The sequence below is a fragment of the Glycine max genome, chromosome 15, assembly GCF_000004515.6.
Source record: "Glycine max cultivar Williams 82 chromosome 15, Glycine_max_v4.0, whole genome shotgun sequence".
Classification (NCBI taxonomy): Eukaryota; Viridiplantae; Streptophyta; class Magnoliopsida; order Fabales; family Fabaceae; genus Glycine; species Glycine max.
In genome coordinates this window covers 1,009,235-1,131,130 of record NC_038251.2, presented here as the reverse complement: position 1 = coordinate 1,131,130, position 121,896 = coordinate 1,009,235, and the positions used below count along the sequence as shown (strand labels likewise).

At 31.2% G+C, this 121,896-nt stretch overlaps 11 protein-coding genes, 1 long non-coding RNA gene and 1 other non-coding gene across 25 annotated transcripts; 9 read left to right on the top strand and 4 right to left on the bottom strand.

Moving 5' to 3' along the window:
- The first annotated feature begins 11,128 nt into the window (after positions 1 to 11,128).
- On the top strand, positions 11,129 to 14,621 carry LOC100807969 (coatomer subunit beta'-2). Of its 2 annotated transcripts, none has more exons than XM_003546289.4 (11): positions 11,129 to 11,201; positions 12,094 to 12,120; positions 12,241 to 12,302; positions 12,425 to 12,479; positions 12,629 to 12,665; positions 12,780 to 13,105; positions 13,378 to 13,509; positions 13,604 to 13,752; positions 13,959 to 14,027; positions 14,140 to 14,179; positions 14,377 to 14,621. In XM_003546289.4, exons 1-11 carry the CDS (start codon positions 11,199 to 11,201, stop codon positions 14,398 to 14,400), a joined length of 924 nt encoding a protein of 307 aa, XP_003546337.1. In that variant the 5' UTR covers positions 11,129 to 11,198; the 3' UTR covers positions 14,401 to 14,621. The 2 variants fall into 2 exon arrangements, with proteins under 2 accessions (XP_003546337.1, XP_006597148.1); XM_006597085.3 differs by having other exon boundaries at positions 11,135 to 11,201; positions 12,100 to 12,120.
- A 946-nt stretch (positions 14,622 to 15,567) lies between these two features.
- Positions 15,568 to 26,003, top strand: LOC100804239 (coatomer subunit beta'-2). 3 transcript variants are annotated; one of them, XR_001385072.3, is made up of 27 exons: positions 15,568 to 15,756; positions 16,037 to 16,057; positions 16,219 to 16,280; positions 16,460 to 16,514; positions 17,467 to 17,503; positions 17,658 to 17,983; positions 18,100 to 18,231; positions 18,331 to 18,479; positions 18,949 to 19,017; positions 19,170 to 19,320; positions 19,423 to 19,488; positions 20,312 to 20,500; positions 21,313 to 21,453; positions 21,544 to 21,618; positions 21,781 to 21,957; positions 22,071 to 22,162; positions 22,249 to 22,365; positions 22,828 to 22,942; positions 23,087 to 23,158; positions 23,557 to 23,753; positions 23,854 to 23,947; positions 24,286 to 24,392; positions 24,503 to 24,635; positions 24,800 to 24,950; positions 25,378 to 25,442; positions 25,560 to 25,722; positions 25,827 to 26,003. XR_001385072.3 is itself a non-coding variant. In XM_006597084.4 (26 exons), the coding sequence occupies exons 1-25, from the start codon at positions 15,754 to 15,756 to the stop codon at positions 25,395 to 25,397; spliced, it is 2,751 nt and encodes a 916-aa protein (XP_006597147.2). In that variant the 5' UTR covers positions 15,568 to 15,753; the 3' UTR covers positions 25,398 to 25,442; positions 25,827 to 26,003. The 3 variants fall into 3 exon arrangements, 2 of the variants coding, with proteins under 2 accessions (XP_006597147.2, XP_025981593.1); XM_006597084.4 differs by lacking the exon at positions 25,560 to 25,722; XM_026125808.2 differs by lacking the exons at positions 25,378 to 25,442; positions 25,560 to 25,722; positions 25,827 to 26,003 and having other exon boundaries at positions 24,800 to 25,325.
- Positions 26,004 to 28,243: 2,240 nt separating this feature from the next.
- LOC100797325 (nuclear pore complex protein NUP50A) lies at positions 28,244 to 31,168 on the top strand. Its single transcript, XM_003546270.5, has 3 exons — positions 28,244 to 28,381; positions 28,469 to 28,538; positions 29,587 to 31,168. Exon 3 carries the CDS (start codon positions 29,638 to 29,640, stop codon positions 30,991 to 30,993), a length of 1,356 nt encoding a protein of 451 aa, XP_003546318.1. The 5' UTR covers positions 28,244 to 28,381; positions 28,469 to 28,538; positions 29,587 to 29,637; the 3' UTR covers positions 30,994 to 31,168.
- Positions 31,169 to 34,180: 3,012 nt separating this feature from the next.
- On the top strand, positions 34,181 to 38,616 carry LOC100779103 (protein MLN51 homolog). 4 transcript variants are annotated; one of them, XM_014768036.3, is made up of 13 exons: positions 34,181 to 34,989; positions 35,092 to 35,194; positions 35,290 to 35,504; positions 35,591 to 36,080; positions 36,171 to 36,426; positions 36,707 to 36,821; positions 37,070 to 37,189; positions 37,428 to 37,483; positions 37,572 to 37,645; positions 37,821 to 37,887; positions 37,975 to 38,054; positions 38,206 to 38,289; positions 38,371 to 38,616. In XM_014768036.3, the coding sequence occupies exons 1-10, from the start codon at positions 34,502 to 34,504 to the stop codon at positions 37,872 to 37,874; spliced, it is 1,971 nt and encodes a 656-aa protein (XP_014623522.1). In that variant the 5' UTR covers positions 34,181 to 34,501; the 3' UTR covers positions 37,875 to 37,887; positions 37,975 to 38,054; positions 38,206 to 38,289; positions 38,371 to 38,616. The 4 variants fall into 4 exon arrangements, with proteins under 4 accessions (XP_014623522.1, XP_014623521.1, XP_040865713.1 ...); XM_041009779.1 differs by having other exon boundaries at positions 34,183 to 34,989; positions 37,572 to 37,617; XM_014768035.3 differs by having other exon boundaries at positions 35,591 to 36,426.
- Positions 38,617 to 40,694: 2,078 nt separating this feature from the next.
- On the top strand, positions 40,695 to 45,285 carry LOC100793827 (uncharacterized). 4 transcript variants are annotated; one of them, XM_006597079.4, is made up of 6 exons: positions 40,695 to 40,992; positions 41,339 to 42,448; positions 43,015 to 43,603; positions 43,698 to 43,920; positions 44,575 to 44,631; positions 44,859 to 45,285. In XM_006597079.4, the coding sequence occupies exons 2-6, from the start codon at positions 41,458 to 41,460 to the stop codon at positions 45,102 to 45,104; spliced, it is 2,106 nt and encodes a 701-aa protein (XP_006597142.1). In that variant the 5' UTR covers positions 40,695 to 40,992; positions 41,339 to 41,457; the 3' UTR covers positions 45,105 to 45,285. The 4 variants fall into 4 exon arrangements, with proteins under 4 accessions (XP_006597142.1, XP_006597141.1, XP_040865712.1 ...); XM_006597078.4 differs by having other exon boundaries at positions 40,696 to 40,992; positions 41,312 to 42,448; XM_041009778.1 differs by having other exon boundaries at positions 40,730 to 40,992; positions 41,190 to 42,448.
- A 1,363-nt stretch (positions 45,286 to 46,648) lies between these two features.
- On the top strand, positions 46,649 to 48,759 carry LOC100778570 (uncharacterized). The gene is made up of 4 exons (XR_003264683.2): positions 46,649 to 46,870; positions 47,120 to 47,182; positions 48,053 to 48,162; positions 48,440 to 48,759. It is a non-coding gene; the product is annotated as an uncharacterized lncRNA (long non-coding RNA).
- Positions 48,760 to 53,088: 4,329 nt separating this feature from the next.
- On the bottom strand, positions 53,089 to 54,504 carry LOC100786398 (F-box/kelch-repeat protein At1g80440). The gene has a single exon (XM_041009800.1). It carries the CDS (start codon positions 54,295 to 54,297, stop codon positions 53,212 to 53,214), a length of 1,086 nt encoding a protein of 361 aa, XP_040865734.1. The 5' UTR covers positions 54,298 to 54,504; the 3' UTR covers positions 53,089 to 53,211.
- A 10,803-nt stretch (positions 54,505 to 65,307) lies between these two features.
- LOC100778037 (centromere protein C) lies at positions 65,308 to 70,307 on the bottom strand. Its single transcript, XM_006597077.3, has 11 exons — positions 69,970 to 70,307; positions 69,648 to 69,847; positions 69,476 to 69,564; positions 69,265 to 69,379; positions 69,009 to 69,160; positions 67,650 to 68,863; positions 67,412 to 67,484; positions 66,597 to 66,664; positions 66,153 to 66,261; positions 65,967 to 66,074; positions 65,308 to 65,605 (listed from the first exon to the last, which is right to left on the bottom strand). Exons 1-11 carry the CDS (start codon positions 70,111 to 70,113, stop codon positions 65,481 to 65,483), a joined length of 2,397 nt encoding a protein of 798 aa, XP_006597140.1. The 5' UTR covers positions 70,114 to 70,307; the 3' UTR covers positions 65,308 to 65,480.
- An 822-nt stretch (positions 70,308 to 71,129) lies between these two features.
- Positions 71,130 to 71,211, bottom strand: TRNAS-AGA (transfer RNA serine (anticodon AGA)). The gene has a single exon. It is a non-coding gene; the product is annotated as a tRNA-Ser (tRNA).
- LOC100780160 (DNA-repair protein XRCC1) lies at positions 71,131 to 75,178 on the top strand. The gene is made up of 8 exons (XM_003546241.5): positions 71,131 to 71,349; positions 71,516 to 71,792; positions 71,895 to 72,083; positions 72,782 to 72,893; positions 73,336 to 73,421; positions 73,538 to 73,648; positions 73,887 to 73,973; positions 74,729 to 75,178. Exons 1-8 carry the CDS (start codon positions 71,183 to 71,185, stop codon positions 75,065 to 75,067), a joined length of 1,368 nt encoding a protein of 455 aa, XP_003546289.2. The 5' UTR covers positions 71,131 to 71,182; the 3' UTR covers positions 75,068 to 75,178.
- Positions 75,179 to 81,780: 6,602 nt separating this feature from the next.
- Positions 81,781 to 94,613, top strand: LOC100776968 (N-terminal acetyltransferase A complex auxiliary subunit NAA15). 2 transcript variants are annotated; one of them, XM_003546235.5, is made up of 26 exons: positions 81,784 to 82,047; positions 82,824 to 82,902; positions 83,104 to 83,186; positions 83,266 to 83,415; positions 84,264 to 84,379; positions 85,433 to 85,538; positions 86,098 to 86,169; positions 86,263 to 86,378; positions 86,876 to 87,008; positions 87,434 to 87,511; positions 87,598 to 87,651; positions 87,741 to 87,811; positions 88,186 to 88,240; positions 88,330 to 88,425; positions 89,395 to 89,523; positions 89,635 to 89,717; positions 89,807 to 90,037; positions 90,364 to 90,496; positions 90,576 to 90,683; positions 91,406 to 91,537; positions 91,827 to 91,883; positions 92,238 to 92,335; positions 92,463 to 92,521; positions 92,608 to 92,719; positions 93,215 to 93,315; positions 93,835 to 94,613. In XM_003546235.5, exons 1-26 carry the CDS (start codon positions 81,997 to 81,999, stop codon positions 94,035 to 94,037), a joined length of 2,706 nt encoding a protein of 901 aa, XP_003546283.1. In that variant the 5' UTR covers positions 81,784 to 81,996; the 3' UTR covers positions 94,038 to 94,613. The 2 variants fall into 2 exon arrangements, with proteins under 2 accessions (XP_040865709.1, XP_003546283.1); XM_041009775.1 differs by lacking the exon at positions 93,835 to 94,613 and having other exon boundaries at positions 81,781 to 82,047; positions 93,192 to 93,298.
- Positions 94,614 to 95,568: 955 nt separating this feature from the next.
- On the bottom strand, positions 95,569 to 99,734 carry LOC100819729 (E3 ubiquitin-protein ligase At1g63170). 3 transcript variants are annotated; one of them, XM_003546230.5, is made up of 5 exons: positions 99,585 to 99,734; positions 98,160 to 99,003; positions 96,634 to 96,759; positions 96,261 to 96,552; positions 95,569 to 96,129 (listed from the first exon to the last, which is right to left on the bottom strand). In XM_003546230.5, the coding sequence occupies exons 2-5, from the start codon at positions 98,828 to 98,830 to the stop codon at positions 95,944 to 95,946; spliced, it is 1,275 nt and encodes a 424-aa protein (XP_003546278.1). In that variant the 5' UTR covers positions 98,831 to 99,003; positions 99,585 to 99,734; the 3' UTR covers positions 95,569 to 95,943. The 3 variants fall into 3 exon arrangements, with proteins under 3 accessions (XP_003546278.1, XP_040865728.1, XP_040865727.1); XM_041009794.1 differs by having other exon boundaries at positions 98,160 to 98,996; positions 99,585 to 99,678; XM_041009793.1 differs by having other exon boundaries at positions 98,160 to 99,677.
- A 15,541-nt stretch (positions 99,735 to 115,275) lies between these two features.
- LOC100811879 (auxin-induced protein 22C-like) lies at positions 115,276 to 118,725 on the top strand. Its single transcript, NM_001255364.3, has 4 exons — positions 115,276 to 115,742; positions 117,040 to 117,133; positions 118,487 to 118,604; positions 118,665 to 118,725. Exons 1-3 carry the CDS (start codon positions 115,388 to 115,390, stop codon positions 118,599 to 118,601), a joined length of 564 nt encoding a protein of 187 aa, NP_001242293.2. The 5' UTR covers positions 115,276 to 115,387; the 3' UTR covers positions 118,602 to 118,604; positions 118,665 to 118,725.
- Positions 118,726 to 121,896: the final 3,171 nt, after the last annotated feature.

Below are 121,896 nucleotides of genomic sequence, written 5' to 3'. Positions count from 1 at the left end.
ATGTGCATAATCTATTGTCAGTTTTAGAATTTTAATTAAAACAATCTTACAACAACAACAAAAGTATCTAAGAGAATTGCTGACAATATACTTTCTAATATATTATTTTAAATATACTTTTTGTTATGGACTAAAATTGATTGAGAATTACAAAAATTTGTGGGTCTCACTTTTTATTTAATGAGTTTTATTAATAATTTTGTAATTTTTAACAAATTTTAGTTAATTCTAAAAAAATATGTTAGAAAGAGTACAATAGAAATGTCTTATTGGTCTTTAGCAACAACAATAAAATAACAATAATTGGTATGAATGTCAACCAACTGAGTTAAACCTGATTGGTAGCATGGATGTTCATATGGTCCTTTGGTTGCACATTGTAATGCCTATGATTGTCAATTTCTCGGCGACTCTTACAGTAACACTTCATTCAACATTCTTGTTAGTTAGAATCCTCCACCGATCACCAATCAAAACCCTCTATAGGTATCACTTTCTGAGACTTTGACAATTAACTCTAACACTCCTCGCTTTCTTTCAAAATCATTAATTATCTCCACATACCAGCAAAAGACTTTTTAGTGTAATTTATCCTCACTCACATACTTTTTAGGATACTTTCGAGAAAAATACACATGTTGGTATAAGTATTATTCATTAATTATATTAAATCATCATCAACTATATAATCTCTTACAGTTTTTGGATCCCTTTCATTGTGATTCATTTGGGGTGCTAAAAACACCTTTCATTAAATCATAATTTTATGCATAACAAAATTATTCATGAAAGTATTATAGTAATATATAGTTAAAAGGAAAGTGATGAAAGATAGAAAACTATAAACATAACAAGTGATGTGAAGTGAATAGAAAAAAATAATAATAAAAAAATAAGATTTATGCATTGAATCATACCTATGAATAATAAATTTATTAATTTTTATAACAATGGTAATAATCATTAAACTCGAAAAGTAATAAGTGTCAATAAGATTTGGCTGCCGTTGGAATATTGAAATATGATTACCTTATGGCACAGTACAAATTCCAACCTTGCGACATGCATTGCACTTTTCCCTTATTTTACCCATGCTTTTGACTTTCCTCGTTAATTTGTCCATATTTTTCTTCATAAAAGGTAGAATATAGCATATTTAAATATCAACAACGCACATATGTAATGATATCAACCAGAAAAAGAATATTTTTTTTAATGTAAAAGTGACAAACTTTATAAATTATAAGTTACTCTCACTCTCTAGTCTTTGTAGTCACCAGTCGAGTAAACATCGTCACCCCACTCGATCTCTATGATATTCAATCCGTGATTCAGAAATTAACTTGGTGTTTAACAATAGGCACAAGAGTTAAATTAATTAACCTTATTATCTTAACCACAATCCAGTTAGGCAATAAAGTTACACAAAAAAAAAAACTAATTTCTACTTTACAACATGCATGTACAGTGCGGCAGATAGTAGCAATTTGGCTTTGGCAAAAGAGTTGTTCCTTCCGTTTCATTGTGCCGACTGTGCCGTAAGCATAGGAAAAACGTATTTTTATGGTCAAAGTGCTTGTTTGTTTCCAACCTCAAATGCAAGATGGGGAGGAAAGAAAAATTTCTTTCCCTTGCGAATAATATCTCAAGCCAAAATATTTCGATAATGATGTTGTAAAATCTAAAACAAACAAATAGTTATCTGAATAAAACAACACTGTGGAGATAGTTCATGTCGAACAAATAAAAGTCCACTTTGTCTATACTGTTTCGTAAATCCCAAAAACTGTTTCTTAGGTTATTTGGTTTTTAACTACTTTTGGATAGTGATGCCCTCTCTTTTTAATTATGTGTCTATAAATATATAAAGAAGAGAAAATACATTAATATTTATATGTAATTTATTTTTTTATTGTTAAGAGGAAAAAACATAAAATAAGATAATTAATATGAGGAAAATATTAAAAAAATTATAAAAATACGTTACTACAAGAATATTGGTATAATTCTATTTTTAATTCAAGGCCCTTCCTTGGGAGGAAAAACCAACCTTCAAAAGTCCTTTCCCTTTTGACTCTTCCAATAATTAAGGCAAGTGCGTGAGAAGTTGGCAAGCATGTCATGCAAATCCTCTTCCAATGCGTGGCAGCATTGCAGGACACAATTCACTAAATATATATCCATAGAAGGAAAAAGTTCTCCATATATATTCTCATTCTGTGCATGCATACTAGCTCTAATTAAAAATCAAGAGGTGCCTGCTCTGTAGCATAGTTGTCTTCTACATTCCTCCTCACTCAAAAATTCTCTTTTTCTTCGGATTCAGATTCAAAATAAGGGTCATTTAAACTGAATAGTTACTCCTAGCTTTGTTTATTGAACAAGTTGAGTATAAATAACAACATTATTTTTACTTGGCTTTATCAGATTGTAATCTCACTAAAAATCAGCTCCTAGCCACGTTTCTTCTATTGAAATGGGTCAAACTTATTTAGACCTACCGTTAATTAATACACACACATATATATATATAATAAGCTCTTTTTCTACACGTAGCATATCAAACCGTGTGACAAATTAAACAGTACAGAATTAAGTAGTTCTTAAGCCAATAACAGGCAAATAAGGTTAGGTTTGGTTAGGAGAATGTTACAGTTTACGCATTAATTGAAGGCAGTAGTGACCCCATCAACATCATCCGATCCATATCCCACTTTAAAGATTCACCACTAGAAACTCTACATCTGGATTGCTGGTTATAAAGACAAACGAATAAAATTATTATTGTCATCCCACCCATAATTTGGCCGCTAGATTTTAATGATTTCAGGATCAGTTTGATTATTCATAAAATTGATACCATGAGTCCATCACTAATCCTATCACACTTTCTTAACAGTATAAGGTTCGGTACTTTGTGTCTATCCCTTCGAAATGTAAAATTCTCTCCACGGAAAATAATTCTGCGAAGCCTAATTGAGTATGCATCGTGGGACAGTTCATGAAAGTTGCGGGAAACTGAGTACTTTAATACAAACTTCCTATAGTGCTCTACTTCCATTGATCACGAGAACAAATTGTATACCTAATTTGCGACATTGACATAAAGGTCAATCATATAAGACTACCTAGCTAGCTACAAGCGTTTCTTTGATAAATAAAATGCAAGTAGATCGACAAAATGGACATTCTGCAAAAGATCCAGTTAGTAGCACAAAGTGAGGTACATATGAACAATTGGTTTATTTTTCTCCATTTGCTAATAAGTTGGTACTGTTGTCTGTTGGTTTCCTTTACTTCCTTATTTAACAAACACCAAACGTTCAAATTATTTGTTTTTGGTTTTTGTACGAACCAATCTCTTGAAACTCAAAAGAGTTCAGTAGTATCACTTTTCTTAAATCAATTAACGCCCCTCAGTGCAGAATCAAAAAGAGTCAAAAGTTTGTGCAGCTGAAGCACTCAAGAGCCACTAATATTGTTGATATTTGACTTGTGGGTGGAAAACATGCTAGAGTTAGTAGATTCTACTTGTGCTTGTTTATTCAATTTAAGAGCTGAAGGGAAGGGAAAGAGACAGATAGATTAGTGTATGCGGCGAGAGAGAGTTGCATGTGGAATTGGATTGAATTTTTTTTATTTTTTTTTATGCATGATGAATGAGGTACACACAATTGATGGATCAGATTCTCGGGGAATTCAAAAAGGGAACACAATGGATGGAGCAGATGCAATTTGTTTGCTTTCCCATTTTGAGAGATTCTCTGCCTAGCGTGAATAAATAAATATTAAATATTTGTTTTTATCCTTTATATGCTAATATTATTTATATTTTCATTTGATGTATAGAAATATGAATCCTTACTATTTTTAACTCTATTTTTATCACTTGACGCCACTAGAATATTAAAGATTTGTACTCCCAAACTTATTATATTCCTGTCACCATGTGATTTAGTTAAAAATAAACTTCTTATGCAACTTTTATTTTCATGTTTTAAATTTAATTATAATTTTTTATGTAAATTAAATATGTATTATGTCAAGTAAATAATTAAAATAATATATATATATATATATATGAAATTTCAATTATTATTTAATATTATTTTGGATTTAAAAAGTTGACAATAGTATAATTTATAAACTACAAAAAGTAACGTACCATTTTATTTTCTTTGATATATAATTTAAGTACTTCAACAACTAAAAAACATCATTAATCTAGTTTGCTTAGCCATATTAAACTATTATTATTTTCAATTTAGTCATAAAATTCCTATTATTAAAATTTTCAAGTATTGTGACGTGTAAAAAAAATGAAATTTTTTTAACCATGTTATTAATACTGAGTTTTTTAACCATGTTATTAATAATGAGTATCTATAGCTTTGTCAATGATGATTAATCTTTGTTGAAAAATCTGATGAATCATCTTTAGTTAAATTCTCCCCTTTAAATCTAATTTTTTCATCCATAAAATTCAAATTTAAAATATTGTTTAAGGGGTTAATTCTAGACAAAAAAAAATAGACATTTTGCTTCTACATAAACATCTGCTTGTAAAACAAGTGTTTAAAATAAAAATAATTACATAATTTTTTTAAAAAAATCACAAGTTATACATGTTTGTAATAAGAATATGGATTAATTGGATAAATAGTGAAGAAAATGATAAATAAGTAATTATATTTGAATGAACGGTATAATTTTAAAAAATGGTGAGAAAGAGGCCGGGGGAATAAGTAATTTAACTTGAATGAATAGTATTTCTTGAAAGTTAAAAAGAGTAAAATATATATTTGGAAAGCACCCACATAGAGATGGAAGATCTGTTTTATTTTTTCATTTAATGAAGTTGCGTCAAAAACCAAAAAACTAAATTTTGATTCTCATATAACCAAATCAATTTAGGCTTTACTTTTTTACAATATAATTTTGAATTTTTTTATTTATAAAAATAAAAATAGATATTAAATGTTTATAATAACTCACATATGATATTCAACTAACTAATCTATATTCAACTAACCAATATACCATACATGTAGATTATATGAATTATTTTAATATTTTTTATTAATAAGGATGATATGTGACAACAATATTCCTTTTATAAGCATTGATATAGGTTTATACAGTGAGAGATAATTTTGTTTGAATCAAATATGATTATTATGAATCATACAAAATTTTCTCTAAATACTTAATATAATTAAGTATTTAAGACTTAAATTTAAAATTTTTGATTAGTTTAAAATAATCTTATATCAATTAATCCAGTACTCTCAATGATCAACTTGTTTTTTTTTTTACAACACAATGATTAATAAAATTCCCATTTTATAAGATAATAAATAAATGTATAGACATATCCTTAGTGTATAAATTAAAAACATGTAATATGTATGTATATATTAATATTTTTAGTTTATGATGATTTAAGCAACTGCAAATATTTTTTTATGTTTTGAAATATATGTTTGATTATGTTAAAAACCACTAAAATATGTAATGGATGAGCATGATATTTGATATGAAAGAGGACATTGCCTCTTAACTGCAGTCAATAGTTTTTTTCTTCTTTTTTTTTTGTAATGCATGTTGAAGGGGACTTGCCAAATGTTTTGAGATCGCAATGTAAGGTGTTGACATTGCCTAAAGATAAATGGTCCTTAGTTCTTAATGGGTGTCAAGCGAGATGCCAAGCTTAGCCATTGGGGTACCTCAAGTTAATTTGGTTGAGCCATACATGAGAGTTAATTTGGAACAATATTATAAAAATATTTTCTGTCGTTAGTACTAACTAGTTCATGTGCCATGTGATTGTCAAATCATCCCTTAACAGTGATATTTTAAAAAAGAGAGACTAAAAACAATGATAGAAAACATTGCGGGATTAAAATTGGTCAAAACAATTATTGAATGATTAATATCACTTGAAATATTATTCAAAGACTAAAATCAGTCAAAATATTGAGGGATTACAAAGTAAATTTTGTAGAAATATAAAAGAGTAAAAATATAATTTATTAAAAAAAAATTGACACATGATTACCACATTAGATTAGTACTTGGTAGTATGGGTGTCCAAAAAATGGTACGGCTTAAACCAAAAATTGCAAAATCCACAAATCTAAAAAATCGCATATTTCTTTTGGTTTGATTTTCATATTTGGTTATAAAACACCAAACTAAACCGAATAAATCGCATATTATAGTTACATTAATTTTTATTGTAGTAATTAATAATAAGTATTAAAAATTTATTAATTTTCTTTTGCTTTATAATAAAGATGCATATTTTATTTTTATATATTAAAAAAGAATGTACTAATATTGTAAAAATATAGTATTAAATATCAAAGTGAAACACAAAGTACTTTTATATTAAAAAAAAATTGCTAATATCATTTTATATTTATATTAAATAGAAGTAAAAATAATAATTTTTAACTAAAATATATTAAATAAAATTTAATAAAAAATAAAATTCATTTTTAAAATAATATAACATAATAATTATGTAAATTTAGTTGATAGATTATAAATTATGATAATAGAATAAAAAATAAAAAATCATCTAATCAAATTAAACTAAATTCTAAAAGTTTGATTTGATTTGGTTCAAGTTTAATGTTATATTTAAATTGAATTACATCTTTATTTTATATTTAATTTGAATGACTTTTTATCTAAAAAAATCAAATTAAACCCACTACAAACATCTCTACTGGCATGTCACATGGCTACCACGTCATTCCTTTAGAGGCATTAATACTTAAAGGCGGAAAGGCAGAAACTATAATAACAACTATAAATGAAGAAAAAATAAAAACTAAGACGGTAAAAAATATTTTTAAAAATAAAAAACTAAAGTCACTAAAAAATGAGTCATGAGATGAAAAATATATTTCCCCACACATAAATTCAGAAAGTTGAGATGTTCTCCCCAAATTCAGTTGAATCAAGGGTCACAATTGAAGCCATAATGTGTCTATTGACTAAATTGATCATATTCAAAAAGATTTTTTTTTGTTATATTTAAAAAGTTTTAGTTCCACTATCTTGGACTCTTGGTGATCGGTTGCATGAATCTCTAGAAAGAACAGCCTCGTCTGATCCTCTGGCGGTGCACTGAAGTCTAATCATTTTGTAGTCAGTGTCTTCTATATAAGAAATGCGCGCGTTAAGGATTATTAGAAAGAAACCATGCTAGTACCATTGTACCAAGGAGCAGGGAAATTTATGAACATTATTACACGTAGTGAGAAACTTGAAATTAATTAAAGCCATCCACATCCACACTCTCCTGTCACTTTATAAACAAAAAAGATATACAAATGCTCGATACAAGATTATTAGGAAGGCAGTTATGGCATTTTAGTTGGTTTTTGATGACCAGGGTCGTCCCTTATTCTACGGGATGAACTTGAAAGTGACAAAGTAGGCTTTGGAAAACGTGGTGAGTGGAGGAGTTTATTCTTGGAATATACCACCTCATGACTCTAATATATCTGCATTCATTCTTGTATAGTTTCATAGGTATAATGATTTCCAGATTGATTCATTTGGGTTTCCCTAAAATATCACTACCAAAAGTCAACTTTCAGGATCATCAAAGCATAACCGCGTCTTCTGTGCCATTAAAATCATAGTGGCCAAGGCACTGAGGACAGAAACCTATCTTATAATGATATTTTTTGTGAAAGTGGCTAGGATTAACCGATAAAGGACTCATATGTTGGCATATATTGCACGTGGTTAGAAGTATATAATTTGAAGAAGAGGAGGAAAAAAAACATGTTAATGCAAATGAAATTGAGGTCAAACTGACGCAGAAACGAACGTGTACAAAAAGGAAAATCGCGGTGGAACCGTGCAAGTGTTTCTTGACGATATTTTTGTCTGAATATAATCATTTTTTTTTTCATTTGCTTTTCTGTTTCTCTCGTTTTTTTTTTCTCTTTTCATTGGAATGAGTCATGAGGGTTCGTTGTTCTAATCGATCAGGATAATAATAATGTCAAATATCGAAAGTGCAACTCCGTTATCGCTCAATTGTTAACTATTTAAATATATCACTTTTCAACTTTATGAATTAATATATAGCAGTACTTTTGATTATATTTCATCCTTTTTCATTTGAGTGCATCTTTTTTCCTTTCAACGACTTGCTGTCTCTACTCTGTATCATTTCGTTAATTTGCTAGACGAAAGAGTGCAACCAAAATTTGTTAATTCGCGCGCGATCAGGGATAAGGATCATAGATTATTCGAGTAGTTGACAATTTTAATATTATTAAAAAACTATTTATCGAATAAATATATCAAGAAAATTATTGATCATGAATTCGAGTTGTTTTTTTATGTAGGTATGAGTTTGTATGAGTTTAAAGTGTATCAGAGAGAAGTTCATTTTTTGTCATATGACACAATGGAAAAATAAATATTCTTATGTATGATGTATAAAAAATAAACGTCTTTAGATTGATACATGTTAATATAATATATCATCCACATTTTATCACTAATAATTCTCTTTTTTATTCTTCTTTTTTTCCTTCTTTTCTCAGTCCAGAACCACCATGATTCTTGACTGCCTTCTTCTCTTCGGCTACCAACAATCCCCAATTGTAAGGATGCAATCACACCATCCTTCTTCCCCCTTTGTCCAAAAAAAAGAGTAACAAAACATTATAACATCCCTCAACTCACCAAAACAACAAACCAATAGCGACCAACATTCGTGAAGATCAATAGAATCAATATTAAATCAGTGTTTACCATAAAATTAAAGTTATACGGCCAATATTAACCAAACAAATAAGTTTTAGAACTATTATAGCATGAAGATAGAGAAAAATCAAATCTAAATTTAAGAAGAAAAAATAGAACTCTCATATTTAGGTTGTGTTGATTCACTCCGCCACATAAACTATCATTGCGTCATCACCACTTCGACAAAGTCTTTAAAAGATCTTGTCGAATAATGATTTTGTGGTAATGTATCGCATTTGACTTTCATAGTAGTATCTCAGGTTTGGGTTTTGTGGTGGTGTGTGGCATTGGTCAGCATGGAACACTATAGATCTAGTAGATTCGTTGCTTCTATGATGGGTTACGATGGGGAGCAATCTCTCCCAATCACGCTAGCTTCACCATCACACTTTTCCTCGTTGACACACCACCATTGAACATCATCAACCACCAACCAACAATTCAAGCTCAGATCTATAAATCAGCAAAAATAATCGTCATCAAAACATTGTTAATTCTCCACCACTGTCAAAGTTACCACCATCAACGATTCTAAGGTTGAAATCAGTGGCGACAATTGGGGTGGTGTCAGAGAGGGAGGGGTGGTTGGAGACTATGAAGGAAGAAGGGTTAGTGAGAAAGAAAATGAAGCAATTGTAAGGTGTAGCTAGAGAGAAAAGAGGTGATGGTAAGGTGTGGAAGGTCTACTAAGCATGTTAGGATCACATATTCAAGAAAGATTAAAAAACAATTTTTTTTTGTTATCATGTTATTAGTGTGAAATATTCTTCACCTTTGTCAATTATTAATATTCATAACAAAAAATTTATTTGTGCAAATACTTTTTTATCCACAGAGTGTATAAATTAAACATATAGTATATTATATTTTGTTGATAAAAAAAATTAAAAGTGAAAATTTGTATTTGAATGCAGCCGGGAGGAAATTAAGGGCTTTTGAAATTGAGACCGGTAACGAGGAAGGGGCCCAGGGGACGAAAGGACTTGGAAGCTATGTTTGACTTAGCCCATTATAGGGTCTTTTTTTTTATTGAAAATTAATTTAATTATATTAATAGTGTACTTTTTTTTACACTATCGTCTAACAAGGAAATATTATAAATAATAAAATTATTATTTTTTATGACAATTAAATTATGTTAGATGAAACTAATTAAAAAGATAACTAAAAGTTGAAAAACTATTTCATTCAATCTTAAGTCTTCATAAAATTATCAGTTAAAGTGATGATTTTATATAAATTTTAATTTTATTTTCTGGATAAAAATATATTTTATAGTATTTATAATTTTAGTGTTAAATTAATTTTAAACACCTGCAGCTTTTTATTTATAAAATATCCAAATAAAAATATAAAAAAACTACATAAACTTATTATATACCTTTGTGAATATCATATATAATAAAAAGTTAAAAATAATAAAAATTTACATTGAATATAAAATAGTATAGAAAAGGAAATCTAATAAATGTTTAAAAATAAAAAAAGAAACAAATATAAAAAATGAGTTATAAACTACCATTTTTAAAAAATCTACTTCAAATAACATATAAAAAAATACTAAAAATTATTAAAAAAAAACTCATTTATCAAATAATTAAATAATTTTTTAAAATAATAAAATAATTAAAAATTAATTAAAATATCTTATCAAATACCTACTTTACAAGTTATGTTAATAATTTTTTAAATTTTTAATCAATTGATAATATAAATGTTTGTACATCAACGGTCTTAAGATTAAACTCATGACTTATTAATGTTTCATATCATAAACTTGGAAACAATTTAAAATTTATTTATAATGAAAAAAAAACAATACATACACTAATTTTACATGCCGTGGTAATAAAGTGTTATATATAATAAATTTGTTATTTTTTATATAATTGTCTTAAATATTATATCAATTAATATTATATTAATGTTATTTTTTTATTGGAAGTTTTTGTATCAACAATGAAAGCATATTAAATTCTAATATTGTTATTTAGGGTGTGTTTTTTCTTATGAATGGGATGGTTAAGATATTTTTTTTAATATTATTATTCATTTCTTAATAAGTGAGTATATCCAAACATTTTTTAATAGTAGATAAATTGTCGATATTAAGAAATGGACTCTGTTACGCGTGATCGACGGCCATACAAATTTGAATAAATGGCGTACGTTGTTTTCCAACTTGGAAGCTTAATCTGGGCCGTCTACTGTGACGCGTAAGCATAATCTACGGAAGCAAAGGCACTGAATGACCCTTCTAGGAACCTCATTTTTCTTGACTCATTTTTTCTTCGTTTTCTTAACTGCGAAGAATCCTTAACTATATAAGTAAAAATCCCCCCGACCTCTTTCCATATCTACAATTTCTCTTCTAGCAATCAACCATCTTTGGATCAACCCTCCAATTTGTTTACAATATGGTGGGTCATCTCATTCTTCCTCTTGTGATTCTGAAAGCAATCTCCTTAATGAAATTATTTATATACTTTCTTAATCCTGTGCCACTTTTTTTTCTTCAATATAGTATGAATTTTAGATTGTCAATAATTAAAAATTATTCTAAATATGTTTTCGAAATAATTGTTGTAAAAGCAATATTATCATATATTATAATTCATAATCAGATAATAATAATGTAAAAAATCACTACATTCTAATTAAATTATTTTTGTAATGCATTTATATAACCTTTAGGATAGTAAGGTGTTTTTTTTTTTTTTTTTTTTATCACCATTAGGATAGTAAGTTATGTCTACAAACAGTTATAATGGGCAAAGCCCAATTTAAAATCGTTCTTTTCTATTTATCAATTTTTTAAAAGGCTTTATCAATTACTTATAAAAAATAAGTTAGTGAAACAATATTACGTATTTATTATTTTATTTTTAGCTATAATAAGGAAATTCATTGGGAAAATAAATATATTTTAACCTTCAAAATTAAAAATCAATATGTCGGAGTTCTTCTGTTGATATAACTTCTTAAAGAAAGCATGCACCTGAGTGAGTCCAACATATAAGAAGTTGAAAAAACGTTGTATATGATTATGCTCGAAAGGACGGATGTCTTAAGAAAGCTTATGAAACATAAGATCAAAATCGTGTCATTAATCCAACAATCAAGCTATTTCGTTTTTTTTTTTTTAATTTAATCTTGGTTATTACGGGAAGAAAAGGGTTTTCGCATAATATGTCTGGGTAGGCCAATTTCTTGATATTGCCATGCATGCTTTTAGCTTTATGAAATATGTTACTATGAAGTATGAACTGACTAGTTTGCTTATTGCTTCTTACGACAATGTTGATGCTGTAGGAACAGACCCTCTCCTTTGAATTTGAGGTATTGTTATTTTCTATATTATCTATTAATTTTACTTATTTTTTATCCATTCCTATCCAAATTTTGTTTTCCGATAAGAAAAGCTTAACATTATTTTCCTGCTAATTATTTCTGGATCAGCATGAATTTGTTCAAAACACGGCAAGAGTGAAATCTGTTGATATGCATCCAACTGAGCCATGGTAACAACACTTCTAATTGACTTGTTTAATATAGACTTCTGCAGATAAAAAAAAAATGTTAACTTTATCGTTATCTATAGCAAGTACAACAAATACTTACATCTAATACTTTTTTCATGCAGGATTCTACTGGGTTTGTATTCAGGAACTATTTCTATTTGGAACTATCAGACAAAGGTAAAGAATTATATCTGCACTTAAATACTATGAAAGAAACTGGAATAATTGATATTAATGAAAAAGAAAAAGAAAACCTAAAACTGACATCTGTTTTCGAGGTAGGACTTGGGAGTTTGTTGTTAACATGTATTTTGATAATATGACAGACTGAAGAGAAGTCTTTAAAAATCAGCGAATCTCCAGGTAAATGTCAACGCTGGTGTGATTTACGAATTTTTGCTTCCTCTGATTTGATGTAATCTTATTTTCTCTACGTGTCTTATGTCTGTTCTGTTCTTTTTGTCTTAATGCTTGCAGTGAGATCAGCAAAGTTCATTGCTCGGGAAAACTGGATTGTTGCAGCTACGGATGACAAAAACATTCACGTCTACAATTATGACAAAATGGAAAAGATAGTAGAATTTGCGGAACATAAAGATTATATCAGGAGTTTAGCTGTTCATCCTGTCCTGCCATATGTAATATCAGCTTCAGATGATCAGGTTCTAAAATTGTGGAATTGGAGGAAAGGTTGGTCTTGTTATGAGAACTTTGAAGGGCACTCACATTATGTGATGCAAGTGGCATTCAACCCTAAGGATCCATCTACCTTTGCTAGTGCATCCCTTGATGGCACCTTGAAGGTATGATAGTATCCCTTAGCTGCAAATCTTATAACTGCATAACTTAATTGACTAATATTTTACTTAAGGTATTACTTACCAGTGCCCTTAAGGCATTCGTTAAGGAACTAAAAAAAAGAAAATATTTATTGTGAAGAACACACGAGAGCGTAAAAAAAAATTATGGACAGCACAATTTTGGACATCTTAATGAAAACATTTTTCCTTTTAATTTCTTAACAATACTGATCAACATTTGTCTTTACTTAATTTTCTCCTTTTGTACTTTGTAGATCTGGAGCCTTGATTCCTCTGCTCCAAATTTTACCCTGGAAGGACACCAGAAAGGAGTGAATTGTGTTGATTACTTCATAACCAACGACAAACAATATCTTTTAAGTGGTTCTGATGATTACACTGCCAAGGTTTGCATATCAATATATAATTACTCCTTAGTCTTATCTGTTTTTCTGTCTTTTGAGATATTTCCCATCAAAACCTTAATCCACATTTCTACAGGTATGGGATTATCATTCTAGAAACTGTGTACAGACGCTTGAAGGACATGAAAACAATGTTACAGCAATATGTGCTCATCCTGAGCTTCCTATAATAATAACAGCTTCAGAGGATTCTACTGTTAAAATATGGGATGCTGTCACTTACAGGTACTTCATTAGCTATTGGAATTTGGAGGTCTGATTTTGATTTATGTGTTCATGTTTTTTTTTTCTCTTTTTATTTTGGCATCAATCCTATAAATGAAAATTTACACCCTGCATGTTCTCGTTCAAAACTACATTTAGTTAGCAAGTTAAAGAAACTTTCTGCTTTATACCATTTTTAACTGATGTCATTTGCCATTAACTTGCAGGCTTCAAACCACGTTGAACTTTGGTCTCAAGAGAGTATGGAGTATTGGATACAAGAAAGGATCATCTCAGTAATTATCTGAAACTTCCTTTGACTACCAAAAAAAAGAAAACTAAAAATAAAAAACACTTGCTATAACTGTAATTTCTTACTAACAGTCATCACATCACTGCTTCCTGCAGGCTTGCATTTGGTTGTGACCAAGGATTTCTAATTGTTAAGGTGAATCTCCTAGCTGCCAAATGAAACATATATACAAATTTAAAATCGCTTATTAAAAGATAATAATTGAAATTCTGACGAGATATATACTTTTTTAAAAATCTTAACCACTAATTTTATAATTAATTATATTATAATTCTGCAATTTACCTCCTAAAATATACTTCTCACTTTATCAACTAATTATTTTTTTTCAGATTTCAGAAGGAAGACCCCAATAAGCCAACATCTGGTAGCCAGATGACTAGTTATGATGAGCTTAACTGCCCAGAGAACATCATATTCTGCCGTTGGTTGTTTATTTCTGAGTTGTTACTAGTTACTAGAATAAATTAATTTAGAATCTACATATTACCTTATGTAATATATTGGTGTATGTACCTGTGTGTTCGGATTAATGTGTTGCCATTTGAGTGATATATATAATATATTTTTTTTATCATTCCATCTGTTTTGTTAATAATTAATTTTTATTATACAAATATAAATATAATATGTAAAATAATTTGAAAAACTTAATTTATATTGTCATGATATTCATATAGTAGTATTTTTTTTTTGTCACCTTTAGTTAGAAGTATTGCTACCTATGCTAAATGCAATGATTAAGAAATATTAGTCTGTAAAATTATGCTGCGAATTCATTGAGAAATTATTAAGATAGTTTTTTTTTAAAAAGTTATGCTGCGAATTCATTAGAAATTATTAATTTCAAGTATAATTTTAAAAATAATTATTTTAAAAGTTAATATTTTTACCTGAAAACTATTACAGACTAATATTTTAGAAATAAAAGGTCAGCTATAAAATTAAACAAATAGAAATTCATGAGAAATAATAAGTACTCTTTCAAATTAATCTTAAATATTAGTTTTCAACAATTTTTTTAATAAAAAAAGACAAAAATAATGAAGAGATGAAATGCATTTTAAAAAAATAAATCTCTATATTAATATGGTTTAATTACCTATTTAATCTTTATATTTTTTAAATTCATCTCTTTTAATTTCTATAGTTAATGATTAAATTTTTTAATTATATTTTAATGTTAATTCTCAAAAGGTCTTGTTAATTTTTTTTAACTAAAAAATTTAAAAAATTTTAAAGACAAAAACGAGAATTAAAATATAAATTTTAATAACTAAAACTTCACTTAACACTAAAACATCCATTTATAAATTATAAAAACTAAAATATATAAATTTAGAAACGATACGGAAACCTATTAATAATTTATATTGATAGTTTTGGAAAATGGGGATCCGAAGAGCCACGTGGCAAGCATGTCACTGCCACCACTCCGTGCGTTTCCTCACCATCATGGATCATACGGTGTGACAACACGCAGGGTAGTATCCGATCCAGTGGCATTTTCGTAATCTCACTTAACTGCATAGCACCGCTCTCGTTCGTTCATCCTCATGGTATTTACACCGAGCTCTCTTACAAAAACAAAAAAACACATTTCTCTCTCTCTCTCTCACTGAGCTCGATCTCTTGGGCTCGTCGAATTCGAAATCTGATCTCCGACGATTGATCCCGGTAGAGGCTAGTACACTCTCCAATCTGCAAAAATGGTGAGCTTCCTCTTTGATCTGCTCTTCCGCAAACGCTTCTGCATTCTTAACAACCTTAGATCTGGACCGAATTCGCTTCGATTTCATGTTTTCTCTTTCTTTCGTTCGCTCTTTCAGTTTCGAATGCTTTGCTGCCTCTTACTTGAAATGCGAGCCTCGCAATTCGCTTATCCAGCTCTTCCTATTTCAATTTCAATGTGATCTACTGTGGAACCGTGCACTGACTCGTGTTTTTTTTGTTTGTTTGTTTGTTTTTCTCTCTTGTTACTTGCATTTGCAGCCTCTCAGACTCGAAATCAAGGTACTAATTGTTTTGTGTTCTGATTCAATGTTCATTTGTTTCTGATTGCGGACAAATTGTTGATTTCCTTGCCTGCGAGATTAGATTTGTCGGAAACTAAGCCTTGTGTGAATGTTTAGCTTTCTAGATACTTAATTTAACGTGTTATTTTTTTTTATCAGCGCAAGCTTGCGCAAAGATCAGAGAGAGTGAAATGTGTGGATCTACATCCAACAGAGCCATGGTAATGCCTCCTCTGCTGCTGTTGTTTTCTTTCTGAATTCGATTCCTGATGTGAAGCTAACATCATAATTGGGAATATCTGTAGTTTGTGAGGATTTAGTCACTAATAGTGATGTTTGTTATACGAGTTTACTGTTGGCATCATTTAATTAATTGCTTCATGCAACCTTGTTAATTCAGGATTCTGGCTAGTTTATACTCTGGAACTGTCTGTATCTGGAACTACCAGTCTCAGGTGTGACATTCTTTGTAACTGAGATGCTGTATATTGTTATAAATGAGTTTTTTTATTCCTAATTGAGAAATGTAATATATATTGGCTCTTAAGTCAGACACGGGTGTTTGTTGATTGATCTCTAGACAACCAACCTTTTGCATGGTGCCTATATGTAAAATGACCTGCTGATTCACAAGTGGAGGGACCTATTTTATCCACGGTTTAATGGCTCATTATATGATTGATTGAGCATACTGTATAATGCAATGACTCATTACGTGAAGAAAATATTGAATGGAATTAGCAAAGCTCTTTTAGTGATCTTTTATCTTGATACATAACTAGAAAATATTATAGTATTTTCTGCTTCTAAGTGGATACAAACTGGGAGTTGTGTGACACTCGGGTAAGTAATTTGATGAGTAAACTGCATGTTTCATTAATCTGAATCACACCCTTTCAAAATTTCCAAAGTAAAACTAGTAACTAATCTTATTTAACAATTCTTGGAGTCTATGTTTTGGAAAAAAATTTAGACTAAATTATGTGCTTGTGAATATTTTGGATGTCTTTATACTTTTTCCAGTTGAGCTGTGAGATTTTGGCACATTTTCATAGTTTGATAAAATCGGAATAACTGTAGATATTATGATCACCATTTGGCATTTGTCTTTGTTTCGACACTTTAAATTATGGAAGATGGATTTTGCAGTTTCTGGTGTATTATGTTAGGATTAGTATTCTTGTTTTTTCTATCATGGCATCATGGTCTTATACTATTCGTTTATAATTTCATATCTTGCGACACATTCGATTTATCTTATAGATTGTTATTAAGGGATGATAGCTTCCAACACTCCTGTTTCTATATTTAAATTCTTCACAAAACTTCTTCTTTAAATGGGTCTTTGTTAATTTCGATGGAGATTTGCTTGTGTAATTAACACTAACTTCATTTATTCTATTTCAGACCATGGCAAAATCTTTTGAGGTTACCGAGTTACCAGGTACTTGAAGACGTGAACCTTTTTTGGTCCATTTGTTTGTATATCTACCTCTTGATGCATTTGCTTGAAGACACACTTTTCTTTGTATATTTCATGATTTCTTACTTAGAAGATCACTGGAGCTCTTATACAAGTATACAACATGATTTTGCAGTTAGATCGGCCAAGTTTATTGCACGCAAACAGTGGGTTGTTGCTGGAGCAGATGATATGTTTATCCGTGTATATAATTACAACACAATGGATAAAGTCAAAGTATTTGAAGCACATACTGATTACATTAGGTGTGTGGCAGTTCATCCTACCCTTCCTTATGTGCTTTCATCATCTGATGATATGCTCATAAAGCTTTGGGATTGGGAAAAAGGCTGGATCTGTACCCAGATATTTGAAGGTCATTCTCATTATGTCATGCAAGTAACATTTAATCCCAAAGACACAAACACCTTTGCAAGTGCATCTCTTGATCGGACAATAAAGGTGTAATTATGTTCTTGTTCCTGGATGTTTCTTTTTTAAAAAAAAAAAAAAGTAAAAAGAAAAACTATGATCCTATGATATAATGCATTGATGCAACTGTTATCATCTCTTTTCAGATTTGGAATCTTGGCTCTCCTGACCCTAATTTTACTTTGGATGCTCATCAGAAAGGAGTGAATTGTGTTGATTATTTTACAGGTGGTGACAAACCATATCTAATCACTGGTTCTGATGATCACACTGCTAAGGTTTTGTTTTCATTTGTTGCTTAATCTATCTGCTTGTCGCGCACACGCACACACACACATGTATGAAAAGGAATAACATGGATGAAACTTACGAATCAGGTATGGGATTATCAGACCAAAAGTTGTGTCCAGACCCTAGAAGGTCACACACACAATGTATCTGCTGTATGCTTTCATCCTGAACTTCCTATAATCATTACTGGTTCTGAGGATGGCACAGTACGCATATGGCACTCCACAACTTATAGGTAATGTGAAGTGCACAGATTACTGAGTTATGAGGTTTAACATTACGCTTATTCTATTTGGCATATGCCTCTACCTTTTCTTCTCCCATCATCATCACTCGTATTGGAAATTGGAATATTTGCTAGTGGTTGACCTTTTACCTTAGAGAATAAGGCTTATATGGGTCTGCCTTTTTGTTTTTTGAACATTATGAATTTATGATTTTGTGGTTGACGTGTCACTTCTTTACCTTATTTATTTGCTGTTTGCATTGGTACATAAAAGATTGGAGAGATTTATTTTGGTGACTGTAATGTATAGATTTTGATTTAAAATCAAGATAGCGCTAATAATATTGAAATTGACGGGCTTTATTTATTTCTTCCTTTCTATTTTATTTCCGTTTACAGTTTTTAAGCTGATACTAAATGTAGTTGGAAGTATATTTTGGAAGATATATACTAATTCTCCATTTCAATGTATTTGCAGGCTTGAGAACACATTAAACTATGGTCTTGAAAGAGTCTGGGCTATTGGATACTTGAAGAGTTCTCGTCGGTAAGTTTTTTCTGGATAGAAATTTTGTAAGTAATTTCTTAGGCCGTTGAATAATCTGAGTGGGAAACTGTGTCAAATTGTGCCTGAATTATGAAATTTTCTTATCTTTAACTCTTTTCTCATAATCAAAATTTTCGGGTGCATTCAAACAGGGTTGTGATTGGCTATGATGAAGGAACAATTATGGTCAAACTTGGTCGAGAAGTACCTGTGGCTAGCATGGACAACAGTGGGAAAATTATTTGGTCTAAGCATAATGAAATTCAGACTGTCAATATAAAAAGTGTAGGAGCAGATGTAGAGGTATGGGCTCTATTATTCATTTTTTTGGCTGTATAATTTGCGAGCAAGAAGTGTTAAGTTCTCTTTATTTTTAGTGAGATGTGTAAGTACTATGCTTCTTAGGTTGCTGACGGAGAAAGGTTACCTTTAGCTGTTAAGGAGTTGGGCACCTGTGATCTCTACCCCCAAGTGAGTTAATATACTTCTTAATATTTTGTTGCATTCTTTTTCATAGCTTATTTATTTTTAATTATTTTTGCTCTCATCATGCAAAACTTGACAAAGTTAGAAAGTGGCATATGTATATTATTTAGCAAATCAGAGTATCAGACATTCTGGTACATTCATATTGACTTCATTATGCAGCATTTTTCTGTTTTTTTCTTGAAACATGCTCAAGTTTTTATTTTCTTCGTATTCAAAAACTTGTGATTATATATAAGGATTAAATTGGTCATCTAGCCATGCTAGACTTTGAAATGCAAAATTTAAGTGTGTTTGGTTGAGCGCTTACATACTTGATTTTATAAAATTGATTTAGTTAAAAGTGAGTTTGAAGTGATGTAATTTATGTTTTAGGAAGTTTTATTTTAAAAGTAAGTTTGAGATATTATGGAAATCAAATTTCTCAACTCAATGCAAATGCTGCATTTTTTCACTTTTAGTTGAACATGCTTTTAGAAACAAAATAACATTTGATAAAAAATAATGAACATGTCATTTTTAGTGAAAATTGTGTCTGGAAGGCACAAGTGGGAGTTGAAAGGCTCCCAATGCATACCCATAACCCAAACATGCTGTAACTGCAGGGATCTTGTTCTGTTGAACTTAGATATCCATATAATATGACAAATCAGTTGGTAGTTTGGAATTATTTGTTTGTAGTTTGACTAATTTCTAATCTATATTCAGAGAAGTGAGTTTTAAAATAATAGTCCTTATTGCGGGTTCAATTATCAGCAATATTTGTTTTATGGGTGGTGGCTGATTGTTGATTTCATTTATTGTGCAGAATTTAAAGCACAATCCAAATGGGAGGTTTGTTGTTGTATGTGGAGATGGTGAGTACATTATATACACTGCATTGGCATGGAGAAATAGGTCATTTGGTTCAGCACTGGAATTTGTTTGGTCTTCTGAGGGAGAATATGCTGTCAGAGAAAGTACATCAAAGATTAAAATTTTCAGCAAAAATTTCCAGGTTTGTACTTTTTTAAAAACTTTGTTTCCTCTCTAATCTCGTGCAATCTTGTTCTGTGTGTAATGAACCAACAAGTTCTTGCTATTTCTTAAAAGGAAAAGTTTAACAAGATGCTGCCATTCTTGTACCGTGTTAGACTGTTAGGCATCCCACAGTTGCAGAAGTTATGAGAGGGGAAAAAAGGATAATAATGAGGGGGAAGGATCAGAAAGAGGAACTAGGCTGTAATGACCTTGCTTATGTGGCAAGGGGTGTGGGAAGGGAATGTGGGGGAGCAAGGATGAAAGTTAGAAGAGGATGCAACGATAAAAGTTAGAAGAGGATCATAGTGGATTCATTCAGTCGTGGAGTAAGGAAATTGAAGCCTTTGGGCAAGGATGAAGCAGCCTCCCTATGTATTGCAGTATCTCTGTCTATTCTTTCTATTTCTGTTCTGTTTTCCATAGATGTATGGATTAGATCCTGGACTCATATCAGTAACAGTGATCATATTCCGGGTATTCAATAAAATTATTGTTATATTTGTGGGTTCTTATAATTCTGTTTTTGACAAGGAGTGTGTATAAAACTATGCAAGCTATTAATTTTCCTTATGAAAATCATTTATGTCTGAACTAGAGATTGACAAATTTGCTTCAAAGCCTGTACAAAGACTTCTTTACTTTCATTATCGTTTATTGACTGCCTTGGTTATCACTCTGGAAGGTTCACAAAAATTTAATCCTATCATTGTTATAGCTGTCTTCGAATTGAAATAAATTTGCTCTAGGGAATACTTAGTTTAGTTGGAATTTAAACAATGGGTATTTCAGGAAAAGAGGAGTGTCCGACCAACATTTTCAGCTGAAAGAATATTCGGTGGCACTTTACTGGCGATGTGCTCCAACGATTTCATCTGCTTTTATGACTGGGCTGAATGCAGGTTGATCTATCGCATTGATGTCAATGTGAAAGTAAGTACTTTGATTAGGTGACATCTAGTTATCTGCTCTTTTCCTTCTTATTCGTTGTTTAATTTAATTTTGTTATTTATCTTGTGTCAGAACCTCTACTGGGCTGACAGTGGTGATCTAGTAACAATTGCTAGTGATACATCATTCTACATTCTGAAGTACAATGTGAGGATTTTCGTGAACTTCATCTTTTCCTTATAGTTGTTGGCTTGCTTTGAAGAACATCCCACCCCCTCCCCCCAACACACACACAATTTCTGCTGAATGTATATTTTGTAGATCTTTACTGGTAGTGCCCTTGAAACATATTGACTTCCATTATTGCAGCGTGATGTTGTTGTATCACATTTAGATAGTGGAAGACCTGTAGATGATGAAGGTGTTGAAGATGCTTTTGAGCTCTTACATGAAATGAATGAACGTGTCAGGACAGGCATCTGGGTTGGGGATTGCTTTATCTACAACAATACCTCTTGGAGACTTAATTACTGTGTTGGTGGTGAGGTATTAACTCTTTTCCCTTCTAGATTTCTAGTTTAAAAAAAGAATTGTGCATTCTTTTTAATTGAACTACGAGGATCATGAGACATCTTGATACATAATGATTATGAATTTAGGTAACTACGATGTTTCATTTGGACCGCCCTATGTACTTGTTGGGATATCTTGCAAACCAAAGTCGTGTTTATTTGATTGACAAAGAGTTTAAGTAAGTGAAACTTCTGCTTGGATTATTCAAAGTTTTAAATTGCAATAATCTTGACTATTTTTCTGTTTATCAATTGTTTTTCTCAGTGTTATGGGATACACACTGCTTTTAAGCTTGATTGAGTACAAGACACTTGTGATGCGTGGTGATTTGGAAAGGGCCAATGATATTCTGCCATCAATCCCCAAAGAGCATCATAACAGGTAGAAGTTAGTTACCTTGTGTTACGTTGCAAGATAATGATTAATTTTCTTTCAATATGTTGAAATATGCTTGATATGTGTAGAAATTAAAAATGCTTTTGGTAATAGAATTATGTTTTATAAAATCATGTATATCATGTATTAGCATATTACATTCCCTCTCCACTTCTTTTTGTTTTGTCCAAGACAAGTGTGGTAATCTTTTGACGCTTATAATTTTGTATGATTAATTGTTACATCTGTCTTTGCTTGTCATATACTTTTATGGTATTAAACTATTAATGCATAATGTTGTACAAATAACTACTACATTTTCATTTGCCTGATACTTTGATTTAAAATTTTGTTCTATAGGCCATATTTGTTTATTCAAATTTCAGAGTTCAGTCATCGGATTTGAAGTTTGGTAATAGTGGTAATATATTACCTGAATCCTAATCAAAATTCTTGATTTTATGGTAGTGTGGCTCATTTCCTTGAATCACGAGGGATGATAGAAGATGCTCTTGAAGTAGCTACTGACCCTGAGTACAGATTTGATCTATCAATACAGCTTGGAAAACTAGATGTTGCAAAGGTATGTTCATGCAATATATCTACAAGGAGATATTGTTTAATTTGTGAAAATTGTTAACTTGGGTATCCAATATTCTTCATTTCTTTTCATCAGTTTGATTTGTCATTTTATATCACAAATAATATACCTCCTTTTTCTTTGCAGAGTATTGCAATAGAATTACAGAGCGAGCCTAAATGGAAGCAGTTGGGAGAATTAACTATGTCTACTGGAAAGGTGTTTTCTATGTGATTTATTTAGCCTATACTTAAAGCTTGATTGCACTCCTAAATATCCATAGCCAAGTGCGTTGAAGATTGCCGTGATGATGTGCTACTGATTTTGACCATGTGCACATTATGTATATAGACCTTATTGAAGCTTTTGATATGCAAGAGACTATAGAGATTTTAGTTATGGCCAAATTAAGATTTGCTTCGTTGCATGTTAGAAGTTATAGTCAGGTGCTTTGAGTTGTAGATGACAATTCTAGTGTATAATTAGGATGTTAAATGTTTTACTTCTTTTTCTTGTCAGAGTAAGTAATGATTCTGGAATGAGGGAACTTAAATGTTGATTCTTGTTGGAAATTTCTCTTGATCCATTGTAGCTCACCATATTTTCCATTGTTGCAGTTAGAAATGGCTGAGGAATGTTTGAAGTATGCAATGGATTTGAGTGGCTTGTTACTGCTATATTCTTCTTTAGGAGATGCTGAAGGAATATCAAAACTTGCAATCCTTGCTAAGGAGCAAGGGAAAAACAATGTTGCATTCCTTTGCTTATTTATGTTGGGTAAATTAGAAGACTGCCTTCAACTGTTGGTAGAAAGGTAATCTTCTAAAGTTGTGCTCTTCCCTTTATGACATTACTGATAGGGAAGGATTGATTAGAATGCAGTTACATTTATAGTTGAAGTATGCCTTTTGCAGCAATCGAATTCCGGAGGCAGCTTTAATGGCTCGATCTTATCTCCCAAGTAAGGTCTCAGAGATAGTGGCAATTTGGAGAAAAGACCTCAATAAGGTAATTTCTGATTCAGGTAGATGGTATTTACTTATGTTTGAACTTCCTGTTTTTTACCTTTGTGCATGATATTATATTATGCGAATCTGAATTCTCTACAGTCCTAACAAAAACTGCACCTTCTGCTGTTGAAAATATACGACTTGACACCCATTCAATTATATTTGGTTTCAATATTTTATCATAAAATCAATTATTTTCAAGAGCTAAGATCTTCTGATCATAATCCAATATTGCGGGTAGGAGCATCAGTTCTCATTCATTTGCCTTGTTTGAGTAGTCTTATCATGTTGACGAGTGGCTCATGGATTAAAGAGAGTACATATATTTTATTGCAGGTTAATCCAAAAGCTGCTGAATCATTGGCTGATCCTGAAGAATATCCAAATTTGTTTGAAGATTGGCAGGTTGCACTAGCTGTCGAATCTAAAGCTGTGGAAACAAGGTCAGTGCAGAGAATGCATATTTTATTGCATATATATTGAAATGTATATAGTTAGTAGATTAGTGTTTTTTTGTGTGCAAAACATCTTTAACTGTGTTCTTTTATTATAGGAATGTGTACCCTCCTGCGGAGCAGTACGTCAACCATGCTGACAAATCACAAATTACCCTTGTTGAAGCCTTTAGAAACATGCAGATTGAGGAAGGAGAGGAGCATCTGGAGAATGGGGACTCTACTCATGAGGTGTTCTAAATTTAAAGCTAACATGATCATTCAACTGGTTGCAAGAAATTCTCATAAACTACATGATATTATATTTTGTTTTATGCCTATATAAAGAATAGCCTCAGTGCATTGTTAGTTGTGGTGTTAGACTGTTGATTTATTTTGTTGTTCTTTTATTGTAGTTGACAGAACAAAGTGGAGAAGAGCACTACACAGAGGATCAGGAGGAACAGAATGGAGAGGAAGGAAGCCAAGAGGAGGCAGTTGTAGTGGATGCAGATTCTACAGATGGTGCAGTACTCGTTAATGGTAACGAGGCTGACGAAGAGTGGGGTACGAATAATGAAGGAGCCCCGTCAGCCTAAAAGCAATTGGTTGGGGTGGTGTGAAAATCGAAATTTTGTCTCTGGTGATTAATTGTTTCTGAAGTGCCATTTCTAACTACCATTTGACAACTAGCTGTTTTTACTATAACTACTACCACCTGAGTCCTAACAATTCTAATTCCTCTCAATTTTTAATGTATTGGATACTACTCTGCAATTACGCTGTATATTTGGGAATCAGGGAGGAAATAATAAAATAACGTCCATTGTGTCAATAATGAAACATTGACTAAATCTTGTGACTATTTTCCCATGATTATATACAACTATTGGGTTTGGGAGTCTGTAAAAGTCACCTCAATAAAGCTCTTTCCTTTTTAAATTTGTTCCGATTGGTTCTTAGTCCTAACTTGAATATTCATCTTTGTTGGCAGTGCTTGCACCACATCACTAGGTTCCATCAAGACAGTCTATTCCAGCTTCTGGGATATTTTATGAGGTTAGGATTAAACTTTCGTATTGCATTGGCTATGACATCTGGCCTTGCATTTGCAAAAATGTGAAAATCAGGTGTCAGGTTTGGTCAATTTACTAATAAAAATATTTGCTCTACCAGGTTTATCAATCGATTAACAGTTTTTGGTTATTATTATGATCTTATTACCACCCGGATAGACTATTTTTGGTTTGATAAAGCATTCCTTCATTCAATTTGGATGCTCACATAGACGAGTAGTGTTGCAAAAAGAAGACATGCTCGTGTTTATGTGCATCCGCAGGTATCTGCATTGCATGTTTTTTGGATGATTATGCGTAACATAAACCTGATGATGGTTTTCTACTTCATTATTGTCAGTTTAATGTTCTTTAATTTGAAATGCAGGTCTTCTCAAGGTTACATGAAGAGATTTTTTGGACTGGTTGTTTGTTTCCTGGTGTTGTGGATTTGTAGTGCCCTGAATTTTGTCATTTTGCTCGTTGTATGAACAATATTCCTTAGGGTCAGTTACAATTTACTAGAGTTTATATATAGCACATTCTTTTGAGGCTTTTACCTCAATATACTCGTGCCATTGTGAATGTAGAAAAGCGGAACTAGAGACGGGTTGCCCGTTTAAACTTTAGATAAGTTTTTTAAAAAAATATTTTTTCTTGACCATTATTTTAATTTTTATATTTTCCTGGATTGTAAACATGGATGGTTAATAGAGAAAATAATGATTCTTCCCAAGGTTGCTTCTGTCGTGTGTTGTTAACTGACAAGATGCTCTCACCAAGTTCTTCAACTTGCTGTTTGCAACCGGTATTTAGGTCACGTCTTTGCATTTTTCCTTCTGAAAATGTGAAGTTTTCCGTGGACTTGTGCATTTGAATGACGTAGAACATAGTAGGATAAGTTTGGTTTCTTACAAAGGATCGTAATTTGATAGTTCATAGTTCATCCTCTGATTAAATAAAATAGGGTTGGAGACAAGGCTTGATTGGGCCATTTGACCATGGAGTCGGCTATTAAAAGGGATTAATTTTAAGCTAAACTATATAAAGTAAGCGTAAAATATATGTCTCTACGAAGAATAGCAGACCCCCCCCTCCCCCCAAAATAAACGCATTCATTGTTTTGTTTTTTCAGAAATTAAATTAATTGGAGGAAATATTACGTCTTCTTTTTTGTTTTCTGCTTCGCGGAAATTTTACTTTTGAAGACTAAAGCGAAGTTGAAAAATAAAGAACTTAATGCTACGTTTTTTAATTAAACCCCCCTACATAATTCGTATTTAAAATTGGATTTGACTTTGATTCATTATGATTCCTTTTAACTATCATTTAGTCTTATATTGTCAGGTTATTAAAATTTAACTGTCACAGTCACTATTTTAAAAGATTAGTCTTTTGGTAAACACAACAAATGGTAATTTTTATTGATTTGAATCCATATTTTTTTTAGATGTGAGTCAAATCCTCACCGATTAGACAAATTTTGTTCATAATCACATTTTTTTAATGAAAGAAATCGTTTGAAAAGGTTTTTTTTTCTTATATTTCATATAAAAACCAAAAAGGCATTTGAACCACAAGAAATAGTCATGAGACATTATAGAAAAATATAGGTAAAATTATATTTTTGGTTCTCGAGGTTATTTTTAATTTCGATTTTGGTTTTCCTTTAAAATTACTTATGCATTTAATCTTTTATATTCAATCTGGTAGATGGTCTCCAAGTCTAAATTTAAACATTAATTGTTACAATTATTAGGACGTGACATGTAAATCTGGACTTAAAAATCATATTTACGGGATTGAACATAATTGGATTAAATGCGTAAATAATTTTAAAGAGGCCAAAATTAAAATTAGAAACAATTAGGGGAACCAAAAATATAATTGTCAAAAATAAAAATATAAACATTAAATGGCTTGTAAAAGAAAATAATACTTGTCGAATTAAAAATCAATTGTAAGTGTAACTTTATATTAGAAAAAATATTTTAACTATATCATTGATAATTAAATACGTGAAATAAAAACTTGTTTACTGATCAAATATATCTTACTTTATTTAACCCGAATACTTAATATATTTAAGATAAAAAAATGTTAATAAAAATTGTTTACGACAAAAGTAAAAATTATTTGAATTTTATTTAAAATAGTCATTTAAAAATCGTGATAAGGCATTCATGAAAAATTGTAATTTTTATAATACTAGTATTTTAATACTATTACGTTTTATCTTAATATTTTATATTTATTTATGCATAAACTATTCTTATTAGAAAAATGTTTTTCATCAGTTATTATAAAATATGTTTTTATCTTAACTTCCATTAAGTTTTTATAAAAAAAAATATATTCTCCATTAAATTTAAAAAATAGACAATTTAACATAATTTCTATTTTAATTAATTAAATTTAGTTTTACCATATACTGCATAAGTAATGCACTACCTTTTGTAAAAAAAAAAATATCAATAATATTTCAATTCACCTCTCTTGTTTTTTAAATAATGTCTTAGCAGCCAAATTTTAACAAATGTTCTCAAACTATTTCTAATAGCACTTAGCAGATTCGTCTACTGCTTCATATTTCCTGTCTTTCATTCTTCCATCTTAATCTTTCCAAGTATCCAAAAAAAAAAATTTCGTTAATAAAATTCTTAAATTAATTTATTTTAAAGGGAAACTTTTATCCTTAAATAAAATAACATTATTAATTATTATTATTATGAGGAAATTACTGTATTATTCAGACACAGATAAAGATAATAATGAGATAATATTATAAAAAAGCCACGTGTCTATATTCTGAACTTTATTTTCCCCTTCCCTCTTAAGAGTGAGAGAGAGAGAGAGTGAGATACTGGTGCCAGCTATGTGAGTGAGTATATTGCTATTGCTGCTGCTATCTCTTCCTCTCTCCGCACTCTCCATCGTTTTAGGGTTTGCACTCTTAACTCTTTATCTCTTCTTAACATCTTTTCTCCTCATTTTTAATCTATACATTCCTTTTTCTCGCCGATGTAACAGAATATCACACCAATTCGTGAAATCGAAGGATTCCGACAGAATCGTACGAATTATTGTTCATTGTTTGCCTGTAAGTACTCTTTGCTTCTATATTCCTTCATTTTTAACATTTGATTTGTTCCTTTCGCTATTTTTTTACTATTTTCCCTAGGTTTTTATGCTTCCACACTCAGAAATAATTCGTATTACTTTTGCTACCCTGGTTTTTGGGAACAGTTTCCTGTTTTCCAGATCCCTCTGATTGGTTTTGAGATTCCAATGGTTTTTCTTTTCCTTTAATCTTCATGTTATCTTCTCTCGCTTTTATTTATTTATTTTGTGTCTTTCTACATAAAATGACAAGATTATTTATATTTAGGGTTTTTAGATTATTGAAGATTAAAAATTTAGAGCTGGGCAGCGTCTGAAAATATGATTTTTGAAGTATTGTTGTTTTTAATCGGTGTTTTAGTTATTTGTCTCAGACCGAATACAAACTTGTCCAAACCAAATAATGCATTAGCAATTTACTGCGTTGGAATAATTGTTGCAATTCTTTTATATTTTACATTTTGTCGCTGGAGTGATTGCTTTGGCTGGTAGTCACTACTTGCTGGTTCTTGTGTAATGTTATGCCTCAGATGCTTTCTCGAGATGTTTATTCTCCCCCTTTAGTTTGTGCTGCTCTATGGGACCAAATTATTATATATTTATAAGGTGCAATTAGCATGGATAATTTAGGTGCTGCTGTTTACTAAGCCTTCTGTAGTTTTCTCAGGAAAAAAAAATATATATATGGTTACCTTGTTAAATTTATATGGATGGGGTGGGATTTTTAATCTGCATGTGTTTTTTTGGTTGGTATTTTTGCTATAGCATGTAGCTTGTTTTGAGGCTTTATAACTTGTGGCCATGGTTTGGTTGAGATCAAATGGGAAAGAAAGGAGAAGAAATTTTCAAATTTTTGTGTGGGTCCCACACCTTTATCTCTCTACTTAAACTCAAATATTTATTTTCTTTTCTCTTCCATTCTTTTCTCTTCTCTCCAACCAAACAATCCTATATTGTGTGTTGTGTGATTTTAAAATACATGTTATGTCATGGAGAAAAGAATGAGAATTGTAATTTCCTGATTGCAGCTACTGTTGTGCTCCAACTTGGTAAACTAGAAGTACAGATTTATTTCTTCAATGGGGGATGCTGAGAATGCCCTTCCACCTTCAAAGAAAAGGGCTGCTGGAAGGGAGCTCACTCGAGATACTCCCATTGATGATGAGGAAGATGCCCCTGAGCTTGAGACTGGCACTTTCAAGAGGGCCAGCCAAGAGGTTATGGGCACCAGAAGGATAGTCAAAGTTCGTCGCCAACCAACTAATTCTGCTCCTTCTGCAAATCCTTTTGCTGGAATACGCCTGGTTGCTCCCACTGAATCCAGTGCTAATCCTGCTGAGACTACTACTGAGGTAAAATCAGCTGGGGAAAACACCGTTGCAGATGAATCAAAAAGTAATGATACAGCTAAGGATTCTGAGAAAGCAGGAGATGGGGAAGCTAAGCAGCCTGAGAGCAAAACTAATGAGGCAGAGGATAAACTTACTGAAAGTAAGGATGCTGCTGAAGAAAGCAATGCAGACAAGGAGCATACTGCAGAAAAGGAAAGTACTGATGATGAATCGAAGGTAGATAAGGAACAAAATAAGGATGTCACTGAAAGTGGAAATGAGGATAAGAAGGATGCTACACACAACGAAAGTGCCAGCAAGTTAGATAAAGAGAAAACTGGGGATGGCAAGGATTCTGAAAACGATGATAAGAACGAGAACACTAACAATGTGGATAAGAAGGACAGCAAAGCTGAAAGTGCAGAGCCAAGTGCTGAAGGTGGCCATTTGAAGTCATTTCAACTGCTCTCAAGTAGCCAAAATGCCTTTACCGGTCTTGCTGGTACTGGATTTTCTAATTCCTCATTTTCCTTCGGTTCCATTTCAAATGAAGGGTCTGGTTCTATTTTTGGACTGAAAAGTGATAAGCCCTATGGTCTTGGTTTATCTAACAATGGAAGTTCTCTTTTGGGGGCATCTGGGGCCTCTGCTGTTTCTAAGAATGAGGGAAGTGGTTTGGCAATGCAGGAGGTTGTTGTTGAAACCGGGGAAGAAAATGAGGAAGTGGTTTTTAATGCAGACTCAGTGTTGTTTGAGTTTGCTGATGGAAGTTGGAAGGAACGTGGAAAGGGAGAACTGAAGGTTAATGTTTCCAGTGAAACCAAAAAAGCCAGACTTCTAATGAGGTCTAAGGGAAATTTTAGATTGATTTTGAATGCACGTCTCTACCCTGATATGAAGCTCACAAATATGGACAAGAAGGGTGTTACTTTTGCCTGCATCAATAGTGCCAGCGAAGGGAAAGGTGGTCTTTCAACATTTGCCTTGAAGTTCAAGGACGGCTCCATAGTGGAGGAGTTTAAAGCCACTGTCATGGAACACAAAGGTGAGACATCCACAGTTCTCAAGACCCCTGAAAATTCTCCAAAGGCTTCTGATGATTGAGAGACACTCCTTACTCATGTCTCACAATGTCTGTCTCGTTAGATGTTCCTTCACAAAGATAATTTGCTATTCCGAGTTCGTTTGCCCTTGTGTGGCATAGTCTATTATACTTAAATTAGTGTACTTGAATTTGAGTGAAGTCTCCAACTGATAATGGAACTTAATTTTGGATTTAGACTGCACAGTTTTAACGCTTGAACCCTGAAACGTTCAATAGGGCTGTTATTTCTTGAGCCTGGAATTTTGTCTAATTTCAAAATGACATTGAACTTTGCTATTGTGATGTTACCGTGACAAGATCACTTTTTAACTAAAACTACTTTATATATATATTAGCTGTGAACTTTTCAAAGATATTCCACTTATAACCGTTGCAGTCAACGGCAACACAAAACAGAGCTCAACTCAATCACCAAGTTAGTGTCACTTTAAACCTTGCATTTTTTTTGGGTGGGTTTCCACTCATCAATATCCATTGGCTAAGTTTGATATAGCACTACACATTCTGTTTTGCGGCAAGATATTTATTGGGAATTTATCTAATATATATTTGATAAAATTTATTAAATCAGTTGCATATAATTAACGTTTTTTGTTTAATTTACTTTGGGGGCTTCTACTGTAATACGGGATGAGAAAATGGGATGTAAGAAAGGAAAGTAAAGCAAGCTAATCAAACAATCACCAGTAGGTTATTGTGTTCCTTCTTTATGAAAACAATCTACTTGTGTATCAGAAAGAAAAGATATCTATTTTTTTCCTATTTTCTTTTTACATGACTGAAACGTAGAGAAATGTTGCTTGCGTAGAGATGTAGGAGTATTAAAAAAAAATTAAGAAAAAAGAGAAAAAAAAAACTATTTCTAACTATTTTATTGGAACGGAAAAACTAGAATATAGAGAAAGATAAATGAAAGCGAATAAATATAATGGGCTTGTATAAAGTTGTGCTAACCTGTTTAAATCATTTAATATTTGTTTTAAAAATAAAATAATTATTTATTTATTAAATAAATTTGAAAAGGCAAAGTAATCATGTAGGTTTAAATATGTTTTGGGTTGATCTTGATCTTTATAAAATTATTTTATAAAAATTTTGTAATTTTTTTTTATTTGTCGGTAGGGTCTTTTTATTGTAGTGCTATTTTTTATATATATTTTGAAAATTTGTTAATTTGTTTTAATACTTAAAATATTTGACTTTTTATTTTTGTTCTTATATTTGGTAGATTATTTACTTTTAATTTCCCTCAAATATTTTTTAAAGGGATTAATTTAAAATAAGCAAAATATTATCCGGACTAAAATAAAATAATAGACAAAATGGCTCAATTAAAACAAATATAAGTTCAAAATCCAAATAAAAAAATAGTTCAATGGCCTAATTAAAAATTGTCAAATAATTAAGGAAGCTTACTAATTAATTTTATCTTTTCTAAAACTAATTTCTAAAATAACTAGTTTCAGTGTGTTTATTTTATGTGGTAGTTTTTTTTATAAGATTAAATTTTATAATAATTAAATATCCTTAAATATTTAAATTATATTATAACTCAAATTTATAATAAATAAATAAATAACCTTTTGATATATAAGTTATATTTTATATACATATTAAATAACTTAAATTATTATATAAAAATATTTTTAACTATTATTAATATTAATAACCTCTTTTTTAAATACCAAATTAAATTTAGAGATAAAGATAAAAGATGATAAGTTAAAAAATATAATAATTAAAAATATTAAAGTATGACTATAATGATATCAACAAATAGTTTATGCACTAAAAGTAAGCATGATAATAGGATGGGATGGGGGTGGGGTAGTCTCCCCATCCCCTAGCCCAACTCATGAAGCAGTTTCTATCTCTTAGTTTGATTCTTGTTAAGGTTAAAAAATTAAACTCATCTTGACTTTGACTTGAGAGAGTTTCTTTGTCTGCCCCCACCCTCGATCTTATCTTATTTTCTTATTCATAAAATATGAAAAAAAAACAAGACAAATTTTTTTTGTAATTGGATTGAATCTATTACAACATGCTAAATTGAAATTCTAAGTAAAAATTGTTTGATCTCATTTTTTGGGATAGCTTAAAAAATAGTGATCATGACATCTTATATCAAGATTGAAATTTCAATTGTTTAGCAACAAAATTAAGTAAAAATTGCTTGCTCTTGTTTTTTTTTTAGCTCAACATGAAATTAAGTAAAAATTATACACAATTATAATGAAAACAATAATTTCATGCATAAACAAGCATTCATTAAAACTGTAAGGTTATAATGGTAATTTAAAATATTTATTATATCATAATAGGAGTGGGACGGGGTTCTGACCAGCATACACGATCCTATCCTTGAACCCGACTTCCTCAATCAGAGAAAATTCGAATATGATCTCGATCAACTTAGTTTTTCTCCGTTGGAACAAGTCCGAGTTGATCTTCGTAGGAGAAGGTACACTTGTGATGCCTAACTAACATTGGAAAATAATTTTATAGTATTATTTGATTACAAACTATCATGTGTGATATATTTGTAAATTTTTACAATAATTACATTGAAAGTCATAAATAATGAAAAATTTATATCAGTTAACAATGTAAAATTATGAGTTCATATTAAACTTTAAAGATAAAAAAATATATATTAGAAATATCTAGGGGAAAGTGAAGAAGGAATATGTATCTAAATTATATTTTAGCTGCAAATTATAATAATTATATATATAAGTTATGTTTTAGATTTATATTAAATAATTTAAATTGTGATATAAAGATATTTTAACTATTGATCATTTCTTTTAAAATACATTAAATTTAATCTATAATTATTATGAAGAGAATAATCTTATTTGGTGTCATATAATTAAAATATTAATTAGAACAATTAAGATAATATATGAAATTACATATCTAAATAAAGAAAGAGAGATAATATATTATCCATGATGGATTTTAATCCCAATGCAGATACAAGTGGGACTGGATCAATCTCATCCATTTAATTTATTTATTACAAAATAAATTAATATTAAAAATTAGATTTGATTAATTTTAATGGTTAGATTTGCAGTGTGCAATTTTTTGTACAGGATCGCGATCTGTGAGCAGTAATATCTCAGGTGCCATAATTCATTAGAGAAACCAATCACTTGCTCGTTACTCCCAAATCCGGAACCGACATTGAAATTCCTGAAATACCCTTCTTTTTTCTTCGTTCTCGGTTTCAATTGCCAACGACACAAATCAAATCTCCCAAATTATCTAATCTAGGGTTTCGTTTTCGCAAGGCGCAACCCTTGCCTTCCACTCTCACCACCCCAACCAATAATTAACCCTTCATTCTCTCTCTCACGCTCTCCCTTAGGGTTTGGGGTTTCCAATTGACTGCGCTCATTCACTTTTCTCTTCGTTATTCGACGCTCCACAAGGTTTTCGTGCGTTTCGGTGTTTGCGATTGATTCAGATTTTTCGGGTTTAGGTTTTTGAGGGGGTTTAGGAATGGCTACGGCAACTGAAGGGGTTGAGTACGAGAGTGATCCCGAAGAGGCCGCGAGATCGCTCGCAATGCGGAGAAGGCGCGAGGCCAGTGATGATGAAGAAACTGACGCCGACGCTGACAGAAGAGACGCCACTTCCGATCGCCGGATAACTCATTCTGTTGACTCCGACGGCGAGGGCGGCGTGGCAGATTATGATGACGAAGAAGACTTGGAAGAAGAAGAGGAAGCGGTGGAGGAGGAGGAAGAAGAGGAGGTAGAAGAAGAAGATTTAGAAGAAGAAGAGAGGAGTGAACATGAATATGAAGGAGGTGCTAATGGCACAGTGGTGAAAGATTCTGATGATGCTGATGTGAAAGCCCTTTTGGAGGAATCAGGGAATGGAGATGAAGAAGAGAAGAAGGAGAATGAACCATTTGCGGTGCCCACTGCTGGAGCATTCTATATGCACGATGATAGGTTCAGGGACAATGCCGGTGCACGTCACAGGTATCTAAATTTTCACTCAAACCTCTGCATAGTATGTGTGTGTAGTGTCACGTGGTTGAATTTAAGGTTTTGTTTTCTTTTTTGTTCTTTTGTGATTTTTAGGCGAATGCGTGGTGGAAGGAGACTGTGGGAGTCCAAGGATGATAGGAAGTGGGGACATGATAAGTTTGAGGAAATTACTTTGCAGGAAAGGCACTATAAAGAGGTGATGAGTTTGTAAATATGTAGTAGTAAAACTTTTTTTTTGTGGTTTTTTTGAAGTGAAAGAAACATTGCTAATGCATTCTGTATAAAATTTAGGGAAGGAGACCTTCTAAGGGTAATTTTCGAGGCCGTGGTGGTAAAACTCGAGGTGTTGATCGCAGTGGAGGATATGTTAGAGGTAACCGGAAAGGGTATGATAACAGAGGCAATCAAACTCAAGCACCAAAGAGTATTGTACGAGGGAGAGGACCCCGGAGGTACGAGCCTACTAGTAAGAACAATGATTCAGCATCCCTGGTGCAAAATAAACAGTGAGTACTTTGTATTTTGTAGGATTTCGCGCAACCTATACATGTTAAGGCTTTCTGATCATAATTTTGTTTTGTTATTTTCTAAGATCTGGGAAGCAGCCAGAGAAAACATCACATGCTAGTTCGGGAAAAACTTTTGCTCCTGTCTCTAATTCAGAGCCTGATCCTGTGCCTGCTAAGAAACAAGTGTTTGCATCAAGTTTGAATTATGCATCTCCCCCCTTTTACCCTTCGAGTTCTTCCAACAAAGATTTAAGTGTGGCACCAAAAGGGGATGTTCAAACGTGTGGTACAGGCAGGAATGTTTGCTCTGGTGTTGTGAATGATGGTTTTTTGGTTCAACAGAACAGTGCACTTCTTCGGGGAAAGAATGTCGTTGATCATGTTAGCATGGAGAAGCTGTATATTGATGGGCCTGGCGCACCATCTGCTGGAAAGGCTTTTAACAATATGCATATTCCACCACCTGGATCTTCTGGAGTTAATGCTTCTCAATCTGCTCATCCAAGAGGTCACGGGAGGGGTGGAGCAGTGCCAGTACAGATGAATTATCAGCCTGTTACCTCCCATAATCAAGTAAGTAAAATTGATCCAACACAACTCCAGGCTATTCAGAGAACTGCTCCAGGGCAAACTTCACCTTCTTTGCAAACCCCTGCTCCACAGGTTGGTAATCGACCTGGTAGTGGGTCTCAAGCTTCATCTCCCCCCAAAACATCCAACACGATTAGTTCATTGGATTCTGGAGAAATTGATGCAGCTTCAGATACCAGTAAATTGAAGGGTGCATTGGTTGGGAAGGGAAGGGGAGCTCCCCAGGGTAGTAGTGGAAGGGGCTCTTTTGTTTATGGTGGAGCTATGGGGACTGCTGGAAATATCAGTGGTAGTCATGGAGATCTGAACTTCCCAACCTTCTTGCCAGGTCAGTTTTTAATCAGCTGTTTTCTTGATAACAAGTATCACCAGTGCCAACTTAGTGGAAAATTGGGATCCAATAGATTTATTGTAACTTTGCATTTCTGTTGTTGGAATGCAATGTTCTCATGCACACGAAGTAGAATAGCAGCATTACTAGTATGAAAAGTCAAGTAGTTACTGTTTTGGTTGTGTTTTGTATCTGTGATTCTTTCAGAACAGATGCAGATTTTTTTTTGTTCTTTAATCAATTTTGCTGATTTTGATTTGGCCCTTGTGGGACACAGTTATGCAATTTGGTGGGCAGCATCCCGGTGGCATAGGAGTTCCTGCTGTTGGCATGGCGTTCCCTGGATATGTTGCTCAGCCTCAACTTGGTTTGGGAAACTCTGAAATGACCTGGTAAGGATATTAATGACTGAATTTTACCAGATGTTGACATAGTTGAAATCTCCCTGAGTGTGTGCATTTGTGTATGGTGCACACTTGCAATTTTGGCTAAGAATTTTATAATCAATATGATATTTAACTACTCTAATGGTTGAAATATCCTTACAAGTGTCTTCATATACTTTTTTGTAAGTAAAACATTTGTGTTCCTTTTTAGCTCCTTTTTGGAACACTATTTAAGTAGTTCCTTTTTGGTTTAGGCTACCAGTTTTGACCGGGGCAGCAGGTGCTTTAGGGGCTACGTATTGTCCACCCTATCTCACTGTTGATGGTTATCATGCCCGACAATCAGGACAAACATCTGCAACATCTACTTCAAGGTTGGTACTTTTATAGCTTTGTTATGAACTCAGTTTTACTTCTTAAAATTGCATGGCTTGGCATGAATGGTGACCTTTATATTTTATTTCAATTTTGTGTGAACTTGTGGGGTTGGAAGAGGGGGATTCATAATGAAATGGCTTTTGTCATGCTTTTGTTTCCTCCGTGCTAGATTTGATGTTGATGTAGCTTTTTTCTGGTTTTGTGATTTCTGTTTTCATGATTGAATCTTTGTAGCAAGGAAAATAATGTGAATAAAGCTAATAATGAATGGAAGCCACCACAGAAATCAGGTAAGACATTGATATTCTTTTTCCATTTGTGTTGTTTACCCATTGCCATTGGATGTTAATATATTTTTTGGAATTGATCTGTCTGCAGAGCCTGTAAATGATGAGTTTGGACAGCGGCAAAATAAGCCCCGCAGGCAAGTTGATTTGCGGAAACATTTTCATGTTGGTCATCTTAAATGAATTTTCCTTTTTGGAATGCTTGATCATGGTTTTGCCTTTTTTTGTGGGGTGGGGGGAAGGGGGGTCATTTTTCTTTGGATTTTAGGGGTAATATTGCTGGCATATTTTTTAGTTAGATCAACATGAACTCAATGAATGTTGGTTATGTTTCATGCAGATACTCAGAGATGAATTTTGGGCAATGAAGTGTTATAGAATGCAACTTGTTTGAATAAAAAGATAAGGTTTGTTATTTTCCTCTATTAATTAATGCATTATTATTCTTATTAGTGTTATAATTTTCTTAGTTTTCATAATTTTTTGTATTGCAGGCCTTCTTCCTCTTGGTCCTTTGTCTTCCAGCTTAGGCTCTGGAGTACTTTGGGCAGCGATATGTTTCAAGAATTTTTAGGTGATTACAGAACTTATATTTTTGTTGGGAATATTTTTTGAAGTTATATTTCCCAGTTCCCTCATGTTTTGGTATTGGTTGGGATTCCCCTTGGGATTTGTACACTGATACACCTCTTTTTTCTCTCCGTATTCAAATTTTTACCTTGCAGTTATATAACGCCTGTTCATGCTGTTCTCCATTTAAAGAAGTTACTTGCAGCTTGACAGGTGGTAGTTGCTTATGTAATTGTGCGGTAAGTATAAATAAATTTGAAGTTGATGTCCTTGTAATCGTTGCTGAGGGAAATTATGACAGTTGTTGGCTTCTTTGCCAGATTTTTCTTGCGTTTTGCTTTCGTGAAGCTCGTGAGAAACATAGGCAGGTTTTTCTACAACTATGAATGTGGGAAAAAAAGAACGACGATTGTTTTTCAGCAACTGATTGCTCGTGGAGATGAAAATTTCTCGTGTAAATAAATGGTTTTCTTGTTCATCTGGTATGTACTTGTGGTAAATTTATTACGAGACGTCAAATAGTGTAATACTCTTATTTTTCCAAATTCAAATTAGTGTTTCTGATTGAGTGGTTTTTGCTTTAGAATTTATTGTTTCTTCTATTGAGATTCAGACTTCGTGTCATCTCTGAAGGGAAGTTAATTTAGTACTGTTACCCAAGGCAGGTTTGGTATTCCATTAAAAGGATGGTTTTTATTTTGTTGTCCTCTATATCTTGGTTGATTAAATCGAAGTTAAGGAAATATATAATTTTAGTCCTTGTAAATGTATTTAATTTACTCTTTCTCCTTCAAGTTATGTGAAGAAAAAATAACAAAAAAAAATATTGTAATTTATGTAGGATAGATATATTATTACATTAGAATGATTGTATGTCATGTACTATTAAGTGGTGATAAGAATTATTTTAAAAACTGTAGTGTATGATGATGAAACCCCAATAAATTCGAAAATTCGCTTCATATAACGTCGTCAACAATTCGCTTCATATAAGTATTTATTGGATATATTAAAATCTCGAAAATTCGCTTCGTCAATTTCAGTCGATATATATTAACTACGAAATTGTGACTTTTTTTCATGATGGTGACGTATGATATTTAGTATAAATTACTAGTATTCTCCATTTCTCCTCTAGTCGATTTTAGTTAGAAAACTGACTTCTGAGATTTGATGTTTCGAGATGATTTTCTTCTTGGTTAAATTATGATTTTGTTTTTTAATTTATTATTTAGGTTTAATTTGATTCTTAAGTTTTTTTTTTATTCAATTTGATTCGTTAATTTTTAAAATTGATTTAATTTGATTATTTCATTTAAATATGTGCTTTGTGACAATTTTAAATCACACACGGACAGTTTTATACAAACTATAATTTTTTAATATAGTAAAATTAAATTGAATCATTTTTAAATTGAATCAATTTAACTTCAGAAAAATTAAAAGATTAAATTAGAATCTAAAATATAAATTAAAAGATAAAAAATTAATTTAATCTTTTTTCTTCTATATACTATTGCCTGACTGCCGCCAATTAAAAGGTAAAAACTCATCAGATGTTTATTTCTTTTCCATTTTTTTTTCTTTGTTAAATACAATCTTGGTCATCATATTTTGTCAAAATTTATAATTTCATCTTTTTATTTTAAAATAGTGATATTTGATTTTCCTATTTTAAAAGAATTACAATTTTGTTTATATTAATTTTTAATTAATTATTTTTTTATGATATCTTAAATGAATATATTAAATTTAAGATTCAATTGGATTGAAATAAAAAAATAAAACATTGACAAAATTAAAGATTAAACTAAAATTATGATTTTTTAAAAATAGAAAACCAAATGTTTTAATTTTAAATTGGATGAATGAAAATTGAAGATTGAATAAAATAATAAAACTTAAATTATATTTAAGCTTATGTTTTTTCAAGTGTAAAACTTGAAGGAATGTCTTTTTTGTGTTACCGGTTATCCAACAGTAGTGTTAAATTGTAATTTATTTCTATGGAAATCTTAATTAAATTTTACCTAGAACAGCAAAAGCGTAATTTTTAATTGCAATTTTAAAGCTGTCATTTTAAGATGATATCCGTCATATCACCATGTTTGATGGATGAACGTTTTTATTTTTTTCCCCTTTTGGGTGCATAAAAGATCTAGAGTAGACTGAACAAAAATAGAAAAGATCATTGTACACTTCTTTTTGCCATCCACAATAAACCAGCTTGAATAAAGAATTGTAGAAATGTGAGAAAACATTTCTTTCAATCTAAGTAAACATACATTATTAAAATGTTTATTACATACCAAATGAGACTAAACTTCTTAATAATCATTAAATGAACAATTTAACCTATCACGAATTATTTCCATAAAAAAAAACTAATAATAATTACACATAGTAACATTCATAATCAATATTATTTAATAATTTAACAATATTCTCATCATTAAACAATTAAAAAAAATCTGAGATTCCTCCAAAAATATCAGTTCCACGCTGATTGAATGATAAGTTAGAACAGGGCATGAAAGTCAAAGCGGTGGCACCAAGGTCAAACGGCAAAGAGGCCGTTGGATTGATCAAAGGGTAAGAATGTTTGGGTGATAAAACTCACCAATGGTGCAGTGAGAGAGGGAAGAAAGATCGCACGTGCACGACGCACGTGGTAGTATGAATTTGTCTCAGAATCAGAGTGAGAGTGAGACTGAGACCCTTGTAATTGTTTCTCTCTCTCTTTCTTCTTCCTACTAATAACTCTCAGCTCTCAAACAAACCTTGTCCCTCACAGTGCCAACTCTCTCTCTCAGAGCGTGTTTTTGACCTTAACGTGTACAATACAACGTGTTGAAGGAAGCTTAGCTCAGTCATGAATTGAAGGACCAACTTCAAGAATCGCTCTTCAAACTCAAATCATGCACAGATCTTCAACGATCCAAGTAATGCCCTTCTCTTCTCTTTTTTCTATTTTCTCCCTCTGTTGGGTTTCTTGGTTAAGTAACTTTACTTTCTTCATTTCATGCTTAGACACGAGTTCCTTTTTTTTTTTTTTTGGTTTAGAACAAGTAAATAGAAACCCAACTCTGTTTCGCAACAGTTAAAATTGTGATCTTTTACTTCCAATGTTTCTAGATAGACTTCTGTTTGGTAGGAGGTGCAATCTTGAAAGTCAAGGAGAATAACTGAACCATCTTGCGGAACTGTTTTTTCTTGTTTTCTGTTTGGATGAATTATGATGGAGAAATTAAATATTTGTAGCTTACTTCTTCCTTGTGGTGAATTAAGAAAACTACTGTTCGAGCTTGAAGCATTCCTTGAGGCTTTTGGTTGAATTTCGAGTGAGAATTGTCCCTAAAAGAGGATAGGATGAGGCTTCTTTAGTGATATGATAGTTCTGGAAAATAATGGAGGAAAGCATCAATAGAGGGGAATATCAGCCTAATTTGGCTAAACAGTCTTCTTTGAGGTTAGGTGGCAGTTTTAAATCAACACTGTCTGGAAGATCAACTCCACGAAATTCCCCTTCATTTCGGCGACTTAATTCTGGCCGAACGCCAAGAAAAGAAGGAAGGAGCAGCGTAGGCGGTGCTCTGTGGTTTCGAAGCAATCGTTTACTTTTGTGGTTGCTTCTAATCACCCTCTGGGCTTATCTTGGATTTTTTGTTCAGTCCAGGTGGGCTCATAGTGATAAGAAGGAAGAATTTTCTGGCTATGGAACCGGGCCGAGAAATACCAACTCAGATGCTGAACAGATTCAGCGACGTGATTTGCTTGCTAGCAATAAATCATTATCTGCTAATAATGACACTGATGCAGATATCGCTGGGATTAGTAAAACTATAAATGTAGCTTTGGCCAAGAACGACAATGATGTTCCATCTCATCGTAAAACAAGCTCAAAGAATAGGAGCAAGGGCAGACGTTCTTCAAAAGGTAAATCACGTGGTAAGCTGAAACCAACTACAGAAATTAAGAACACTGATATAGAGGAGCAGGAGCCCGAAATTCCTACAACCAATAGTACGTATGGATTGCTGGTTGGTCCGTTTGGCCCAATGGAGGATAGAATTCTGGAATGGAGTCCTGAGAAACGTTCTGGGACATGTAACAGGAAGGAGGACTTTGCACGTCTGGTTTGGTCCAGAAGATTTATCTTGATATTCCACGAGCTTTCCATGACCGGAGCTCCACTTTCAATGATGGAGTTGGCAACTGAACTTTTGAGCTGCGGGGCTACTGTTTCAGCTGTTGTGCTTAGCAGAAAAGGTGGTTTGATGTCAGAGCTTGCTAGGAGACGGATCAAGGTGCTTGAGGACAAAGCAGATCTCAGCTTCAAAACTGCAATGAAGGCTGATCTTGTAATTGCTGGTTCAGCTGTCTGTGCATCATGGATTGGTAAGCACATTCGTGACATTTCCTTATGTATATTGTAGTGTTTAGTGTCAGAAAGTCCTTGGAGTTTTCAAACTAAACAATGGCCGCCCCATCTCTCGCGCCCCCCCCCCCCCCCAAAACTGTTTTAGTTTAGACTATTTCAAAGCTATATAAATGAATGTGCTTTGAAGAACTTTAGTCTTCTGGAGACACATTGCAACAATGCTAAAGGCTTAATTCTACTCTCATACTAATTCTAGAATTATTGGTATAGGACTTCCTAAACTTGTCATGCAATGATACAATATTAGTACTGTCTCATCACCATGCCTCACTTCCTTCCTTCATATATACAGCTAACCTTTTAATCATTTGAAGTTTGAACCATGGAAATTGATAAAACAAATGAGTTTGATTATACGTGGAGGTATGCATATTGCTTTATTGGTCGATTGGAATCTTCTACCGTTATCAATCTGTAAACAGTGGTATATTTTGTTGCAGTTTATAATTTGTCACTGAGAGTTTGTAATTCCATTTCTCTACATGTCTTAATAGAAAATCATTATCGTTTTATATGTTTCCAGAACAATATATTGAACATTTTCCAGCTGGTGCGAGCCAAGTTGCCTGGTGGATTATGGAAAATAGACGAGAGTACTTCGATCGTTCAAAGGATGTATTGCACAGAGTAAAGATGTTGGTTTTTCTTTCGGAATCACAATCTAAACAGTGGCAAAAATGGTGTGAAGAGGAAAGCATAAAACTGAGATCCCATCCTGAAATTGTTCCATTGTCTGTTAATGATGAACTGGCATTTGTAGCTGGTATTCCTTCAACACTTAACACTCCATCCTTCAGTACCGAGAAAATGGTTGAGAAAAAGCAGTTATTGAGGGAATCAGTCCGAAAAGAAATGGGCCTAACTGATAATGACATGCTTGTGATATCTCTAAGCAGCATCAACCCTGGGAAGGGCCAGCTATTGCTTCTTGAATCAGTAAGCTCAGTACTTGAACAAGGACAGTCACCAGGTGATAAGAAAATGAAAGAAGTATCAAATATAAAGGAAGGCCTATCTTCCCTGGCTAGAAAGCATCGTATTAGAAAATTGTTGCCGTTGATGAGTAATGGGAAAGTAGCTTCGAATAGTATCTCAAGCAATTCTTTAAGCAGGTTACATGAATTTAAAAAGAATGTTTTATAACTTACGGTTGTATAGTATCCAATTTTTATATATTGCACTGATTATGAAAACTGACATTCACAGAAGGAAACAAGTGTTGCCTAATGACAAAGGAACAATTCAACAATCTCTCAAACTTCTCATTGGTTCTGTTAGATCAAAGAGTAACAAGGCGGATTATGTTAAAAGCCTTCTAAGTTTCTTAGAACAACATCCAAACACCTCGACATCAATTTTTTGGACTCCAGCCACAACACGGGTTGCCTCACTTTACTCTGCCGCAGATGTTTATGTTATAAACTCTCAGGTAAGTCTTGATTAAAGGTTAAATTATTTTTAAAGTAGTACGCAAAATGTTTATACATACATATATAGTTGTAAGTATGCTTATATAAAAATCTAAAACTTTTTCATTCATTGTTTAAGTATGCATGTGTTTATGAATCCAGTTTATATCTGACATCCGTATAGCTCCAAACATAGCTAATTGTAAATGAAAAAAAAATGTTTCTCTATGTTGGAAATATTATCATGATGTCACTGTAAGTTATTTGTCGAGGTATATGAAATATATTGATTTTTTTTTTCCGATTTGGATTTTCATCATATTAACTTGAAGACTTGAAGTTCTTGCCTTATCCCATTTCTGGAGTATGCTTGCCTGTCTTATGACTCGTTATATTAAGATGTTTGAATTTTGACTAACCCTGTTTAGTTTTCTCTATAAATCAAAGATAATATTTAGTGAGCAATCAATGAAATCGTTGTAAATAACAAAGAATCCTGTTTTGGGCTCTGTTTTGCATTGAAACATAATCTAAAGCATTTCATTTTGCAACTTGACATAATAGCTGAAACTACACATTCCAGATATTACTACATTTGGAGTCATCAAATTAATTGTAGAAAGAAATATTCTCTATTGTGCAAAGCTGTTGCTAATTAAAGAAATGGTGAACAGGGGCTGGGAGAAACATTTGGACGTGTGACTATAGAAGCAATGGCGTTTGGTCTTCCGGTATGATTTATATTTTCTCCTTAAACTCATCAAGATTATTGTTACTGAAGCATATGCATGTAATTGTAGCCTTAAAGTAAAAGACAATGCCTTCTAATAACATTTTTGGCTCTTAAAAAAGCTGCAATTGGGGATGGATCTAGTGTGGGATTAATAATATTTTCTGTGCTTCTATCTGTTAACTTGTTCAGTGAAAGTATGTCCTCATGTTCATTTCGGTGGAGTAGGTTCTTGGGACGGACGCTGGAGGAACACAGGAGATTGTTGAGCACAATGTTACAGGTCTTCTTCATCCTGTTGGACATCCGGGGAATCTTGTTCTTGCACAGAATCTCTGGTTTTTACTCAAAAACCAGTCGGCAAGGAAGCAAATGGGGGTGGTAGGAAGAAAGAAGGTGCAGAAGATGTATTTGAAGCAACAGATGTATAAGAATTTTGTAGAGGTTATTGCTAGGTGCATGAGAAGCAAATAAGTGAAAGAACTGCTTGGTACTTGCAATGCAATGCTCCCATTCTTTTATTGGATTGCACAAACCCGTGACTGTTAGTTTCTTTGTACTACTACTACTGAGTCCAATTTATGAGAAAGATTACCGGCTCCTTTGTTTTCTTTCATTTGGACAAAATAAATAAATATAGAGATGTTCCTGAAAAGCAGTATTCATATGTGTTTGAGTGCAAATCAATAAATTTAGTGGTTACGATAAATAGAATAAAACTGAGCGTGTACAATGAAATTATCAAAGTGAAAAAGGAGTCATTTGTCTCCTTTTCCGGCCCGATATATTTTGATCAGAGTATAACAGAATATTTTTGTTTTATAAGCTACAGAATCAATGGTTATTTCCTTGGCACCTCTATCTCTATCGCATTATGCATTAAATATTGAGGGGGGGGGGGGGGGAACTCAAGTGTTAAATCATCTTGGCCTGCCTTGGGAAAATTATTGCATTGTTTGGAACTATCATATGTTTATGGTTTCGGTTAATTTTCATGATACATTGTTAAAATTTTCAATTTACAAGAAAGTTAATAAAACTGGGTTTAAGTGTCATGTGAAAATTACTTGGGACTAAATTAATTTCGGAGCATACATAACTTATCCTATCCTAATTTGTTGAAAACATCATTTTTCATGAAAAATAGTTTAATGAAAACATACATCCAATCTCAAGGCAGAGGGCGGTAGTTTAGAGTTTCAAGTTTAAAATACAGGATTTAGAATAAATCAGATAAAATATCATTTAATTAATTATTAATTTATAGTAATATATAGAGAATGATGAAATTACACTGGTTTAACTTAAACAAGTGTTCTTAACTTCACATAGAATATAATTTTTATCAATCCAATCATTAAATTATATTTACACATTATCAAGATTGTCTTAATCAAATTTTGTCAAAATTGAACATCAATAAATAAGTAATCAAATGATTTATATCTTAATATATTTTAAAAATTTATATTACATCAATTTTAATCTATATCAATAAGATAACAAATAATTTTGGATTAATATAGAATTTTATACATATGATTTATGTTAAAAAAATTTCAATCTAACGGGTGTTAGAAAACATTATCTAATTAAAAGTTATAATTTAATGTCTTCTCTTAATTATATAATTAAGAGAGAGATCATATTGCTTAGATGAAGAAAATAGAGGCAAAGGTCACTTGGTTGATGTCTGTGTTTAAAGAAATTAAAATCAGTCTTTTAATGAATTGGGTGATACCCTTAATGCAGAATTAAAAAAAAAATAGTAGCAATTTTGTGCATATCTCAGACTCAAACAAGAGGTGAAGTCGATTGAAAATCAATTGAGTGTGCGCGCGTGGTGGTTGGCCACCGCGAACAGCCAAACAAACTATTCTAAAAATGTGTCCTACTATTAAATTAATATTCCAGAGAGACGTTTCAACAGAGCTAGCTATATCTAATATAGGTTAATTCCAAAGATGTCAATAATAATAATATAGGTTTCAATTAAACCAATGCAAATATATCTTTTGCACATGCAGCATCTCTCGTCACCTTGCATATTCACAAGTCACAAGTGTGATAGCAGAGGTGAAGCCTGCGATTCTGATGGTGCTGGTTCAGGTTCCTTATGCTGGAGTTAGCATCTTGTTCAAATTGGTTGCGAATGATGGGATGAGCTTAAGGGTTCTTATGGCCTATCGCTACCTCTTTACTTCTGTTTTCATGATTCCTCTTGCCTACTTTGTCGATAGGTGCATCCATGCATGCCAACTTTTTTTATAATTTGGTTCTCCCATGTTTCATTCCTCTTTCCATGTACATGTGTTGTTGCTAGCTAATATAAACACGTGACTTTGTAGATTTTGAAAACGAGTAATGTTTATGTGTATATTTTTTCACCCACTCTTCGTATAATCATCTATTTTCACACTTGATGCTCAATAGTTAAACTGTTTTATTTATCGAAACACAATTGAAGTCGTGGATTTATGCTTCCACAGAAAGAGCAAGCCAAGGATAACCGTGAAAGTACTCTGTCAAGCATTTCTTTGTGGTTTATTTGGGTAAGTTCAATCCTTTTTTTTATATATGATAAATCTTTATGAAGGAAATATTAAGATGCAGCTATAATTTCTTCAAAAAAAAAAAAGATGCGGCTATAATATTATATTGAACTAATTGCAGTCATTTAAGCTCTTAGAGTTTTTGTTGGGATGTAATTATTTTGCGTACGTCTACATAGATGTTCCTTAACTAATCTGTTAATTAAAAATTTCTTAGTCTTAAATGATGTGGCCAAATATACAAGTGTAATTGTATTAGTCTGCTTGTGCAAGTACGAGAAATGTGCTAATAATATGATCTGTAATATACTCTACTGAATATACTCTTTATGATTTATTCAAATTTATAAAAATCATATAAATTTGTGGGTTTCTTTTGAATAAGCTCTTAGCGAGTTTTTGTAGTTCCTTTTTTAGTTAGGACAAAATCTATATACAGTTTCTTAACTGTTATTTATTTGTTTTTTTAATCAAAATTAGAGTTTTATTTCAGTGGTATGCATGCAAACTTTTTATCACGTAAATTATTGAAATAAAACTCAAATTATAATTAGAGAATAATACAAACAATATCTATAAAATTGTATCTAAGTTTTGTATCGTGATAGTGTGTTTCTTTATACATAGACCCTACGAGTATGGTTAATTAATCAATTAACAACTTAAATGCTTCCTCTGTCAAATATAATACAGTATATAATTGGAAGGCAGAGAAAATGAATAAACGAAATTTAAACTCATTAGAAGTCAAACATATATCCGAACATACCCTTACAGTTAAAAAGGCCATACACATATTAAATGAAATTTTTAGTACATACATGATGCATACACTAAATTTGAATTTGGCATTACTTGTTGCAACATCAGGGCAACCATACACCAAAATTTATTCGTGGCAGCAATTTCTTTGGCAAGTGCAACATATGCTACGGCAATATACAACCTCATTCCTGGTTTATCTTAGCTCTCTGCTTTGGGTAGGCTACTTGTTCTCACTTCATATACACCCTTTCTCTTAAACTAGTCCCTATTCTATTGTATAAATATCTAATTCTTAACCCCCTCAATTCGATATTTTATACATTTATCTTCATCTCTCAACTTTTATCTTTTATATATATATATATATATATATATATATATATATATATATACATCTAAAAAATATTCCCCAAAATAAAATCGACAACAAATGTTACTCCCACAAAAGACATTAGTCATATTTTAATTTCAACTTGTGCTATATATTCTCAGATTGGAAAGGTTGAACATTGGAACATCAGCAGGGAAGGCCAAGGTGGTTGGCACTGTAATGGGAATAGGTGGAGCGATGATGCTCACCTTCTATAAGAACATTGAGATTCACATCTGGTCAACGCATGTCAACCTGATGCCAAATATTATAAAGCCACACAATGTGTCTCCCACTAAAATTTCTGGTTCTTTTATTGCTTTCGGCACTTGTCTATCCTATTCAGTATGGTTGGTAATTCAGGTGACCTTCCATCACTTCCGATAAACTGTTATCACAAGTCTTAATCATTATAAACATTAGCCAGCGACATAGACCTAAACTTGAAATCCTGTGCATTTATTGTTATATATATTAGAGAAATGTATTAGTACAACAAATTTTATAATTATGAGAGAAAAAGAAAGTATATGATGTAATAAGTGAAATGATAAGAGAGAAATAAAGACGAGAAATTTGTTTTATGAATTACATAACACTATATATGTGTGTGGTAAGCTAAGATGAGTGCGAAATTTCCTTGGCATTACAAAAGTGCAGCTTTGATGTCAGTGATGGCCTGCATTCAATCAATTACATATGCTCTATTGATGGAAACAAATCATAGGAATCGTTGGAGGCTTGGCTGGAATATCAGACTTCTCACTGCAGTTTAATAATACATATCGTTGACTATATGTATTGAGTCAACAATCCGAGTTTATATAAATTTCAGCTAATTGACACATTAATTGTATTAGGGTGTTGTGCCTTCTGGATTTTGTTGGGTTCTGACTGCGTGGTACGTGCGCTTTATACTGCGGCTTTCAACCCCCTCTTCCTAATTCTAGTAACCATTGCAGGCTCTCTGCTATTGGATGAAAGGCTCTATTTGGGAAGGTTCAAATCAAACATTCATTTATTTGTTATGCGTTATTAATTGGCATATATAAACTGATGTAATTTTTGGTTCTAAATTAGAGCATAATAGGATCAATTTTTGCGTTATTCATTGTCTTGTGGGGTAAAGGTAAAGAATTGAAGAGAACTTCCGAGAAGTATAAAAAAAAAAAGACTCACTTGATGTTAACCGTTGGAGAAAATTACCACAAATCATGCAGATGGGAATGGTGGTGATGGAAAAGAACAAAGTGCAGCGAAAGATGTTTCAATAAGTGGGACAGAAGAAAATAAAAATCAAGGAAATTCCAATTGATCACCGGTCCATCAAGAACTCAAAATGTAGTGCCTAGTGCGCACTGACTTTTACTTTTTCTCTTTTCTTTCCTTTTCCCTGTCCGTAGCAATGGTTTTTTTTTTTTGTTGTTGCTCATAGCAGTGTTTTTTTTTTGGCTTGTCCATAGCATTGCTTAACTGAAACAGAAATGAGGGGGGAAATAAAACAAAGGGAAACCTATTTAAGCTCATCAGAGATTAAATAAGTGTGTGAGTTTTTATAAACCTTCTAAAACATTTTTTGGATTCTCATAAATAAAAAATAAACTAACTGAAGAAGGCATAATAATTCAAGAGAATTAAGTCAAGAATTATATATAGGTGAAATGAATAAATGTTTAGAATAATACATTTTCTTTTGTGTGGAAGTCGACCTATAAAAGCTGGAATTCAGTACTATTTAGAGGGTGTTGATTTCGAACCTTTACTATATAGTTTTATTTTATCTTGCACTATTGAACGTCCTCGTGGCGGATGTTGTCTTTTAATACAGATACATTGTGAAACTATATTCGTAATTCAGTGTGAGCATATAAAAACATTTTATAGCCAATCCTAATTTATTTCGAGGGTTAAACAAACCTTTCACATACCCAAACTTATATACCCGGTTTTAATAGTAAGTACTTCAACACTTTAAAAAAAAGTGTAGATTACTTAACCCATAGTTATTATTATTGCTTCTTATCAGTTATCACAATTCGTTTTTATCCAAGTCACTTTGTCAGTATCATAAGAATGTTCAATGTAGGGAAATACAACTTGGAAGAAGTGGCAAAGTGGCCAATTAGTACAGCCTTTACTCTTTTTTCTTTTGAGCATCAGCCTTTACTCTTGAAAAATACAAATAACATATTTTTAACAAATTTTTTATTGAATTTGTTATCCTACTCAAAAAGGCAGTGATTCATTCATGTATAGCTCTCAATAATTGAAGAGTATTCAGAAAGAAAAAGGTGCGAAAAATTCTGCATTAATCTAGCCTATGAGTCCAAAAAGTAAAGACATCTTATTCAATCTTTAGTAAATTTACAAAAAGGATGTATTAATAACTGGTTTAATCGTAATTAAGATTGAGACTAATTAGGGGATTACAGATAAGTATGATTTTCCTTTTTTTTTTATCGAACATCATGATGGTCAGAGAGCCTTGCACGCAAGTCGCAACCCTCAAGTACGAAAGCGATAGATTTTAATGGCGAGTGATTAAACTCGAGGTTTAGCTAAAGTTAAATTGATGGTTACAAGATCCATTTATCTAATTATAAAAAGAATTTAAATGAGATATATTGTTGTTATAAATTTTATTTATACTTTCATCTATTAAAATTATAGTGTATAATAAGATTGCTAATTTTATAATCATTATTTAAAAAAAATTATTAATGTATCTTTAATTGATTGATAGTATAAATTAATAATTCATGCAAATTAAACTCTCTAAAAATATTCTTGTTTAATGTCACATTTAATCCATTATATTTCGTAGTTATTTTTTCCTTAATATATTAAGTTTTAAAAATTTTATTTTGATCTTTATATTTTTAAAATGTATCATTAACTTTTAAATTTAAAAATAGATAATTAGTAGTGATCCGTACATAGAAAATTGATACGTACGACATAAAATATTAAAAATTTATCATATTTGGATTTGGATTATTTGGAAAATTTAAATTTGTGAGAACTTAGAATTTGACATGAAATTAAAACACCGATTCATATTGGGGAATTTTAGCTTGGATCCATTGAATGATAATATATTAAAGTAGAAGTTGTGAATCTTTTTGAGAAAGAAATGAAACAAATTTTAGAATCACATTACACTTTATTTATATTTCAACAGCTACAAGTGAAATTTTTTCTAACGGCTAAAGTAACATTGTACTCCTTTTACTTTAGTTTTTTATTGCTTAGCAACCTTGTTTTAGAGAGGGCAACCATTGCCTTGGAAGCAATAATTTTGGTGCAAATGAGGTGGAGGTTGCTTCATAAGCAATCCTATAAATTTATTTTCTTGATGTCGATTCGGGTACTTTAATATATCAAAAGTGATTTTAAATCATTTTAAAATTTGAAAATTATTAAATAAGTAATGTTTCTAACAGAACATTAAAAAGATGATCAAAATAAAATGTTTCAAAAATAGAAATGATTAAAATGAAGCTTTTAAATTTTAATATTAAAAAACAAAATAATTATGAAACACAATGAATAAAAAATCACATTAAACCTAAGAATTTAACTGTTCTAATACTTGTAAATCAAAGTACATAAACGTCCTAAAAGTGAGCATACTTTTGGAAAAGGATAATTTTTTATATCTTTTACTCCAAACATATTTTTTTAAAGGAGTCTTACATCCAAACATAGCCAAAGTCTTCGGATCCATAAAAGAATCTTGTTAATACTTTCGAGTAGACAGATCAATTATAAGCTTGTTGGGAGCAATACATGTTTTGTAAAAGTTTGTTGAGAATCGAGGGAGACCCAAGAAATTGAGAAAGAAAAATAAGACGAATTGATTTTTCATTCTAGGCAAAACATCAATTTGTTGTACTTCACATCTAGCGCTATCTAGTATGCAATTTTCCATCATGTGTGTTCTAACTCCAAACAAAAGGGGGAAGTCTGTATCCGACGCCGATCATTGTGCACTCCCCATATCTATGCTTTAGAATTGAATTTTGTGAAGTTATGTTGGAAACATTAAAGGGAGGGTGTTGAAAATTGCTTAGTTGTTAGATGTTTATCTATATGATGTATCCGTTTTAGACAGAGTCTAAATACTGTTTTCCTAGTCTTAAGGAGTACGGAATGTTATCTGATTTTATTTTGTAGTTGCAACAACAAATGCTGCAAATGTTTTTCCTATTTAAACTCACTAAGTTAATCTTCCGTTTCGAAGAATTAGTTTCATGAGATAACTTCCAGAAAGAAAAAAGGATGTCATTTCTCGTGTATACTTATTTAGAAGTCTCTAACAGTCCATAAATAAAATTAGAGAAAAAGATATTTTCTCATATACTGTCTTTCAATTAGTATAATTGTTTTTACATTAAAATATATATTATTGACAAGGAATTTAACCGTTCTGATACGTGTAAGACAGACCATAAAAAGTGTCTTGACAATACGTTTGAGTAAGAATAACAATGAATAAGTTCGTTGGGAGTAGATGTTTTTCATAAGTTGATTGAAAAGGACCGAAGAATTTGGCAAAGAAGAATAAGGCGAATTAATTTTTTCTCTTTAAGCAAAACGTCAATGAAGTGTAAGCACATGTTCATTTGTTACATTTTTCCTTGTTGTACTGCACATCGGTGTAGGGGCACCGAACCTCTGTATCGCAATTGTACTACAACTCCTTAAAAGCTAGTAAAGTATAAACTAAAATGATAAAGCTTTTGAGTAGTAAGTGAATAAAGCAACCAAAGAAAACAAAAATGTTGCTTCATATAACCATATTTACACAAACTCCCCGAAACAAAACTGAAGTACTATGCACCAATAATATTCAGCATTTTAACTTGATAAAAAAAAAACAAGTCAAGTAGTACTAAATTTGGAGAAGGCAACCAGATTGCACGTGACCAGTGTAGTCCTCTGGGCTGGCAAGTTTAGTCCAAGCCCGATTTTTCAGATCCAACACAAAGCCCATATGTGGTTCCCCAAACCCACTCGATCCAATTACCAGCATCAACCCTTCCCACACTCCCACGCACGCAACGTTCCGTATCTCACCCGGCACCTTCGCCACATTCCGCCACGTGTCCCCGTGCAGCGCCACCACGTCACCACCCCGGCACATGAACATTCTCCCCTCCGCACCATCCGCGCCGTCGACGCACGTGCGCGGACACGCGGCGGCATCTAAGAACTCCTCCTCCACTGGGCCCCACTTCCACTTGGCAACGTCGAAAACCTCCGCGCTCCGCTCGAAGCGCCCCTGCATCTCCGTGCAGTACCCTCCGACGACGCAGAGCGCGCCGCCGCGTCGGAACACGGCCTTGCACTCGTCTCGCTCACGCGACATGTCGGGGAGCGGGACCCACACGTCCATGGCCACGTCATACGCAAGCGCTGACCTCAGCGCGTTCTTCTCCTCGTCGTGTCCGCCCGCGACGTAAACCGTGCGATTCTGATCCGACGCGCAGGCGAAAAACGTGCGGGGCCCACCCGGCATGTCGGCCCCACGGCGCCATTTGGCCGACAGGAAGTTGTATATAAAAACCGAATTCGACGCTTTCCACGAATCTGGGTCCCACCCGCCCATTACGACAAGGTCGAACCCGACACCCGCTATCTGACAGAACATGGGGAGCCCGAAAGCGAGTTCGGGTCCCAGGGGTAACTCGCACCATGAACCCGTCTTCGGTTCGAATACGCTGAGCCGGTAAACCGGGTTGGTGGTGGACTTCGCGAGCAAACCGGTTCGGGTTTTATCGGAGTCTATCTTGGACTGAACCGTGACGAGGATTTTCTGGGCTTGTTTGGTGGTTCTCCTCCGACGGTGAAAGTCCGGCGAGTGAATCTCCGCGCTCCAGCCTTTGCAGACTGAAGCAACCGCCGGGAATTGATCATAGGGAACCCTAATCAAACAGTCTCGGGCTACGTCCTCTGGTAGACCTGAAATCAACTCCATGGTAACAAAAAACGAAAAACGAATCTGAAATTATTATTATAGAATCAGTGAAGAGCCATGCAATGATTGAGAAGAAGAGGGGTTTGTTAGTTTTGGGGGAAAAAGGTTGAAATTTGAAAAGGAGAATCTTCAAGTGGTGAAAGAGAGTGTGGAATGAATAATAATAATAATATGAGAGAGGGTTTTATAGGGGGGCGCATGGTGTTCCAGATAAGTTTTGAGTGATATCGAGATTATAAAAAAATAAACCGTGGGTCTTCTAGAAGGTTTTCGGGAAACCGGCAACTGGCAAACAGAAAAAGTTACAACCAGCGGTGACCACTGGAACCTATCACCTGTCGCTTTCAATTTCTTGACACATAAAATACTATAGTAGTACATATTTAGGCAAATCATTCTTAAACACCTCTTATGTGTTTACATTTTCAGAGATGTAAAAAATAAGTAATTAATTTGATAAACTAGAAAAATTAGAGCTGTTTAAAATTCCTGTGTCTAAATATAATCACCCATGTCTTTATTGCAATAATTCATGTTTAGTGGGTTTCTACTTAACTGAATCCGTAAGTAAGTTAAACGCCCGTTTCAAACTTCTGAACAGCACTATAAGTACCTATTTAAAACTACTAGTACTAATAATATCCAATATTGTCATTATCGTGATTTGTGAACAAAAAAAATAAATGTATAAAGATAAAACCATGGGTGTTCTAGAAGGTTTTCAGGAAACCGTCAACTGGAAGAAAGAGTAGGGATTATTACTATTCAAAGCAGCAGTTGTTGTGTTAAATAAATAAATCCGTCCCCTTTCACTCGATAAATTGATTGATTTGTGTAGTAAAAAAATGTATATTGATTATTTATTTTGTTGGATAAAGAAATTTAGATTAATTTAATTAACTAACTTTCCAGTTTAAATATGAAGTAAATAACTTATAATTAATTTAATTTTTAATTTCAATCAATTTAATTACTTCAATTTATAATAAATAAATAAATTTAAATATATAATTTATATTGTGATTAAAACTCGTAACAAATAAATTTTTTATTGATATAAAAAATTAAAAGAGATAAAACATTCAGAATTTTTTTTAAAAAAAACTCACATTATTAAGCAACTCTTAAAAACATTTTAATTAAACAGTAGTTCTTGCAAATACTCTAATTCAAGATAGTCAATAGCATATTCTTATATGCTTAAATATAATTTTAATTCTCTTATTTTAAAATAGAGATAGAGATGTTTATTTTTTTATTTTAGAAAAATCATAATTTTATTTAATCTTCAAATTCTTTTATATTTTTTTTATTTTTTACATTTTAATTAGTTTTTTAAAATAGAGATTGAGATGTTTATTTTTTTTATTTTAGAAAAATCATAATTTTATTTAATCTTCAAATTCTTTTATACTTTTTTTTATTTTTTACATTTTAATTAACTAATGATATCTTAAATAAGTATATTAAGTTTATGATTCAATGAAATCAAAAAAATGAAAAAAAAATTAAAATTATGGATTTTATAAAATAGTAAGATGAAGTGATATACCCTAAGAGTGTGTTTGGATGGAAAAATTTAAAATTTTGAGAAATTTTAAATTCTAAAAATTTTAAATACTTCAATTGAAATTCTTTTATTTTTAAAATTTTGTGTTTGGATAAAAAAAATTAAAATCATGAGGATGAAAGAAATGAATAAAAAAAAAATATGGTTAGTGTGTTAATCATAAGTGTGTTCCTTTATGCTCACACCCGTAAGATATTTTAGGAGCTTAGACGGTGTTTTTTGAAAAAAATGGTAAAAAAAGAATTTCAATTTGTCACATTTTAGAAGGAAATTGAAATTCCATAATTTTAGTTGTTTAAAATTTTGTTTTAAAATTTCAAAATTTTAAATTTTTCATAAAAAAATATCCAAACAATAAATTCTAAATTACAGAAATTCAAATTCTCTCATAAATTATTTTCCTCATTAAAAATTCTCTATCTAAACACACTCTAATAATAGTGAGTTTGATGTTTTGAATATGTCAAAATTTAAATTTCGACTAATAACATTTAAGTCCATTTAAGTCCATAATAATATCACCCAGATATATATATATATATATATATATATATATAAACTCTAATGACTTAAATAGTATATATAAATCTTATTTGTCTCTCACGAGATTGATTTCAATAAATAATACATGTAAAAAATAATTTATATAGACATCAATAAGTATGAACAAAAAAATTCTAACACACAAGTCAAAAAGTCTTATAAACAATTACAAGATAAACTCTCATTTCAAATATTTAATATAAATTCATATACAGAATTTAATCTTGAGATTTAACTTTAATTAAACTAAAACAATTTCATATCAATCAATCTATACACTCATACTCACTTGTTAAAATAAATTTTCTCTAAACCAAGATTCTATTTTATATTTTTTTTTCATGAATATATCTCAAACACCTTATACTATCATGACCTGATTTGAATCGACTATTAGTCATATAAATTAGATCATAAACTTATTTCATAATACAAATTAATACAATTTGAACTGAATTAGTTTATCTGAGTTGAGGTTATCAATGCTGATTGATTCAGACTTAACTTTTTAAACATATAATCAAGGATTTAATTTCTGAATATTGCGTATGAAGAAATTATTATTGAAAGAAAATAATTAACCTATATATAGGTACAAGTAGATTTACGGAGGGATTTGAAAATTTCAGTAACCGACTAACATACTTCTTTGCAATCAAGAATCATATGCAAAAAAAAAAAAAAAAATTATTCAGATAATAAATCACATAAGTCTAATTAAAAACATCTATTCAAATTTACTGTTGCCCTGAATACGAATTAATTTAACCATACACACCCTAAAAAGTAAGCACGACCCTTGTAACCAGAATCAAATTGAATATTGATTTATTTTCTTTATACTCTCTATTGCAATAATTGATGTTTACTCACTTTGTATTGACTCGAGTAATTGATATTTCCTTGTAAAATGGGGTCGACTCTGTGTAATTTTATGTTGACTTATGCTAACATTTATTTAATACACAGTTTATTTTTCTCATATTTTTCAATATGGGTTCAAATAATTTTTTTAAAACACGTTTGTTATTTATAAATAGTGACTAATTTTTATTGGGAATGATCAACACATATAAGAATATTTTTTTTAACACAATTTATTTTATATACTGAAGGGTCAAATAAAAATCGATCCTTAAACTATTTAATAAAATATTACAAACTGGTACTACTTGTATTAGATTTTATTAAAAATATAGGTTCAAATATCACAAGATATACTTAATGAAATCGTAATACTTAATAAAAATCAGTTTAAGTATTTTAATTTATTTTACACAAAAATTGTAAAACTGTTTAATAATGACCGATTTACATTTAGGGATTAAAATTTGGTGTTAGATGTGATGATTAAATTATCAGTTTATTATTTTAAAATTATTATATAGTCCAATTTATTCAAAGATCTATCAATATATTATTCTTAAGAGTAATATAAGAAACATCTTAATTTAATTACTAAAATAATATAATATCATAATATTAAACTTTAAACTATATTTTCGTTATTACTAAACCGATGATTTAAATATAAAATAATTATTAAAATTTTATGTCATTATTTTGGTCTATTTTAGAAATAAATGTTTTAAATATTTTAAATCATTGTAAAATAATTTAATAAAAAATGAAATGACTATCTATTTTATTTTATTTTGCCAAATGAAATGACTAATCTAATATCATGCTTGAATGATTAAATCTAGATATTTCACATGAGTTAAATTTGAGAGAGGATAGAAATTGATTTTGAGGTATGAAGCGTGAAGAAAGGGGAGAGAGAGAGAGACGTTAACAAATTAAATTGAAAAAACGTAAAAGCAACGTGGATAGGATTGCGCTGTGGCCCACTTCTCAGATAAGAGCGAAGAAAGGACTCAAAAGTCCAAACTGCAAGATGCTCTCCTATTCTCAGATAATCACCCATTTTTCATCTCTTCTAGAAACATTTTCTCTCATCTCCTCTTCTCCTCCATATACAATCATCACTACTCACTAGTATGGGCTTAAATAAATATTTTTATTTTTATTTTTTATCAAACAAAAAAAACCACGTATATATTAAAAAAAATATCACATATTTTGAAAAAAATTATAATAATATATCTCTCTCTAAGTAAAGAAAAACAATAGTCTTAAAATTCACTTTATGCTTCAGCCACTGTTAGACTATCTTCGCTAATATTTAAGATAAACGATCAAATATTTAGTTACATATTTTTTGTGTTAATTTTTTCACTTATAATTTTCTTTTTTTAAAAAGAATAATATCTAAATTTAACATGTTTCATGAATCAGTTGAAAATTAAAATATAAAATCTCAAATTATTTAAATTTTGTTTGAATCGTCCTGTTTAATAACAAGCATCTCATTTTTATTCGGTTTATTAAATGTTATTTTAACCAATTTACCATTAAAACTTGAGATTATATTCATTCGAACTGACTAGGGAACACAAAAAGTTTCGGCTCCCGACTAAGGTACAGTTCAACTTGAAATCATAAATAATTATAAGTTATTTGATTAACGTATAATTTTTTGATAAATATTTTTAAACACTATGTAGTATTTGAGTTTATAATTTTTTGTATTGTATACAGTTTTCTCTAAATAGTTTTGGTACAAGGGATGTTCTGATTTTCTTTTCTCTATAGTTTGAAGTGTTGGATGAAGTTTTCTTTTGTTTTTCCTTTCCCACTTGATTTTAGAAAGAGACGAAGGACAATCGCAATTCATATCTATCTTTATACGTAGGACCCTACATAGTTGTTTCATTTTCCCCCTTTTAAGATCAAAGCTTTATACTTTCACCGACAATTGGAGTGAATGTTGACCTTTACTAGCTTCAATGAACTCCTCGTATTTAAGTTGAGTCATTCTAGTCATTAGTTGTCTGTCCACATTTAACATCTAATGAGTAGCCTTCACGTGGCATTTCAAAGGGGAATAATTTACCCATTCATTTGGGAAATCAGCATTTGTAGTATAGCATGTGAAACGCATTATATCACGGTGGAAACCCATGGTGGTTTTTCAGTGCCTATTTGTATCAGTTCATAAAATTATTTTTAAATTAAGAATATAATTTAATATAAAATTTTAGATTTAAGCCAAAAGTTATCAAGAATTGCTTCAACTTAAATTAATTTTGGACCCATAATTACTCTCCAACTTAAAATCAAACACATGTCAAAATTCACTCAAAATCAATTTTTCACTCAATTAATTTTCTAATGTGAAACAAAAGATGCACTACGTTCCTACGCAATGTGTTGGAAAAAAAAGGAGTAGAGGTTAAAATACTTGTTCAAAATTATAAATTTCATATTATTGTTATATTTGATTTTAACAAATTAAATTATGAAACTTATTCACCAATGTCTTGATCAAAATTATTTAATTAAGTATGTGTTTAGATGAATATTGATAAAATTAATATTTAATGAAATTAATTTTAAACTTATGTGATTTATGTTTGAATATTTTATTATAAAAAGTGTAAAATTCAATATAAAATTTAGAATCTAACACAAATTATTTAAAGTTATTTTAATCCCGAATGAATTTTGGTTCAAGAATTAATTTTAAATTTTTTTTCTACGTGAAACCAAATGAAAGTATATCCAAATTAAACAACCACTAAAATTTTGATTCGATTCTACTCTATGTCATTTGTAACTGGTTTAATAAAAAAAATAGTACTCCAAAACTGATTCATTGTTCTAAAAAGTCCCATCTAAAATTATATTTATTAGATTTTTTTAAAGTCAATATATTTATTAGAATTAAAAGTGAAAAATCATAGCTTAATTTAATTTGAAAATACAAAGAGTTGAAATACATTGTCAACATCAATTATCTTAAAAAAACATATCCAGAGTATTTTTTTAATTGATCCATAATGTTAAGCTCTTTGCACATTAAACTTAATGCTTAAACTTAACTAATAAGTATTTTACTTGCTTTAGTGTAGCATTAGTTTTTCAGACTGTTTACTGAATGCCATTAAACTTAACTACTACGCTTAGTTTTTCAAAGTATTTTACTTAACTAATAAGTATTTGTTTTATACTATTTTTCACCTATTTATATTTTATACTCATCTCTTTATCTCTTTAGGCATTGATCTATTCTTTATTTTTCTTAAATGAAACATTTTTTTTATTTTATTTCTATTCTTTCTATTTATTTTTATCCACCATATTTCGCTATACTAAGGAGGAAGTGTTTATAAATTACTATTGGACTTAATTCCTAATAACATTTTATTTATTTTTATTTACCAGAACAGTTTGTATAAGTTTTTATATTTAATTTGTTTAAAGTTAATAAAGAATAAGACAGTGCATGATCTATTATATTTAGATCTCAATTAAATCTTCATCTGTATTTTTTTTAACTATAATTAATTACGTATATATTTTTCTATATCGTTAATTTAAATTTTCTTACTCTTATCTTATGATGTTTGGAAAAATGAAAAAGATAATCTGAACAAGTTTCTCTCTCTTCCATAAAAAGAGGGTGTAAAGATAGTGTACATAGAAAAAAAAAAAGCAAAAATACCATGTTTCTTTTTAACTAAATCATCATAAAAAGAATGTGTAAAGATAGTATGAATAAAACAAAGATATAAAATTGTCATGGTTCTTTTTAACTAAATCATCATCTTAAAGAAGTGATACTGTATTTTATTTCACTTTTAATTATGTAGTAAAAATATTCATTTTTATATTATTACCTGTATATATAGCTGTAAGACAGGATAAAGACTAAAATAATTGCACTGTGCTTGAAGTAATAACAATTCCTGTTATTATTCCTCAAAAAAAAAATTTTACGTTATTACCGAATTAATAAAAAAGAGAGAATTAAACTGATAAATATTAAACAAGCATATATTTTTGTAGTATTTTTGAAATGGTTTATTGTAGAGGATAACTACAAAGAGAAACGTCGTTATTTGAAACAATTATTACCCCTAGACTAAAGTGGAAGTTCCATGTGAGAAACAGTGAAAGGTGAAAAAGTTCAAAGCATGGGGGGGCCAAAGATGTGACGATTGGTAGAGCCGGGGGATGGAAAATTTCATGCAAATATACACTGATTGGCAATTGACGAAGAATCCATTAAGATATGGAAATTTTATCTGGGATTGTATTAAAAAGGTCAATGTTGATTAATCTTTTGGGTTTGGGACCATGGAAAAGGAACAGTAATTAGATTTGTCCTATGTCTATCATGGCATGAGTCTAGAAGCTATTCATTGCTGTCATGTGACCACCGTCCCCCTCTTTCCAACTTACATCACTCACAAGTCACAACCTCCCGAAGGATTGCTACAATTGTTTAAACATATAAAATATAAGTTTGTTCTCTTAACTTTTTATTTTTTAAAAATTAATCTTTATGTCTTAAAAGTTATACAATAGTCCCTTCAAGATTTTATTTTGTCTGTTAGTTTTATTTCAAACCGAGTTAAACTTGCGTCGTTGATTAGTCAATTGGCTTCTCCGTCATGAAATAAAACGGTGATAATGGTGTTCTGTCGACCATGTTGGCGGATTTCACCTTTAACAACATCGACAGACTAAAGTTTTTCCATGTATATCGTATTGACGGTTACAATTTTTTCATGATCATAGAACCACAGGATAGCTGGTGATGCAAATTTAATGTCCTTTGGGTTAAAACTAATGGAAAGACAAATATGTTACTGTGAAATTCCTTAAGAGATTATTTTGAAAATTTTAAAATATAGGAGACCAATTTAAAATCGAAAAGTAAATCAAGGAACCATGCAAACATATATTTTAACCAACAATAAATCACAACTTATTTAAATAGTTATGAAATTCATTTTAAATTTGTTTATATTGTTTATTCTACAATGTACTAAAATAATACATAACACTAGCTGGCCAATTCAGGTTCTCTATTATTAGGTCGTTAGGTTTCAGATTGTTAAGAGGATAAGGTAAATGTTCACATTAAAAAAAAAACATAATAATGTGGATGCTTATCTTTTGTTCAAACCATGTCATTTTTTTTTTACTTGTATGATCATGTTGTGAATGTATTGACCAAACTAAACTGAAAGCTGACCTTTTTTTCATTGTCAAACTCAAAAACAGCGTCTCACAAGTCGCAAGTTCTACCGTTTCCGGTTTCATGTAGATATGCATTTAATTTTATTTTCCACTTGTTTATATTAAACTTGGTTTGGTTTTCTATGCTATACGACCAGTGCCCCCACATACTACACCTTTGTTTCATTTTTTCTATTAACAATGCAATTTTATGCATTTTAATAAAAAAAAATTCTTTAACCAATATTTCAAATACAGTAATTAACGTTTGTCTAAAATTAATAGCACCACATGCATGGCCATGCCGCATTAATACTGGTATATGATTATCTACTCTGAAACCTCAATTATTATCACTCCTTTTAACAAATGTGTCGCCCATTTCATGAGACTTGTAGAAAATACCCTCATTTTTTTTTTCAAATGACCAAAAATATTTATCATATTAGAATTTTATTAAAAAAATAATTTATAATAGTCAATGTTTACAAAAATTCTATACCTTTAATTACTTTATAGTGGGTCACCCATCAGCAAGTATTTTTTTCGTATTAAATTAAATATTAATTAAAATAGAGGTAGATGTTTTCCGGCCTCGAATTTAATTTAGCACCACGCATCAAACGCAATGAAGCTGATAGCGTAATAATTCAACCATGTATTTTTTCTTTTATTTTATTGTTCTATAATTCAACTATATCTTAAAGTTAGGCGAATGCAGCCAATATAAACACAAGATGTGTTGTACACGACTACACGTTTTTACATATTAATTAATTATTTTATTCTAACGAAATAAATAAAAACAACTGAAGATTCTGTTCTGTGACAGGCGAATACGGTTGATTGTTGAATAATGATTCAAGCTGTTTATATTTTTTTTATACACATAACTCCAACCTTTACATACACCTTGAACTTATCAGTCGTTTAACTCAAGAAGATGATGATCAGATAAAAAGTAGCAATGGATAGAATAATTCGATTACGTACCATATATTATATAGGGTGGCAATTGATTATTGATGTAACTAATTAATAACCGTCCAGGTGTAATTTTATTCAAATTAAACCATTTAAATAAGAGAAACATGATTCTTTAATTAGGGTGAGTATACGATAGGTGAGACAGTTTGTCGAGACGACTAATTTAAACTGCCATAAGTCTGATTGACTTGGCTTAATTGTATGCATAGTTTTCGTATTTTATTTATTATTAAAATTAAGTCTTTATGATATTTCATCTAATAATTAACATAAATACAATTAGAACAAGAGAAGTCTCTAAATTCAGCATAAAAAAAATATTCTCAAACATTCCATCAAAACAGAGATCAACCCACAAATTAAGAAGTCTCTACATTCATTACAGAAAACTGAAAAAGGACTCTACAACACAGAAAGACCAAACTAACAAGTAGATCGAAATTGGAAAGGGAAATAAAATAAAGTTAGAGCACCAATTTTGAATCTGACTGGCAAAATAAGGAAAATATTTTTAAAAGAAAAAGTCTAATTGAAAATTTAAGTTAAAGTCTTTTACAGGATTTTTTTTTAAAAAAAATTTAATAGACAAACTATTTAAATGGGTTTATGATTATTGTAGTTGTTACTGTTTGAAACATTATACTTAAACAGAGAAAGAAGGAAGCGAAACAAGAGGAGGGGGTAATAGTACGAAGGAAGTGTAGTTCTCCGGTCTCAGTTACGGTGAAAGACATCATAAAGAAAAAGAAAAAGAATTTATTTTTTATGGCTACAATCTCATACATTATTACTTTTATGACTGCATAGAATCCACATACTGGGCAGAAAGTCTGTACTCAAGCGGTCTCAAGTTTCATGTGGACAAAATTTATAATTTCAGAATAATGTAGAACCAGTTAGAGGCTATTATTGATGTTTGTCACTTTTCAACGCCATTTTTTCCAGTTTGATTTGTAAGTTGTCTAGACTCATTCTCTTGTGAATTTTTTATTAGTACTCAAGGCTCTATACTCCTTCTTTCTTGATTAGTACGTCTCGTTTAGACTCATTTGATATCAATATGAAATTAATATAATGTAGTCAAATTGGTTACGTTTAGTTATTGCATAGCTCTCGTGTTTAATGAAATTCTAAATATGTTAATTTACAATTCAAATATCTTATTAGTATGGACAAAATTTAAGTACAAGTTTTTTTTTGTTTTTAATGTTTTCAATTAAATTTGAAATTTTATCTTAGTAATGTAATTATTAGATAACGTTTACAAATTATACTCGAATGTAACTTTTAGTTAAAACATTTTAAAAAATTTACCTTCCAATGCAATAATTATAAACATTAGATTCAAATTATTTTGTTTTATTTCCCTTATTTTTTTTTAAAAAAAATTGGTAAACCATGGGTTTAGGTCTTGGGATGGTTCAGGCCTGGGCACTGCAAATATGCAATGGTGAACCAGACAGGTAGTTTCCGGAATTTGTAGATTTCTGTTCCCGATAATCTGATTTTGAGATTTGAAGGATTAGTGACTAAAATCCGATAATAAATCTATTTGAATTTTGACGTTTGTGTTTTTTTAATTCAGACATATTTAATTCACCTACTAGTGGATTAATTTTTTTGTTGTAATTTTATTCCAAGCTTTAAAAGTACTTTGTAAATTTATAAGAAAACACTTAATTTATAAATTTATAAGAAAATTAGTTTATAGAGAAAGCTTAACTGAATTTCTTTTTGAATATATATTTTTTTTCTTTTTCTGTATGTACTTGTTAAGAAATTGATTTAAAATCATTTGAGTAAATAACAATATAAGGGTCTTAAAACAATTAATTACTGTCAATTGAGTTTTCTTGCCACTTAACAGATTAAGTGATTATAGCTATAGACAATGCAATCCATGCAGCTCTGTAGTATAACAGAATAGAAGAATCCTCCACCGAAGATGTTATAGGATGTTACAGAAAATAAATCTGAAGAACTTATTTTACATTCAATATAGAGATGCCAACTCGAAAAGCTCTTTGTATTTATTTGATACATAAGATTTCACCTTCATAATCGGTTTTCCATCACTTCCTGGTGAAATACACTTCACCCCAATGACAGTAGCCAAACCTGCACACATGACAAATTCTTTAAATCCTGTGTCTAGAATAATCTTCACAATCGAAGCTGAATTAATAAAATAAGAAACCCTCACTTTAATGGCAGAATATTGAGTTACTATTACCCTTTAACCAAAAGTTATCAACACCGGAGTAATAGTTATAAAAAAAAGAAGCTTAAATCAGGTGTCCGCCGTGTGCAGAAGTGTCTACGAGTCAGGGTGTCTGTAACGAACAACCTAGTCTAGACTCTAGTCAACAGTGACTGTGACACTTCCCAGTTCCCAACTCAACAAATAAATGAAGGATTATGCCAAATATCTAAATTCACTAAGTGCGTGTCTGTGAAAGAGCATTGTAATTTTACTTACTTTGGTGTACGCGACCATACACCGGTCTTTCTCCTTTCCAGTATTCCAATGGCCTTGTTCTGATCCTGGTGCTTCTCCTTAATCCAGAAGTCCATGATGTACCAGCAGCTGGGAACAAAGAAAAATTATTTCACAGCAAAAGGAATTCTTGAAAATAAATGGTTGAGATAAAGAACAAGTAGAAACCTGCAAGGCTCTGCCTATTCGAAAGTTTTTTATTTTTGGACACTTTCTGCACACGTGACTTAACTCTCTTTTGTCCATTAACAGCCACCACAGAACCATCTGTCTTTTCCTGTACCAGAAGACACAGATTCAATTCTATAAGCAGCTAGCCATAAAAATGGATATAGTGATTAATCAGAGAATGATGCCAGGGCTTATACAAAACTAGTTTTATAAAATATTAATTCAGGAACCAATTTAAAACAAGAACATTTGTAATTTTCTAATTATGATTCAATTCTACACCATCTATTTACAATCTGATTGTACGGCACAATATAATTTTACCTTCCTAAATTCTAAATATACTAAATTGCTAATACATGATAAAATGATTGTATTGTTATGGCACCTGTGGTTTAAAGATTCAGAGACGTAAAAAAGGAAATGGGCAAATCTAGTAACCTGTAAACAATGTTCTGGATCATCATCTGATGTTCTAGCACGTTTATCCACAGCATTAGCTTCATATCCTGCAGGATTTGATTGATCAGCCAGTGCATACCACAACAGAGTTAGTGTCATCAAAGGTACATTGCTGCAGGTTCAAACAACTCTGCATAGCCTTTTAGCAGAAGAGCACATCCTAAGCCAACGGATTTTCAATGGAATAAACTAGCCTAGCCCGTGGCAGTAGTGCCTAAGTATATTGTTCTTTTTTCCTTTTATTTTTTTAGTAATGCAAAATAAAACATTTTGCACTGAAATACATTCTGAATGCAGTAAAAACAAGCTTGACCATAAGCAGCTAGCTAGTAGCATATATTAATTAGTTAAAGGAAACTACACTCCCAGTGCATTGCTTCTACTGAACTAATGGATAAAGCAGCAAAAGAGTAAATTGGAAACAAATAAATAAATGAATTCCTGGCATTAAAGAACTAAAATAAGCTTTAAAGGCACACAAAAGATGGTAGCAAAGTGTTTCTCCTGCCAACAAGCAATGAAATATGAAGTTTATGCATCAGTTCTCAGCCTACCCAACTGCTGAAAAGAAAATGTAAAGTGCACTTCAAGTGAATTGATTAAATTAATATGACGATAAGTTTCATGAGCAGACAAGCAATTCACAAAATATGTGTAGAATACTTAGTGAAGCTTCTTAAAGAGATGATTCTGTGTTAGCCAACATTTAAGCAGCCATTGATTACGTGTTCAGAGATTTTGCTTTCAGATTTGCATTCTGGATATAGCTCTGAAGCAGGTGAGTTTATACATACCTAGTGAATTGAGTACATTAAGATTCGTGTCATCTGTTGGGATAGAAGCTGTAAATGTCTGTATATTTTCTGACTGCATCAATCAGAATACAAAAATTTATTCAGATTTTCAGAGTTAAAATACAAAAACTATTTTCAATCATAATACAACTTTGCCAAATGCCAACAACTTTAAATTATGGCACTAAAATATTCAAATGAAACATACTTTGTCTTCAGATTGACAGGATTCATTTACCTCGATATTCGACCTGTCCTTGGTGTCATCCATAACCCTATCAGCCACACCACTGACTCCAACATCTACACCCATGTCGACATGAGATTCATGTGAGTCAATAGTAACATCAAGTCTAGGATCTCTTGAATTATCCACCATGGACTTTTGAAAAGTACTGGTACAATTTCTGGCAGCGTCCTCAGCCAAACTTGTCCCATCAGCTGCAACTATATTGTCAATTGAGGGCACATTCAGATTATTTGATGACTTCCCAGAATTATCTTCCTTGGAAATTTCAGAAGTGTGGATGCTATTTATATCTGTGTCCAAAACTGTACTTGTCTTACCAACAGCAATATCATCTTCAATCATGTGTGCCTCAATATTAGACCTGTCCACATTGTCACCCATACCACTGGCTCCCACATCTACATCCATGTCAACATGAGGTTCATTTGAGACAATATTAACATCAAACTTAGGTTCCCTTGAATTATCCACGATGAACTTTTGAGAAGTACTGGTGCCATTTCTGACTGTATCCTCAGGCAAACTATTCCCACCAACAGCAATTATATCTTCAGTTGAGGGTGCATTCCATTTATTTGATGACTTCCCAGAATAGTCTTCCTTGGGAATTTCAGAAGTATTGGTGCCATTTCTGTCTGTGTCCAAAACTGTGCTTGTCTTACCAACAGCATGAACATCTTCAATCATGTGTGCATTCAATTCATTTGACAGGTTCCCAGATCCAGCAAGATTGAGTTCTGGATTTACCGTATGAGTTAGAGAATAGTTTTTGCTAGATAAGTTATCAATTTCATGAGCCGAAAAAGGATCCACTGATTGTTTTGACCGTGAAATGTGCCTCTGCAACAATGACAACGAAGCAAATGGACTTCTTGGAGGGGTGGGTGAAGCTAATTGCTGCCCAGGGCACTGTACAGCCTTTTTAAGAGGTGTCTTCTTATTCATATTCATTCCTTTCAACAAATTATCAATATCGGATAAAGCCTTCCTTGGTTTTGACTTGTTTCCTTGCAGAGATTTCAGATCAACCATTTGCTTATCTGGGAAGTCTGGAACAGAAAATTTCTCTAAAGCAATGGGTTTGATCTGCAACCTCTCCTGCAAAAGAGTCATTGCCCCATCCCCCTCTAGATCTTCAGAATTGCAATGAAGCAATCCATCCAACAATTCATCGAGCTTGTTCCCTTCAGTACCAGATGAATCTGCAGTAAAAATACACAATCAAAGTGTTTGAAGTATGACAAATAAGAGGGAGTCAAAGAGTACTGAAAAGCCCAATAATAGGATGAAAAAAACATCAAGCCTGCCAGCACACCCATATAGTAGAATTGAGTAGCATTCACTCACCTATTACTTCTTTTTCCAATGATGCCATACAAGATTCACCTTTGTCAGTGTTCTCGGTCACAGGAGCGAGACTCCGAGACCCTAGTGTCTCTTGAGAGGACAGAACATCATCTGAGGTTTCTTTTGGATACCGATGCTTGTACTTGATTGACCTGACCCATATAACATTAAGACCAAGTTAAGCAACAGAAAAAAACAACATCAGACATCACAAGCAGCGCAATGTAGACTGATTATCAAAGTGTTATGAGGGTACAATTGATCATTCCCCAAAAGGCCCGGTCGACGTTGTCGTGGTCTAGCGGCTGCCTTATCCTGATCCGACTCAAATGAGGCTCCACCCAGCTGCTTCTGTATTTCTCTTTTTGCATCTATCCATCAAATGCAAACCCAATAAGATAAAAACAAGTCACATAGATTGCAATGTCATCCACAGGAAGAGAAATGAGAAACAAGCAGTGACTTACTTTCCAAGCGCTCATGAGCCATGAAGAAGTCTGCCGGATCCTTGAGGCTATCAAGGTCCAGAGTTGGTAGCAAACTCTCAACAGATGGCCTGTCAGAAAAAAAAAAAAAAAAATTCAAGTCAGCACGAAAGAAAAAGAGATTAACAAAGAGAATGGTGATTATGAGCTTTACTTTTTAGTTGGCTTCATAGAGAAGCGTGGACGTTTAAGCCCTAACCCTGGTCTCGGGTTTCGACGAAATTCTCCATCCTCTTCGGCAACATTAGTATTCTGAGAAGTTGGATCGTTCAAATTTTCAGTGTTGAACAGTTGAGGGTTACCATCCACTATGGATTTGGCCTGCTGCATCAGTTTCGCAGGACTCCGCAAGGCCTGTGCAAGAACAATATGCATGAAATGGAAGGCAATGCTACAAATAAAGCTAAAATAAACTCTAATTAATTTAAAAATGTAGAAACCTGGAATTGGAAAAAAGGGGGTTGATTAGTACTTACCATGGATCTGAGGTGAGTGTGGATGATGTGAAGATCTTGGTCTGAGTTGTAGGGTTTGGAGGGTGGGAGAGATGGTTGAGGAAAGAGGGAAAGTCCCCAATAGCTGGCGAGAGGATCCACTAATGCATCTCCTTCTTTCTCCATTAACGTTCGCGTCGCATTATTGGTTCGGAATCGAACAACGAAATCAAACCCTAGATACTAGATTGTGCTTCAGTGCTTGTTTTGCTTTCTTTATTTTATTTCAATTTCAATTCGAAAATTAAAAACAAAAATCTGAGCGGGAGCTGCTCCATGTTCCGTTTGTTTGTTTGGTTGTGAGGTCGAATTGAAATTGAAACTCGCGTCACGGCCTGCTTCGTTCGACTATCATCACCTTTCCACATGGATCACGGGCCGAACAAAGGTTGGGTTGGGCCAGCATAAGTTTTTGCCACTCCGATTATGCTCTTTTCACTTCATTCTTTGTTTGGTTTTTGTAATTTTTGAAAATATTCTTGAAGGAAATGCATTTCGGGGCCATTAAAATACACAACAAAAATGTGTTTTTGTTGGAGGCTTTGGGGTTACAAACAAAATATATAACAAAAACATAATTTTATTGTGTATTTTAATAAACAAATTTGTGTTTTTGTGTATTGTGTTTGTATCTCCTAATACAAGGAAAACTCGTTTATATTGGTCGAAATAATAGAAATACATTATCATAATACATTTCATCACAACAAAATAGTGATTCTACTGAATCAACAACTTAAAGAAAACTAGTTCATTATTATGGTGGGTCGATATTATTGTCATGATAGTGTGACAAGGACCTTAGCGAATGACGATGGTGACAAGAAAGGAATGTGGAGGAACAAGAAAATAGTGAAAGAATTTAGGGTGTTTTGCGGAAACAAAAATAGGAAAAGTGAGGGGAGGAAGGTATATTTGGTTGAGTGAAAAGGAAAGAAATGGAGAAGAAATTATGTGGATCCCATATGGATCCCACACTTCTTTTACCCAATTTCATCATTTCTACTTTTATCCTCTAAACTAAACACATAAGAGAGGGTAAAAATGTATTTTCGAACTTTTGAAAAAGACTTTTGGAGCAAGCTTTTTTTCGTCAAAGCAACTCCAAAAAAAATAAATAACTAACGATAGATACAGAAAAACGTGGACGGCAGGATTCGAACCTGCGCGGGCAAAGCCCACATGATTTCTAGTCATGCCCGATAACCACTCCGGCACGTCCACCAAGTTGTTAATTCAGTCACAAGTACTTTATTCAATAATATATACTTCGGCTTACTGCTGTTTCCTTTCGACACCACCCAGTGCCTACACAACACAGAAGCAAACCGAACGGTTTCACATCAGACGCAGCAGCAAAAAGTAAGAGGAAGAAGCAAAGATTATTATTTTTTGTGTTCAGTTTTTATTTATTGTTTTTCATCTCAATGGGCACACACTACACGATCCTCAAATTCTCTTGCATGTCTTTGTTCGCCGATGAAGTTTTTGACCAATTTACGAATTTCATTTGGACCCCCAAATGCAGGTTTCAAATTTGGTACTTTGGCACCCTCCACGTAGTAGTTCTCACCATGTCCGACACTGGAAGAAGTGCCAACAACAATGGTTCCAAGCGGAGCCTGCCATCATGCACGAGTGCAAGGGAAAATGAGAGCGAAAACAGTGCAAAGAAACCAAATTTGGATGGCAAAGGTGAGAAATTCGGTGAAGCCGAGACACCCAACAAGAGCAAAGTCCAAAATCAAAATGGTGGAAAATCTTCCGCCTCATGTTTGGAATCTAAAAGCTTCAACAAGCTTCTGGTACTTGGTTTATAAGGAACAACTCAGGTGCCCTTGTGGGTTTTTCGTTTTGCTTGCATTGTTGTTGAATGTTGATTTAGCTCATTAATGGTTTGTGGACAGGAAGGGGTGGTTTTTGTGCTTTCAGGGTTTGTGAATCCGGAGAGGGGCATGTTGAGGTCACGAGCGATGGAAATGGGAGCAGAATATAAGCCTGATTGGAACTCTGATTGCACTCTCTTGGTTTGTGCTTTTCCAAATACCCCTAAGTTTAGACAAGTTGAAGCTGATTGTGGAACCATTGTGTCAAAGGTTTTCTTCTTTCCTTGTTTTGTTTCCATGTGAATCCGATTGTGATTGGTATTTCTCTATATATTCTTTAAAACACTGCTTATATTTAATTCTCTGTTTTTCTAGGTGTCATTTTTATACCTCCATTGTTTATAAAAGAGTTAAGATATACGATTATTGATAGGCTCATAGAATTAAAAGTAAAACTATTATCTTAATGGTCAAGAAAATACATTGGCATCTTAAAGTTCAGAGACATTTTTCTTTGTTCGTGGAATAATTTTCATTGTAAGCCTGTGTCTGATCATTTAGCTCCACGTTTAACTCAATGTCAATTGCTGTAATACCCTCAAGTATTGGTGGTTGTTGGAGGTCGTTTTAGTGTTTGAAGATTATATGCATTTCTTTGCCGTGATTGTGTTAAGGGAATTTAGTGTGTTAATCGAAGCATTTTGCTTATTTGCTAATAAGAGATTGTCTATTGCATAATCCAATCTGTGCCTTTTTTTTCACTAGTTTTGGTAGTGTTAATTCACTTAATTGTCAAATGTTAATGCCTTATGGGTATCAAACTTTAACAAATTTTATTTTGGTAGGGAAATTCTAATCCTGGCATGCTAATTCTTGGCTGTATCATTTTCTAATATTTTGCAGATGATAGTCTCACATGATATTCCATGATGTATCCTTTCTTTTCTTCTTTTTTTTTTGGGCATTAGGTTTGGATAATAGAGTGTTACACCCAAAGGAAGCTGATTGAAATTGACAGTTACCTTTTGCATGCTGGGAAACCATGGTGCAAAGGAAATGGATCAATTGAAGTAAATGAAGGTGATATAATTGGGTATATACTTGTATACGGGACAGGACCTAAAGTTAAGGAACTTCTATTGACATATAATGAGCGCTATATTGTTTGCCACATGCAAATTGTTTATATCTTTACTCTTTTTCTTGAAAAGTAAATAGAAAATAAAATGATATATTTTGTAGTAAAATTGCAGTTTTACAAGAGATAGGGCTATCATTTATTGACTATTTAAATCATATTATCTGGGTTTAATTATATTTTAAAATACTTGAAAATCAAAACACTTCTTTTTGGTTTTTTTAAAGCCATTTTACATCCATCTTCTTCGCTGGAAATATATATATAAATAGGTGCTACATCATAATAAAGAAGCTGTGAAGCTAATGGCCTCACTCCCATACCATTTATCTCCATCCAATTTCATATCTAATTTATCCTTCTTGTAAATCCTGGTGAGTGCAGATAAGAAACCATCTGTACCCAAAAAATCACCGAAGCACATTGAAAGAGAACAGCTTTCAACATCAACTGCCTCCCTAAAATCAAAGGTAAAAAGCTGACAAGATGTTTTATAAGTGACAATTGAGGTCTCTAAATAACCTTTATTTTATCTGCAAACAATTTGTTATTGAGTATAGACTTTTATGTTTGCTGCATATTCCAGGGAAAAGACCCTGATGTTGCTAGGAAATGCTTTGAGCCTTTGGAAGTGAAAAAGTGGGTCATTGATGATTTGAATAAAACAATTCAGTGGCTGGAAAATCAAGAAGAAAAGGTTTACGATCTTCCATTTCCTGTATAAAAGACTGTTTCTGTTCATTCTGGAGGTTACACTTTTCTTATTTGCATTCAGAACTTGCATAGAATCAGACTAAACTGTGAAAAAAGAGGTTTGCATCGGAATCAAATTCACTTGTTAAAAAAGCATAGTATATCTTTTGTTCCCACTTAATTGTGCTGAAGGTTGATAGTTATACTCTATATGAATCTAAACTTTATGTTATTCATTTCAGCCAGACCCTAGTGAGTTGACAAAAATAGCTGCAGAGGGGATTCTAACTTGTTTGCAAGATGCAATATGTTCTCTAGAGGAAAAACAGGTGATGTACACATAGAAAATTGTTTATCACTCATATTAGTTAGCAAGCAACTTTTCTGATATTTTCTTTCCCTGGGGGGAGGCTGGCATAGGTAAAAATTCCCCCTTCATAGAGATTTTAATTTTGTATGCAGTCCTTTGTTTAGACTCTCTGTTAGAATAAGCATAGTAATGATAGTATGTTGATAGATAAAGAGCAAAATTATGTTATTATTTAAAATTCAATTGAATTTTCTTTAAGGGTGCACTTTTCACAGACGTGTAAGACAAGGATCTCACCAGTATAATTTTTAAAATTTATTTTAATACAATTGGTTATTATTGGAGTATTCATCATGATTTGTCTATCTTAGGAGGTATGAAGTCAACTAACTGGGAAACATAACAAACCACAAACATTTCAATTTTTTTCTTGCTTGAACACCAGCAGTACTTAGTAATTTCTATTTACTTATCCTTTCCATTCCAACATTTTTTTAGGTGCAACTAAGTTTTCTCTGCAACCTTTGTACTTGATTTTATGATCACAGATACAATGTACAATACCTAACATTGCTGATTAATTTCACTTAGATTTGGCTGATGAATTGATTGAGTCAGCACACTCAAAGTCACTAACAGTTTGCAGCACTTAGACTTGTTGAATTGCTTTTCTAGTTTAATACTTTTATTTTTATACTTTTCCAGTATATCATAGGGATGAATCAAATATATGATTTCACAGCTGATTGTGTTTGTCTTATTATCTTTAACCAGGACATCCGGAAAGGAACTGAGGACTGGATGTTCTTACCTCGGGTTGTTGAGGAGCTTGCAAAGTTTGATGTAGAAGGCAACAAGGGCTCATTGTTAAAGGAAGAACTTCAAAGACGGGCTTTGGATTGTAAGCGTATTTATGAGGAGGAACTAAATGGTTTAGATCATGAAAGGAAAACGAATACAAAGGTAAATAAAGAACAGACGAGCAAAACTAGAAGAACAAATGCCATGTCTTCTGGTGCAGTTGAGTATGATAGTGATGAGACAATTGAGATGACTGAACAAGAAATAGACCTTGCATATAAGACTTTGTCCTCTAACATTTGCCACTTGTGAGTGATGATTGAACTTTGTTTCTTTAAGGGGTTTTGGTTCACCTATATTTTTCTTTGGATATTCTACGGTGTATATTACAAAAAAAGAAAAGGCCCAAGTGTGTTAGACTGACCTCCTTTTGAAAGTACGTTAGCCTTACATGTGCTTTGCTGCTTCCATGCATATTACTTTTCTCAGTCTTCATTAAAGGGGCACTTGAGTTTTTGTTTTGTCATCACCCATTGGGTTCATACAAACTCAATATGGATGCAATACCGGTTTTGGTGGAAGTTGGAACACTGAATACATTTTGAAAAACAGGTTGCAAAACGTGTTTGATTTACGCCAATCTCACTTTTCAAGGCATGTTGAGCACAAATTCTATTCTCAAGGGTCATTACGTGACAAAATAAGAATTCAAACATAAGTTTGAACTGCGTTCGTGAAAAACCGAAAAGTTGAGGTTCATTCATTTAGTGATTTTTCATTGGTAAGTTATTTATAAGTATAATGGTAAGTTTTATTGAGAATTATCGCATGGTGCAACTTTGAATTGAATCGTCTTGAAGGTAGAATGAATAAGTTTGACGTCATTTGAGGCAAAATTAAAATTGGCTTTACAATGAGTAAAAAACCTCATTTGTTTAGATTCACCTAATTATTCTTTTAACTCAATATTATATCACTATTCTCAGATTATATATTGCTTGCACGCCTTACTTGTAGTATGAACCGGTTTTGCCAAACATAAATCCTTCACTTTTGGTTAAGTTTAAATACGCATTCTCAATTAACTTTGACGATTGTTTATTCTATTACACCTTATTCATTATAATTTAACACTCTATTAACCTACCTCCTAGTTTCTTTTCATCACCAAATATTACTTTACTTCTTATTAGTTAAAATTTATTAAAAATCATAAATCATGAAAAATCTTTTTATATATAAAGAGAGATGAGTTGGGATTTTCAATCAAATCATCTTATCCCGCTCAAAATTAAGGTAAATTCGTAATTTAATCATTAGCATAATAGGAAAGTAATCTAATTGTCCCAATTTTGTGCCAAATAAGAGATATAAATGCAGCTGTTTTATATTTATCATATTTTGACGTGAAAATTAAATAGGGACCATTAAAATAATTTATTGCATATTTCTCATGCTCATTCTTTGCTTCGTTCCACGTAAGAGTCTTGGAAAACCAAATAGACACAATCTGGACAGCTTCTATCAATTATCACCAATGTTAGTTTTATGTGACACCATATATTAAGCAAATTAGAGTCTTCAATGGATGTTGTTCTCAAAATACCAGTACTGAACATAATTATTAACGTCCAGATTTGAAAGTCAATGTTCTTAATTTTTTTTATCTTTTCTATAAACGATGCGCATTTACGAGTATAATTTGTTAGTTCTTTTCAAGATTTATATTGAATTTGATTAATGTATGTTGTGGTTTTGTGTGATGATAAGTTGAAAAGATTTTAGAATAGAACGAATACATTATTAATAGCTGTGATGAGAGGTTTTTGATGGATAAATCAAGCCACTCTCTTCAGTCAACTGGAAAATATTTCAATATAAACATTAGTTAATATAATTTTTATCTTTTCAAAAGACACCATGCTTATGAGGCTCAATTAAATGAATTCAATAGAGATCATATCACGTTTGTAGACAAATCTGTTTCCATTTTTTTTCTTTGGTCACTTATATACGGAAGCATTGTAATAAGAGAATTTGAAATTTGAACACATTTTAGAAATTTGAAATGATGCAAGCATTTTCCCCCGTCTAAATGCATGGCAATTTCATAAATTACTCAATATTATTTTTAGAGATATTGTTGTTTTTATGGAAATATAATATTGACATAATCACGTGCTTAATAATTACTAATTAATGTTGTTTTAAATTTGTTTGTATATATTACCGTATAGATTTAAGTAAGCATCCTATGTATTAATGATTTAATCTTTTCCTATGCACTGTTTCCTTTTTTTCATGTAAACATATTTAAAAAATCGAACAGATTGTTATTCGAAAAATATTATCATTAATATCTAATATTGATTTTAATTTAAACCAATTTGTATGAACATTATAAAAGTAGTAATTTCAGAATTAAACCAACTTTTTTAAATATAAGTGAACTACAGCTTGATTGGTAATTATTTTATATATTTTATTCATATGTAAAGACAATTTAATAAATTCATATAAATTAAATTAATAAACAAATTATATTTTTTAATTTGAATCAAACCTAAATGTAGATGGGATATCCAATGCAATAATTTTTACCGCCTAAATGAAGGGCTAATTGTTTGGCCTAATTCGTATTTAATTATCCTAATTTTTCTTAATCACAAAACAAATAAGATGATGAAATAATTTGTATAATATAAACACGTTAATAATTACTAACATATTAATATTTATTATAAATTAAAATGAACCCAATCATGTTTTCTCTAAATTCGTTAAAAAGTAAAATTTTATTATAAAATCAAATTTTTAGTATAAAATATTAAATTAAATTAGCATGAACAATTATATTGAAAATATAATATAAAAAATGTTTTTTAATTTTAAATGATTTATCTTAAAAATTCGATTTATTATTTTAATAAAAAATTCTAATATATATGTTATCCAATCTAACATATAAAGAATATTTCTATATATTCATGTTTTCAATATTTGTAAGCATTAGTTATGAAATGACTGATATGTTTTCTCATGAATTTAAATACTATAATTATTTTTTTAAAATGGTGTGAAAATTTATGTGATGTCTCAAAATAGCATAACATTAAGAATTCATTAAAATAAAAAGTGGCTGTTACTATTTAAAAAAGTTGACCGTCTTGTTCTTTTTCTTTTTTATTATTTGACCGTCATGAGGAAAGCATATATTAATATTTTGAGTGTCTTATTTTAGTTGTAATATAATATTTATTATTAAACTTATTATTAAAATCAGTGTTAATGATCGTTGGATTTTGATCGGTTTGTGCATGGGAAATGAACAAAGTAACTTTATTATTATTGTTGTTGTTAAGAAAATTGTCATGGCTTTAAAGCAAGGCGTATCGCACAGATAAATGTGTTGGTAATATAAAGATTAATTTAATATTTATATTAAAAATAGTAGCCTAATTTTTTTTAGAAAGAGTAGTCTAATTAATTGTAAGAAAAATTTAAGGAGTTTAAAAAATTGGAATATATACAAACACATATAGAGTGCATTTCCTATATATGCCTAGTTGCAGCGTTTTTCTTCACTTTTGGATTAAAAAATTGTCTACTACTATTGCTGCTTTCAGAGAGCTTAATTGCAATGTCAGTTGGAGACACTTTTAAATAAACATTGCAGCGTTTAAATATTTATAATATAAAATTAAGTATTTCTTCAATTTTATATGGAATAGAATTTACGATTCCATTATTTAAATAACGAATAATCAAATTATTATTTTATTTTAAAGTTAATATTAATATATTTTAAAAATGACATATAACTAATAGTAATATATTTAATAAAATATCCATAATCAGTGCTCATATAATTTTAAACAGTTCTATATTATTCTTTGTACATCTTAAAGAAAATCAAATTTTTACATTTTTACAATAGCTGACCTTAGAGTTCATTATTATGTGGGAAATTGAATAAATATATATCACCGAAATATTTATTTGATAAATTAATGAGTAAATAACAAAACTTGTGTGTGATTCGATGATAAATTAATTCTTAAAAAATAAAAAATATAATTTTAGTTTTTGAATTTTAAAAAATACAACAAATTAGTTATACAATTAAATTTGTGAAACAATTTTATCGGTAATTTATAACGTTTAATTACCTATATGATATTAAGTTACAAAATTTAGGGACTTATTTCTTAGTTGAATTTGTGATTCCTAAATTATGTAGCTTAATATCAAATTAATTCAAAAAAAATATAATTTATTGTCAAATTAATCTTAAACATCATAACTTAATGATAATACGATTTACAAATTTAATGATAAGACTAATTTATCACATTCAAAGATTAAATTCATATTTTTTATTTTTTATGAACTAATTTATCACATTCAAAGATTAAATTCATATTTTTTATTTTTTATGAACTAATTTATAATTATATCACATTTTTTTAGAATAAATTTGATTATTTATCCAAAAATATATTAAATATGGCTGAATATTCTCATTAAAGTATGAATAAAAATTCAAACTTAACTTATCATATAAAATATAACACACAAGATAAACTCTTTTTTTATATAAAAGAATCAAAATATTTACACTAAATTTAACGATAAAATTTTTTACTAAAGGATTTTTTCAATCGAAATTAAAGTTTCCTTTACATAATTAATGCATATTTAATTAAATAATAATAATAATAAAACAAACACTTTCATTTTCTCCACGGAAAATTAGTTTCTAAAATTAATTTATAACCGAATATTTATTTATTATATGCTCACTTAAATATCCATAATTTCGATCTATTTAGATAAATCTTAATTTTCTCTTAGACATTATATTTGTATGTCAATATATTAAAATAAAGTTATTTATAAAATATAACCTATAGTGACGAATTTTTTTCTTATAAAAACAAGTAAAAATTCTCACTTAATTCACTGGGTAAACAAATTATATGTAGTTACATTTATATCTAAATTAGTATGGTGGAAATATAATAAAATTCAAATAAAATCTGTCACATTCTATTTTAATTTTTAAGCCAATTTTTATATTTGGGAAAACCACATTGGGTTGATAACCCAAGTTAAATATTGTGTTTGATATATTAATTTTATTGTGGTTTTTATATTTCAAAATATTCTTACTAAACATTATTCATTAGTTCATTTTTATTTAATAAAGAAAATCAGATTTAAAATAAAATTGTGACGTTAATTGGAAAAAAAATATAATTTAAGTTAAATTTGTTATACTTTTTGACAGTTATTTATGTTTATTTTTTCACTTGAGATAATCACTGAATAATACAAGTTAAATACACATATCAATTTAAATTATTATGTGTTTTTATGCATAAGTTAAATACTACACTTACTTTATTAATTTTATTGTTATTTTGTATATTTCAAATTTTTTTTTAGTAAATATTGTTTAAATGTTTAGTTCCTTTAAATAAAAATAAAGATAAAAACATGACATCAATTAGATTAAAAAAATCAATTAAAAATTGTCATGTTTCTTATACAAACATTTATGCCTATTATTGCAAATAAATAAAAATTGAAATCCAAATAAGAAGACCCAAATTTTCCACTTAGTGCATCACATAAGTAAAAAATTAATAATAATTAAATAAAATATGGCACAATCTTGTTATTCTCAACAGATTTTAATTAAAAAAATGAGTATTTAAAATAGTATCTCAGAAGGTGTGTTATTAACAGTTATTTTAAAATAATGACGTGAGAAGATGTGTCACACATTATATATTTTTTCATGCTTAAAACATCACCCTTCTTGTTCTCTTTTTTCCTTTTATTTGTTTCATTCTTTTATATATCTTGTGACTGAATAGTCATAGACAGGATACATTGAATAAAAAAAGAGACCTAAGAAATATTAGGGCAAGAGATGAAATGGTAGTGAACCATGAAGGAGGAAGGACAGGACTCGCGAGTATTGGAAATAGATTGACGATTGTGTCAAGATTCGAGGAAAGGAGGAAAGGACATTGAACAATGACAATGACAACAAGGATTTTGCGATGAGACTAGAAATCCTCCTAAGGACTTCACAACTCCATGTAATTAAATGAGTACCATGCTAGACTTCTAATAAATGCTTCATAATGAATTAATTATGTATATTGATTTATCTTAATTTTCAATTCTTTTGATGCAAGATAGGAGGAGGGTTGCCAAATTGGGTTGAACATGGACTAACCTGGTTAATTTCAATACAAAACATGAAAATTTAGTCTTAAAATCATTTTGGCATAATCAAAATTTAGTGGCCTGTAGCGATGAAAGGACGCATGAGCTCACTGACTTGAAATATGAAAAACAATGCATACATAATTTGTTTGACAAAAAATGGTAAGATTTTTTTTTAAAGATTGGCATAATTTACTTTGATAACTACTTTCATGTGTCATTATTATGGTTAATTGTATATTTTTGCTTGCAGAAAGATTGATTTAGATTGATTTTTTTTTTGAAAAGAAATATTGCTAAGGCTTAAAAATCACAAGGAAAATTAGTACAAGCATAATTAGCCTTTAAGGCATTAGAAACAAAATCAAGAACCACATCAAAAGTGCAACTTGGGCACATAAGGCCAAAATCATGCTTAACCAATGCATATGCAACTTGACTCGCCTCACGCAGTACATGAATTCAGAGTACAAGACCTCTATATTGATTTTTTTTTTGGAAGGCAAATGAAGCTCATATTAGGAAAATGAATATTTTACACATTCATATAATTAAAAAATACTAGTATGTTATTTATGTCGTTAAAAATTAAAGCATAAAATATAAAATATACCAACATATTTTTAAATTATATTATTTTTTGTCACAATTAAATCAATCAAATTCCGATTTAACACAAGAATATGACGAGTGAATGACCCATTATAGACCGACCCGAACCGACGACAGGTGTTGTAAATTAGTAATTTGGGGTGAGTGTGGAAGTTAACCGCACGCGGGCGCACAGACACGCACAATGTTCTTGCGCAGTAAATATTATTCTTAGAAGCAAAGAAAAAAAGGAGCAAAGCACGTAGTGGTTCGGTTCCTTGCTTCTTGCTGACAATAGGGTTGCACTTGCACTGCACGCACGCCATCCACAACTGAGCCCTCTTTCTCTTCTTCGCTTCGCTTCCGCCAAAAAGCACACACTCTCACTATCAGTCTCTGCCACCGCAACAATGGGTGCTTCTCTTCCTCCCAAAGAGGCCAACCTCTTCAAGCTTATTGTTGTAAGCTTCCTCTCTCTCTCTCTCTCTCTCTTATTTTATGCTCGATCCAACTTCTATCACTTTCTCCTGCTTCCGCTATTGTTTCTTCTCCATCTCAAAACCCTAGATTATCTTCTTATTCCCTTCTTTCTTCGCTGACAATCCGATAAAGACTTTATAGAAATTAAATACAAAAAATTTTTAAAAATCGGAGCATTCCGTTACTGTGATTTGTGAGGTTCACCGCTGTGTTGTATTTCAGCTCTTCTGTAAGTTAGAGCGGGATTGGAAGTTCCCGAACTCGCGCGTTGAGTTTATTGCATTCTCTCTCTGTTCCTTTTGTTTTTCTCTTTCTCCTTGCGACTATGGGAAGCAGTAATGAATTGTGAATTGCTGTCACCTGGACTATGGATGGGATTTTTTTTTTATCAATGTGACGCACAGACAACCTGACGTAATCAATAATGGAATAAATGGAGATTATGATTTTTGAAGAAGGGTATAGTGAATTCTTTGCTTTGAATATGCTGGGCATTGTGAAAGACTTGAAGGAAGTTTCTGTAGATAAATAGCTATGTTATATGATCTAACTTTCAGATTATACCCGTGGAATTCCTTCCAGTAGCAGTGTTTTGGAGTTCGGTTTTCTCAATATGTGGAAGCAAATGTGTGCATACTGCTTTATATAATTAAATTTTAATCATCTTGGCTATTGGCAAATTTATAAGCAACTGAAGGGGTGTGGTTGGGGTCTACTTATACGTGGGGCTTAATTTTACTTGTTTGCAATGCTGCAGAAATCCTATGAAACCAAACAATACAAAAAGGGCCTCAAAGCAGCCGATGCCATTTTGAAAAAATTCCCTGACCATGGAGGTATAACTTTTTAGTACTTGTTTGTCCATGCCTTTCCTTTCTTGTCAGGGGATATTTTATTTCCTTTTAAATGAGTAACACAAAAAATGATTTTTTTTTTCATTTTCTTACAGAAGTTGTTTTCTCTTTCCATCTTTTAATTATTTAGTTTCATTGTGTTTTTTTCTTACTTATGTGTCTGTTCCCCCTTCTGGTTGATAGAAACTTTGTCAATGAAGGGTTTGACATTAAATTGCATGGATCGTAAGTCTGAGGCATATGAACTGGTTCGCCAAGGTTTGAAGGTTGGTTGCCTTTGATTTTGCACCATTTATCAATCTTCCAGCCAATATTTGTCAGCTTAATTTTCTTTTTCTGGTGCAGAATGACCTTAAAAGTCATGTTTGCTGGCATGTTTATGGTCTCCTGTATCGGTCAGATAGAGAATACAGGGAAGCAATAAAGTGTTATCGAAATGCATTGAAAATAGATCCTGACAATATTGAAATCTTGCGGGACTTATCACTTTTACAGGTAGCATATTAAGTCCTTTTGCTTCTACTTGCTTTGTATTAGCATATGTAAACTTATAAAGTCTCTCAATCTCTCTCTCTGCAATGTCTTTTACTTTGACGTTAGTTTTCCTATGCTGGCATTATCTATGATGATCATAAACACATAGCTTCATGTTATTATTATTGTTTGTTGGTGTGGAGGAAAGTTTATCGTGAACTTTGTCCTTTAATTTACCATGATTGCCAACAATGGTACTTTCATGATACCATAATTTCCTTTCTAAGTTCATTTATGACTATTGGTGAAGCTCATAGGTAGTTAGGTACTTAAGCTAGAAATTACTGCCCTTCTGTCACCTACTCAAATCAAATTCAATATAAATTTTTCTAGAATTATTTTTTTCATTAAACTTAGGTAGGACTAACTATAAAGGTGAAAGAAAAATCTCTCTCCAGCCTTTTTCCATGGCATAACCAAAGGTCACATCACTGGAGAGTCCGGAGGATGCAGTTGAAGATAAAAATAAGAAAAAACTGATTTTAAGTGAATTTTCTTTATTGCACAATTCACACTTAGTTAAATGGTTTATATACACAGATTAATATTAATACAGAATACAATTCAGAAGAAGGGCAATTAAACTATGTCAATTTCCTATTGAATCTAAGCTGCTCAATGAACTAAAGCTAATTGGAAAGTGGATTGTAATTAAGTTATTTGTAATTCCAAGTTCCAACAGATACAAATATTTTGCAGAGATATTTTACTGTATCACTTTCATATTTCACAATTACAGTGAGTGAATTCTTCTATAATGTATTTAATGTTTTGATCCATGTGAATGTGCTTTTACTTCTCACTGTCAGGCTCAAATGCGAGACTTAACTGGCTTTGTTGAGACACGACAACAACTTCTGACGCTCAAGTCAAATCATCGCATGAACTGGATTGGCTTTGCTGTTGCACATCATTTGAACTCTAAGTATGATTTTTGTTTATATAAAATTAAATGCTTTATCCTAATGATAGCTGCTTGAGCTGCCTTTTTACTAAATAATATATAATATATGACCTAAGGATTATCTTCTTAAATGTTGTTTTCACTATTTCAAGTATGAATCATTGAAAACTAGAAAACAGAGTAAAAACAAGGCAGCATTTTTGTAATTATTTCTAAAAACAGGAAATAAAAATAGGAAATGTTTTCCCTAGCTGAACATGCCCTTAGTTTGTCAATGTTCCTATCATTTAATTTGTTGATGCTTTTGAGATAATGTAATTGGTTGCTATATTTAATCTATGTTAGTAAACTTACCCATGCCTTTAATTGCTTTGTTGTCCTGATCACATTTTATTTCAGGATCTATAGAAATATGACATTTGAGAAAAAAATAACTAGTGTTTATTGAAAGTGAATGTGAAGTCTGATTACAGAGAGGAGAGTCAAAAGACTCTTATTTATGCATGATAGGTTTGAGATACTATCTTCTAACTAAATCATAACAGGATTCAACTGTCATAACTAACTGACAGCTGGCATAATTAACGTGAGAGCTTACTCAGCTTGTTTGTACATAGTTACACAGAATGTAGCCAAGACTACTGACTAACTACATACTCTATCAGCTTCTTAGAACAAAGAAAATTATTGGTTAAGGTCATGAATTTGGTGATCTCTATGTTCTTGATACAGAAAATATTCCTAAATGTCCTAAAAATAATTATGAAAATTCTGGAAAAATATAATTAACATGCAATGCTTCATAAACAAGGTATATTTTCCCCATTTTTTGGGGGAGGCAGGGGGGGTTGTTGAGTGGGTGTGTTATTCTTGTAGGGTCTAAGGATGTGATGAGACTTGGTAATGTTGTGGGTGGAGATTTTGGATCCGATGTTGTTTGAATTGCTCTGAAATCAAAATTCCGCTGTTAAGCTTTGGATCATGCTAGGAACCAGGCTTCAGTATTGGTAGTTATCCAAATGGCATAATTTTATTTTGATAGTTTGTTGTACTGACCATTTTAATATGAAACAGTGCATCAAAGGCTATTGAAATTCTGGAAGCGTATGAAGGGACATTGGAAGATGATTATCCTCCAGAAAATGAACGGTGTGAGCATGGGGAAATGCTTTTGTATAAGGTCTTTCCTCTGGCTGTTGCTGCAGCTATTTCTTATTTAATGCATATAGCATAATGCCTCTTCACATAATTTTTGTTTGATGTAACTTTTACCTCAATTATCTTTTTCTATAAGATGATAGGATTTTAAATGGGAAATGGATCCTCCCCATTTCTTCCATTTTTATAAGCTTTTAGAAAAATAAATCAAATGGGGATGATGCACACTTTATGAGAAGTAACATTTATTTTCTCAAAAGCTTAGTAATGGAAGAAATGGAGAGGATCCAAACCCTTTTAAATGGGCTTTCACCATTTGTGAGTTTTTGTATATGCCAATGATAGCCTTTATGCATTATAGCCATTATGAATCAAATAGAGAAATTTCTCAACATCTATAGTTACATCACTTACATGTTTTGGATATCTTGTTCGAGGTAAATTGTGTTTTGTTGAATGTGATTATTTCTGCTGTCACTAGATGTGCATGTTTAGGAACATGAATTCTTTTATATTGTTCATATGCCACTATTAATATTTCCCTGACATGGTGATTTTCTGCATCAAATGTATTCATCCAGATCTCCTTGTTAGAAGAATGTGGATTTTTTCAGAAAGCTCTGGAGGAGTTGCAAAAGAAAGAGTTAAAAATTGTATGTGTGTTTTATTGATTGAGGTAATTTGATAATTTAACTCGTTATGAATGAGAAGTATGATATCTTACCTGTTTCTGATTATGTCTTTAGGTTGATAAGCTTGCTTATAAAGAACAGGAGGTTTCACTTCTAGTTAAGCTTGCCCACTTAGAAGAAGGGGAGAAATTGTACCGGAAATTACTTTCCATGAATCCTGACAATTATAGGTGAACTTTCTGGCTACATACATTTTAGGTTTGAATGCCTCAATTGCAATGTCTGTTTAGATGTACATTTTAGGTTTTTGCCACTATGTTTCCTTTTTTGCTTTAGCTACAGCAGAAAAGGATATTTAGATGCCTTAATCCTTATTTTTAAAAGCTTAAAACCTTTTCTAAAACAAGAAATGGATACACCCCATAATTTTTTTTGATCTGTGGGAATCGAAGACAGTGTCAGGGGTTTACAATAAGTCATGCACCTTGCTCAACCAACTGAGCTAGACCCCCTTGACAGATAGACCACATAATGTTTCATTTTATTGTTTATATTTCATCAATGTCTCCAAAATGTTTTGGGTCATAGATTCTTTAGTTCATTTTAATGGCGCATAATGGTTGTCTAATAACTCCCTTTTCTTGATATTCAGTTTGTATTATCTTGTATACAATCTTACTGACTAGTTGAAGCTAAACAATTATCTGTGCTTCATGTTAATGCTCAGATATTATGAAGGCCTCCAAAAATGTGTTGGATTATATTCAGAAAATGGCCATTATTCTCTTGATGAAATAGATCAGTTAGATGCCTTGTACAGAACACTTGGGCAGCAATATAAGTGGTCTTCTGCTGTTAAGGTAAGGGCTGCCAATTCTTGTAGTTGTATACCACATTTACTTTATAGCTTTCTTTCAGCCTCACAATCTGGCATTTAATTATTATTGTAACATTATTTGTGCAAAAGGAGAACCCCCTCCCCCAGTATGGTGATTTCCTGTTGAATGGTTAACTGTGAAATGGTAGGCTAGTTTACAGGCCTAACTCAACCCTACATAATCGGCTTGTAAGGTGAGGGTTGCTGCCCGCTTATATACACTATTTTGGCCATATCTCTAGACGATGTGGAATTTGTGTGTCTTCGAATGATTTATAATACATTTCAGTTGGATTTGTGGCGGCACAATGTTAATATTTTTATCTTATCAGCATGAGTAATACTATTTGAGCCCATTTTTTAAAATGAAGCTTGTCCCACACTGTTATTTACTAATTTTTTTTTCAGAGAATACCACTCGATTTTTTACAAGGTGACAAATTTCAAGAAGCAGCAAATAATTATATTAGGCCCCTCCTCACTAAGGTATAAACAGACCTTTTTTTTGTGTGATAATTCTGCCTACTTTACTATCAAAATTAAATTGGGATTTCTTTTTGTGTTGCCTATAGGGAATTCCATCTCTTTTCTCTGATCTTTCTTCGTTATACAATCAACCCGGGAAGGTCAGCATTATTAAAATTAAATAGTTTGGGTTTTTTTGGTTGTGTTATTGTATGCTATTTGTGACGCTCTGATTTTCCTCACTCTCCAGGCAGACATTTTGGAACAAATCATTCTTGAGATAGAGAGTTCAATTAAGACCACTAGTCAATACCCTGGAGGGTAGGAATTAAAATATGCTTGTTAACATACATGTTATAAACTTGTGATTAGGATGCTCATATAGTACAAGTGTAAGCTTGAAACTTTTTTTTTTCTGATATCAAATTTGGTGCTTATGTTAATGTTTATTGTGTTAGGAGTGAGGGGGAGAAAATTAATAAGCAATTCAGTGGCTTTATATGTTATGAAGAATGTCCTTTTCATAAATGTTGTATTTGATAAGTCAATATCCAATTACAAAGACCTGAAATAAGTTATAAAGACAATTTCCAATTACAATTGAATGGAAAAGAGTCTTATTGTAAGTTTACATTAAAGTTTTGATGCTTTGGAACTTTTATTGTACAACTAACCAATCTTCATCGTGTATCCAGGATGGAAAAAGAGCCACCTTCAACTCTTATGTGGACTTTGTTCTTGTTGGCTCAGGTTTGTGCATTTTTTAGATGATGTTTTGATACATTTTTTTGTGGGTTCCTCCATATTTTTTTCTACTCAGTGAATTTTTGTTTGTGCAGCATTATGACAGACGGGGCCAATATGAAATTGCTCTTTCTAAAATCAATGAGGCTATTGATCACACACCTACCGTCATTGATCTGTATTCAGTCAAGGTTTTGCTTATATTTCTAAGTAGTTCCCTGCTTGTTTCAGATTTTTTTCTTTTCTACGTAGTCCTTGCATTATATAAATTTGTGTGCACATATGTGCATTTGTGGTTATGTGTCTATAAATTTGTACTCTAGTTAACAGAATATAACCACCAATTAAATAACACTTAACTCTGTGATTTGCCTAATTAACTATAATAACTGCTATTAGCATAAATAAATTACATAGCCATACTAAGACATGTAAATCACCAGTTACTGTTGACTATTACATTTGGTGGATCCAATCACATGACTGTCTTCAATGTACAATTTTTGGTGTATTTCTCTGCAATTGTTTTGTTAAACAGTATTTATTTGCCTTCATGGTGTTTAGAATGTCATTTCAAGCAATCTGTTATTCTGTAAATGCTTTTGATTCGTCTGCTATATTTTGCTCTTGAAATATATAAAAAAAAGTTCAAATGCCAGTTATGTATTTATTTCTTCAGTGAAGAATATAAATGAGACAAAACAAGATGAGATATTCTATATCTTGCCAAATAAATCAATTTCCAAGTATTGTTGAACGTGAAATTGTAAAACATGTTCAATTCTCTTTTTCTATAAAAAAAAATGATGATATCTTAATCTAATAATATCAAATGCTATCCAATAAAGGCACCAAAACATAATATGTTCTAGCTATTCAAATGGTAACATGTACCTTCAAAGATTTAGAATTATGGAGAGGAAAGTTTTGCAGAATTTTTTTTACAAAAAACTGCTTTATTATCTCTGGAAACTTTTCGCTGTTATAGAGAAAAACTGAGGCAAGTTAAATGATTAAATGACAAGTAATGTTTTTAATATCAACTATTAGTGAAAATGAGTTAATAAAGTTGGGATTAGTGGTGACTTGCAACTTGCATTAACAGTCAATAGCATGTGGAAAAGCTTGTTGAATGATTTTTGCATGTTTTCGTATAACAGAGTCGGATACTGAAGCATGCTGGTGATTTGGTTGCTGCTGCTGCATTTGCAGATGAGGCTAGGTGTATGGATCTTGCCGATCGTTATGTTAATAGTGAATGTGTTAAGCGCATGCTGCAGGCTGATCAGGTTTTTTCTATCTATATATTTGAATTTCATTCACACTCGAGTGCTGTAATATGTGTAGTTTTCTCTTTTGCCTGTTCTGATTTTCTTTTGGTCTGTTCCCTTGATATCCAGGTGGCTTTGGCAGAAAAAACTGCTGTGTTGTTCACAAAAGATGGTGATCAACACAACAACCTGCATGATATGCAGTGCATGTGGTTTGTATCTAATCATGTGTAATATCATGTACTTGCAAGCAATATTATGGTTTCATTTTGTAACACATTGTAACATTTATATTTTGAAGGTATGAGCTTGCCGGTGCTGAAAGCTATTTTCGCCAAGGTAATCTTGGAATGGCTCTCAAGAAATTTCTGTCCGTGGAGAAGCATTATGCAGATATTACAGAAGATCAATTTGATTTTCATTCATACTGCTTAAGGAAAATGACATTGCATACATATGTTGAAATGCTTAAATTTCAAGACCAATTGCATTCACATGCATACTTTCATAAAGCAGCTGCTGGAGCAATCAGGTGAATATATGCAGTTTTTAATTGGTTTACTGCATCAGTTGTTGTGCTAGTAAGTGTTATGCAGTGCTTTGTGGAACTGCATACTGCACATGCATTGGGAAACTGAACAGTGATTTATTTGTAAATTGTTTCCCTGCCTTCCCTTCCTTGAGAGGTCAAGAGTTTCTCTTTTATGCATCATGTTTTGGTGTGTGCTTAGAATTGTGAATTAAGACAGCATCAATTTGGGACTGCTTTAACATTTCAGCCTAAATTCATATATGCAAATGAAATTTCCTTCTGATTTTGCATTTATGATCTCTTGCTTGTAATATTTGGAGCTGCAGATGTTATATCGAATTGCATGATTCTCCTCCAAAGTTGACAACAGAGGAAGATAATGATCTGTCTAAGTTGCTTCCTTCTCAAAAAAAGAAAATGAGGCAAAAACAGAGGAAGGCAGAAGCAAGAGCTAAGAAAGTAATAATCCTTGTTTTTTCTTCTGTGGGGAAATTCTTGTTGGAAAAGTATTCATGCTATTGTTTTCCCCCCTTTTTAGGAGGCAGAAGAAAAAAATGAAGAATCAAGTGCTGGTGGGATATCAAAGTCTGGAAAACGGCATGCAAAACCTGTTGATCCGGATCCATGTGGTGAAAAATTGTTGCAGGTTAAATTTCAATACTTTTGTTTTCTTTTAGTATGCAAAAAGTATAGGTGAGTATAACCTGTTAAGAACCAACTCTTCCAAAAGATTAAGATGCTATGTGGAGCCGTGGAGGCTCATCATGACAGTAAATATTATCTTTAACATGACACCTCTGTCCTCATGCTAGTGCTCTTTGGATTTTAAGTATGGATATTGCCCATGCCTACTCTAACTTGTGTAGATTTTTTTTTTAATAATTTGAAGAATGGGGTGGCAAGAACTGATACCACATCATGTTCCAGCATTCCCTAAAATATGTTTTGTGAAGGCTTATGAAAGGCTTTATTATATCTCTTAAAAAATCTCATTATTCTAAATATGGATCCTTGAACAATATTTCAATGTGATTCTTGTGACTCTGGTAGTTTCTTAGGCTGTGTGTGTGAGTATTCTGGTGGTTTTGCATGAGGGGTCCATGTATGTGTGCACAATAGGTTCATGGTTAAAATGCCTTGTTGAATCCAATGACAGCTTTTATTCATTACTCTGCATGTATTAATAAAATCAACCTAATTCATTATTTGGTTTATCAATGTCTAATCAACAGTGAAATGTTTCTGTGAAAATTCAATGATACATTTCCCGGAAATTATTGTGATAAATTATGCTTATTGAGTTATTGTAATTGTTAAGGCTGATATTGTACTGTTTATTGTGCTGTTGTGCAATTTTCTCCTGCTTAGGTCGAAGATCCTTTGTTGGAAGCCACAAAATACTTGAAGCTGCTGCAGAAGAACTCACCTGATTCATTGGAGACACACTTTCTCTCTTTTGAATTATATATGAGAAAACAGAGGATTTTGCTTGCATTCCAGGTAAAAATATGTAAAATGAGAAGTCAAGGTTTTTTTTTTTGAGCTGGGGGATACAGCTTCCTAGCTAATTAATTTGTAAGGCTAGTAATTTATTTGAATTAACAGTCTGGGCTGTCTTGCTTGACATATTTTTGGGGGATCTATGCTGTGATTTTATGCTTATTAATTGAATATTTATATGTTACTTTTCATATCATAACATTATAAAACTTATTAGTTGTTACACTTTCTCTTTTTAGAATATTATGCCAGTTAAAATGTGTTTTGTTCTCAATCTTTTGACTTGTAGGCTGTGAAGCAATTACTGAGGTTGGATGCTGAACACCCTGATTCTCATCGTTGCTTGGTATGCTCTTTTCTGAAAAACAAATCAATTTTATGTCACTGGGATTACAAAGTTGAGGATTTTAATGATTATCAATATCAAAACACTACATAATAATATCTGAGGATACTTGTGAAATTCTTTTTTTTTTTTAATTTGTTTATGTTTAGCTTTTAGTACATGCAAATTGGATAATCTTCAAAAATCATTCCTTTGAGTTTGGTGCAAGGTGCTTGTGGTTCCCCCTCCCTTTTGTCTTATTTTTATTATCCCGTTTTTTAGGATATCTGTCCTCTCCTTTTTTGGTTTCTTCCTCCTCCATTAAGGAAAATGATTCTTTCGGCAGTCATTCATTTTTAAGTTCACATGTTGCAGATTAAATTCTTCAATAAAGTAGGATCTATGATTGCTCCTGTGACTGACAGTGAGAAACTCATTTGGAGTGTCTTAGAAGCTGAGCGCCAAACTATTAGGTTCTCTTGTGCTCTTATTTACATTTTACACCCCTTTTATTGTCTTCTGGGGCGCTGGCATATTCTTTTTTTTTATTATTAATTTATGATTTAATGTTAACTTTGTTTGGTTATTCTTTTTATGCAGTCAGCTGCATGGTAAATCTCTGTTTGAGACAAATAACTCTTTCCTTGAAAAACATGAAGGTGTTATACTCAGCATTAACATGAGCATTTGTTGATGATCCATATATTTCAAGCTTGATTATGAAGATTTCTTATTCTGTTTACAGATTCTTTGACGCATAGAGCTGCTTTTGGAGAAACGTTATATATTTTGGATCCCAACAGAAGGTCTGAAGCCGTCAAGTTGATCGAAGGGTCACCAAATAATATTGTGCCAACGTAATGTTCTTACACCACCTCAAGTTTCATGCTATTAAGCATTAACACAACATTGTGTCATGTCTTCAAACTGGTACACCACTCTCATGCATGTGATGCACACCTGTTTTGGATTTGGAAATTTTCATATTTCATACTTTAGCATGGCTTGACATGTCTCAGCATTCTATTCACATTTTGACTGTCTGGCTAAAAAAGCTAACTGAAATTTATTGCCTCACCTAGCTAGTATTGAGCTTGTCACTTGATCCCCCATGAATGAAAGAAATGAGACAGGAGAATCTTGCGTAGATCAGACACTTAGGTAGACTGTATGTATTAGAGAGAGTGAAAGAGAAACTTATTTGATCATTCTTGGGGTTTGCCATATGCAAATGTTTATGTTTTGGGCAGTGTTATTCATAGACTCAAGTCTCTGTTTTTATTCTAAACTCAGTTTTGGTTTTCTCATTTGACTAATGGTAATATTTAGTCATGCAATATTTTGTTTAATAGAAATGGAGTGCTTGGACCAATCAGGGAATGGAAACTTATAGATTGTGTTGCAGTTCATAAACTTCTTGGAACAGTTCTTGTTGATCAGGATGCTGCATTAAGTAAGTATCGTTGGGATTTTGTTTTGCTTAATTTTTTTTATGTTAAATGGCTTTAAATACAGACTAGTGCATATGATGAGCTTTTGGGAGAAATTGTGTATGATGGTGCTTGTGATTTCCTAGAGTAATGTATATTTGCTTTCTTATATAAACAATTTACTGATTGCTCTGAGGAGATCCAGATTTTTTTAAGGAAAAAAATGATAAAGAAATAAAAATGTTACATTGTAACGGAAATTTATGTTTTCTTTAATGACTGCATAAGGGAATTTAATTTGTAATTTTCACTATTTTCTTCTGAAATTTGAATTTGTATATCTGCTTGCTATTTGTCTGTCTGTTTGTTATTGTTGACACCCACATTGACATTGTAATGATGCATCACAGGAACTTGAAAACTGTGTCTTTATATAATACTCTAATAACTGCTATTTCCATTTAGAATAGCCAGAGGAGAATCCCCAAAGTAGATACAATATTTGATACTCTTAAATTTGGAAATGGTAAATTTGCTTGCAGGATGGAAAGTGCGTTGTGCTGAGCTTTTCCCATACTCCACGTACTTTGAGGGCAGTCGCAGCTCTGCCTCTCCCAACTCTGCCTTTAATCAGATACGCAAGAGCTCTGAAAATGGGAGTTCAAACCATTCGGTGGGTGATCACAATGCGGAATCCGGCACATCAAATGGCAAACTAGAGGCATTCAAAGATCTCACTATCTGACAAAGTTGAACAGGGGCTAAAAAAATGGTTTGCAAGTAATACCTAGTTTGGACTTTGGATGCCTGGTAATCCAAGCTGCATTTGAATCCCCACCTAAACTAGGCTGCAGTTCCCGACAAGGTTCATACTAAGTTTTGGTGCCGGTGTTATCAAATTCTGAACACAAGTCACGGATGTATTTTCTTTTCACGAGTTCTCCCTCTCCAAACTTACATGTGTTCGTTCCATTTGCAAATGTGTATAATTTTACCGCAATTATGTTTTAGGGTTGAATTTTTTATTCTCACCCTTTTTTTTCCCGAGATGTTTAGAGAGAAGGCTCCAAGGATTTGCAATTTAGTCCAAGTTTTACTATTTAGGTAGCAGGGAGAGCTAAAGAAATTTTAAGTTTCTGGTCCTGCATTCGGCCAGCACATATACACACCGAGAGCATGTAGTACTTTTCCTATTTGTTGGCTTATTTATCATGTATTAATTATTTAATGTGAGAATTTTGCCTTAGATTCCATGTGAAATATCTGCCGATGGTTGAGAAGACTTGTAAGAGTTATGATTAAAAATGGAATTTACAGACAAGTGGATTTGTACTTGGTTCAGATATTAGTTTAATTTGAAAGCCTTTTGAAGTTGGATTATAAAGTTGAATATCAAATTTCGTCTTTATTCATACCTTTAGTCTTAGATTTTTTTTTAAAATTCAGCTGTTTTGCATAGCAATTATTTGTTGGCCAAAAATAAATCATAATGTAAGTTATATGACCTCTTTTTAAGATAGTCTTTGGTCAGAGAAAAATGGTCATATTTTGCACCGACTTAAGTTGGGTGCATATTTGCCAATTTTATTTTTTTTTAGGTTTAAATATATTTTTAATCTTTGATAAATTGATACTTTTTATTTTTAGATTTAAATATATTTTTAATCTTGATAAATTGATACTTTTTTATTTTTAGGTTTAAATATATTTTTAATCTTAATAAATTGATACTTTTTTATTTTTAATTCATGTAAAGTTTATTTTTCTAATTTTAATTCTTGTGAGCTTGCAATTTTTTCTTTAATTATGATTTTTATAAGCGTAAACTTAAAGAGAATATTAATAAAAAAGTAGAATCTTAAAAGACATTAAAAAAACATCAACGTACAAAAACCAAAATAAAAAAAATGATAAATTAAGAACTAAAATTTAAAAAAAATGAAGTTATAATAAACATATTTAGGCCTTCCTTTTATTTCTGCAGCTCGTTTAAATTGATGATTGCATATGTATGTGGTAAATAAGTTTGATAGTAAATTGATCAGGTTAATACAAAGCAGTGAAAGCACGTATTTATTCTGACATTATAACGGGCCAATGATTAAAATAATAAATTGATAATGTTTATACTTCAAACAGATAAGACAAGTTTAGTTGAAGTAGGTGGTATTAGGACATCGAATGAAAAAAATAAAATTAATAAATGCTTCAAATTCAAACAAATATGAACCGATGCCAAGCTAGTGGAAGCAGGTGGTTGGGTTGACATCATCATCGCGATATAAAAAATAGTAACATTTAACAAAAACATTCAGCTCATTTTACAGTTTTAAATTAAAAAAAAAAAATTAACATTTTCACTAGAAATTGTTATATATACAGAACTGATAAACGAAGAAAGATTTGAAACATCCTATTTTCTACAAACAATACTTGGTGAGTATGTAAAACCGGTGAAAAAAGCGCAAAAAGAGAGGTGACCAGAGCGGGTAGAAACACATTCTCAACCTTTCACTAGCACGTAACATCACATGTTTAAAGGAATTACTTGATTTGCATCTATCCTTGGATCTCACCTTGAAAGCAGAATCCAAAAGTTTGATGATGTACACTTGAAAAGCTGCAACTTGATGGGGGATACGTGCCTTCAGCTACGTACTGGAGTTCCAGGCTGAAGGGGACCCTCCATTACTCGTACCAACTTCGTTTTTACAAAGAGGGCAGGTTGCATTTATCTTTAACCATTTGTCAACACACATTACGTGGAAAAAGTGAGAGCAAGGTAACTCTCTAAGCTCGTCATCATCTGCATATTTTGCTAAGCAAATGCAACAAACCTGCAACAAAATTCAGAAATTTATCAAAGTTCCATTAAAAGATGTGGCATTCTCCACATTACAGGATCACAAATCATAACAAAACCTACAATTCATAACTTTAAAACAATATAGTCAACCATTAGACTTACAGCGTCTTCTCCTGAAATCATTCGCTCCTTTTCTGTCCCTGCAGCCAAAATTCCACCTTCATCTATAGCTGCATTGACATCCTGGTCATCACCATTTTCATTGTTCTTCAATTTGAACTTGAATATCGGTAACGCATTAATTGATTCTACTGTTGCTCCTCTATTCTGAGAAAAATCCTCTCGAATGCCCAAAACAGAAATTATACAAGGTAGGCAGCAACAAATAGTTGCACAAAGTATAAATGGCATTGCATATCCGATACAGCTAAAGGTAAGAAAAACAATACATAACCTGCATGAAATGAAGCCCAGATTATTTGAAGACTCGAGAAAGTAAAATACAGGTTGAGCAAAAACAATGAGATACAAGTACCTATACAATTGTGGAGCATCAGAAGGAGAAGTGTGACCTCCAAAGATCCAAACATTTCCTACTACAAACCAAACTGCAAAGAAGCAATCCAGGGCCATCTTGAAATGGTCTACTAATCCATTAAGCCTGCAATTTAGCAAGAAATTTCTCTGCTTAGTGTGCTAGTGATTCATTAAACATGGATAAAATTAGATTCGGCATCAAGGTTTTGTATTAAGTTGATTTGTCATTCAATAGCATGATGAGGAAATAGTGTTACAACTTCAACATATTTTAAGGTTCCTCCATCTTCCGCAGTCACCAAGCTCTAGATGAAGCTTACAAGATGTTTCATTAAGTCTGTAATTTAACAAGCAATTTCTCTGCTTAGTGCATTTCTTTGATGTGGATAAAGTTAGGCAATGTATTGTATTAGTTGGAATTTGACATCAGTAACCTCAGAGGAAACAAGATGCTACAACTTAACCACTGCAATCATACTATCATTATCATCAACAAAAAGAAATGTCACTACTGAAAAATCTGCCTTCACATCCTGTACCTTACAATAAATATCCAAACTTTTATCAACATTATAACAATTGCTTCCAGAAGTATGTTATATAAAATATATGAATCTTATTTTAATTCAAAAATAGAACAAGATGAAGAGGATTATATATAATTCAGGACATGTTAGACCATGGTCAGGTATGAAGCCTGGTCAGTGTCTATGATGTGGGAGTGGAAAACCTATTATGCACAGGTCCTTCTCTGGCCCTTTCTTGGACACTTTCAATTAGCTAAAATTCACTTCTGCATTTAACCACAATCCCATTTCCACCCAGGATGAATATTGTTGGGAGAGCAATTCAAATTTCAAATGAATGCAATGGGTGGAAAGTGTTTTTTAGCAATTTGGTAGTTATATTTTTTAGGTATTGTTCTTATCATGTATATTTAGGATGTTATAGTTTGGGTCTAAGATCATGATGCTGATAGCATTTTGATTTTTGTATTACAGTTTAGCTATATATAGAGGCAAGAATAAAAACCCAAAAGTGTGTTCGATCTAAGAACCCTAGGGTGTGTGGGTAATTCTGTTGTGTGCCGACGTTTTCCCCAACAAATATTGGGCAAAAGTACATCACAGGAATAAGGTTATTTGCCTATAACAACAAACTAGTAGAGCGTACTAAAAAAGTGTAACAATCAAAATTATTAATTTAGAAAAATTCAAAGACTAGCATGTAAGAGTTTTAGAAAATGCAAAGAAAAAAAGTCATCCATAATACAGATGTTTCATTTATCATGCTAAGATGGAAAATTAGTTCCATTACACGTCTGTTTTAGGCAGCATTCAGCATACTATATCATTATCTAATCAATGGGGATTAAAAAGGTGTGATACTCGTGATAATAAAAGGCAACTACTAAATCCCGGGATTATTTTTTCCCACCCCCTTCCACCCCCACCCCCCCCCCCCCCCCCAAAAAAATAAAAAATAAAACAAAAAGAAGAAAGAAAGAAAAGGGTAAAAAAATACCTAGAAGTAAAGGCTCCAGGCATTATAGTGTTTCTTGAGGCTGATCGTGTAGCATGACCATTCTCCTCATCTGAGACATGAGAAACATGGATGGAATTATAAGAACGATCTGGAGGATTGCTTCCAGAAGATCCTTGAGATGCTTGAGAGGTATCTTGTTCATTGCTTTGATTACGGTTTCGAAAACGCCAGTAGAGAATGGGAAGTGTGGCAACACAACCAGATGCATAGCCCACAATCCATGCAAATAATGGGGCCTGGGGATTTTCATTCCTGGACAATGACAAAACGACGATAGATGCTATGATCTGACTCACAGTGACAACAAGCTCAACAGAAATCCACAGTCCAGAATTCAATGGACTCCTTCCATGATGACCATATCCCTCACCTCTTCTCAATGAAGCTGAATTTCTAGAGTTTAATCTGGGTGCAGAAGATGATGATGTTTGATGACTGGAATTTTGTGCATCCCCAGCTGCTTGATCTTCATTCTGTGGTAAATGCATTTCAGAGTATTGATCATTACGAGATGACGTAGTTAGAGCTTCACCATTCCTTGTAATGTCAATTACATGCTGATGACCGTTATGGGTTTCTGGCTGCTCCATCAACAAAGGGTGTTGGTCGGTTTGGGTATTGCTATTTGAACCCAGGGAAGTAACATCCATCTAAATCAGAAAAGTAGAACGCAACAAGGCATAGATTAGTAGCAACAAGCTTTGCAGTCTGCACTTTTTCCAGATTTGAGTCTTGATCACGTATATAATTCCACCATAATATTCCGAACCAAATGTAGCAAGACCTTTGCACGGGGCCTTGAAAAAGGAGATTAACCTTTATCCTAATCAGGAAACCACAGATAGATAACTTTATATATTAAAATCTTGCTTCTCCCTATTCCTATAAGCTGTTTTAACCAAAGTAATCTATATCTTGCAAGTGAGAACACAATAGTGCGTTTTATAACAATAGATTATTTAGCACATCATTTACATGAAGATCTAGTACCAATAACAACAATATGTAATACCAATTCCAAAAGTAGTCCACTAAGGGTTTGAATTCAGCATAAAATAAAAAACATGGCATTAGGAACTAAATCCATGTTCACAAAATAGTTACTAAGTTAGGTAACAGTGCATTCAGAACAAAAGAGTATTCCCAGAACAAGAAACCTAGTAAATCCTAATTTCGAGTTAAACACAACACCCAATCCCACCGCATCAGTTTCATTAAGAAATTAATTAATCTGTGTCTCTTAAAGGCAACAAACACTCTGATCCGCACAACAGAAACAGCAAAACATTTGACATCCGAAACCAAAATAAAATCGAAACGAAACCTGAAAACTGAAAACAACTTTAAGTTGTGAAAATAATAAAAGACATTAGGGAATGTGAGTGTGAGGAAGAAAGTCTTTACCTGAATGATTCTAAGCTCACTGTGTCTGCCGTTTCTTTTGCTTCAGATTTTTCGATTTTTACTAAACAAACAAAAAGAGAACAAATGTTTAATGAAATGAAAATGAATACTATTATCTGTAATCTATAATTGAAAAGAAAAAAAAAAAAAAAAAACGTCTGTATCACTTAACACGTCTCTGTTAGAAAAGAAAGGAAGTGGAAACGTTGATGTCAGATGTGTGCTGTCGTGTTGATCCACGCGCTTTCTCTACCGTTAGATTTGAAGAAACGCCTTCTTCATAATTTGATGATGCGAGGGTAAGTTGATCCAACGGCAGAAAATATTCCTAATATTTTTTTATCGACCAAATACTACTTATTAGTCTTTTTTTAGTACACAATTAGAAACAATTTGTTGTTCAGTATATGATCCAATGAGATATGTTATGAGAGCAAGAGATAAGAGATATAAGATAAGAATAAAATAAATATTAATTTCATCTAATGTTTGGTACACATCTTTATATATTATATTGCGATTTCATACCTTGTATTTAACATAGACTAGATAATGATACAATAAAATACAAATTGTATTTGAATAAGAAAATTATTGTTTTACGTACAAGTTTTTTAAAAAAATGATTTTCATTTTTACAAATAATAAAAACAATTTTAATTAAATTATACAAAATAAATTTCTAATCACATAATTATTCTTCTTAAAATTATAAAAAGTTTGAAAAAAATTAAATACTTATATATTTTAATTTTACTTTTCAAATTATCATAAATATATATTGTAACACCTGTTTTTCATAAAATAAATTTAAAAAAGTTTTATTTAAAAATAAATAGAGTTTTAAAAAATAATGAGATTTTTATAATTAAATAAATAAATAAATAGTTTTATTAATTAAGGTAATATTTTTAAGGTGAATAAAATAAATATGTACTTTTAGAAAATATTTTTTTTTATTTATTCATTTGATAGGGAGTAAAATAGAGTTTATTTTTATAAAATAATAAAATAAAGAAAAATGAAATAAATAATAGGCTTAAAGTACCCTAATCATAAATAAAGATATATTAGTTTAGTTTGTACATTTGCCACATGTTTCTACTTTCTCTCTTCCTTCCAAATTCATTCTTCCTTCTTCCACTCTCAAAATCCTTTCTTTTTCTCACATACATTTAAACTTGTTCCAGTAAAATTAGGATCTCGAACTCGTTGACCATTGGATCGTCCTGAAATTTGGATAGCACTTTCGGAACTCGTTCACACATTATCACCATTGGGATTTGCAAAATAATATTTGTAAAGAGAGAAATTTTCCTCATACGGAGACATAGTGAAATTGAGACTCCAGTCTTTTTTCCTTCTCTCTAACGCTTGAAAATCCTAGTAGAGCAACTAGAGAAAAAACTTGAAGAATCTTAGGGAACCATTAAAGATGCCGTTATCGTTGGTGGACTACACACGTGAGCCCACTTAAAGGTAAACATGGGGCATAATGACATATCGTTTTAGGATTATGAATTTGTGATTGAGTTTGAGTAATAAGTGGCAAGTTGAGCATGTGTTAATCTGTGAGATACACGTGAACATGTGATGTTGGATTGTGACATTGTGAGATGTTAAATTGTGGGCATGAGATATGGTTGTGAAGAAGTGTGTGGTTAATACTTGATGCGATATTACTTGTGTTGTGGGTTGAGAATTATACAATAACCCGATTAGTGTTTACCTTGAGAAATGTGTTTATGTATGAGGCGTTAAAAGGAAAGTGTAGGGTTCCAAGTTAGAAAATTGAGGTGTTAAATTATAACACAATGTGTTAAACTTGTTTGAAAACAAGTGGGAGGTCGTGAGTATTGTATAATTCATGAGTAGTGTCTACGTGCAAAAGTTATTTTAAGGGTTAAACCTGAATTAGTAAGGTGATGTCTTAACATATTATTCGGAGTTTAAGCCTTGAGGGTAAATACATTCTGTTCGAGTGTTCCTTTAAGCCTATGTTGATCCCATATGATTGGAGCATTCTTACAAAATAGAATGACCCTGAATGGTTACCTTATGATTTTACTTAGTGAGAGTGACTTGACATATCCATTGTGTGACGTGTCTTCTTATGTACTCTTAAACAACCTAATGTTATTTTTCATTGACATGGTACCACATTGCATATAGGCTTGAGTCTTAGTATAATTATTGCATAATGTCTTTGAATTATTTATTATGAAATTGGTAAGTGTTGTTACGTCTTGAGTCAAGTGTGTGATTCATGTATAATGCGATTGGTGATTGAAAAATAAATTTTAAATGATAAAGTGGTGAAGTGACGCACATTGTATTGGTTGGGCTATGTGATAAATATTTCTATAATGTATTTTGCTCATGTCTTTGCTTATCCATATTTTATTTAAAAATGTGATAAATCACTTTCTATGTGTTATTTGTGTTTGAATCCTATGATCTCGAACCTTGTATTCGTAGGAACAAATAATTAGGTGGATGACTTTAAAGAATCTCGTGCTAGAAAACGCTAGAACATAATGTTCTGATAAGATGTGACATTGGAGCATGTGTTTCTCTTTCAATTGCATGATATTTTGAACATATTATTTTACTTTATTTTATTCCACTCCTTAACTTATATTATTTTACTTTATTTTATTTCACTCCTTAACTTGAGTTCTTTTGTAAATTTGAACAGTCTTATTTTGAGTTGGAAATATTTTTAATGAGTTTTATTTTGTAACAATGAAGCGAATGTGACTATTTTACTCACGTGGATTTGTTTACGTGATTTGAATAAAATTGATTTAATTAAATTTTGTATTTTTATATGTTTTTCTTATTTATATGTGTATTAGAAGGTGTCATATATATAAGATAATATGCTTAAACTAATAAAAGAAATACACTAAAACAATTGTAATAGACAAGAGGTAGGAGAAAATTATCATATCATATGGATTTTTCATTTCCAAAAAGAATATAATTAATAACTTTGAGTTCCAAATTATCTCTTTCTTGGGACATATCTTGAGGAGCAATCATTTAGGAGCCTTAGCTGGTGATTCGGGTTGTTTTCCTTTCGACAATGAAACTTATCTCTTATCATCTCACTGACTAACCTTGACCCCCTTGTTATTTTGAGGTCATATCTAGTGTTTAGAGTTTGCCTTGATTTGGTACTGCTCTCACGGCCCACACTGAAATAGTGTTTTACCCCTAGATGTCTAGTCAATTGTTGCGCCTCCACACATATAACAAACAATTTATTAAAAAATGATAAAAAAATAATTATTATTTTATTCTGTTTCATTTTATATCTTTACTATCGAATGGGCTTTAAAGTTTTAATACATGTGCAAAGTGGCCTCAAGTTGCTACTTTAGAATTTTGTTCCTATGATTCCTACCATACGTGTTATTTTTTTTTAAAAGTAATTTTCATGTGACAATAATATAGTTTGTAATATAAATTATATTATTTTGAAAGATAGTTATGTTAAAAACTATTTTGTGGGAGTATTATAATATTTTTTTTAAAAAAACTATCAATAATTAAAAATAACCTTGTATCCCAGGGTATGTTGTTTATGTTATAACTTAACTTAGGTTTAGGTTAGATCAAGTCAAAGTTATTTATTAAATAAGTTAAGTAAAATTCTTTTAAAAGCTTATTAATTTAAAAAAGGTTAAAATTTAAGTAATTTATTTTTGAAATTTAATAAAATCTTACAAAATTTTATATTATTGTTATTATTAAAATTTTCACTGTAATAATTATATTATATATTTGTTGTTCTATTTAAATGAACAAACTTATCATTATTTTTTTTAACATAGGTATTATTTTTTAAAAGCAATTTTGTTAGAGATATCATCACACATTAATTACGAACATCTCAACCAATTATGATTCGAACTTTAATTCAATAAGTTGAATGAAATTAGTTTCTTTTGCGCTCGTTGGTTGAACTTACTAAATAACTTACCAAAATTTTATACTTATTAATTTATGATAAATGTTAAGTTGTTAACCAATGTTGTAACGTTAAGAAATTAAAAATTGTATTATTTATAATTATTTTTTCCCTCTTAATTTATTCATAATTAAGATTTTAATTACTTATTTAAAAATAATTCGTGCAAGAAGGTTTTGTACTAAATAGCACTCCTCTTTTTCTATACACAAAAACTAATGTTTTAAAAGTTGGATAAGTATCCATAAAAAAAAGTTGGATAAGTGTTTGAATCAATATAGATATTGACTCTTAGCGTATTGGTGGGATAATATACACATTGTCATAGGTTTAAACCTAAGTGTAATCATTATAAAAAAAAACAATGAATTAGTTGAATCATAATTTATCATTTTTATGATTTTATATTTGCTTGTTGTTAACAGATTTACAAGTGTACAAATTTTATTACAAATAATAAAGATTAAAATAGAAAACTGAGTATCGAGTTCACGTGAACTTTGTTTGTACTTACGTTAGAAATATTCAATTTGTAAGCGATAGAAGAGGAAGTAGAATAAAGAGAATGAAAGAAATTAAATTTAAAAAGACAATAATAATAAATTAAACAAGAAGAGAACAAAGATGAATGCGAAGGATGATTTTAGAATACAAATATATTGGAGCCTAATATGCCTAACTAGCATTGATGCAATATTAATGTTTTTATCTATTAACCGCTTTCCCGAATTCCATCCGCATGGATGGCCAAACCAAACAATAACAATGAAAAGCAGGAAAGAACAATAGAAATTAAAATTACATTAATAGATAAAAAGAACATTTAGATTAGAAGGACATTGACTATTAGGCTCCAACAGATAAGAGTTTAGCCTTTCATAGCCATGAGAGACTTTACACTCTAGAAACTAATAAAAGAAGAAGATGGATGACTAGTAACAAGAAAAGGGAGAATGGTTAAGAAAGAAGATTTCCCCCAAGGGAGAGACCCGGGCTTTGGATTTTTGCACTAGAGAGCTTTGAGATTCGGGTTTTATTTTTCTTCTACTTCATTCTCCTTATATAGGCACTAAGTAGTTTAATTTTCACATTGACTTCATCCTGAGCATGCATCTGCTCACTAAGCGTGCATTGAGCTTTTCCTCGTGGGCCTTCTCGCACTAAGTCTGACCTGCGCGCTAAGCGAAACCAGGCGCTGAGCGAGAATTGCGTGTTGAGTAAGGCTTCGCGCTAAGCCTGGAATTGGTCGTTAAGCGAGAGTTGCACGCTGAGCCTGAATTGTGTATAGGGTGAACTGTCCAATCCTTCCAACTCTTCTTCAATTATTTTTCTTCCATATTTTTCATCAATTTCCCTCTAAAACACTTCAATTTTTCTTATTTTGACTTCTGCTAATAAAAAATTATACAAATATTAATTTCTTCGTAGTTTCATTAAAAACAATAATAAAGTAAAGAAATTATCATCATTATTGACAAAAAATACTATTAATTTAACTCAAATTTCGCATCTATCACTTGTATACATATAAAACAAATTAATCAGTATATATTATGATGGCCACAAACAGTTCTCTACATGGGCCGTAAGTTCATAATGGACTAGTTACACCTTGATTATAAAAGTGGTCCATTTCAGCGGAAAAAGTGAATAATGATATTTGGACTTAGTTCAACAAGCATTCAAAAACCCAGACGCTCAATTGAAACGAAGGGGTTAATATCATTTGAGGCTATAACATTTATCTTGATGTTGATGGATTATCTTTTGCACAAAATATAATGTTTTATTCCACCTCAAATCTTTGAAAGTTCGAGAAACAAAACATAGTTGTACAGTACGTGGCTTTTGATGGGCCGTTGGAGAAAAATCTGAGGGAAATGGAGGGTTGGAATACACATTGCATAGTTTATACCCACAATTACAGCATCCTATGAGCTCAAAATTGGCAATGGTGGGCCCCCGATAAATCTGGGTCTTGTGCCACCATACGCATGACAAGTGGCGAAAGGCCCAAGCCCATGTCTGGGCCCACTTGTTTGTCGATTCCAATAATCACTTCTCGCAGCAAGGAAAATGGATTTGGTTTCAAGCGTGTAACTCCCACTATACTTGTTGGGGGACTCAAATCTTTTTCAAATTTAATTCACCCTCCAATTACCACAATTCAGATATTTGCCCACATTTATTTGACTTCAATTTTATTTTTTTTATATACTTGTTACTTTGTCGGTACCCAGGATACATCTATTCTAATCCTATGATGCTATTGCTATTATTATTTTTAAAAAGTGATTATTCTTAAAAAAAAACTGTAATACATCTATCCTACAGTTTTGGATTAAACTGGAAAAGAAAGGATGACATTGTAATAATTAATTAAGTAATCATAGAACTCCACTATTTAGAAGCACAACCAGTTTTAAATAGTACGCATTTAATTTTTATTCTAAAAGAAAACATGTTACATTATTTAATTTCTGTTTTTGTACTTTGTCATACTTATTCTAGTTATAAACAAAAAAAAAGGATGAATAATCAGTATACTTAGTTGCAGCAAAAGTCATGATTAGTATTGTTTTTTAATTTTATTTTTTAGAGTCATTATAATTGATATCTTTGATAACAATGATGTTAATTAATTTGTTATGCTGTTAGGTTTTGTTGATGATGTAGAATAATTAAGGGGGAAATGAACTTTGTAGGTCTGAAATAAAGTCCTTCTGTGGTCGATCATCTCATTAAGATCGTATAACGCACATCCACTTCTAAGATTAATTTCTTTCATTCACATAAGTATATGTACCTAGAAAGACAATATTAGCTACTACTATAAAAATAGAATTTCATCTGAATAGTTAGTGTCCACTTTTAATACTGATTTTAATTTGTCGTTAAAATTATCAAAATAAAACTTCATTTTTGTATTGAAGAACAATAGTACTGATTAAGTATCTAAGATGTTTCATTAAAATCCTAGGAAATAAAAAGATAATAAAGCAGGGACACAAACCAAAAAGGTCATTAAAGTGTGTTAGGTAAAGCAAGAAACATGTTTATTTGTCGAGAAAATTAGAAGAATATCAATAAAGTAAGAAGAAAAATGGAGGAAAAGCAACCAACTAGTAAAGAATTAATGGTCAGCTATGGTGTGCCATTAATTCCCCATGTTTACTAGATTTTACTACCTCTGATTTTATTGAATCTCTTACTTCTACGCTTCTAGATACAACTCATGTCTCTCTTTTTTCAACTCACTTGGTATATGTACATAATTTGTTTTATGAATTTTCTGATTATTTCAATGAATATTAAAATTATAGAGCTTCTCAGTAAGACCACATTGTCTATGCCGGTCCGCCACAGGTTTATACTTTAGACATAGCGACCCAAATTAAGTTTGAAATGTTGTGCACGTCAAATTATGTTTTATGAGAGACCAATAATAAAGGGTATAAAGTTGACGTAAAAACTAATTTGAATGGTAACAAAACAATAATAATTTGCCTTCAGTCTCAAATGTATTTTGTCGTTGGGTTGGCAGTTTTGAACCACAAACACAAAGGCTCATGCGTATGTCTCACTAAGCAGAAATAATTCTTTTACCTTAACTACTGCGAAATGAACCACAGAATGTGTGATTCTTCCAGATCTATTAAAAGACATCAATCTCTGGAATTGCAAGATTATTTTGTGTGCTTAGTGGACTATGTTCCCTTCCCACCTAGTAATTCAATTCTTCTTCACAAGCGCGTAGGGTCAACACGTATCACCAAGAGACCACTCTTTCGTTTCAACGGTCTAGTGTAATAATACTCACCAGTCACCACTAGGGAAAAAGATCCAACGCCAACACTTACATTATATACAATTAAACATCAGATTTTTAATGTAAAAAGGGTCGAATACGATATATAGTAAATAAATTACAAATTATCTTTGAACTGATGCTTTAAATAATTAATTATGGCAAGTTATAAATGAATGGCTAGGTAACAAACTTAATATTATCAGTGAATGCATTTTTTATTTTTATCAGTGAATGCATTATATATGTATTGACAGTCTAAAAAAATTAAAATTATTATTAGTTGACAATATAAATATTTTACATTGGTATCACATAGAAATTGAATTAAAAATACATATTTTATGTATCAAATTATTTTATACATTAATCTAGATTACATTTAACAGTTTAAAATTAATTATACCAAATTCTAAGCCTAGCAAACACATTTTCTATAGTATATTAACTGTACAACTTTATTATAGTTACCAAGAGAGAATTAAAAAGCCTGACATGGAAACATGAAATTAAATATTAAAACTTATTATACAATCTGTGTATATGAAATTAATAATAGAATTATTTTTTTTCCTTTTTGGGGCTGCTATTGTTCCCTTTAAAATAATAAATTAAAAATATAGAGCATCTTTTGAGCATTCCAAAGCCCCAGTGATTTTGCTGTTTGGAATATCTTTAGAAGATAATACAATAAGTTTGACATTAAAATTTTATGTTGGTTACATAAATAAACTTGATTTTGATTAAAAACTAGAACACTTAAATATTGTTAGTAAGTTTTATATTTTGCTAATTTGGGGGTAGAATGTTACTTTTAAAGATCAACTAGCTATATAAGGGCAATTGGATCAAATGACTTGCCTAGGAACAAGTCCATATCACGTGTGACTCTGTGTGGGACAATGGTGTGAATCTCATGCCCTTGTCGAAGAATTGGGAAACTTATGCTCGGTTGTGGAGTGACATTTGCTTTAATTAACAAGGTTTGAAATACATAGGTTAGTTGTGAGTAGTTGGTTCATCTCAATATGTATATTAATATATTGTTATATATGTTACGTTCACCTAGCACAATTGGAGACAGATGCATTGACTGTATATTCTTGAAGATAGATCTCCATCTTGTTGATTCTATATGTTAATTATTTGCCGCGTACGTATAGATTGACTCGATTTAAACTCTGCAAACCAAATTTTAAAAATGGATGTGAACAGACATAATATTATAGCATATGTGAGATGCTTAACTTTCAACTAATATCATTGATTAATTTTTTATTAGAAAAAATATCATTTCGCGTCGAGATCTGTATCCGCAACCATTTTATTTATCTAATAAGGCTTTTTAGATGATTTTAATACTTTGAGTGAAAGGACGGTCAATTGTTATAGCAAATCTTTCCTGAACACAAAAATAAGGATAATAAAAATTTGTCGCTTGGATTTTATGGTATATTTTAAAGATGTGTGTATATAAAATATAAATAGAAAATACGTTAGAGATAAAAATTCTTAGTTATTAGATATTAGATCTTTTATATTATTTAGTAACACTAGAATCATATTATATTGGAGAGACAAAGAAATGATTTTTTTTATCAAATAATATAATTAATATTTTTTACAATTAATTATGGTAGGTCTTATTACACAACTATTTTTTTCCTGTTCAATATAATCATATCATATTATTCAACAATATAAGAGAATTTAAACTCAATATAATTATACGATGTCATATATTTCAATTTTTTCAGGTTCAAGTAACGTAATTCTAACTGTTATCACATGTTGAATCTATCGTGATCGGTTAAGGATTTAAGGTCTTTTTCTTTTTTTATTTATTTATAAAATTTTAAGTGAGTCAGATTTTAAAACTTATCAAGATTATGACATATTTTAATATTTACTTACGTTTACAACGATACTTATAAATCATTTAATAATAAAATTCTCATATTATAAAGAAATTTAAATCTATAATATTCTTATGAGATATTAGTTTGATTCTTATAAACTAAATTAACCTTTTTTGACACTTAACATCTCCTTAGCAATAGAATAATAATTAAATGTATAATTTAAAAGCCAAAGTTTATTTTTAGATTATACTGTTGACATAACATAACTAGCTATATATTACAGTATTTCGCTTTCCTTACTTGCTTATTTAACTGATGACGGCTTTGAAACCTGGAAGTTCAATCCGAAGCATGCAATAAGGCGTGGTCCAGAAATTCCTAAAACGAAAGACATGCATACTCAAAATGCTATGAGAACTTGCCGAAAGTGGAAAAGCTATAATCTGCATTAATATTAGATGCTAGTATTATCAGTTGCTTGAAAATCATGCGCTAATTACATGAGGCAGATATGAAACTGATAAGAGAATGTGATAAAAATTAGTGGTTAAAGAATTAAAAATGAAAATTATATGTAGAGAATGTGATAAAAATCACAGTAAAATATATTACTAATATTTTTAATAAAAATATTTTAAATTTTTAACAATGATTATTAGTGTTTATCATAAACATTTTGTTGGAAAGTATAGATCTAACCTTGGGATTACCACCCTGAAACGAAATAATTAAATATTTAAACAGTGAAACATGCACTAAAGTCGAAAAATACGTTTCTAGCTTTGTTGTTTTCTTTTCATGCAGATAAAGAAAAGAAAAGAAAAAGTTGAAAAATACCTAATTGGATCAGTTTTAGACATTTCGTAACCCTAACGACGAGACGTCTCTTTGATCAGTCATAATAACTAATTTTACTCTATCCTTGAGACAATTTATCTTTCATCAAGTTGGCTAGTTTAACTTTCTTTGATTCTGACACATGTTTATATAATTTCAGCAAAACATTAATCACAATACTATTTAATTGCGGTTAGTTAAGATTCATATATACCGTAGCTAGCGTATTAATTATAAGTCGTGTGATCTTTATTTAGTGCTTGTAGAGAATGTGGATCCGTCCAACATCTATCATCCTTACCGGAATTGATTGAAATAATGTTAATATTATAGTGCCCTACTGTCCTCCGAAATTCAAGATATATGATGATCACTGCAATCCAAAAAAATAAAAATAAAGGATTTGTCGTGAATAGAATTTAAATCATCATCATGTTTGTGTAAAAAAAAAAAAAAAATTTAAATCATGCCTGGTACAGTTAACAAAGCATTACACAATAATTTGTTTAATAACGAATCCTAGCTACTTTATCTGAAGACGTGTTATTATGATTCTGTAGGCATATAATTGATCGTTCAATACAAAAATGTGTATTCTCTCTTCCTCCGTTACATTTTATATGAAGGTTTAGTGTAAAAAAATGTTCTAAATAATGGTTATTTTAAAAAACTAATAACACATTTTTTTCTCTATAGAGTACTGTTAACCAATATTAATAATATTCTTTTTAATTCTCGTATTTAATTAAAGAGATAAAACATATATTAAGAGAAGTTACATACTATTTTATTTATGAAATTCAAAATATTAGTTATATTTTTTAATACTTGTATTAAAATTTTAAACGAGGCATATATCAAATTGGGTAAGCAATTGAAAAGTAATTTGTTGAAGGTAACAACTAAAAGAAGAATACTAGCAAGTAGGGACACAAACTTTCTATAACATTATTTACTATTTGTTAAAATTTATTGATAACTACATAAAAGAAACTAGTTAAATGTATAGTAAAATCTATTAAAATTTATAATTTCTAATAAATTTCAATTAATAAAAAAATATTTGAAAGAATATATCAGAAATAGAGATTGTTATTAACATTTCTCCAATTAATTTTATGTATCACTTCCCGTCTTAATTGGGAGCTCGATCAATTATAAAACAAGGTTGGTGGTTACAAATTAAAGCTGATATTTTGTTTATAAGAAAATGTTTGTTATTTTTTTATATATATTATTGAAAAAAAGATTGACAAGGGTATGAATGTATTATATATAGTCCAAATGAAGATTCAAAACAACCACTTATTGTTTGTATGGAATTTACATCATAGCCAAATCAAGCCACCGTCTTTAACGGGGATCACAACCTTTTTAAATTTAAAGTATCTTCTAAGAGTAAAAATTGTGGTTATAAAAATAATAATTGAAAAAAATATAATGTATTTTGTGTTCAGTCTTGAGTCTTGAAGCCTTGTTTTCATTAAGTTCATTCATCATTAAACATGCATATTAGCGCAAGCCAAAAATTGACGGTAATGACATTTTAGTGTTGATCAACATTAACAAAGTCGAAACTAATGTAATTGTATCAGTTAAAATATGTTGAAGCTAGTTAGCATGGGCTTAATTCATGGTTGTTATAAGAAAAGTCAACACTATCTTCTTTTGTCCTTTTTGTCCCATGTTCATGCTATTACCATTGTGAATCTTAAACCAAATCTTTAATCACTAACCGAAATAACCATGTTCATGCATAACCATGAACTTAAAATTTATGGGTGTAGCTAATAACTCATTGATAAATGTATCAATTTTATCACAAATAATAAAGATTAAAATAAAAATTTAAGTGTCGAATCCACATGACTCTGGTTGTACTTAAGGAATACAAGTCCAATTATTAAATAAAATGAGAAGAAATGGAGGAAGAAAAGATAAAAAAACTGGAAGCATGAAATTTAGAATAGGACAAAGAAAAAGATAATAAAAAAATAAACAATAATTTAAATGTAAAAAGATGTAGTCAGAACGTGATAATGTTGGGTCCCAAAACTACTTATAATGTAATGTAAAAAATTTCTCTATCTAATCAAATCCCTATTTCTTTGTAGAGATAAAAATAACAATCTACATTAAAATAAGAGATACAAAAATTATTGGGTAAAACAAATGTGAATCTATTTCTAGCAATGAATTTATTTATATTAGATACTCTTTCTCAATTCTTTAGAAAATAATAATTTTTTAATGCATTATCCTCTAAACATTATATGGATAATCAAACCATAATAACATAAAAGCACAGAGAAGAATAATAGAAATAAAATTGCATTAAATAAACAATAAACAAAGTTACAATATAAGAGTTTGACCTAGAGACTCCCAACAAAAGAGATTTAGCCTTTTATAATCATGAGAGATTTTACACTTCATGGGTTAATATGAATAAAAGAATGGGCTGGATGAATAGAAGCAAGAAAGGGAAGAATAACTAAAGAAAGAGGGTTTTCCCTAAAGGAAAGATTCAGACTTTGGATTTCTTCACTAGAGAGCTTTGAGACTCAATGTGTCTTTTTCTTCTCCTTCCTACTCCTTTTATAGACCTAGAATAACTTACTTTTCACGCTGACCTCGTGCTAAACGCATCTTTGAACTTCCTTGTGGGTCTTCTTCGCCTTAAGCTTGGGTTGTGCACCGAGCGAGTTGCGCGCTAAGCCTAAACTTGCCCACTAAGCGAGAGTGCACACTAAGCAAGTTGTCCAATTTTTCCAATTCTTCTTCAAGACTTTTTTTTTTCAATTTTTGCATCAATTTTTCTCTAAAGCACTTGAAATCTTCTTCTTTTGACTTCTGTTAATAAAAAATTACAAAAATGTTAATTTCTTTGTTATTTAATTAAAAACGATAATAAAATGAAAAAATTACAACGAAACCAATTAAAATTAAAAAAGAAGGAAAAGTGTACGAGAAAGTCAAAATTGACTATCAAATTAATTCAGATTTTACGGCTAGTAGTAGTATGTAAATAACAACTCAGGATTGACCACGAGAAAAATTTATTGGCTTAAACTGCAATAAATAAGTACCCTATTGAAACGTATATAAAATTTCTTATCCCCTATTGCTTTTACATGAAAAAAGTAATGGAGAAGTAGGTTTTGCTACATAGATAACCCAACCATCATGTCATCATTTTGGGTAAATTTTCAGACAAAAATTAAAAGATAGTGTTGAGTTGATTATATATTGTGCCTCAATGGTGGGAATCTTTAACCTTGAATGCTTCATATTTATAATTCGCCCAAGTATGAATATGAACTATATATGAAGATGAAGTAGTAACTCTGTTTTCTTTTCTACCTGCCTAACGCCCTTTTAACTTTTGTGAGTACGTCCCCGAGTGTTCCCTAGACCTAGGAATAGTTAAGTTTGACTCATGATTAGCTGTGATCCTTCTCAGTCCAGAGAGAATTGCCTTGGGTCCTACATACTTGACCATTTCATTCTTATGCTCCCTACATCATCACGATCATGATGCTCAGATATCACACGCATTAATATGGCTTGGTATTGGTCATCATCATCTGATTTTCGTCCCTATACACACAATAATAAGGTGAAACATGTAATTATACATGTCCAGAAGCGCATAGAGATATACACCTCATTAAATTTCATATTTACTGTCCACACCGAATGTAAGAAAAAAATCTTGGGGGAGGGGGTGTGTGTGTTAAATTCTCCCTTAATTTTAATAACATTAAAAAAATTAACAAAAATTAACTAGCCATCGTTGATAAAAAATCTAATACCATTAAATAATTTCACTAAAAAGAAGTCATGTGACTTGTCTTTTAATTTTGATAATTTAAATACTATCTAATCAATGATTTATATTTATAATTTTCATTTTTTACTGTAATAAGAGTTCTAGATCTCATTTGACATGATCCTTGAATCAACTTACGTTGGTGCAGTTTATTCCAATTATTTAACCATTCAACAATCGTACTTAATTAGAATAATTTTATTTCAAAACTCACCATTGGTTAAAATTTATTTTCACATATGGATAATATTTACAAATTTTTATACTAATTCAAAATTATTAATATCACATTAATGTAATAATATATATTTAAAATATATAAATATATACATTATTTGATTATCTTTAATTTTATTGTTTAATTTTAACATAATTTTATACAAATAACCAACCTAATATATTTATAATTTAACAATTGGACTGGTATTATTGATGGTGTAATATGATGAGTAGATGAATTCATGTGACCTTTTTAGTTGTTATATGATTATTAACTAATTTTTAATCTTGACCATACGTATGTAATTATATTCATATATTTAGTATGTATGGTTTCAAGTTGGTTTATCTCAAATCATGCTTAAATGTCAACTAAGGTGATTTTTTGTTTACATGTTTGATTTTGAATTTATAATTAATTTTATATTGAAATAATTTAAAGTAAATTTTATGTTAAATCAAAAAAATTATATTGAATTTTTATACTACTTGCTTTTGAAATAAAAACATTTAAATACGAATAAATTAATTCAAAATCAATTTTAAAGAAAAAACAATTTTCTTAACATGTTTACCTAAACAAGAGCACCTTTCACTCTCATATAAAAACGCCCTTAACATATTATGTATATATGTATGTATGAGTATATATGTGTAATTGATAGAAAAATTTAAAATTAAAATATACAGAGGACGATTATTTTGACAACAAAAATTAAAGGTAGGAGAATATCTATTACAATTTCTAAATTAAAGATGGTACATGTGTAACAAAAACAAGTGGGAATTAACATAGTAGTATGAAAAAAATTGTATATGTAATCATATACACATTCTTCATGAAACCATGGGTATAAATAAATTCAAAGACTTGTACCCTCAATCAAGCAAATCACATGGCTTGTTCCCAGTCAGCTTATCAAACGGCCACGATGAAATCTGACCAAATCACAAGGCAGCAAGAGTTGTAGGATATGTCCCCATGTCCAACTTATGGTGCCGGGCTTCAATGGTTTTTGCGTCCCTACACTTGTTTCTCATGTGTCCGACCACTTCGCCTTAGTTGACCTGTCACTGCTACCACTGTGCACATAACCCACATTCCATTCACTTTATATATACACACACACACACTCATTTCACAGCCTCTTTTCTTCATACACAAAACCATTGTTCGCAATCAAAAAGTGACAGTTAATATTCTCTAACCAACCGAAATTAATTTCCATACACTCACCACTAGCTAGTTTGATTAACGGAGAAAAGAAAATGGAGAAAGAAGGTGTTGGGCTTGAAATCACTACTGAGCTAAGGTTGGGCCTTCCCGGTGGGGAATTACCTGACAAGAACGAGAAGATGAAGAAGAGGGTGTTCTCGGAGATTAATCAAGGTGATGAAAACAGCTCCTCCGAAGAAGATCGCAAAATCCAAACCAAAAACCAAGTGGTTGGGTGGCCTCCGGTGTGTTCGTACCGCAAGAAGAACACCATCAATGAAACCAAAATGTACGTCAAAGTTAGCATGGACGGGGCTCCTTTCTTGCGTAAAATTGATTTGGCTATGCACAAGGGATATTCGGAGCTAGCCTTGGCCTTGGAGAAGTTCTTCGGTTGCTATGGAATTGGTAAGTTACATTTTTTTCTTTCTTTCTGTTTACTTCATTTGAGCATATCTTATATATTACTTGTAAACTAATTTCATATGCTAGGTATAGTAAACGTAAACTTAGTTAAGGTTTAAGAAAATAACATGCAGATTAAAAATCTGTTTATGTGTATGTATACACGCACGAAATATACGTTAATTAATTGTGCAACACATAGTTTATGGCTAGCAGGTATGAGTAGTTAATGGTAAGAAAGGGTTATTAATTGTGGAAGGATTAATGCATGTGAGTTACTGTATCAACATAGAAACACTCAGAAATTAAGAAGATTATGTTGTGACTTGAAAAAAAGTCTACTAGGTAGGTGGTTTCTTTTTCTGGACTTACTAAATAAGGAGGAGGAGAAGCATTGGGACTCAATATCCCGTGAGAAGAGTGTGTATATTATGAACACGTAAGAACAATGCACGGTGCTTCATAGGTTTTAGTACTCTACTAGGCGTTTCATAAACTTAATTAGCACACCTCCAAATAGAGATGCTCATCCCTGTATTTGAAAATTTGATGCCACGAATATAGGGAATTAAATATAAGTTTTATCGTCAATTTTGTTTCAGAAAAAGTGTTAAGAACAAGCTTTACTTAATTAACTTTATAAATCCTGGAAAGAATAGGCCCAATTAAAATAATTTAGAGGGAGACAAAGAGGGACAAATTGGAGACGACGTCATATAGAATAGTGTTAGACATTCTCCTCAATAAAATATATGTGATGGCATGCAGAGTGTACAGTTTATCTACTCTTAAAACTCTAGATGACATAGAATCAACCATAATAGATCGATTTATTAAAGAACTGCAGAGATATAATTTATTAATATGTACAATTACTCGTAAACACTTAATTAAAACTAATATTATTATAGTGTCAATTTGTAATAATCTAAACCTATATATGACTATATATTCGCTACTGAAATATAATTTAAATTATAAATATATAAATATTATACAATTTAATTATAAATATAGTAGTCTAACAAAGTTTATCATACGATAATATATATTTACTCTTTAACACGGTTTTTTTTTACCTAACCATTAAAAGAAATTTAGTTATTCTGAACTCAGTTTTAATATATTATTTCTAATTAATAAAAGTAATTTTTTTAAAAATAATTTCTTCTGAAATGAATTTTGTTTATCATTAATTGTATCAAAATCTAAAACCAAAATATCTCTACCTAGCCTCAAGAAATTATTGGCAATCAACAATAGCGATAATTAATATTCTTGTTTAAATAAATGTTGACAGGCTCAGCGTTGAAGGATGAGGAGAATGTTGAACAAGTTCCCATATACGAGGACAAAGATGGTGACTGGATGCTCGTTGGAGATGTTCCTTGGGAGTAAGTCCTTCTGGCCCGCTCCCTCGCTTTCCTAGGATTATTTATTTTCTCATCTCATTATAATCATCATTTAAGAAAGAAAACATTTTAAAATAATTATTATTTATTTTTTTTATTTAATATTAATTATATTTTATTTATATTCCTTATAATATTAATAATAAATAATAAATAATAAAATCTATAAATTAATTAATAATTATATAAGATTGATTTTATAAAATTATTATTTTTATTTATTTATTTATTATTATTATTTATATAAAATAATCTTAGACCATAATTATTTTAGAAATAAAACAATATTATTCTCTTTTCATTATATTGAAGTAAAGATTTAAAATTATTATCAGTTCAAAAATTATTTTAATTTTTCATCTATATATCACAGTAAAATTTACGAACTTAAAATAAATCCCTTAATAATTTTGTATATACTTTTTCTCTTGGGTGGGAGCACCTATTCATGTTTCGAGAGACAAAAGTGATATGCGTGTCAAATACGAGTAAAGTAAACCAAAAAATTCTTCTGTCTACCACTGAGTCAGCTTCAGTGCCCGTGTTTGCGCTCAGAAAAGCCACCAAACACTTAAGTGGTGCATTGCATATACCACCAACTTTGATTCCGTGTCTTAAAACTGGGTGCTCCGTAATTTCGCTACTTAATTGATCTCTATCAGTATTAATATATATGTATAATTAATGAAGATTATTACATGCTAATTACAATTTTGTCTGAGATGCATGCATGGTTTTCTTTACTAATCTAATCATGTGAGTCAAATAAATTAAATACTATCCAACTTGGTCCATAAATTGAACGCCACAGGTTTGGCAAAATTATTTTGTAGTCTCCCAACACACAACACTTGACTAGACAAGTGCTGATTAAGTTGTGGATTGACCTAATTAAGTTCTAATTTGTTTGCTAAACATCATAATCTCAAAACAAAAACAAATTACAGAAAATTATCTTGGATCATATATTGCAGACATGCGTGAATCCCTCATTATAATGTTCGACATATTAACATGGGAAGGGTGGGGGGATAGATAATAATCAATTGTGGCATGACCTAAAAAGCAAACCTTTAGTGGTGGATACACCCAAATAAGAGGGAGAAAAGCTTCGTATTAGTTGGCCACATTTCCACAGAATGATCAAAAGTTTCAACTTCCATGTGAAGATAAACTTTTTAGTGGGATATAATTAAACTTTCTAATGTTAAAGGTAAATAAGTAAATTATCCTTATTTCTATTTGAAGCTATATATAATAGTTTTATTTTGTTATTTTTTCTATTTTAAATTTATACAAGTATATGTGTTCATATAGAAAGTGGGACTTTTGCAGGATGTTTATTGAGTCATGCAAGAGGTTGAGGATTATGAAGAGATCAGATGCAAAGGGCTTCGATCTGCAACCAAAAGGGTCTTTAAAGGGATTTATAGAAGGCGTGACAAAATGAAAAATATATATATATATATATATATATATATATATATATATATATATATATATATATATATATATATATATAGATGAAGCAAAAGGCTTCTAATCAATATGGTACACGTTTTGAAGACATCCAATTTCATGTTGTCGTTTTATTATATTTGAGGAAGCAACATTTTATAGTATGGTGCACGAATCAGACTTCTGTCTATGTTAAGACCTAAGAATGAAGGATATATACAGGAGTCTGTTTAATGAAATAGGGAAAACTCATCGTTTTAGTAAATGTCTTGTCGTATTTGTTAATATGCTGCACATTTCAGCAAACTTATTGTCGATCCATTTTTGCTTGCTATTTCCATTTCATCTCCTTTAATTTCTTCTCGTTGAATTATCTTTTCATGTTTTTTTTTTTTAATTATTTGAAAATTGATATGTAGTATAAACCGTTTAAAAAATGGCTTGTAAAAGAAAAACGATAGTTATTGTTCAGTTTTAAACCTCTTAGTAAAAGTACAAATTTTCGTGATTGATAAGTAATTAAGAAAGCAACCTTCAATAAAGAAGAAAGTTTTTCTTTTCATGACGTCTTTCTCTTAGGCCATTTTTACCTGGCTCAAAATTTAATAATTAATACATATTTAACCTAATTTAAACTTAATTAATATATTAAAATTAAATTTATTATACTACTTATTAAAAAAAATTAGATGCATACTTTAGCTTTTCTATCTTCCATATCTTGAACTGATTGAGAGACAAAGAAACAAAAAATTTAATTTTAAATAAGTCTTTAAATTGAAACTATCAAATAACTTCTACTTATTTTTTAAAAATTTCACTTCAAAAGATAATTTTAAAGTGACTTTTAAGATATATGAAAAATGATCCAAACATATTATCTATAATAAAATTTATTTTTTGAAAGTAAGATTTACTTTGTATTTTGTTTTACGGCTGTAATTTGGCCGTTCTTTTACCAAAAAAAAAGGAGGAAAACAATAACATAATATTATCTTATCAACGAAACGAATATAAATCAGTACTGTTCTTGCAAGTTAGAGTAGTTGAAAACTTGAAAAGTGCACAGTAGTGATATATAGCAGCGCAAAAATAGAGCACTACCTTAATCCTAGGCACAGAATCTTAGTTGAATCTGAACATCCCAAAATAAAAAAATCTAGCAAAATGTGACTTTTACCGTAACTTTGGTAAGAATAATAATAAATGTTCCTCCCATTTTGTTAAGATCTTTGTTATTTATTAATTTTTATATTGCATTAAAATTTGATATATAATTATTCAAAATATATAAGTAAGTTACATTTTTTGTATAAAAAAATGTGAGTTTCCACGAAATTTTCTGAGCCCATAAATTTAAAAAATCGACAAAGATGAGATTAATTTAAGTTTTCAAACTCATCTTTTCTAAATCAAACTTCTCCTGTCCTGATGTCGCGCGCGTACTTATCACCCTCAACTACGATTTCAAGAACCATTTTAGTGATTTCATCTAGAGAGATGCAAAGGATTAAGGATTCGTGTTTGCAATATGAAGAGATTTTTTTATATTTTACCATGTCGTAGGTATATAGTATTTACTTACTTTATCAAATAATTAATATTTTGCATAATAATCTAATTGATTGTTTTTTTAAGTTAAATCCCTTAATTATATTTTTGTATTGGTTCACAAAATTCGAACATGATATTTTACTTAAATAAATTTGAGTTTTGTTTCACTCCAAGCATAATCTTTGGTCCACACTCCATATCACGATACATAACATCAATATTTTAATTATTAAAAATTTCATCAGTCAAAATAATCAATTATAAGTTGGCCAACATCAACCGTTGTTTAAATGAATATTATATCAATGGTTATTAGTGAGTTGTCCAGTGAAGCTGCCCAAAAATATTCCTTAGCTTGTAATAGAGTAATAGGCAGTTACACTCTAACTAACTAACTCACCATTTCAGAAGTCAACTCATACACTTTTATGCAAGACCAAAGCTCGCGATATTGCTATGCTCACCATCTTTTACCCAATTACACTTTGATTTAAATAATTTATTTACCGATTAGCAAGTTAATAGGATTTGAAGCAATATTAATCATCTCTATTCCGTTTATCACGGCTCTGAAAGTATATTTATTTCTATGTTATGAATTGAATTCTTATTATATTGAGATCAAGACCATTTTTTTAATGATTATATTATTTCCATTCTTATTAAATTACGTGAGTTTTTTTATCAATAATAAAAAAAAAACAAGTTGCATCATGGAACTTCTTTTATGTTGAGTATTTAATTTTAGTTTTATTTAGATTTTAATTTGTGATGCCTATCAAACCGAAGATTTTTTTTAAATAAATTAATTTTTAAGATTTTATAATTTTAATAAATTTTAATTTGATATATTTATATAAATTTGATGTTTTTTTTCTCGAAATGAGATAAATATAAGTTTTTGTTAAATATTTATATCCTTGATGATAGTACTATTTCCTTACTCTGATATTTAGTCATGAAAAATAATAAAGACCTTTCATCAGTATTATATAAATAATCCAACCCATTATAGATTATTCATATATATTATTAATTAAATAAATTTAAATATTAACCATTATTCTTAAGATATTAGTTAAAAAATTAAAAAAATATTGAAATATAAAAAATTACGTTATTTATGATTTTTTTTTTATATTTTCCTATTATTTTTATAATAAATTTCTTAACCCATAGTACCAGATTACTTGTTAACAAGAGCTTTAAACATAAACTACAATTAAATAATAATAATACTAATAGTATCTATTAATAATATACTAGTAGTAGTATTTAATAATTTTAAAAATAATTCAATATTGCTACTTTACATGATTTTCAGATATCACTTACAGAAACACATGCACGGGTACACCATAAGCCGCACGCATCGCTATCAATGTTCCTTTGGGATCTTAATTGTCTGCCTGCAACGAATTTAGTTTACCAATAGTATTATGCAATTAGAGGAACTGTTTCTTATTTGCATTCATTGCATCACGAGGGTCCACTTAAATAAACGCATGTAAGAATTTTTGGGACCGTGAGTTTCAAGTATGCATGGCCAGAGACCTTCTGATTAATTTGATTCATTTCACATTCTTTGAATGGGTCCGTGTGTATGTATACATGGTCTATATGCTTGTAACATTGCAATTTTATTTTTCTGGCAATCCTTCCAAGATTTCTGACTTTCTGGTTTAGATAATAAAACTAATAGAACTTAATTAACTGCAATAATTGGCAGACTG

Coding starts and splice junctions, on each gene's coding strand:
- LOC100811879 (NM_001255364.3), top strand. CDS start 115,388: ATGGAGAAAGAAGGTGTTGGGCTTGAAATCACTACTGAGCTAAGGTTG. Junction 115,743..117,039: donor CTTCGGTTGCTATGGAATTG/GTAAGTTACATT, acceptor AAATGTTGACAG/GCTCAGCGTTGAAGGATGAG. Junction 117,134..118,486: donor GTTGGAGATGTTCCTTGGGA/GTAAGTCCTTCT, acceptor GGACTTTTGCAG/GATGTTTATTGAGTCATGCA.
- LOC100779103 (XM_014768035.3), top strand. CDS start 34,502: ATGGCTACGGCAACTGAAGGGGTTGAGTACGAGAGTGATCCCGAAGAG. Junction 35,195..35,289: donor AGGAAAGGCACTATAAAGAG/GTGATGAGTTTG, acceptor TATAAAATTTAG/GGAAGGAGACCTTCTAAGGG. Junction 35,505..35,590: donor TCCCTGGTGCAAAATAAACA/GTGAGTACTTTG, acceptor TTATTTTCTAAG/ATCTGGGAAGCAGCCAGAGA.
- LOC100793827 (XM_006597079.4), top strand. CDS start 41,458: ATGGAGGAAAGCATCAATAGAGGGGAATATCAGCCTAATTTGGCTAAA. Junction 43,921..44,574: donor TTTATGTTATAAACTCTCAG/GTAAGTCTTGAT, acceptor AATGGTGAACAG/GGGCTGGGAGAAACATTTGG. Junction 44,632..44,858: donor CAATGGCGTTTGGTCTTCCG/GTATGATTTATA, acceptor TCGGTGGAGTAG/GTTCTTGGGACGGACGCTGG.
- LOC100778037 (XM_006597077.3), bottom strand. CDS start 70,113: ATGGAGAAAGAAGGAGATGCATTAGTGGATCCTCTCGCCAGCTATTGG. Junction 66,262..66,596: donor ATCCAGAACATTGTTTACAG/GTTACTAGATTT, acceptor CTTCTGGTACAG/GAAAAGACAGATGGTTCTGT. Junction 65,606..65,966: donor GTATGGTCGCGTACACCAAA/GTAAGTAAAATT, acceptor TCATGTGTGCAG/GTTTGGCTACTGTCATTGGG.
- LOC100786398 (XM_041009800.1), bottom strand. CDS start 54,297: ATGGAGTTGATTTCAGGTCTACCAGAGGACGTAGCCCGAGACTGTTTG.
- LOC100780160 (XM_003546241.5), top strand. CDS start 71,183: ATGCCCGATAACCACTCCGGCACGTCCACCAAGTTGTTAATTCAGTCA. Junction 71,350..71,515: donor ATCAGACGCAGCAGCAAAAA/GTAAGAGGAAGA, acceptor CCCCAAATGCAG/GTTTCAAATTTGGTACTTTG. Junction 72,084..72,781: donor GTGGAACCATTGTGTCAAAG/GTTTTCTTCTTT, acceptor TTTGGGCATTAG/GTTTGGATAATAGAGTGTTA.
- LOC100807969 (XM_003546289.4), top strand. Junction 13,510..13,603: donor CTGATGATTACACTGCCAAG/GTTTGCATATCA, acceptor ACATTTCTACAG/GTATGGGATTATCATTCTAG. Junction 14,180..14,376: donor AAGGATTTCTAATTGTTAAG/GTGAATCTCCTA, acceptor ATTTTTTTTCAG/ATTTCAGAAGGAAGACCCCA.
- LOC100797325 (XM_003546270.5), top strand. CDS start 29,638: ATGGGGGATGCTGAGAATGCCCTTCCACCTTCAAAGAAAAGGGCTGCT.
- LOC100804239 (XM_026125808.2), top strand. Junction 20,501..21,312: donor TTTTCAGCAAAAATTTCCAG/GTTTGTACTTTT, acceptor TGGGTATTTCAG/GAAAAGAGGAGTGTCCGACC. Junction 22,163..22,248: donor TTGATTGACAAAGAGTTTAA/GTAAGTGAAACT, acceptor TGTTTTTCTCAG/TGTTATGGGATACACACTGC.
- LOC100819729 (XM_003546230.5), bottom strand. CDS start 98,830: ATGGATGTTACTTCCCTGGGTTCAAATAGCAATACCCAAACCGACCAA. Junction 96,760..98,159: donor CCTGGAGCCTTTACTTCTAG/GTATTTTTTTAC, acceptor GCTAAATTGCAG/GCTTAATGGATTAGTAGACC. Junction 96,130..96,260: donor TGATTTCAGGAGAAGACGCT/GTAAGTCTAATG, acceptor ATTTTGTTGCAG/GTTTGTTGCATTTGCTTAGC.
- LOC100776968 (XM_003546235.5), top strand. CDS start 81,997: ATGGGTGCTTCTCTTCCTCCCAAAGAGGCCAACCTCTTCAAGCTTATT. Junction 87,009..87,433: donor AGTGGTCTTCTGCTGTTAAG/GTAAGGGCTGCC, acceptor TTTTTTTTTCAG/AGAATACCACTCGATTTTTT. Junction 92,522..92,607: donor TTTCCTTGAAAAACATGAAG/GTGTTATACTCA, acceptor TTCTGTTTACAG/ATTCTTTGACGCATAGAGCT.